This window comes from Melopsittacus undulatus, chromosome 2, assembly GCF_012275295.1.
Source record: "Melopsittacus undulatus isolate bMelUnd1 chromosome 2, bMelUnd1.mat.Z, whole genome shotgun sequence".
In the NCBI taxonomy this organism is placed as follows: domain Eukaryota; kingdom Metazoa; phylum Chordata; class Aves; order Psittaciformes; family Psittaculidae; genus Melopsittacus; species Melopsittacus undulatus.
The window spans coordinates 91,548,945-91,684,078 of NC_047528.1; the positions used below are offsets into that span (position 1 = coordinate 91,548,945).

Genomic DNA, 135,134 nt, shown 5'->3' on the forward strand with positions numbered 1-135,134 from the left:
CTTCAAATATTTGGAGTGTAACATTGACTTTTTTCCCCTATCTATGGCTCTCCTAGTGCATGACATCTTCTTCAGTGTACCAGACTGGCAGCTATTTAGAGTACCTCACTGTTTGCCAAACAGATCATTTCACTGACTCTAAAAAGCCATAGGTCTGGGAGAGGGCAGGGTAGATAAATTTTTAATTCATTAGTAATTACAAATTACTGATATACTGTGAAAATGTTTACAAATAAGGCAAACCATTCCTGGTTATTTTTTTGGCAGTTCAACCTAAAATTTAGGCTGTGGCAAACTCATGGCAAACCAGAATTTCCTATATACTCTTAATATAGCGAGCATGTTTCATGTGGAGGTATTATACTTTATGTGCAATATCTAGGGAAACTAATCCCTTCTCCCCACCTAACTATGGGATTTTGGCAGAATAGTTTGCTACACAGACAACACAAGCCATTGAAAACCAAGCGTTGCACCTTAGCAAGTAGATTTTAGCTACCCAGCTGCAAACGAAACAACTGAGTTTCATCTGAAGCCAAAATCAATGAAATTCACTTGTTGGCAGCACCGGTGCTTGGCTAGTCCTGCAGAGTCACAAATGGTGTGACATCCCTTGGTACAAGCCTCAACAGGGTTTCTCAGATAAACACAAGGTTCCTGCCACCCATGCTCAGGAGAGTAGTTCCCTAATGACTTTCTTCACCTTAAGTTAGCTCCTTGGCTGTTGTAAATCAGTGTAAATCCTGTACATTTGACAACTTTAAAATTAATGGAGCAGTGATAATTTGCATAGCTTACACAGCAACATTCACACGAGTGGGGAGCTGAGGTGTACAGTCACAGTTCCACGGACATGCTCCCTAAGGGGCTGCTCCCACAGTGCGGCATTTCCCAGTGCTAAGGACTGCTCAGTCAGGCCCAGCATGCATAAAATACTACCTGCTGAAAAAGCGCTGCTTTCTGTGGGCTTTTGCTTAGGCCCATCACATAGAGCATTTCTGTCAGCAAAGGAGAAGAAGCTGCAGCAGCCTTAATTTTGTTTTTCTTTTTATATCTGTCTAAAACCAGAAAGAAAGAACACACTGAAGAGAATCCGAAGCATTTTTGTACAAAAACATGCTGAAACATACAGAAATATGCTAAAATAGAAGAGCAAAAAAACAACATAACCTCAGGAGAAACTTGGTGGGCAGGTGGAAAATTTGCACTGTGATACAGCTTTCACATTAAATTCACACCTATTTTCCTTTTTCTTTCTTTTTTTCTGGAAACAACTGCCCGATTCTAATTTTCACAGAGTGTGGCTAATCGGTGGGAGTTTCTTTCAGATCCTCTAGCTGTGCTTCGTGCTGAGGCAGGCAGAGTAACATGTGGGGAAAGGCTTGCACACTAGGGACTGCCAGATCAGGCTGGATGGTTTCAGCTCAGTATTTTCCCTAAAAGGCTTTCACAAAGCAGCATGATGTAAGGAATGGTGCAGAATATAGATTTTTGTTCCCTCCACCCAGGTTGCCTGATCCCATTAACTTGGTAAAGGTTACTTACACTTAGTATCTGTGAGATAGTGTTCATCTGGCTACAGACTTCTCAAAGCTCATTCTTCTGCCCCAGCATCAGCAGCTGCCAAGTGTTCCAGTTCATCCATCACAGCCCACCCCTAAGGCTACCCATGAGGGGTACTGAGTGTTTTTAAGGAAGGGTGTCTCCACAGCTCCACTGGAAGACAGAAGCCTTACAGCAGAGGAGCCAGGGGTAGCACGGCATCGGTAGCCACCAGCAGCCTGCGCATGTCAGTCCTAGCAAAAGGTGCATGAGCTGAGAGCAAAGCATTCCTCTGAGGATAAACCTGCTTTTCGCTCTTGTAATTTACTGGGCCACTCTATAATTCATTGCTGCAGTTTAACAAAAGTTTGTGTTAATTAGAACAGCAGCTCAGGGCCCTAATTAAACCTTTTTTGTGTCCTTTAGCACAAAAAACAGATTTTCCGCCACTGGGGCATGTGCATGTGTAAGCTATAATTTTGTGAATAGGGCACTTAAAGCTTAAGGTGTGTGTGTGTTTGTCTCTTTCTCTCTCTTTCCCCTCCCTGTATTTTATTGTCTTTGGTATTAATGTAGTAAGGACTGTAAAGTTTATGAAATCTCATTTTTGTAACATAAGCTTTAAAACAAAATAGAAGCCTCCAAAGCTTTCAATGGGGAAGCTTCACGTAAACTTTGTACTAGAATGTCCCTATCAAACACCTCTATTTTTCTACAATGATTGATTAAGCAGTTTAACAATGTATTTTGTGTCAATGATTTCAACTGAACTGGTAAAAAGAAAATTAAGAATTGAATGCTGTTAATTAACAATGGATTTTCAAGCCGTATATACCGAGTGGTGTTTTCATTAACAGTAAATTAACCTGGGAACTTCATCTTATCCTAAAGTAATGAAATACTATGAAATATCAGTGCCAATCAATATTACTATGAAATATCAGTGCCCTGTGGGAATATTTTTGGCAAATCACATTTAAGGAAGATGAATAATGCAACATTAATATAATTGGCTACATAATTAGTCCAAGACCCATTACATCTTTATATACTTCACTGATACATTTTGATGTCTTTTTCACAGAATGTCTTGTGATTTCCAGGAGCAAAAGAACTTCCAGAGGTAAATGTGAGCTCTCAGTAATCTACTGCAGCTCTCAATTTCTCCTTGAGAAAACAGAACAGAATGAACAGAAATGCTGCAGAGGTGCTTCCTACAGACTTCATGCACTGCTGCACAGCCCTCGCTGGCTCCTTCTCACTTTTAAGTTTCTTTTATTTTTTTTTAATAACACTCTAATTGTCTCTCTCTCCTGCCCAAGTTTCCAAACCAGGTATTTCAGGTGTTGTTAACAGACATAGATGTGCTGCTTTTAACAGTGCAACACAAATTTGTACCAGGTGACAATTTGACCTTCAGCAAATACTTTAAGCTCAGGCTTATTAATAAATATCATGTTACCAGGATTAAAATGAATTTCAGAAATTGTCTCAAAATAAAAAAAAAATCACAAACGTTCTCCTAGATGTGTGTAGCTGTTATGATCTACATCTACACCCTACAAAACCACAGCCATTGTCATTGATGTGAGCCACCCCAACAAATTTAACTTGCTGCAAGAGTGCAGGCACCTGCAGTATATGGAGAGAGGATTGCACAGTCAGAGCTCTGTGCATCCCTGTTGCCAGGCAGAATAAGGAGGTGGTGTGCTAGAGAAGGGTCCCCAGGAGGCAGCTGCCAAACCAGGTGAGACAAAGTGCTGGCAAATACAAAAGGAAAATGCTGGGTGGTTTGAAGTTTAGTTCAAGGTAGGCTCTGGCTTTAAGGTGTGCAGAGTTGCCCAGATCTGGAGTTGTCCATGCTCTTCTGCTGGAGTTGAAGAGGAAACTCGGGCCTTTCAAAACCAGGAATGTACTCACTCTTTTCAGCCACAGGACTGAAGTTCCCATTTCACTCAGCTGCACACATCAGGCTACATAGGAAGGGGAAGACATGTTCTCCTCAGACCAGGGAGATTCAAAGCTGCATCCCACTTCTCCCAAGAAATTAACCCTGCCATAACAGCAACTGCAGAGCCCCAGCCCCTCTGCCAAGGGCACAAGGAAACTTTAACACCTTGTGTTTGTAACAGAAGAACAGAAAATTCCTCATTCCCTGGGTCCATAACAGCCTCCATCCTACCCATCAGGGTCCTCCCTAGCTATATGGCAGACCTCAGGCTGGGGAAGGCATGGTGCGCAGGATTCTAACCTCCTGAGCCAGTACAGACAGCAGTCAGCTGCTATCTGCAGAGGTGCAGCATGATGGTCTTTGCCTACATTTCTGAACGCAACCAGCTACTACATCTCCTAGCGGGGCAAATCCCACAATGCCTGGGTTTGATGTGCTCTGAACATCACCCACCAGACCAGCCTCACTGCAAGGTGCAGGTGGAGGGAAGCCAAATCCTTTTATCTCACTCCAGCTTCTCTGTCAGATGGGCACAGCAGCACACAGCCCTGAGAGGATGCACGATGTTATACCCAGAAACCCTGGCTGGCAGAAAGAAGGAGTAACTGTGACTCCTGTCTTTTGCAGACTTGAATTTAAGCAAGTGGTGAATTTATACCACTTCCTCCAGTTATTTAATGTAGATATGAATTAGAGGATCCATGACAACCATGTGGTTTGCCTATATGGCAATGGGATGTTTGGGAGCCTCAGGTAGGACATTTCTTAGCAGCTATCACCAGAGCTTCTGATAGTGAAGCACAAACTTTTTACTATTATGGTACTTGCTGTCTATCCAGAAACTTTTCTTTTTGGAATATCAGTCTACTTATCAGCCACGTTACATTACTTGGGCACTTTTTAGGCTATAAATCAGACCTAATAAAGCAAGAACAAAAGTTGGCTTCTCTTCCACTCTTGTTCCTTCAGGTCATAAAGATGCTGTCTGGAAACACGAGCTTGGAAAACAGGCATAAATCTGGGCTTTGTGCTGTGAATAATTCTTAAAGACAACACTTTAAAGCTTAAATGATGCTTTTTAATTCTAACTGCATAAATTTTAAACTTCTAGGATGTGACTTTCGGGAGGGGAGGGGTAATGTGAGACATTCCAGGACATGCTTCATTTTGTGCATTTAGTTCAAGCTTACTTCTACCAACTTCCATTTTTTCAGGTCCTTTGGATTTCCAGAAATTATAATCCAGTGGCAACTTCAGTGTAATCATGTACTTATTTTACCACTTACCATTCTCCCATTTACTGTCTATATAGTGATGCACTAACACAGTTTCACACAGATAGCACACAGATGTCATATCCAAAGATAGCATTCTGAAAAGACTCATATATCTTGCTGTTTCATCTGAAGTGTGAAATCTGTTTTCTATTCTAAGGAAATTCACAAGTGTAAACCACAGCTCTTTCCTCATCTTCCCTAACTCGTGTGTGATCCACACAGAATAGACACTTAAGGGATTCAAGTAATACCAGCTGCTTTGAATTTTTCTTTTCATCAGAGGCAGGACTGGGGAGAACCCTCCCCACCTTTTTTTTTTTGTTATTTTTCTTTAAATCAAAGGCAGCAGGTCCAAACTCAAAACTGCTGCTCATGGGCAGTCCCCTGGAAGCTACGAGTACCTGCTACCAGCTTGCTTTGAAGTCTGTATCAGCCACCCTTCAAAGCCATAGAGCGGTTTTCCTGCAAATGATTATAGGCAGTCACTTGCACTAACTTTACTGGAAGGTTTAAACTGGGAGAACTGGTGGAGGACTGTTACCCCACCACAGTTTCTTCCATATATTTTTCACAGCCTGTTAGACTGGAGTTCTCTGGATTTCTTCCAGCTCAAGAAAGTAGGGTGTCTGGTTCATCAGCATGAATCCTCGCAGCCACCCTCCCTGGCCACTTCCCATCATTCTGGCCAGGAGGACCCAGATTCCTCACTGAATCATAGAATCATAGAATAGTTAGGGTTGGAAAGGACCTTAAGATCATCTAGTTCCAACCCCACTGCCATGGGCAGGGATACCTCACAATAAACCATATCACCCAAGGCTCCATCCAATCTGGCCTTGAGCACTGCCAGGGATGGAGCATTCACAGCCTCCCTGGGCAACCCATTCCAGTACCTCACCACCCTAACAGTAAAGAATTTCTTCCTTATATCAAATCTAAACTTTTGCTGTTTAAGTTTCAACCCATTACCCCTTGTCCTATCACTACAGACCCTAATGAAGAGTCCCTCCCCAGCATCCCTGTAGGCCCCCTTCAGATACTGGAAGGCTGCTATGAGGTCTCCACGCAGCCTTCTCTTCTCCAGGCTGAACAGCCCCAACTTTCTCAGCCTGTCTTCATACAGGAGGTGCTCCAGTCCTCTGATCATCCTCGTGGCCTCCTCTGGACTTGTTCCAACAGTTCCATGTCCTTTCTGTGTTGAGGACACCAGAACTGCACACAATACTCCAAGTGAGGTCTCACAAGAGCAGAGTAGAGGGGCAGGATCTGAAATATCCATGCTAAAAGATGTGTGATGTGGTGCTTGAGATGGCACTGTTCTGTGTCAGAAAGGATAGCAATGCAACGTACAGTGTTCAATCCACCTCAGGTGCGCAGCACATTGTACACAGCCTTTTGCTGAACTGAGGAAACAGAGCTGGAGCATTGCACTGCTAGCAGAGCTCTTTAATGTCTGAGAAATCTTCCAAAGAATATAACTCTAATCAAATTAAAACCCAAATAAAAAGGGACCTTTTCTAAAAAAGATTATAACTTAATGAGAAATCTCTAATCTGAAAATATCAGATTGGGGGTGGGGAACCCAAACTTACACTTTGAAGTCACTATAATGAATCTTGTTCAGATGGTGATAGGAGTTATTTTCATTTTCACAGCAAAATTTTGTGTTTAGATGGGTGGGATTCTAGAGCTAACTTCCTAAGTCTCTGCTTGAGGTTTTCAGAAATGCTGAGCATTTACCAGCTTTTACCAAGATCAGTAGGAATTAGGAGGCATTTCTGTGAAGAGAGACCATCTGCTCAGATGACTATGTCAGAACCTTGTGCTGTGCTGCCTTTTGCTCCTGCTTTTAGGCTCCCTGGGAGATGATGGAGTCAGGAGAGGTCTCCACCTTGCTGAAATGCCATCTGCGTGAAATATATGCCAAAGTCCTAAAGAACCCACACATGCTACAGGAGGTTTTAGGCACACATATTTAGGCACCACAGGCATCACTAGAGGCACTGTCAAATGTGTTAAAGATGCTACCGTCTTTATGACTTGACTCTCTTAAAGGCGTGTTATTGATAATCGTGTTATGGTACAGGAGTGAGGCAAGAGGAGGAGGCTGCACAGCTTCCACTTGTGCTGTAGGTTCTGTAGGAAAACATGGAAGCCATCACTTAGCAGAGAAAACAGCATTCTTCATTTGTAATAAGATCAATACTCAAAACATGGCAAAGAAAGATAACACACTTTCTAATCTAAAGGTAAAATGGTTCTTAGCAAATACAAAAGTTCCCTGGAAAGGGAAAGGAATGGAAAGAAGTGCGAAGTCCACAGATGAAACACAATGAAAGTCTTGGCCAAAGGGCAGGGCCACTGGAATCAAGAGTTCAAAGGTAAGCCATGCTACTGGCCATTTTAAACTTTTTGTACACAAATATTTCCTTGACATGCATAAAATCATTATTGATAAATATAAGGTATTATGACCAAAACTATTGCTTATAAAAGTTGACTAACTAAATCATCGAAATCTGTATAATGAGAAGACAAAGGAGAGAATTCATCACATAAACCCCATTCAGCACATTTTCCCCCCTTATGATATGCGTTGAAGTAATACCAACAAGGCACAGCATTGTTTTGAAACTTAATGAATTCAAAAGAAACAGGGAAAATGTTCGATGCCCAAAACCCATTGTGCCTGTTCAAGACTCCTTCTTTGCCACCATCCATATAACAAGGAAGAAATTACCTGTATGCTAGTTAGTATCTACAGTACTGATTGTAAAAAACTTTTTACCCCTTGAGAGGCCCAAATTCAAAGTGAACTTGAAGACACAGCAAGATCATATAATATGATAACTAATACTTGTAAAAGGAGTTAAGCTTCTGCTTAGCCTCATTTCCCAGAGAAGAAATGGCAGAATAGAAATGGAAAAAGAAAACTACACAGAAATTTTCCTGAAAAATGGCAAATAAAAATTTGGTTTTATTTTATAGATTTGAATAAAAAAATCTTTTTTCTCTTTTTTTTAGTGGCAGTGTTTGTTCTCTCTTCACGTCAACACTCTAATGGATTTGCTCAATATCTGCATGGTCATAAAAATACTACCTTTCAAAATTAATTCTAGTTTTGTACAAAAATAATTTGGTTTGAGTCTTTAATATTGGTTATGGAGTATTCTGTTCATTAGTACAAATAATTAGAACAAGATCAATATAATGAACTGCTTCAGAGAAAAAATCCACAAAAATTAGAATGCACCACTTTACAAATGAAGGGGGAATTATCCGTTCACAGTTTTTTCCCTTTATGTTTCTAAAATAATGTAATGAGGCACTGCAGTATTAGTACAAAATGTTTTGTTCAGCTGAAGGCTTTCTTGGAATAGGTTGAAAAAACAGTTTTTGCTCATCTTTGCAAATAATGAACAAATTCACCCCACTGAATTAACGTCAGTTACCTACTGTAAAAATTAATAGGTTTCTCTTCTTTTTCCTTTTTTCAGTGAAGTGAAGAAATCTGCCACCAAGCTCACCCTTACATTATGAGTCAGTCATTGCCATGACTCTGATCACAGCTAAAATTAAATTACTCCAATATGACATTCTGTACATTTTCACAAGAACGGACTCATGAAGTGTTAGGACCAAAATGTCCAGGACCCACCTGGGCCTTGGGAAGTGTAGGCTCAACCTCCTGCTATAACTGACTCAGAACAAAGATTTTAACCTTAGATCATCTTAAATACAGAGCTGTGGAAGCTCAAGCCAGATCTCCTTCCTCCCATGATAGTTTCTACACATCAGATCACAAATTACCAGTCAATATGTTGCAATCTGTTGCCAGGTTGGATGGGGCTTTGAGCAACCTGGTCTAGTGGAAGGTGTCCCTGCCCATGGCAGGGGTTTGGAACTGGATGGGCTTTAAGGTCCCTCCAACCCAAACCATTCTATGATTCTATGATGGTGAACACTGTAACCTTTGAGTACCTTCAGCAATAATAAATTGTAACTTGTTATCAAGGCTTTTTCTTGACAATTCAAGTAGCAAGACAATGCTAAGTAGCAGCAAATAACACTTCTTTTGGAAGCCCTGGGTAGAGCCTTCAAAATGGGGAATGTTCTCCTCTCAGCTTGCTGGCCCTTCAGTAATCTGTGCTGCAGGCAAGTCCTCAACACTGCCTTCCTCTCAGCCTTTCCTGTGTGCCACAGAATGAGCCTCACATGGGTGCAGTAAGGACAAAAACATCTTCGAAATGGTGTGCCCAAAAATCTTCATGGTATGCATCAACACTGCTCACTTGACATTAAAAAAAACCCAAAACACACCTAAAATCACTTTTCTGTTGTTCAGGGTGGTTATTTTACAAAAATTAACTGTGAAAGTTAGCTTTTAATATCAAAGTGGGAAGTAGTTTAACTGCTAAACAAACCACCAAATGACAGTATTTTAAAGGTCCGGGTCAATATTACAAAGTTTCCTGTAAGTAACATTGCATTTTAATATCATCAATGACCTGAAAGGCAATTACCAGCTTTTCTTCCATTTAATCCAGCAAATGGACAACCAGAAATTAAAACAACTACTTCAAATAAACATGAATGAAAATTTTGACTCTAGTAAGAGTTTCATTATTGCTACTAGGATACTTGAAATTTAATAATGCTTCATTAGGTTATATGACAATAGGACAAAGCTATTTTCTATAGCACATATGTCTGAAGTTCTGCTTTGATTTATATGGAAAAAAACAGCTAATAAGCTGTAAATACAAAATTGTAAATGACGAGTTTTGCTGGGTAGTGATCGCAGTCACTGAGACATTTTGGAACTGCTTTTCAATTTTCAGGTAGCATTTTCTCACATTATATCAAAGTATATTTTCCTTTATACTTTCTCTGAATGTTACAACAACAGATTATCATGTAACATACTGTAACCAGATTTCACATGAACAGGTATTTCTTTAAAAGTGCTTTATAAAAACACATTTTAATTTACCAGAACTTAGTTCTATCAGTGGGAACTCAGCTTTCTATTCTGTACCTTGTCCTTTGCCTCACCTGTCATTTTGCTGTACCAAATCCTGGCCACCCACTGCACCACATCCCAAAGCAAATCTCTGCTTCTTGTTGCTCAAGTTATTTAGAATTTGCTTCTTTTGACAAGCCCATAAGAATTGAGTCTAGCTCAGTCTTGTTTGATCATTATTTGGAAAGTGAAATAAACAGAATAAAGTTAAAACCATTTAAACTCCCTTCATGCCAAATTTTACATGACATTAGATAACTTCTGCATATGGACAAAGGACAGCAAAAAAATGAGCTAACTCTTCAGGGGAAATTACCATCTTGCACAAAACTAACAGAACAGTTGTTGTTAAATGAACAAACCAGTAGGCAACACCCTCCAAACAACACGCATATTTTACTAGTGTAGCATGAAGCAGTAATACTGTTTTTCTGCTAAAATGTGCTGGTAGAAGAGCGAGACAGTAACATTTTCATCCACATTCTAATTTTAATTCTGATGGATTTTTTTTTTTATTTTATTTCAATATGAGAATTGAAGGTAATGTGACACCGATTTAGGAAATTCTGTCTTTAAGCCCAGGAACGGAGCTGTGTGCCCAAGCTCATGGGTGTGCACAAATACCTCTCCCAAATTAGAGTCTATGAACATTATAAGAGCTACTCAGCACATTGCAGGATCATCTTAAAACCATTTGGTTTTGTAAATGACACATCACTGAATTCCATTTAACATGGTGGGCTGCAAAGCTGTTATATTTACTCCTCAGCGAACAATAATAACCAGGGCATGCAAGTTACCAGTCTAATTCCAGACATGCTCAACCTCCTGCCTGCATGTAGCTGTTTGCTGTCCAAGATATCAGGGAGGCAAGAAGCCACATCTCCCTCCAAGTGAGGGATGCTCTTACGCAGTGACCAGTAACCACCAGCAGAGCTGGCTGAAAACTTCTTAGGTAAATTTTCTTCATTTGGATTTGAAAAAAAGAAAACCCATCTTGCTGGTTTGGTAAGGCTCTCCTCGATCTCAGTTAACAGAAGCAAATACAAGGAGTATTTATATGAAATAATCCATTTCTTAGGGGGATTTTTTATTTTGCCTTTGTCTTGTCATGATCCATAAAAAAATGATGCTTTCCTCTAAGTTTCTTACAACTCAAGTTACTTGGAGACTGAAGGTCCAAGGCAGGAAGGCCTCTACCATTTGGTCTTCTATGCCAAATGGTCATGTTGTTATTGCTGGTTAACAACTTACCATAATGACATCCTGTGTTTTATATAACACTGAGAGGGAGTGGGGAAATTTTTTGTTTTGCTAAATGTTTCTCCTATAAACATCAAATCAGGTCAGCAATGAACAAATGCACACAGACTTCTTTAACTGACACTGTGAAGAAAAGACAGAGCCATTGGCCAGACAGCTCTTCCTTCAGCTGTACTTCATGGAAAAATCCAACCCCGTTGTCACTCAACTCAGCCAGCATGTTACTTTTTCACTGAGCCTGCAGTGTTTAACTCCATATTCTTGCCCAGATCCAATGACTGGAAAAAAATAGTTCCCACCCATTGAAAATTATAATTTCATGAGAAAAGTAGATGGATTTCATAAATGTTTTCTTTCTTTCTATCTTTCTTTTGGGCTAGCTTAAGTTCTTTACTTTCTTTGAGTTTTATCCACTCTTTCTTCCTGTCACGTTCCACCCTTGACTGATGTGTGCAAGTGTTTCTGCTTTACATGCCATATCAAATGTAGTCTCACTGCAGTCATCTGATACAGCAGTCTAGCTATTTCTGTAAAGTTTTTTTCTCTGGCATGGATTTGGTTAGCTCCAGAAATCTAACTTGCTTATGGACCTCCGATGCACCAGCTCTAGAAACCTGCATTTTATATTCCATTACTCCACCGATATGACTGAGAAACATCCCCTGCAAACATATCTTACTATTTTTACAGATCCTTCTAATAGCATTACATTCTCAGATTTCTTCCATCAACGGCTGTGGGATTTTTTCAATGTCTCATTATTATTAATAGCTGTTCATCCTTCATACCTCTTACCTCAAATTCACTTTCAGTTATTCCAGTGTTGACAGTTGCAGCCTCTGCACTTTATCTAATCTACTGCATATGTCTTCCCTCCCTTGAATTATGCTCTCCTGAAGCATCCTAGACTGAGTTAGCACTTTCGTCTTTGTGCCCCAGAAATACAGCACAAATTACACCTTCACTACTTTGTAGCAAATGGCCTTTTTAATTCCTCATCAAATGTCAAAATATTCTTTCACTTTTCCCAGGTTGAGGAGTTCAGCCTTGGGAGGTTTTTTTTGCTCATGGTATACCTGGGCAAAGTCCAGAACTGCGGGACTAAACCATAGTTCCACAGGTTTTCTCATCTCTTCAACAAAGTGCTGTAAGGTTTTGCTTTGCCTCTTCACTTGGGACTAGTCACAAACTACACAGTGCTTTTGCTTTGTTTCCAGAGTGAATGAACAGAGATATCTATTCAGGAGAAGTATAATATTTTGCCTTCTTTACTATGTCAATCTGTGCTCAAAAGAGAAATTGTTCAAACTTCATGAAGAAATCATGATCAAAAAAACCCCACAAGACTGAAGCAACCTTTTATAAAATACTCCTCACTGATTTTTGCTGGGCACATAACTCGGAGACAGAGAAGTGAAGTAGCTTGTCTAAAGCTACACTGAAAATCGGCACAGAGCTGGGTATAGACCTTAGAAGAATCAACTTAGTGCTTTAACCCTATCCCCCACACACAAGGAATAACCAGGGGTCAAAATTATGTCAGTGCAGATGGGAAGTAGGCTGCACACATATGAATTTACTTTCTCCTCTCATGCCTGGAGGCAGGGACTGCTCCAGCCACTGTTACTGGGAGAATGAAGAAGGTACACATATGAAGACATTACATTCCCTCCTCTTCAAACCCACATGTAAGAAATATTCTCTCCTTCTTCTAAATTAATACTTGAGGGTAAATCACACAAAACGCATAAGAAGTGTACCAGATTAAAACAAATAGGTCTTTTTAATAAATACATCTTCAGTGTCGCATTCCAAAACAGATTGCATTAAAAATTTCCCTTAAGAGAATATCTTAAAAGTAAAAAAAAAAAAGTCAAGTACTGAGGCACTTGTTTTAATTGGCCTTAACTCCAGCAGTCTAAATGCAAAGTATGAGGCCTATTATAATTTGGATGGCTGGTGCTTCTAAACATAGTGTCAGAATTCGGTGAATGAAGAGAGGGGTGGCAGGCCAGCACACATGCTGCCAAGCGACACAGCTTCTCTGGCCATGCTGCAAAAATCAAACACACGCACAGAGCAGTAGCTATAATTAGACATGGACAAATCATGTTAAATGTGTTAAGAAGCCACTTTAATTCAAATATTTTATTTCTTAAGTTTTTCTCAAGTATGCCCTTCTACTGAGTTGGACTGAAATGTGTTTCAGATACTGATGAAGAGTTACCCTATCAGGGTTTTCCTCCCCAAAAAAGTCAATAGAAATGTGCATGCTTAGATCTACTTTTTCCTGGTTCTCCTATTACCCCTCCTAAATCCTTCTCCCTCATGTTCGGATTTTGCAACACGCCTTCTTGAACTCACAGCTGTGTCAGTTTGGCCACCATTTGAAAAAAAGGGACAAGGAGCTTTTTATGTAATACAGCTGAAGCTGAATGTGGATTCGGTGATGAAGGAGAAGGTTGCAGGGCAGGCAGGCTTTGATCCAGCCCTTACATGGGCATAGAAAAGGTCTTCAGTATCATCTCCCCAACCACAGCAGTCACTCAAGTTGCAAAGAGAGTAGCTACAATAGAAAGGAGCATGGGCAGCATTTTGTACCTTTATGGACAGCAAGGAAGTTTTCTTGCAACTTTCAACAATTAGATTATGACTGAAAACAATACCCTAAGATTGAGAGCACTTGTTCTCTTCCGTATCTGTCAATCATTTTGATTAAAAATTAGCCATATGCTCTCTAATACTTTCTTTTCTGTCCCTGGTTCCAATGAGAGTAAAGGGAATAAGTTACAGAGTTTGCTCTGCTAAGCTGATGTACAGAAACAGGAAAGTTTTGACTTTGACATTTCAATTTTTCAAGCAAACTGATTTCACAGTATTGCACCTCACAAATAAACAAGGCGAGTAGGTTTCACCACACTATACCTGCCTATATCTTTAAGTTCCTCTATATGCTTTTTGTAACTTCTCATTAGATAAACAGCTTGACTCTTTTCAGTTTCCCTCCATGACAGCTTTTCCATTCCCTTCACTCTCTGAGTCCTCCCCCCTGGACTTTTTCACTGAGCTGCAGACACCCAGCTGCAGGCAGCGTGCTGTTCAGTGAATTCCCCAGCTTGGTGAGGTGCCTCTCAAGTTTCTCACAGCTTTCATGAACTTTGCCCAAGTTTGCTACCCAGTGTCATTTACGGGATTTGCCATTGTGTTCCTCACCCTCTTTCGAAGTGTCTTGTAAGGATACAGGTCCCAGTCCAGGACCTTTTGCTTGTCATTTCAAATACCGTTACTGCTTTCATTTGCATTGTGGTAACTTCTACCCTTTCAATCAGAGTGCTGCTGCCCCTCCTTGCCCCTAGGCTCCCCAAAAGCAACTCCTCAAGAGCAGAAATCATTTACGCAGGTGGCTTCAATCCTACTGTACGCAGCCAAAGCTATGCAAATAGAGCAGGAATCACCCTGTTCCCTTTGCTTTCCATACCACAGAGCAGAGTAAAAGACCTATACTTTTTTGTTAAGAATGAAGTTTGCTTGCTTTTCATTCAATTAAAAAACATGGTGATCACAGCTCAGGTTTCTATGAGGTGAGGAAGCTCAGAGCACTTTGTTATTTGCTCTATTGCCGGACACTACAATTTAGTTTGCCTCTAACACTTGGGGTGTTGGGTTTTTGAACTCTTACCACACTGATATCTTTCCCCAACCAACTGCACCTTTACTAAGGCAGGACATGTCAAGGTCTTGAATCAAGCTGAGTCAAACTAATAAGGGCTCGTGGTTTCTGGTCTGAATTTCCATGGTGATTAAGCAAACGTCTGGTAAAATGATTTACAGCAATAATATTCCACGGTACACACTGATTGGGCTGCATATAAGTTTAGAATCATAGAATGGTTTGGGTTGGAAAAGACCTTAAGGTCATTTAGTTCCAACCCCCCTGCCATGAGCAGGGATACCTCACAGTAGACAATGCTGCCAAAGGCTTTGTCCAACCTAGCCTAAATTTAAACAGCCTTAGCTTAATCTTCCAACAACCATTTGCATCATGTCACAGAGAAGGTACCACTTTTTGCCTGAAGTCAAGAACAGAGAATGTTTTGAGCAAGAGGATCAAAAACCTACTTACGCTGCAAATGAAAACTGGTCAATCCACAATGGAAATATGTTGGGTTTGAGTCAGTAATTACAGGACCAGTGCTGAGGTCATACCATATTTTTTTTTCTCCGGCATAAATATGTTTCAGCTGAGAAGAGTCATAATGAAATGAGAAAAATCTGGAGTTCAGCACTTCTCAGGTTAAGCGATTACAGACAGCTCTGCTTTGGACAACAACGGATTGTGTCTCCCCAAGTTTTTTCCTGGGCAGCCTTTGCCTTTTGCTTAGCAAAATTCCATATCAATTCTCTGGAAACAAAGTTCTCTCAGCCTTTTCCACACCTGTAACACAAAATGCTATAAAGGCACATCTGAATGGAAAACAGAAATATTTGAAAGAGAGCTAAAAAGCATTAATGAAACACAGTACTCAGAAATGGACCTGAAATGTGCCTGCATTGGCAAAATTGACAATTATGTAGAGAACCAGAATCTCACCACTCCCAAACACCCAGCAACAGAATCCAGTTCTTCTCTAGCTAAGACATCTTTTCCAGATCTGCTTTCACATATCACCATGTCAGGTAAGAAATCACAACTACCTTCACTTCACAGGGAAAACAAAGGTGTGGAAAATTTGTTGTAATATAAGCCCAATGCCTTAGACCTTAGGATGCTGCCTGCCCTCAGGGAAAGAAACTGGGTTCTTTTGGTCTTCCAACACGCACTGTATTAGTTGTCCTTGTTCAAATTACAGCCTGCTACAGAGGTCATGAGCTGCTCGTTCATGCTCTTGAAAATTTTTATATCCAGAGCAGAAAATAGACAGACATGGCCAAGAAGAGAGGCGAGCTCAGGGCAGCATAAGTACTCACTTATCCACAAAAGAGATTCCCTTCTTCCTTAGAAGAAACAAGAATTTAGGAAAAGGGTTTTAGGTAGATGTCAAAAACATCTTTTCTCATCATAATTTCCTTAATACAAGATTTTTAGTATAGCAAAATTTCAAAATAGGTCACTAAAAATTTGGCAGAAAAAGAACTGCAACCTATACTATAAAGTTCTTCTGGAAATTCTGCTCCCCTGTAGACCTATCAGCTTTGACGGATAATCTCTGGAGAACTGCATACCAGCAGCTAAGCACCTTTGTTGCAGCTGCCTGTCACAACAATGTTAAAGCAGGCGTGGCAGAAGGGAATATGTGCCTATGCCCCTGTCATGGTTTACTGCCTGACACCTCTATTTGAACATGACTGCATTAGCAGTGTGAGCACATACCCTAGGGTTGACCTGGAAGAAATCTCCCTTTTGCCCAGTTCCGGTCCAGGAGGAATCAATATTTGGCATATCCTGTGGAGGTACCGTCTTTAAGTCTCTAGAGATGATGTAACAACTGCTACAAGACTCACTCCTTACTTTCATCAGAGCTCTAGGGTTTTCACATACCGCTCATCCACATCCTGTAACATTTATTTTCACAGGCTGAAGAAACCTGTTTACTGATCTGACAAAGGAGTGCTCAGTGCTGTAAGAAATCCAACAGGTAGCCTCAAAGAGCCTTACCTCGAGAAGGCCCTTACACACCAGACTGAAAGTTGCCAAGTGCTCTATTTCCAGGCAAAACCAAATGCAGACCACCCAGAAAGAAGCCATGCAAAAGTTTTCTGGAAACCTTGCACAAGATGAGCAGGACAAGGAGCAGCTATTGGCAAGAAACTGGGTAGTCTTACAGCCCAGGGGACTGCAGAGACTCCCAGAGGTGTTTGCTGGTTTGAAGGGCTTCCTATATTACCTTAAGGACTAATAATATCTACCTGACCTACTTTTCCCCCCTTCTGTAATGCTTGTCTGCCCATGAGTCAGTCAGTCTCCTCACAAACTCTACCACAGTGAGTTCATAATCTTGAACACAGATGGTGTGACACAAACACTGTATCACTATTAGGCAGGTAGAGGAACAAACTTTAATGTAATTAATTAATAACTGCTTGGTTTCTTCCTGCTTTCTTCATTAGCTCCTCAGAATGTGGGTTCTGTGATGGCTCCTCCTTTGTAAAGAAAAGTGCAGCACTCTGGTAAGGAGATTCATTGTGTTCCCCCATTTCTTGTCTTCTGCCAGAACTAGAAAATCTGAAGAAGATGAATCCTTTGTGGATCTTTGCCCACAGAGTAGTGGGCAGACAGCGCAGGAAGATTTCTAAGGTTATAGTAAGGAGGAAGAAGATGTGAATGCAGAAATATGGTTCAAGAAGAGACAGTTTTTCTGAGAGTGATCATGATACAGTTGATAATATTTTCTTCTCTGTGTTTCTTCTCTTGGTTACCATTATTTTAATCCATGAGAAGCATCAGTGGTTATAAGCAGCTACATTAGTTTTGCATCATAGTTATATTTAACACAATTATAGCAAAAAATACATGTATTTTCTCATTTCTCAAGCATGTTTTTCATTGTTCTGCCCAAATAAGGTAAGAATTAAACTACTTCTGCCCGTGGAAATTGTTGCCTTACTTATTCGAGGTATTCCAGGCCGTTCTACCAAAGCAGCCTCTAGAGGGCACATATGAGAAGATTAGAATAGCTATCAGAAAAGAAAGCTTGCTTAAAACAAAAATCTTTCCGATGTTGGGAGGTATACTGTGAATACAGTTGAAAGTTGCATTTGTGTTATCAATATGTGATAAAAATCCCATCATTCTCAGTCATGTTCTCCTAAGTCATGTTCTCCTAACCTCAGTTTACAGAAATATTTTTGTACCTTTCTGAACTTAATTTTAATATTTGATCAGAGAAAAAGTGACTAAACGAAACAGAAAACAAGATGCCATAAAGATTTTTCATTTTATGGCAAGATGAACAGTTATAGGTAAGACTACATAAATTACCTCTATCCTGAGTTTCTGTTTTCAGTCATTTATTCAAATTATCGATAACTACTGCATTCAGCAACTAAGCCACTCAAATAATTTCCACTTAGAATGACTAAAATCCCAATGTTTTCTGCTATGAGAAAAGCATTTTCTTTAAGTATATGCTTTCCATCAGTTTTAGAACACCCAAGCAGCCAAAACTTCTAAGGCCAAAAAACCTTTCAAATATTTGAACAGGAAATATTTTGACAGTTGAACCAGGAAAAGCCCTTACTAAAATGAAATTCTCCATGCTGTACTTTGTGAAAGAGGCGATGAAGAGTGAGGCATAAAAATCTCGACATCAGTTCTCTCATCAAAGGAAAATCATCTCAAACAGGCAGAGATCTGAGAAAACTGAAGGCTTCTTTACCTTCTATGGGTCAAAATCACAAGCAAAATCTGCGTGGAAAGAAGGGACAGTGTAAACTTGTTACAGCCATGGCCCATGCAAATGGTACTTGGATGAGAGAAGTCTGCTTTCCAGAGGTTTTTCTCTAAAACCAGATGATTTCACTGCTGGGCGCTTTGGTTTTACAGCCTATTTCCACATGGCATGAAGTGGCTAGAGGAAAAGCCTTGGCACAAAGAGCCTTTCACCATTACAAGGAAAAAAGTACTAAAACTTTGTATTATTGAAATTGTCAACAGGAAGAAATAGTGAACAGGCAGATTCCTTTTTGAAAAACAAGGACTAGAGATGTTCACCTGGGGGCACAGAAAGATGAAAGAAGGATAAAACAAAATGGATTTAACTTAGGTGCCAAACACCCTTAATGAGAGATAAAAACTATCAGAATAATTAGAACTATGTAAATGCCAGAAAATCTTTTCAGCAGTGACTTGTTAGATCAGAGCAGAATTTTTTTTTCAGATGTGTTTATGTCTTTTCTTCTTGAATGGCCAAGCAATCAAACTTCATTCCAAATGTGCTCCTCAAAAGCAAGATTCATGGCCATATGCTCAACTATTTGCACAATGTATGTGAATATTCATCTTACCATGGATAATATCTTCTCCTCCTCAGGGATAAGATGTTGTTGCAGAGGCAGGGCTGAAGTCTTCAAGCACTTCAAGCAAGGACAAAGACTGAAATTCTGTTCCATATCACAGGGGTAGAGAAGAAAGGCTTGGGCAGTGGGAGGACTGACTCTGCTTTAGATCATATTAATTCATAGGCTGCCTCAAGTCTTCAAGGTTATGTAAGTTGTGGTGACTTCTCTATAGTATTTATGGGCCATAAAATTCTACAAGATCCATGTATCTCCCTTACATGCGCTATATGTTTTACTAGATGCTGCACTTATCATTGAAAGAACAGTACCCAGGGAGAATGCTGGCAGGCAGAGTACTAACCAGATGCATACCATAAATCACAGTTCAAACAAATACTGTATTGCATTGTCAAATCATAACACATACGTGGAAACTACTTTTAAAATAATCTTACAAATCTGCATAAATAATGGCTTTTCTCAGTGTCTTTTTGCTTTATGTAGCTATCTTATAAGGAAAAAAAAAAGAAGGCAGGAGAGTGTTGTAATATAGAAATGTTACCAGAAATCTGACAGGAACCTCCAGTATCATTTACTGATAATTCATAAACTTAAAATGATAAAAATTTATAGTAAATATATAGTAAATTATAAATCTGAACTTCAAGGACAGATAGCAAATGTAATACTACAAGCACTACTTAGCAGTGCTCACTTCCAGTTAAACCCAATATATTGAAACTTAACCAACTGATTATCTTAAGAATTAAAATCAAAATTCTCAAATTCATGTCATGTTTCCATCTCACATTCCAAAAATCATGGTGACTGGGTCTTGAATTTAGATTTTTTTATTACTATCTCCTATCATGCTTTGCTCCAGTTTCTGGTACTTTCTGCAGCCTAGAAAAAGCAAATTTCAACTGACAACAGACTTGTTTTCCATGGTTAACTTTACCAACTTCCAAGTAGTTCAATTTCCAGGCATCCATAGGTTGAAAATCTTCTATAAACACATCGGCCTTAATGACAAGCTTCTCGCACTCCTTTTGTCTTTCTTTATGTGATAAAGAAGACAAGGAGAAAAATGGTAGAAGGCTGAATAAAGCAAAAACTCTTCTGCCATTTTCTCTTTATTCTTTGCCCCCTTTTTTAAAAGTTAAGTTAATAAACAAGTTAAAAAACCCCACAAAAACACCAGAAAATCAGTGAGCCTCAGGAATAAAGGTGGTAATACGCTCTCTGAGAGTCATTCTCCTTTGTACTTTACTATTAACATTCATTAATGTATAATTACTCTGTTTGAAAGTCTTTGTTTTCTTTTCTGCTGCATCCTATCTCACATTTTCATTCTGTTGTGGTGCTGTGTGTGTTTACTAAGAAGTAAATTATGCTATAAAGTTTATTCGGTTCATGTTGCTTCTTTACTTCTTTTTCCTACCCTCAGTATTCTTTATTCCGTATCTCTCATTCTTCTTCCTTTAACTATATGGTTTATAGTTAAGTGTTTGTTTTCAAACTGTAACTACTATAAACTGAAACCTGTATCATGTTTATAGTTAATTCTTTGATTCCTAATAAACATAAATTTAAAAGAAATGTAGAGGCAAATGTATCTTCTGTTTTATTCCTACTATAATTTACAATTTGTTATAAAACACACCAAGAAGCCTTGGGTTAATGTCTTTCTCCTTCCTTTCCCCCACAGACATTAATATCTGAGAACAGGACATCAGGTGTATTGACTGATGCTCAAATACTGTCGTAACATGGTCCCTACAAAAAGGTAGAAACCAGGGAGTTCATGGTGATATTGTGATGATAGCCAAATAGCATAAGGTTAATTTTTCAGCATGTCTGAAATTTGGGTGGTTTTTAATCATCATTGTATTATTTTGTTCTTTAACTAATAACTTGCATGCCTACTGCATTTATGAAAAAGGTTTCTGGTAAGTCTTAATGAAGTGAACCCCTACCAATGTAAAACTGGTTCACGTCCATAGCACACATAGAGATGAATCTGTGGGATGCACATCAGTTCTGCAGAGTTGCCTCCAGCCATCTGCAGCATTTTGCCTGTGACCAGGATATCTGGAAGCATGAAATCCTAGTATGGAGAATACCTGGACATTTTCCCTGCCTTCACAATTACTAGACTCCTGGACTAATTCCCCATTTGAGATTTTACCTTTACCCTTCCCCATCCTTGTGCTACCCTTCTATTTTCAATGTAATAGAACATACTTGACACCCATTTCTCATCACTCTTGTACAAATGGTTTTAAACTTAATCTATCTTCTTCTCTAGGAACTTCTTCAAAGCCACGAGGCTACATATTTCTCCTTTTGGATTCTCTGCCTGTTTAAATCAATCTTGAATATTTAGTTCTCAAATAAGGTAATTTTAACAGATGGGGTGCACAGTGCCTGTTCTTTCCTCTCACCTTCTTGTCTATCCTGAAAATCTACAAAAGAGGTGATACCCCTATGGTGGTATGGGAATATCTCTTTGAACCTCTAAGGACAAGCAAGATTAGAATCCCATACCCCCTCAGATTTCAGCCAAATGCTTTATTCAAGGATGAAATGTTCAGTCATTAAATTGGACCTTTTCTCCCTGTATGCCTGTCTGCAAGTCTGTAAGTATAAACATTATTATTATATCTATAAACTACTGTATGAATTGACTCCTGAAAGGTTCAGCTCCTTACTACAGTCAATTGATTAGAATGGATTTAACTGAACAGAAGAAAGAAGAGGGAAATAGGTAAGAGAGACTAAGATGAAGGGGAAGGAGAACAGAGGAAGAGGTAAAGCAGAAAAACAGGGAAAGAAGGGAGGTGCGGAGGAGATAAAAGACCTGAAAAGGAGTGATAAGAAGCCAAAGCAGGAAGAAAGAGGGCAAGGGAAGCGAAAAACAAGGTAGGAAAAGGAAGGAAGGAGGCGAGATCTGTAAAGCAGCAAAGCAGCAAAAAGCATTCAAAACACTGTGAGACATTTAAGAAAAAAAGCAGTCAAAGCAGGGAGAAATAAAGGGGAGGGAGGCTGTGGTAAAAACCACTAGACATGAAAAGCAAGGACAAGCAGTCAAAGCAGTGACAATCAGGGGAAACCAGAGAAGAGAAAAGCAGCCTGAAGAAGTTAAAGAAGTGAAAAACAGAAAAGGAAAAAGTAGAGAAGGGAGAAGGAAAACAAAACACACCTGAAAAGTAGCAAAAAAAGAGTGCGTAAAGTGAAAGCAGGAAAAAGCAAAGGCAGTCCAAAGCATGGAGAAGCAGTGAAAAACAGGGGAGGGAAGCAAGGAAAGAGGGGGGAAATTAAAAGATTGAAAAAGCAGCAAAAATGGTTAAAGAAATGAAGCAAATGGAGAAGGGGGACACAAACACATGGCACCTGAAAAGCAGTGGAAAGTTGTCAAAGCAGTAACATGTAGGACCAGACAAGCAGGGAAAAGTCAAAGCACAGAAGAGGCTGAAAAACAGGGCAGAGAAGAGGCAACACCGAGGAAAGGGGGGAAAACAAACAAAATAAAAAGCTATGGAAAACAGGGAAAAGAGCAAGGGAGTGGGGGGAAGATCAGAAAAGCAGTGAAGTAAAAGTAGCGATACAGGGAAAGGGGGGGAGAGGGGGACACTTGAAAAGCAGTGAAAATAAAGCAGCAACTACCAGGGAAAGAAGTCAAAGCAGTAAACAGCAGGGAATAGGAAGGCAAAAGCATGGGGTAACACAGTGGGAAGCAGGAAAAGACCTGAAAAGCAGCCACAAGAAGTCAAAGCACTGAAAAGCAGTGAAAAAGTGTCAAAGCAAGGACAAGTAACAAAACCAAGTCAAAGAACTGAACAGCAGGAAAAGAAGGATGAAGGAAAATAACCTGAAAAGCAGGTAAATCAAAGCAGCATAAAGCTGGGAGCAGGGGAAAAAGTAAAACAGGGAAAAGAAGTCCAAACAGGAAAAAGCAGAGAAAATAAGTCAAACCTGTGAAACGCAAAGAAGGGAAAAGCTGGGAAAAGCCAAAGCAATGAAGAATAAGAGTAAATACACCTGAAAAGCCTTTGAAACAAAGTGAAGAAAGTGAGAAGAAACCTGAAAAACACTGAAGCTAGGAAAGGAAGCAACCAAAACACCTAAGAAGCATTCTAAAGAATGGCTACAAAGGGGGAAGACACAGAATGCATTGGAAAGAAGGGGGAAAATACCTGAAAAGCATTAGAAAGAAAAGCAGTGAAAGTCAGTGAAGAAAAAGCAAGGGGAATGCAATGCAAAGCAATGGTGGAAAAGGAAGTAAAAAAGGCAGAAAAAACAAGCAGGGAAGATAGGAAGTGAAAAGAAGCCAACATAGTGAAGAGCAATGATGGGAGGAAGGCACAACCTGAAGATAAAAAAAGAATGGAAAAGAACTGAAGTCAAAGCAAGGGGAAAGTCAAATCAGGGAAAAGAACAGAAAGGACAAAAAAAAAAAGAAGGGGGAACCTGAAAGGCTTGGGAGGAAGCTAGAATGACAAGCAGGCAGAGGAAGGGAAAAATAGGAGAGGGGCGTGAAAGACCTGAAAAGTACTGAAAAGAGGGGGAAAGGGGTTGCGGCAAGGCAAACAGGGAAAGCATGACACACAGGTAGGAAAACAAAGCAAGGAAGACAAACACAGAACAAGACAGGAAAAGCTGTGAAAAGACAGGAAGTGAACAAGCAGGAAATAGAAAGAAATACAGTGAAAAGAAAAAACAGAAAGACTGGAAAAGCAAGAGGAAGGCAGGCAAGAGCAGCAGGGAAAAGACAGATGGAAACAACAGGAAAACAAAAGGCGGGGGGGGGGGGGATTGAAAGGCTGAAAGATGGGAAAAGGAGAAAAAAGCAAGAGGTGAAAAGTACAGGGAAGTGGGGATAAGGCTCACAGTGGAAAGTAGAGGAGTGAGAGCAGTGAAAAACAATGGGAACTTGGGGTGGGGAGGAAAGACCATGCAATATTATTGTTTCTGAAGAGGGAAATGAACTACTGTTTCCACTGAAAAGGAGAAGAGTATTTTAACATGATTTTAGCCTAAGTTGCTATGTTTGACTTTTTCTTCAGACAAAAATCTCCCATGGTCTCCATGAAGGAACTGAATATGACACTCCTGATTTTCTCTGCCTCCCGAGATTCCTACATTTGTCTTCCCAGGTCACAGAGGTTATGTCTGGACATGAACCTTTACACTGTCACTGTATCAAAGTGACTTGTATGGACACACCTGATTTCAAGGCACTGCCACTGTAATGTTTCTACATGTAGCATGTTTTGTTTACAGAACAAATGCCTTTACATAGAACAGTGTTAGCTCTGTGTACTTAAGTTACCAGACTGATGTGAGATAGCATACACAGAGTACAACAATAAAGCAGGTTATTCCAGTAGAAACTTACAGCGTTTTTTCCTGGAAGAAACACTAACTTAGCTAGCTTGCAAAAAAATAGATAAAATTCCTCAGACACAAGGCAAACATTTTGTAGGGGCAGGAAAACAATTCAGATGAAAATAAAAATGCACAAGTGCTGTGGCACACTGCAGCAAAGAGGAGGAATCCCACTGGTACCAGACTGTGCTAGCCCTGCATTAGGAAAGAAGACAAGTGAGACTAAAGCTTTGAAAACTACACTCCCTTAGCTTATTCTTGACTGCAAGGCCTCCAAATGGAGTTTCCTTTAAGTGCAAATTACAGAAAGGGTTTGTTCACTGAAAATACAGTATAGCTCAGAATGGGCTCCCTTCAGGACCCACTGTTCTTCCTGCTTTAAGTAGAGAACTCTTCATCACAACCTCCCTTCTCATTAATAAACTCAACATACTGTTAACATTTGATACTGGGAAGGAGTATGAAGCAAGTTCTGAGTGAGCTACAGGTTCACAGGAAAACCTGAAGGAAAACAGATGCATTGGAACACCACAACAAGCTGTATAGAAAAGATCTATTCTACTGATGAGGGGTAAGGGAGGTCGTGAAGAAGGCAGTCTTCAGTTGGGGAGATTTCTGCTTGAGATCTTCAACTAGTTCCTTCAGAAGAAACAAACTCAGTTTTTATTTTTTCATATATCATTTTCCAATCACTACCAATTGTCATGACAGTCAACATCTGTCAAATTAATCTCCTCTCCTCCCACTTCTCATGAGGAGACCTACAGGAGATGGATTTAGTTATTAATTTCTATTGTCTTATTTATGCTACTCTTCATTACTCAAGACCATATGGAATACCCCTAAGACCAGAAGTTTCAAGAAACTCCAAAAATCCATGGGATTTTGCAAGAGATTCATAAGCTAGTGCTCAGCAGGACCCACCTCTACGACAATCACACAAAACTGGCTTTGAGAAGCAATGTTTTTAACCCTTTCCTCATCTTGCACTTATTCTTTTAGGGACCAAGCTGTGCATTGCCTTGAAAACTAAGTCAAATTCGTTTATATACGCACTGCAGAAAGTCAGCACAGCACAGAAAAGCCAGAGTTCTTTTCAAAAAACTCAAAGGAAAGCTACCAAGCCAGATCTTCAAAATAATAAACTAATGCCCTACCATTACATTAAGCAGAGAGAACTAGCTGACATTATGCAGAAAAATTAATGGGAAAATGCAGTGCACGCATGTTAAGACAAGCCTGTCCCATTGTCAAACATACCAACTTTCAACATCCTTTAACAAATAGATGTTTTGAATTCAAATGTTGGTATGTGTATAATTTGTAAAAAGTGATGATATAGGATTTTAAAAAATTAATAAAATTAAGCAATCCTTTAGATTGAAATTGTTTTTTCTAGGAGTGAAATTTCCCATCTGTGGCTCCACTAGCAAAGCATCATCTTCCCAGGAAGTTTTCATAACAGACACTACCAGGAGGCTGCAACAGTGAATAATCCAAATGGCTAATGCATTCAAGAGAACATTGCATGTACAGAAGCTTTTATACTGGAGACCAACATGTTTCAAGGAGATGCTGCAAGATTGCCTTATAGTACACAGCAACTGCATGAGATTTGTCTGTCTGCGTGCAAACTGATGCGGGAAGCAAAACACCAAAACATTTTTTTTTTGTTAACTGAGCATCTTCAAACTAAATTCAACATGTAAGATGCAGTGTTCTAGAAATATAATACCCTTATAATCAAAACATATGCCAAGACATCATTACAATGGTATTCCAGGACACTGGAATTTGCAGCAGTGGGAAATGGAAATTGCTGTTGAAGCTGTTCCTATGGAGTACTTGGAAACTAAGATCTGGACTGCACAACTTACCAGAGATGAGAAATGCCTCTTGAAGATGTACAGGAAAGAGAAATAGAAAATTCTAGTGTACTACACAATGAAATTTAATGGCATTGCCTCAGCTACCTAAAGCCACATTACATTCTCTTGTCCAAAAAGCATGATCTATGTGCAGGTTTCTCAGTACAGGCTCCACTGAAATTTAGACTTGCCCCGGCCCAGGATGCATCTGCTCTTAAGGATTATTATTGTTTGGCTTAGAAATCTGTTCCACACACTCTTCCTGAAGAGATTTATGACATTTTTACAATAATGATAGTACTGTGTTACCAGTGAGAATATTACTTGCCTTAATTTTCAAAAAAAATAGATTATGTGCTTTTAAGACTGAAAATACTCTGGCTGCTTCCCTTAGATGCTAGTTTTCTGCTTTAGGCTCAGCAGCTTTTCACTGTAACACTGTGTATCATTCTTTAGATGGGATACTTTTCACTGTTGCACACTGAAGAAAAATTGGTGGTTAAACAGAGGAGGTCTTGCCTTAGGAATGAGGACCTAAGGTAGATCCACAATAAAATATCTTTTAGGTATAATAAATCCTGTGCCCCCTCTACTCCATGGCAACAATTACAAGGATGCCTTTGGTCAGTCTCACTTCCATTCTCATCCTACTAAACACAGGACAGGTAGAAGTTTTAATAGGTAATCACTCAGTAAAATACTCTGCTTGCGTTTAGGGTTGTATTCCTACAGTTCTAAAACTTCATTTATAACATCTACTGTGGTTTGCATCTTTTAAGGTCTCATTAGACTCTTTCAGCCCATTTTAACCTATACATCTCAGCCCCAGTTCGTAAATAAATTAAAATCCTTTTCAAGTTGCTGAATTGCTGACAATCCGCTATTACTGCTGCTTCTGCCAGACTGATCCCTCCATATGCTCATTTGGTCTGCCATCAGAAATCAAATCCTCCTTCTTCAAATTTAGCCTTCATAAATAGCAATAAAATAATCCCATCTTTCATTTCTGCTCTCTTGCTAACTTCCAGATATGTGACCCAGGCCTTGCCACCTGATAAAGAGTTTGGATTCAAATCTACCTTGAAACAGAACATGCAGCTACATTCTAGACATCTCTCACGTTAATTACTGGAAACCAAACTTCTGTGAAAAACTTATTTTCCAGTCAAAGCAGACCTGTTAAGATTCATTCAACATGGCCATTAGAAGTTTTTCATTTGGCTTCCCTCACATGATTTCCTAGGACTACATGAAAGAAATTTCTTGGCCTCTCTTTCAATTAAGTACTGCACAATTCCATTCAAGCCAAGGGTACTTCTCTCACTTCCCTATGCTATTACTCACATTGGTTAGAGTCCCTCCCACATAGAACATCTCTTCCAGTTCCAACCTTTATTCTCTTCTGAATCATTTATCCTCACTTTCCCACTAGAATCTCTGAACATTGGTTAAAGTGAATTATGTATTCTCTCTCCTGTTCAGCAGAGGAGCCTGAAGTTTAAAATTTTAACTACAACCTTTGTCTGGTTTATGAAGTGTATTGCATTTTCGTACCATTCAAGTCCTCAGAGACAGTCATTGTGACCATCTTGTGATTGAACTCTGTGATGCTCTGGAACATCTAGTGTAAAATATAATGAACAACAGAAACTACAAATCCTCTTGGGTCTAGGCAGACCACATATATTTGATATGGCTAGTATGAAAAACTCTTGCAATAAAAACAACGCATCATGATCATTAAGTAAAAAATAGTTCAACTATTGTTATGAGGTGGAGAAATAAACACCAACGGCAAATTTTTCACCATCAGGTTACTTCTGTAGAACCCCACAAAATCAGGGATATTTAACAGAAAACTAAAATTTGGCATGGTATCTTTCTTTCCTTGACAGATGTAAAATACTGTGCAATTCTAATATCCAGTCCTTTAATCACTTGCCAAAGTCGTGTTATATAAAAACTATCCTCGTGAGATCAACACTCAGCAATAACTCTACTTGTTGCTACTTACTTGTATAATCTTGACTAGAGAGATACTTAAATACTATTCAGAAGTTCTACATAATGATCTTACTGATATGTATTTTGTTCTATAAATCAACACAACATATTCATCACGCTGTGTCAGAGGGTTAGAGCTTTAGATTATTTCCTCATTGAAAAAGGATGTCCCTGATGGGTATTTAAGTTTTCAGTTATCAAGACTAAAATATAAGCACATTGATGGTTTAATGAAAGTAACGATGGTAGAGTGATAAACAATGAAGACAAGCCACATCTACAGGTGAATCCAACCCTTCTGTAAACCAGTCCCATTCAGACATCATTATACTTACAGGATGGAAGACCACATCCTGGAAAAGCAGCAGTTCTGAAAAGGACTTAGGAATCATGATGGATAATCATCTAAATTTACAATCTTTTAATGCAAATAACTGAGACTGAAAGATTTAAAAATGCAATCCTTGGAGGTATAAACAAACAAGCGAAGATATAAACTGAAAGGTTCAAGAATGTACCTGCACATACTACACGCACACAGCGATACCCAAATCACTACCAGACGCTGTATGCAGATCTTCCGTCCATGCTTTTAGAATGGATTTTAAAACACCTGAAGTTTCAGAAGAGCCGAAAAAGCTTTACAGTTAGAGATTTAAGGAACTCCACCTATATATGTTATTTAACAGATTTTTTTTATGTGAATAAAGTGAAATAGTTTAAAACTAGAGTAGTTATTTGTTATTCTAATAGGCAGCTAGCTATCTGATGGCCAGCAGCTGGAACTAAACAGTCCTAAAACTGAAGGAGGACTAAGAGTATGGAAATCTAGCTGAATCACTCAAGAGACATGGAAAAACCCTCACACTTCAAGAATCTATATGAAAACCAGCTATCTTTTTCAAAAGTATGTTCTACTGCACCCAAAAGACATGGACTTCATGATGCAGAAACAACTAGAATTCTAGGAGTAATGGCGTGCCAGTCAGATTGTTTCATGACCATGGTCACTTCTGGCCTTAACATCAGCTAGTCTGTAATACGTAGAAAGCTGCAGTGCATATAAGAACATTCAAACTAACAGATGATAATATAAAGAACTCAAACTACAAGTACAGTCCATCAGAATCAAGCAGAGCTGTGTTCATACATCAATAATTTGTATACCTTGCTGTTTCAATTAAAAACTCAAAATTATCTGTTATGCCTCCAACTTTTACTTCCATATTTTTAAGTCTGTTTCAATGTATCTGATATTTACATATTATAGTATAATTATACCTACCATACCATGGCTTGGAGTAGGTTAATTGCATAGGAAGATTTACTATGTTTACATTTTTTCTTAAATTACTCTTTTTTTAAAAAGCACAGTAAAGAGTCTGAGGACAAATTATTCAACTGTTTATCATACATAAGACTGCATGACTATAATACAAAGGGCTTGTCTTTTCATTTAACGTTACAATATACACAGCAAGTCCGGACTAGATCTTACAATCTGAACACAGGTATTTAACCTTTTCCATGCTGTTTATGTTTACAATGCACAGAAGTCCTGTAACCAAACTGTGTAGTAAAGCACACAAAACTGGACTGTAACATAACACAGTATGCAGAAGCACTGGATTTTATGATTTCTTCTTTATGCAGATTTTCTTTTTAACTGCTTTATTTTTTGGCGCTTGCTAAGGTGTGGCAACCCGCGCACACAGAAATTACCCAGATTTCATATTACCCTTATATTCCTAGACAGCAGTAAGTACTGGATTCCTTTTTATATTGCTAAACTCAGCATCCTGTTTCTAAGGTGACAGCCTTCCAAATCCTGTAAACTTCTCTGAATTACCGAGTTAAAAAATAAAACCAAAAATAAAACAAAAAAAAGGAAAAAAATTCATCCACAGGGTTGACATGTCAATACAATAAAAAAAAGAAAAAAAAAGATTGCTTGATTTAAAAAAAAATCATGATTTACAAGGAAAAAAATGGTTAATCCCAAATATTCATTCCCATTCACATGGTAGTCAGCTGCTGCATTGCCACTGTAAGTACAAAAAATTCCACCTTTTAGTCTGAAAGAATGACTTCGCCGCATGGAACCGACCAGTCTGAACTCTGAATTTTCTGCTAAATTCGCTTTTAGAAGGGCTTACTGGCAGAGGTAGATCACTGCTTCTGTAATATATAATGGGCAAAGAATGTTAATCTGGGATGGGCAATCTGTGAATTACCCTCCTTTCAAATGTTTTCCACGGAGCTTTTACTTTTCATCCAAACAAATCTCTGAATGGGCCCACATATTTTGCAACTGCCAAGCTGACTGTGTTATATTAAGGCAGCATTACCCAAAAATTAGGCACCTGTTAAATACAGCCTGCTAACCTCAGGTCTCATGTGAGTGTTTTGCTTTACTCAGACTACTATTTTGGACCTGTTCATGCAATCAAGGTCTTGCCTTCAAGTTTACAATTATGTTAATAAGGAATACAAGAATCAACTGCTGGTTTCATAGCTTCTGGATCTAGTGTCCCTTTTACCTTCAGAAGCCTGAACACATTTATAATGTAACAGATGTTATAGTCTTGAAGTAGATGTCAATCTATTATGTTCAGTACACAGATTGCTGTAAATGTATTGGCTATGAATTCAACAACAGTTCCAGTTTTGTTTAAGCAATAGTACAGCCATAATTTTCAACTGACATTTAAAAATGGTCTAGTTACACCTTGTGTCAAAGTGCAGAACTGCTACATTATTGGTTACAGACATCTATGTGCTATAAAAACAGCTTTGGTACAATAAATTATCAAAAAAGAAAATAAATTTTTGTAAAATTCACAGCATAATTGTGAGGCAAAAAAGCAGTCACATAAAATTCTGCATTTTTAAAAATGTTCAGGATGAACAGAAGACGTCTTTGTGCAGAAGTAATGGTGGAGAAACCACGTGCCGAGAAAAAGCAAAAGAAAAAAGTAAAAAGCAGGAAGGGACACAGTTGTAGCTATTTCCATCAAACGCAAACCACTACTCCTGTGACCTTCAACCAATAAGGAAGTCAACTTTATGACACACGCAAAGTGACCTTGCAATACCTTACAATAAGTGGGTCACAAAAGTCTATTTTAAAAGAAAGGCCTCTTGAATTACCCATTCTCTGTGTTTTCAGCATTAAGGACTGTCTGCAAAAGCATGTCCAAAAGTGATTGCATCTGAAATGGTAGGCTCTTCTAACTTAAGAGTCCAAATCCATAAGGCCAAAGGTTATCCCAAAGACCACCACTTAGACCTCCCCAGGACTGGCCAGGACCGACCCGTTGATTGCTTCTCAGTGCACCTCAGTTATGAAACCAGTCATATTTCAATACTAACTGACTGTGGTCTCCCAAAATATGAGACCCACAGAATCCCATTACAATTGCTGCTTTGATCCTCAGTAGATTCAGAAAAGGAGAGTTCTGATCACCGCCACTTAGCATGCTCAATGTGCCTTACAAACTCCATTACAACCGTCCCTTTTTACAGCTGAAGAATATATATTTGTGTAATCTGAAGGTCCCTCTTTCTTACAGTACTGCATTTCTGTGCCCATGTTTGTCTGGGGAACTAAAAAAAATATATATATATTACTCACTCCCCTCCCACCCAAAAACTTCAAAGGGCCTTTTTATAAATCATGTGCAATGCTTTTAAAAAGAAACTAGTTTGGAACTACAACTACCATTTGAGCAATTAACCCCTGTTGAATGAGACAAAAAAAAAAAAAAACCCTCCCCAAAAAACCAAACTATGACTATGTTGTGGCAGGTTAAAATGGGGGAAGCAAAAAGTGAACACCACTAAGCTACCCATTAATGTGGGTCCAGACATGGCTCTTAAAAAAGAAAAACAACCAAAAAAAAAAGAACAAAAAAACAAAACAAAAAACCAAACCAAAACTAACAAAAAAAAACCCAACAAAAAAAAAACTTCATTGTCCCTTTGCAATCTTTTCAAGTTTAAAAAAATAGTCAGCTTTGCCCTCCTGTAGCGGTTCAGTGAGTTTATCTCCTTCTGATTCAAGCAGCTTTGCACTTTGTTTTTGGAAAAACACCACTTCTATAAAAACACACAAGAAACAAACTTAGTTTCAGTTTAGTCACGAGCTAGCCACAGGACTTTGCTGAACACAAACTCCTGTCATGGGAGACTCTTCTCTATCAATTCCTTGCCTCATTGCAAGGTGTCCTTCAGTCATGTAATGAGCAGGACCTGTATTAGCAGAAAACTGGTATGTTGGATGTCCAGCTATGCCAGTTTCTTGGCGCGGATTAGAGTAGACTGTTAAATTCATGTCCATAGCTCCATTTTGTCCAAAGTCCAAGGTATTAGCAGCCACTGGGCGGTTCTGATAGGCCTGATTGCCTTGGTTACCAGTAGAGGAGGAAGATGTAGAGGAAGAAGTAGTTGAGGAAGACAGGGATGTCATGGAGTGGTGACTGTGGCCCACCTCCATAGAATCCTGGGTGGAGGAGCTGTTTGTTGGAGAATTGTAGACTCTCGGCCTGGTCCGGCTACCCAAGGCTTGCTGTCCATGATGGTGGTGGTGGTGGTGGTGATGGTGGTGGTGGTGAGCGCTATTTCCGTGATGATGATGTAATGCATTCTGTTGTTGAGGGGTTACATGGAAGGTGGTTTCTTGAACTGGATGGTTTTCAACAGTGACCTGTGTAGGAGCTTCAGTGGCTGTCCAACCAATTGGAGGGGGAAACTGTTGTCGAACCTATGTTAATAAGCAAAATAAAAATTAAAATGCTTACTTGAATCTGTCCATTCACAATATATGAGAGATATTAAGTTACTGATGCTTATGCCAACTTCTTAAAAAGTTAAAAAACCTTGTAGCTGCAGAATTATTCTAGAAGTGGAAGCATGCAGTTACAAAGAGTCTCTAATACACTTTTCTAAACATACCTTAAGAAAAATGAGTTCACTTTCTGGGTGTTTTTTTTCAAACAGTTTAAGTAAGTGCAATATGTGACCTTATTGTGAAAGTCACAGAAGCAGCTCTACATAATACTAGTAATAAACAACATAATATTTGTACAACCTTTAGAACAATAAGGCCCTGATGTCTGACTCGGGTCTCTGGATACAATAAGCATACTAAGCTAAATTAGTATGTTGTAGTTTGTATCTTGAATGGTGTCAACAGCATTCAAGGAGTACTACCCACACCTCTGGAAGAACACAGGTGATTAAAGATTCCTAGCTACACACAAATTAGTTGCATAAACTAAACTGTCGACTTAGGGACAATTTATATTTGTATCCATTCTGTACTAAAATAAAAATATTACTGAATTATTTGTAGTTAATGAGCTGTTGCTTCTTTCCAACAAGTACTGAATAAACCCTAGTCCATCAATGATAATGTTGGTGAAGTACCCAAACACTATAAAACAGAATCAAGAACTCCAGCAGGAGTCCACTGAAGTACAAGCTTACTCTCCACTGGGTTGGAAGATGCATAGTTGTGCGTACCCTTACACCCTGTGTAAGGTGAAGAAGCACTGACAGCTTCATCTGACTCACTGCTATTAATACAAAACCTTCACCACTAAAAATCTCTGAAAATTTTTAGTTACCTGCAGTAAGGTGACTGACCTAACATGTAAGCAACTACACAAGAGCTAGTTCTGCACCTAAATGAGTTCAATCTTGAAATGAAAGCATTACTTAATTTATATGGATTTAATACTTTAATATTGTCAGAAAAGTCATATAAAGCAAACAGACAAAAGCTTTACTTAACCATACCTGTGGGCTGTGTGTTTCACAGTCCATAGCTTGAACAGCAGCAGTGAAGTGTCCACCACTATGTCGATGCTGGTGTGTGGGGTCTGACCGTGCCCTTCCACTGTTGCTTGTTCCAGAAGATCCACCTACAAAATCGTAACATGCACAATAACTAAACAGACACAAAACTTAAAAGTTAGCTATAGAACAGTGACAGCATAAAGATACGTAAACTGTTTCAAGGTAAAAATACAAGACCTATAATAACCATTCACATTTTGGGTCATCTGTTTTCTACTTTTTGTTGGAGCAGTTACCTGTTCCAACCGATTAAAGTAATTGATGAGCATGACTGACATATTTGGTTTTTAACCAAAAAAAAAGAGAGAATATTTATCTGAAAAAGACTCCTTAGATGTGACTAACAAAAATAATTTTCTTACCCATTAATGTGAAAAATTTACCTGAGCTTGAAGATGTACTAGAGGTGGTTCCTGAAGACTGTGACTGCTCCATGGCAGGACTAGTAGACACACTGTTACTTGTGTTTGTACCTTCGTCTGCTGTTTTCTTAAAGAAACTATGCTGTAGGGCATAATAAGGTTGAATTCGTGTCTTAGGGTCATAATCAAGCATCCTTAAGATGAGGTCTTTGAACTTCAAGTAGTCAGCTACAGTATGACCCGATTCCCCAGCACGGCGTCCACCCGGTCCTCCTGTTTCAACCCCTAGTATATTGTGAAGTTTACGAGTTCCTGGTGGTTTGTATTCCTGTTGGGAAGTAAGAAATTGCCTGAAGTCAATTTATATATTAAGCCTTGGATGCGCACAGTTTAAACATGCCATAAAAGGAAGTTCAATAAAAGTAAGAAACTATTCAACACTACAGAATGTGATATTTCATTAATCTGTCTTACAGTGTGGAAAATAATAAACAACAGTAAAGCTGCATTTTCAGTAAGGAAAGATGTAAAACAAAGTAACATCTCACTTTTTTTTCTTATTATTAATTTTATTTACAGGAACTGACAATATTATCGTCCTAGTTATGTACCCTACCCTTTTTCCATCTTTGGTCTTCTTCAAGTTCCAAGTGCTATCTGGCAACTTCTCAAAGAACTTTCTTGCTTTTGGTGCTTGGTCAAGGATGTGAGTAGGTGGTATCCCCAGAACTTCCACTATCTTATTCATTTGATCCACCTGTTGCAAACAGAGAAATCTTGTGAGGAACACGTGACAGAGCTGAGCAGTGTGACAGAGTGAGATTCTCATCACACAGGAAGCATATAGAAAAAAAGCCCAGACAAGTTCTAAATTAATTGTGAGTTTAAAAAAAATAAAATCCACTGTGTACAAAGCAAATCAGTGTATAAGGAGTAAGAAGGAGGACCCAGAAACAGAAAATTATTAACAGGCAATTTAAAGTTCTGACAAAAGACACTGCTGTCACTGATGCTTATTCATTTTAGAATTACTAGACTTCCCTAATTTATGCATTAAACAGATGAAACTCATGATGAGAATGAAAAAAAAACATGTTTTTTCATGATGAAAAAACAACAAACTCTTATTACTTGTACCATAATATAACTGCATACCTCATTTGCCCCGCTAAAAAGAGGCTCTCCAGTGTGCATCTCAACTAAAATACAGCCAAGGGACCACATATCAATTGCAAGATCGTAAGGCATTCCCAGTAGCACCTCTGGTGATCGATAAAAACGACTCTGGATATATTGGTATATCTGAAATAAAAGCATATAAAGGTAATAAACAGCATCCAAAGAGCACTATTCTGATTATGTCTTAGAAAATAGAACTACCATGAAATACATTTTCGGTGTAGGGAAAGCCAAGGTATTAGTGATACTAAAAAGCATCTAGACATTACATTAATAAGAATATGAAAAATACTACTTAGTTAATTCTTATGAATAATAACAGTTCACAGTGTGCTCACCCTCCCATGAAAAAGAAAAAAGTGCAGATTCACTCGTGATGTCAGTATTTTACATTTTAGGGTTGATGAGTATAACCTCATGCAATTATAGATAATCATACAAAATTTTTCTCTGCTACCACCTAAAAAAACTATTCCACAAGCAACATCAGAATCATGTAACACTTCAGACAAAACTGACAGTAAAAGACCAAAAGCCAGGATTCTCATGTGATGAAATGAGATGAAATTATCAGGTGATTCTAGGAACTAGAAAACAACACCGTGGAAAAAGCAAACCCCTTCCACAGCTGCTTAGTTATCCTACTCATTCTACAAGACACATAACTCTATCTTGATTTTCAACCTGGAGACTGGCTTAAACGTAGGTATACCAAAAAAAAACCACACCAAAAAACATCAACAACCCCAAACCAAAAAACAACCCCCAAACCAACCAACCAACCAACCACAAAAACAAGGGGGAAGGGGGGTGGAAGAAACAACCCCACCCAACTCCAAAACCCTTAACAAAAAAGAACCAAACAAGAAACACCCAACAGAACGGTACTTCATATTCTAAGTTACATGCAATTTTATCCAGCACTTTCCACAAAGGTATTGGTATTTTCCTACTGCTCTGTAAATTAACTTTAATGAATAATTACCATAGGAGTGTGTATTTCTGCTTTTTAACGTCTCAAAATTACCTCACTGATCTACACAATCTAGATCTCATTTCACCTCCTGGTGTCTCCCTTCACCCGAGGATAAGAAGTTTCTAGTTTATAGCAAAAATTCCCCCTATTAATCTAAATATCTGTTTCACCACTGCATTCAATACACTCATCATAGAATCATAGAATCATAGAATAGTTAGGATTGGAAAGGACCTTAAGATCATCTAGTTCCAACCCCCCTGCCATGGGCAGGGACACCTCACACTAAACCGTATCACCCAAGGCTTCATCCAACTTGGACTTGAACACTGCCAGGGATGGAGCATTCACTACCTCCCTGGGCAACCCATTCCAGCACCTCACCACCCTAACAGTAAAGAATTTCTTCCTTATATCAAGTCTAAACCTCTGCTGTTTAAGTTTCAACCCGTTACTCCTTGTCCTATCACTACAGTCCCTAATAAATAGTCCCTCCCCAGCATCCAATATTCCAAGCTGCTTTTCCCAAACTTATTATGGGGAAAAAGTGATGGGGTGCCACTGGCCTCCTCAAGAGAGATCTGAGGGCCTTCTATTAAAGCTGGTCCATGAAACTTCTCAATTCTTCTCATATTCCATCTACAGTATTACTAGTCCTACTTCCAAAACTGTGTATCTTTTGAAAATGCTGCATATTTTGGGGAGTTTTTTTTGTCTGGTTTGTTTGGTTTCTTTAACATCCAGCTTTTTCAAAGGAAAAAGATACCATCCACAACTTTATAGGTAAAACTGCCAAAGGTACACAACAGGATCTGGGAAGGCTCAAAATCCCTTTTTTTTTCCAAAGACACTGAGGTCTAACTTTTCTAGACAGAAGTCTTCCTTACCTCTCCAGCTAACAGCTTGTTATTAAGCAGCTAAAGCAAAGGTAGCCTGAATAGAAGTGGTCACTTGCTCAGCTGAATAGAATTCCTTCAATCAGGAAAAGATTTACTATAGGGTGAAAGCTGAACAGGACATCCCGGTAAACTCTGCAGTGAGCAAGCTGTTAGCACAAATCAAACATTTGAGTTATATGACGCAAAGCTCTTCCTAAAGAAAAGAGACTTTGGCATCCAAACCAATTTATGATCTTGAATTATTTATGATCTTAATACCTTGATAGTACTGCATATATTTTAAAATTTCCTCAAGCAAATATGTAATTGGCTATGATGGAGAGATTCTAATAGCTCAAATAAAAGCATGTACTCATCTTCAAAGTACACGAACAACATGACACAATTACAAAGTTTTGGTCAACTATTTAGGAATACAGATCTATCCTAATATGAAGAACTGCTGACAGAAAATGATTTAGCCCTTTGTCCTGGAAATACTTTTCCCATATGCATCTTTACTCATACCACCACTAAACTCAATTCAGTCTTTCCACAGTTGCTGAAGTGTTTGTAAAAATGGGTTAGTAATCAGTTATCTTTAAAAGCCAGCTACTGCACTGTCTCAACCCTCAAATATCTTATCTCTAAGGCACACTAAATGCTAGTGAGAGAAGTAATATCTATGAAGAAAATAAATATTTATTTAATAGCACTGCAGGCTTCTACAAGCAAGTGCTGGTACATTCTGCACTAACATAGCATAAAAATATAACCAAGAAGAAAAGAAAGATGGGAAGTTTATCACTATGATGAAGGTTGAACTACTATGGAACTATAACTCATATTTAAGGCTCCTGTAGATTGTTGATGTCTAAAACCCTATGTAAATATTACCTGTATTTCACTTAAATAATTATTAATAAAGTTTAAATTACCCATCTATATATTATGATTTTTTTCATATGTATCCAACATTAGCATAAATAGATTTGTTACTAATACTCACCCTCTGTCCAAGTTGACACGAACTGCCAAAATCAACAATCTTGATAGCACTTCGTTTGGGGTTACAGAGCAGTATATTCTCAGGTTTTAGGTCACAGTGAATGATACTAAGTTCAGGAGTCGCCAGAAAAAGCAGTGCAGTGCACATCTGCTGTGCAAATTTTCGTGTCAGGTTCAGTGAGACACCTCTGAAGTTGGTGTTCCGCAACAGATCATACAGATTGTAGGACAGCATTTCAAAGACTAAGCAGAGATGGTTTCGGAACACGAAGTGGCGCTTCAAATGTACTTTAAAAAGGGGGAAGAAAATAATTAACACATATCCTGTGTGTACTAATTACAACACAATGCTTAAATATTTTAATCAATATGCAAGAAGCTGACCTGTAAGATAATATAGTGTTACTTTTTTTTCCCTGGATCTATGGTTATTTATAAAATATTGCTCCCATGCCTGAAGTCCAGGGGGACATTTTACACATCTGAAGTGTCCTCAAGTGTACCTCAGGAAAGCTACATTAACCAAAGAATTATTTAAAAGACAAAAGTACTGTTTTTTTCAAAATAAGCTATCACTCCCCTATTAGAAAAGGCCAACATATCTTTGGGTAAATACAAATATCAGCAAAAAAGGCAAGAAGCGCAAACTGTGTAACACAACCTTTGTCACAACACTTTTGATCTTTTTCAAGGGAGAATTCATTTTTCCATCCTCCTGAAGTTAAAACTGTATTCAAGTCCAAGCTGACTAGAATGAAGTGCACATACAGAGGTATTCTCAACAGTAAAGCAGGTATCGTACTTCAGACTGAATTGCTTATTAGGAATTTCCCTTTTGTTTATAGAGAAAATATTTGTCAGATTCATTTAAAATATACTGACATTACTGCAATTTGTATGCTGTGACTTCAATTGATCAATTAATAAAACTGATCAATATCCATGGGCATTATATTCATTTCAATCAAGCAGAATCTCAGTTTATGAAAGCAACCAATCCTGTCCAAATCCACTCAATTTTTTCCATGAAATGGGTGAAAAATTCACCCCATGAATCTGTTTAAAGGCAAGCAAGATTTACTAGTCTGTCATTCAGGTTGGTTGCCGCAAAAAAAATACAACTGAAATAGGAAAAATACTTTGGCTCTCAGATAAAAAGCAACACATTCTCCTTTTTGTTATAATAAAATCTTGAACCAGTATTAGCACAATGAGGATTCAGACTTCCAGTTAAGGTTATTCCTTGGTGTTCTATGCCAGTTCTTTATGAGTCCCTTACAACTTCTAACAGTACAATTTGCTTCCAGACCGATGGCCAGTTCCTGCAATACCTCATTGTCTAGACCTTTCAAATTTTCTCATCTTTGTCATAATTCCACTTTCCTCCCACCATGAAAGCACCAGCACCTTTTCTTGTGGTCTTCCTACACTTGATTCCAGTACTTCTCTACACCACCTAAGCTTGCTGGAATCACTACTTACTCCAACTGGTTTGTAACCACCAGCATGCTTCTGGCCAGTGAGTACTACTTGCAGCTGCCACAGAGCTCAAACAGCCTGGATAAGAGCTGAACTTGCCGTATCTTCCTTTCAATGCAGACATGAAATTTGAGCATTTCTCCTCCACTCTGCCATAAATTTTCACAAAATTTTAAGACCTTAATGCATTCTTACACTTGTGTTAGGTTTAGTCTGAAGGAGACCAGTCCAGCTTGAGGGTACTCAAGATCTGACAAAAATGTAAGCAGTTGAATTCATTGTTCCTAAAAATCAAGCTACAATGTGTTTAACCATGTTCTCTCCAAAATCTATGCTTTACATTACACAGTGTATTGAAATACTTGCAATGCTTTCAGCCTTATTCAGCTTTCCCTAGCATCATGTATCTCAAAGACTAGGAGAGGGTGAACTGTCCATATGTCCTACTGATAACCTACTTCTTACATCAATATGCTGCATGCTTCAATTAAGTCTTGTTGCAAAAGTATGTTCATAAACAACTGTTCCTATGCTTAGATACATCTTCCAGTGAAGTGTCTGGAGATCTGAGTTTTTCATGATCAGTATTTGCACAGCATGCAGTACAAGGTATTGATTAAAAACATTATCCATTTGGGATTTTTGATCTTTACAGATGTTGTCATGTTCATTAATACAGTATTAACTGAAACCATTCAAATATATCCTAACAGACTTGGAAATCAGCTTGAAAGAAATCTAAAATCACCTACCTATGCAAAGACAATATTTATTATTCCTCCACTGTTAAAAATTATACTTTCCCCTCTCCTCCCCCTTTTCTTTTTCAGCACTGCTCTCTATGTAAAGCCATTCTGTCTTAACTGACAGAGGGAGATTATATGATGTTTTGGTCCATTTCATTTTACCTGACATTACAAACAGAATCTCTAACAATTTAAAATTCCAAGAGCTTATTTGACGAAGCTATAGTGTCTTTATTTGCTGTGTATTAATATGAAACTGATCATGCCTTTAATATTCCTAAAACACCTTTCCAACATAATATGCTGTCAACTTCAGATTTTAAGCAAACATGTTATTAATAAATGTAAGTTAAAAATACCTTAAAAACTTCTACACTGAATACATAAATGCATTGTGAACATATTTTATAAAACCAGTTAAAATTCAACTGAATACTCATCAGATAACTTAGTATCAATGTATATTAACATTATTTCAAAGGTTTCTTTCTACATTACAGAAAGAAAAAATATTAATCCAATACCTGTATTCAAATCAGAAAGCAGAGCTGCTCATATTTCAGCTTCTACAAACTAAAGAATGCTTAAAAACAGTTTCATTTTCCTTAATAACTTTTTCGTATTTCTCCATCTGTCATTACAATATGCTGTTGCAGTCCTTCCATCATCTCTTTTCCAAATTCTCACTCCAGAGCATGGAAAGGATTTAGTAAACTTTTACATGAACTGACTTAATTTCATCATTATGGTAAAGTTCACATAGCAATATAATAGTAAGTCAAGGGAACACCATTTACAGGAACTATCAAAATTGTAAGCTTGAAAGTATTTTCTGAGCTCTGAATTCCAAATCTTAACATTTACACAAGTCTTATCTTAGATCTGTTATACAAAATTTTGAGATTTTTAATACATACACTCAAAAAATAATTAAGCTAGCCATAAGACTACTGTATGATACTGATTTATGTTAAATATGCATGCTTTTATCCATGACAGTTCTGAGATAATAATAAAATATATTCAAAGTAGTGAAAGTGATTGCAACTACCACAGATCACAGCTTCTGTGGAAAAGCCAGTCCACAGCAACTTCTTCAGTTGTCCATATGAATAACTGGAAAAAGAAAATACTACAGAAGACCTCAATGCTACAAAGTAACAAGTCTGTTACCGCAAATAATTTTTATGTATTTCTCTTATGGATCTTACATATTTGCACTAAATATGTAGTAATGATTTTAAAAGTTATATTATTCATTTTGTTTCTTTAGCACCAGAAACCTCTTACGCTATACAGCAAGACTAAAATATGCATAACAGAATAAAATTAAAAATTCAGAACTATTCAAATACCTATATAGTACTTCATCTCTGTGTCATGTTTGTTCATAAGCTCAAGCAGTCGCACTTCAATCTGGGCTTGGTTTAAGAAAGCCTTCTTGTTTTTTATTATTTTGATAGCCACCCACTCCTGTTCCACTCGATCATAAGCCTTTACAACCTGAAAGAGAAAAGTCAAACACATCAGTAAAATCTCTCCAGTTTTCAAAATACAGCAAAACTCACTCTCTAAACTTTCTTCACTTTCTGAATTCAGAGAAAATATTTTGAGAACTTTTGTTCTTGCCAACTAGATTACTTTTATTATATTTCTTCTCCTACTTGATACTACTGTAAAGCCACAATAAATGATGTGATGATTATTGCAGTGATGTCACAGAACCGAGGCTCCACTGAGCTTCACTGAGGCAAGCATTATATCCAAATGGAATTCCCAAATCATCAAACAAATACTGTAAAACTGGCAAAATCCGAGAAAAACTAACAAAAGCAACAAAAGAAGAGTCGCATCCTGCTTCCAGCATTTTTCTCAAGCACTGGCTACAGCAAACAGTAAAAACAAATGCTAATAAATAACATTTTTAGTAGGTAATCCCTAGCACTAGGCTATTGTTTTAATTTAAACCCCCAAACCAAACAGCTAAAAATGTGAACTGATGGCAAAAGGCTGAGGAGTTGCTCACTGCAAAATGCATCACCAGATGTACATAACGAAGCATATTCAAACATTATCTGCAGTAACAGGAACCCGAACAAAACGTGTCTTGAGCAGGCACTTGGTGTAATAGGATTAAGAGTTTGATTTCAAAATGAACAGGAATACTACTTCAAATAAAATGCATATTATGATTCACATGAATTATAGGTCGCTCAGCTGATACACAATACCTGTCCAAAGGACCCTTTGCCTATTAGAGAGTCAATTTCATAACGATCCATCCACTTCTCCCCATTTTTTACAATATAGTCATAGTTGTCATCATCATAGCCATCATTGTAAACTTTTCTCTCCTTTTTGTGACTGGAATCTTCTCCTTGGCCCTGTTGATGCCGCCGTTTTTTTTTTGCATAGTAAACCTAAATGTAGACAATATATTACTTAAGAGCACTTTTTAGAACATTGGTACAATAAAGAATAGGATCAGCTTTTATAATTATCATACTTAATCTTGTGATTTTAATATGCAACTTTTACTACTGGAAAAACAAACAATCTTCTCCTGCTACCTGTATATTTGAACTCAAGTCATAATACCAAAGCAAAGTCCTGATGAATAATTTTAAAACTCAGAAAGGAGATCTAAATAAATGTACTAGAAACACTGATCCCTAAAGTTCACAGGTCCAAAAAGGAATGATACATATACACACAGTAAAATTAAAAACTACTAGTAGCCTAGAAACAAGAATTATCAGTTGCTTTTCCACAAGACTGACAATTCCAAGGACATCAGTAATCACTGAAGAAATCCCTTCATGTTCCCTACAGTTTCCAAGGAGTTAGAAACCATATTAACCATGCGATTTTTATACTTTACATTTGCCAGCAATATTTAATTAAATAACTTGGGATATTTAACTTTCATATTTTTCTTGCAAGTCCTTAGACACATCCATAAAGGTTTATAGCATGAGCTATGAGTATTTCCTTATCATGCAACAGAAAAGCTCAGCATTTGTTTATAAAACAAGGGAAAACAAATTCAAGGATGAAATATTTCCTATGTGCTGGACAGAAAGCAGATCATGATGACATCAGTGATGATCAGTGAGATATTAACAACAGAAAGCTTGATTCCCCTTATCTCTTTGTGAGATAATTAACAGAAAATATACTTAGTAATGTATTGTAAGCAAAACTTTCAAATCAATACACATTACAAAGACAGATGGAGTCATTACCTCATTAATATGCTTGTATGTTTTGATCAAATCTACGGAGAGCTTCCTCAAGGGAGCAGTGGCTGGATCTCGGAAAGTCTGGGGCATCCGCCTCTGTAATATGACCATTATCATAATTACAAAACAAGTTAGGAATGTAAGGATATAATTACTACACTAAATTGCGGTATTCCTCACAGAAATGATCTATTTCATGGCAACATTTTTTCTTCAAGCAAACATTAAAAAAAAGAAAAACTAATACTGGAATCAAAAGAAATTAAGTTATTTTTTAATATATTTAATTAATAAAGTAAAGAAGAAAGAAATCGCAAGACTTCTTTCCTCCCATTATGCCTAACAGGCTTAATCCCAATAGTTCTTCTCTTGGTTAAAATACAACTCTTTTGTTGAGAATCTTGCTGACATTACTCCTCCATCTCATGACTGATACATGAATTGTAACCATATTTCACGTATAGCTGCATTAAAACCATGAACAGATGTTAACAGTAATTAACTGCTGCAGAACTGTAGCATTTTGCCACACCTAAACTGTATAAAATTCAAAAACAAATCACCTCAGATCTACCATGCTCTACAACATCCAGGTGTAAATCTAAATCTAAAACCCAAAGAAAATGTGAAGAAATCTAAAGAATGAACATGAGCACCGTACCTGCTTTCAAAGTTTTAAAACAACATCCCTGAAAAAGTAGTTATGTTCCTCATCTGTGTTTCCTACAATTGACTATGTTGGCAGAAAATAACCTTCAATACCATGTTATTTTTTTAATTGTTTTCCTGAAGAAACAAGATTCAAGTGTGATAAAATCACTAGCGTGCTTCTTTTTTTTTGTACACATATGCCATGTAAATTCTGCATCTACCAAGCAACTTCTATTCCTGCTAAGATTTGTTTGAAATCCCAGAAGATAAAGCTCCTTGAAAGATAGTTCCAAGTGGCAAGCTGGAGGCGAGCAACAGACCCAGTAAAGAGAAGGCAGAAAAAACTAACTCATGAACCATTTCATTTGGCTAAAGCTAACTATCTGCTCAGTGGATGCTTTACTTAGCAGCCCAGCTGTAGCACCAGACAAGCTCTATCAACTCCTCTATCTCGCCAGTGTCAGGGATGGGGTGGCGGGGATGGGGAGCTTAGAGGGGAGGCTAGTGTTACTGCTCCCCTAGCCTACATCTCTATTCTTTCTCTTCCCAATAACAGAAAACCACTGGACAAGTTTAAGCAATTCCACTGGAGAAAAGCTTATTTCATTCACTATGAGGGTGGTGAGACACTGGAACAGACTGCCCAGAGAAGCTGTTGCTGCACTATCTTTGGCAGTGTTCAAGGCCAGGTTGGACAGGGCTTGGAACAACCTGGTGTCCCTGCCCACGGCACGGGTTTGGAACTAGATGATCTTTAAGGTTCCTTCCAACCCAAACCATGCTATGATTGTTATGTATGGTAAAACAACTTCTATTTCTTTACTCACTACTAAGAGGGTTAGGTGACTGAGCACCACCACATTCTGCCTTACAACTCTCATGCCATCCAGTATGCTGACACTCATAATTCTTCACTTCTAAATGCTTCATCTTTCTGCTGCCTCCTACTACAGCTAAATACTGACATGCAACCTCCTGCATGTCCTGCAAAGCTGAGGAAAGATCATGAACCATCAACAAAAATAATGAAACTGAGTTTTGTATCAGTATTCCTTAACTAATAAATCAACCAGAAAAGTGTAATTGCTCCTCTGCCTTTTATGGTATTACTTAATATGTACGAAAGTGGCTGCGCAAACACCTCTTTTTTTTTTCTTTTTTCCCCTTAACGACCAATTAACAAAATCACATTGAAGTGACCCAAAGTAGTTCTTACAAACAGAAGCGACAAGAGCTTCTGCTTCTGAAACTGGACCTGGACTCAGGTACCCAAGCAACCATACTAGAAAGCTAAGCTCATGCACTCCTCCAGTGGAAGCGCAGACCAACATGGGGGTAAAAGCCTAAAGCAGCGAGCAAGACAGAGGATGAAAAAGTGACAGAACTAAAGACAGAGGGGGAAGGCAAAACACTTGCAGTCAGTTTACTGTGTCTGTGTGAAGCTGAGATTCCCAACAGGTACATAGCTGAATGCTCCCCGGAAACAGCAATTCAAACCTTTGATGCACCCCTCTCCAAATATACCCACAAAACATTCTTACACCCCTGAAAAACTGCTGACTTGTGTTCTTTTGATTAGGAAATGCTTCACAGAGACAATGCAATACAGTTAGACTTCCCTCCGGGAATTGTAACCCAAGTCATGCCCTAGGTGTCTGCTCCTGTCAATTCACCTTTGGATGTGCCCACTACCATTACTTTCCCTCAAACACGTTTACCAAATTAATTTCTTACTTCTTTTATTATTACAAGCATGGCCATTTTATAAACATCAGGGAAATCTGTTTTAAAGTTTCCTAAACAAACTAATTGACATTTACAAAACAATTTTGTTTCTTCTTTCGTGCCACCAATCAAACAAATGTGAACTAATAAACAATTCATAACTAAATGTGGTCTCTTTTGGTTCTCTCCCAAAGCACGTAACAGCATTTAGTCCTAATCCCAACTGTTACAGGCTTTTCAAATGCACGTATTTCCCTTAAATTTCTTAATCTGACTTAAAGAGATTATTGGGACACTGGCAAATTTTGCTGTTAGAAGAAACCATGCTGTGGTGTACCAATATAGGGAGCGACCAGTCTCCATCCTAGGCTGACGTGACCAGCACAGCATGTCTGTTACACAGGCTACAAGTGTCTCAGTGTGGATGAACTCCATTGCTCAGATCAACTATCCAGACATCAGGTTGCTATGATTTGGAAATGGAATTTGTACGACAAACATTCATATTTATTTTCCAATTTATAGGTGAAATTTGCATGCCTACTTAAAAAAACACCCCAACATTCTTACTTAAACTCCAAAATAAGCAGCCTGGTAAAAAAAAAAAAAAAAAAAAAAAAAAAGGAAAAAAGCTAATTTGTTTTTGTTCCCTAATCATAAATACTCAGTTCTGCAGGCTGCCCCTATGTTGCTTGCAGCCAGTACCTTATTTGAAAACTGTGCTTTTAACTGTGCATTTAGACAGACACACATTTCTAAGGACACACTTTATAACCTGTACAAACTTTTTTAACAGGCACTATTTTGCTCTCCTGGGTTCATAAAGTTTTGAGAGGGAGAAAAGAGAAAACTGACCTCTCATTCCTCCCCCTGTTATATCACAAAATTTGTAACATTTTCTTGTTTTTCCAAGATCCTTTGGAAGCCTCTTGTTCCCTTCTTCCAGATGGAAGACTATGAACAAAGTGGTCATTAACCACTTTATACATTAACACTCTCAAATTATTTATCACTGGGGTAATACTGATTTCCCTCTTGGCTTCAAAGAAAGCTCAGCCACAACAGAGGAATTAAAAAGGGGGGGAGCGTGGGGAAATTGAAAGAAAAAGAAAAATCCTATTGCACAAGCTTCAGTCTCTATCTGGTGGCCAGAGAGCAACACTGCAACCTCAGATCTTCCTAAAGATATGCTTGTATTTCAAGAGTGAGACAAGAAACTACTTTCCTTACAGTTATTTATGTCAGTAAATACCCATCACATTCTGACCAGTCCACACTTAGGCGTCAGTGGAAACAGCTCAGTTAACTGGGATGGCATCATGATGAAGATTATGAGTGAAAAACGGAAATTTGATTTTCTTACCTATTCACCAAACACACAGGAGATAGTGCTGAGAAGCAACCTTTAACTAGCCTAAACAAATAAAAATCTAATAAACAGAAAAAAGGGCAATCAAAAGCCCACTCAATACATTTGAGACAAAATGTGTTTTAAGGGAACTATGACCTTAATTCAGGTATATTATTTTAAGTAGCACTGTCTTTGAGGTTTAATGACTGAAGAAACAGACAATGTTATTTCTCTCTCTTTGGATATACACTTTGTTATCTAAAAACTAGATGACACTGTTCCTTACTAAAGGCATTTTACTTTGATTACAGGAAATTCTGAGCACATATATATTCTGTTAATGGAATGCTTTAATTCAGGTTTTAGTTTTAAAAAGAAAGATATATCACCATCTACATTCATTTTAAAAAAGAATGAGAAATTCTGCTTGCATATAGTACATGTTCCATTTTACAAACAGAATAAATCATGAAGATTTTAGCAAGAATCCAGTTGTAATAGTCTACTTAATAGACTCCCATATTGAAGAACTAAATGGACCAAACACATCTCCTATGCCTCTTGCTATTCAAAAACCTTGCATCACAGTAATATAGGACAGGAAGTCAACACTAATCCCATATGGTGGTGAGCAGCCACACAATAGATGATGTCTCCAGAGGGTCAACAAAACAGATGTTTAGTTTCTATAACCACAAGCCACAGTAACACTTCTCATAATACACAGTAAACTTCAGATTTTTAGAAAAGTGGCCAAAGAGAAAACAGTTTATGTGCCAGAGAACAAAACAAGATGAATCCAGGACTATTCTTCAAACTAACTGTTCTCAGAGCCAGAACTGCATGGAGGTAGGGACAGAATTTCAGTTCAATTACTTTAATCACTGCCTGTGTTATATGAGTATTTCCCTCCTATCCCAGCATCCTTCCCCAAATAAATAAGGTCACTGAATAAAAGTAAGAAACAGGGAAGTTTAAAATTACATAAATAAATAAAGATAGCAAGAAAAGAAGGGTCATCTGCCAAGATTTCATCCTATCTGATTCAGCCTAATAATTTTAACAAGGAGTAGTGGAGAGTAAGACAAAGGGAATGAAAAACCCCACTCTGAAATTCTTACTGCCAGAGAATAAATGTATTTTTCTAAAATACATCCGAAACAGATGGAAAGTGAAAGAAATACTTTTACTGAAACAAACTGCATGCTCACATTCACTGCAGATGCTGGTGAAGTCTGACCATCACTAATAATAATGTTGCTGATTAGATAGCTGAAGTAACTGAAGTGAAGGATTTGCTACTGCCTGCTAGAACACACTGACTTTGCAATCAATAAAATCTCTGGCCAGCATCTGGTCAGTAAAACCTAGAATTCTGCAGGTGATAAATGATCTTAGATACATATAGAGAGACAGATGTTCAGCAGTCAGCCTGACTTTTAAATTCCAGGTACTTTGTAAAAGCTAGATTGTTGGAATTTGTTACCAAGATCTAGCCAGGAATCTCACCTCAACTTCTTTATCAAGTAAATCAATTCTCTAGTCTTTTGTACTTAAAAAAGTTTCAGGCAGTCTGAGTTTCCACGATGAAGATAAACATTAGCACAGCCCAAAAGAAATACTTGTTTGAAGTTCTGAAAACTTTTAAGTTCTTATCTCATATTCACATCAGGCCACGCTGAACTCTCAAGCTGCAACCAGTTTAAACTGGACAAAGAAATATTACTGTTTGTTACTGCTAAAGAAGAAAGGTCCCACAGATCTCATCTTTTCTACTCACTCCAGGCTGGATGCTCTTACTGCTTTCCTGAAACTGTCTGACACTCATCAGAGAGGTAAGACCACATAACCAAGAGTAAGACCCCATCCTAGCAGCAGGCCTGGCACTTTGTGAATCACAGATTTAAAGTAAACACAATCCAACGGTTTTCAGGAAACAGAAGCCTTAAGCCTAACTACTGAAGAAAAAATAAAAATAATAAAAAAGGACAGAGCTGGAAGTTTTTAACTGTAATTCAAGACCTCATAAATAAGCGAAAAACAAAGCAATCTGGCCAGCTTTGAAGTATCTTCCCAGTATTTGTTCCTTGCAATGATGAGGTTTTGGTGACCGTAGCCATAAAGCAATAGGTGCAAGAAAAGATTATGTAAATAATATTTTAAGGGTAATGTGTAATATAAATACACATAATTTATGAAAATTTAATATAAATTGACATTTCTGTTTCCTGACCTTTAATCAGCAACTGTGAATGATTCATAAAATACCAGAATATGGTCTGCAAGCTATTACAAATAAAAAAGCCAAGTAGGGCAGAATAGGAATAAAACCAATAAATTAACATTCAAGCCTTACTTCCCCATTATTCGGTTATGAATGAAAACCATTAGAGAAACTCGAACAAAACAATACTTCTCCAAAAAGGGAGTCAGTCCTCAGTAAAAAGAAAGCCACAAAAATAACCTGAACAAACATACTATGTCAGATCATCTCTGCTATTTATCAAAATGACATTGTTTACAGAAAATGCTGCTGTTCTACATGCTAAAACTTAACGCTACTCTTAGCAACTGACAAGCAGTATCCTTGTGCATCTTGCTGCAGCCTAAAGAAATGTACTTTCAGAGAGGAGCTACTTGCTACCCTTTCTATAAAACTTCAGCATTCTGGCTTTTATCTTCAAGCAATTAAATTCTGGTTGTATTTGGACAAAATACTTTGTTTCAAAGTTCAGCAAATGTAACGAACTAGAAAGTAACCTTTGTAGCATTTGTATTCTCAGCTCCTTCGATGAAAGATCCAGTCTAAAATATGTCAAGTTATTAAATAGGGGGGAGTTTATTGAATGATGGAATACTGAGGAGAGGGCTGGCTTTCCCAGCCAAAGGCAGTTTGCCGAGGCAGAGCACCGCCTTGCAGTCAGGCAATGCAGTGCAGCGCTCTGGCCGGCAGATGGTGGCTGGAGCTCGGGAAAGAATTCTGCCTGGCGCTCCCAGCATAATCATCGCCGAGCCTGGGAGACTCCCCGCCCGTTTCACTGACCCACCATCCGGCCACTAAATCGACAAGGAGCACTCTCAGGAGCAAAGGGGCTGGCGACTAGCTTATTAATCAACTGTTGGACGCTTGCACCTAAACTGGCTACTTCTACACACCGGTGGCACCAAAGATGACCCTATAGTCTAAGCTGCTGATGACCACCACTGCATTTGGAAATCTGGAAAACTGAAGCTCAGAGACCTAACGACTTGTCTGTTCAGATGCATGGCACTGCATTAAAAAGATCCTTTAAGAATTACACTTCTTGTATCCACCAAAAGTCACCTTTTTCTTCCTCCCGTTTTTCATGGCTATATCAGATCAATCTATCAAGCTTTCTGCAACTAACATTCAGCCTATTCTTTTTTGCTGCCCCTGTTAAAAATATTATCTTAAACCGTATGTATTTGAAAACACAGGACTATGTCACTTTATGCAACTGAAAAGAGGCTGCCATTACTAAAAGTTTAGTCTGACACTGTAAGCTTCAGGAAACAGACAAGCACATAGCAGAAAGAGCTACTGGTGAGGAGGTTCCAAGAGAGGCACAAACCAGCTGCATAAGGACAGTTCAGAAAATGATCTCTGAGAGAATTTCTCGGAATTGACATATACAGAACAGAACTGCTTTTATCAAGGACAAGCTGCAGCACATTCAAGGCAATACCCTGAATAAAAAGGATTCCTGTAGAAATGTCATAAAGAAAGAATCTGTAAGATGTATCATCTAAACACGAAAACCTAGATGATATGCAGATTACAGCTGGAGCAAAAGGTAAGATGGTAGTCCACAGCAATAGAGAAATAGAACACAGAACAAAGCCTTCAACAATAGAGGGTCATGACTTCCATAAGAAGAAAAATTTTAAGAGTTATGTTTTAATCAAAATGAACTAGAGCTGACAAAAGGGCTACTGAAAGAGAAAGAATAAGTTTTTGCAGAGACAAGGACTAGAGCAGATGATCTGACTTTCTACCATACAGATGTTAGCTGCATTTGGTTTTGCAGATCAGACGAACCAGTGCAAAGGCAAAAAGCCATTGAGACTCCTCAGCAGAAGCTCATACAGAACACCTCCATACCAACCTGGAGAACTTTTTATGGGCCTTGCTGATGAGAAAAGCACAGTAACTCAAAGGAGGAAAGAGTCCCAAAAAACAAGTAATCAGAAGACTTCAAAAAGTTGACCACTGTCAAAATCAAGGGTCCTTGAAAGCAGCTCATAAAGGAGTAACACTTCTGAGCTGCCTAAGCAGAGAACTATTAAGACTGCAACGCAATTACAGTAAAATAAGACAACAGAATAATGCAGAAAATCCAAAACAGAACTGGAAAAGACCTAGGTGCAAAGACAGCTTGAATGGCATTATCAAGGTGGCCAGCTGATCATTTCTTCATATGGGTAACTTCCCAGATACAACCACAGCTTTTTCCTGCGTTTACATCCTCATTTCAGTGGGCTGCCTTCTCTGGTCAAGAACTCTTGGCTATTCTCCAAGAAGTGTTCTTCAGCTTTCTATTATTCAGCTACCATTTTAAAGCCACTGTGACAACAAACAGCAACTGATGGCCTTATGTCCTGAAGTGCCTTGATTTTGCTGTTTGGTTTAAAAACATGAACAACTAAGCACTGATGTACACTAAAGCTCACAAATACAATGCCAGATCACAGTGCTCAGATAAGCTCCTTGAAGGGTTTAAGGAACAGAGTAACTTTTCTTAACTGGCTGACTGATACCCTAACCACATTGTGCAGGTTATGGGGAACCTTTAACCTAAAAAAAAAAAGTTACAACAAAATACATCTATAGATTTCTCAAGGTAAATACCATTATATATGAGCAGATTTACTCTTCCTACTGAGTGGCTCTCATGAAAGTAAAAAATACTCCTTGCCAGCCTTCATAGAGCCCTCCCTAGTCATTACAGATCTCCAAATCCTAGTATCAAATATCCTGGCACTTAGCTTGACCATTCCCATCCTCTCTAATCCTTCCTTCTTTCTGCATAAGTGCCCACCTACAAAGCAATACCAACAGACTATCTCTTGGTGGTACTGTGCATATATCTGCTGAAGCCATCTTAAATACAAGGAATAGACCTGAATCTGCTAGCAGCAAAAGGCATTGCACTCCATCCTCTTTTAAGTGGAACATGCCTTATCATCCTGCACCAAATTTTGAAGCTGTGACTTAAGAGAATTCTGAATTTTAAGCTCTGAAAATCTGAATTCATGTCTCCACAACTGGGCTGTGCCATTTTTAAGGAAGCAGTAGAATAATCTCTTACACAGGACAATACTACTTCAGCAGTTCTAGCAATAAAAAAGCAGTATGGAAGAAACACTAATCTTGACAGCTCAAAAGCATCCATGATCAACATAATCCCTGTGTTCATTTTACCTCTTTGCAATACTAAGTAGTAAATTAGCAGTAGCAAAACCCCAATGATCACATAGCTTTAGATTTTGCTTTTTCTTTCAAATAAAGCGTATCTTCCTTAATAAAGCATCTTTCATGCAAACCTCTCCATTCCAAGTACACTAAATAGTGACTCTGCTTTAAAACACTGTCCGTTAGAATAAGTAATAAACAATCACATTCTAGCATCAAACAATCCTAAAAGAAAAAGCAACCTAACAAAAAATAATTAAAACTCTCTTTCCAACTTTCCATTTGGACTATCACAATAAGTATGTACCAGAAACTTATTCATCCACCCATACTTGAAAAGTCAAGACTTAGTTAAAAAACAAAAATGAAACAAAAACAAAAAAAAATCAAAAACCAAACACAAAAAACCACACCAAACCAAACCACAAAAATATATACTCTGTAACTTATGAATATACAATATATTTAGAGAAAGAAATATTACATCTAGAATTACTTTTTTGTTATCACTTACCTGGTTTGTTAACGTTAGAGGTTGCTGAATCTGGTCAGCATATGATAAGGCAGAAACCTGTTGGTCATTTATGTTCTGCTGACGCCGATCACTGTACTGCTGATGCGAATGGGACATCTGTCCAGCCATCTGAAGGCCAGCAGCATGGAATGAAAACGATGGTGCAAGCCGAACAGATGAAGGTTTGCATGCTGAAGTCTCTCCTCCTGCAAAGATGAGGTGAGTTTTTAATGCAGTTAATGACTTGAAAATACCTACCTCAGTTAGCCTCCCTCTCCTATCTTACAGAGCTTATAAACACTAATAGTTTCACTGTTTCAACATACACAAGTTTTCATACACAACAAATCCAGAAATCATCCTCATGTAATTATTACCTAGTTGAAATGCTTCTTCCCATTTCATTGTGATTAATTATTTATTAGTCATTAATTCCTATTTGTCTCTTTCCTAACATCTGTGTCATAACTCAAAATTTGTCAGGTGTTGTTTTCAAAGATATGAATTTTGTGTATGGATTCCATGAAAGCCAGAAAAACCATGCCTTTTAAGGTTGCTCAGAGCAACTTTCTGGACTGCCTGTACCAAAAGACAAAAAAAAAACCTAGTGCCCAGCCTCAGCAGCTCATCTTCCCTGGCCTCAGATGTTTATGTCTTCCAACAAACTGCTTAGCTCACTAGCCTACATTACCTACATTTTTAACTTCCACCCTTCTTCCAATGCACACTGTACTCAGCTTCTTGACTCCTACTGCTGAGTTTATCAAGCTATAGGTAGCAAACACTGTAACTTGAATTAATTCCTTTTTGGGAAAGTGAAATTAGATGGCAAGAAGTAACTGCAAAGCAAGAGACAAATAAAACACTTGATCTCAAGTTGCAGAAGAATGGCAAACCGTATAGCTAAAGTACTAGATTCCGTAACATCCTGAAAAATGCCAAATTCCACAGGCAAAGAATCAGACACTAACTGGGACAGACCCTGCACCTCTCAGCTCTTGTTTCAGACATCCGTCAGGTGACATTTCATTGGTTCATGGTCTACTTGTATCTTGATTTTTCCTCTAACAATGGAGGACAGAGTAAAGTACAATTTTTTCTTTGTTCACTAATGAAAGTTCAGCACATTCTACATTTAACACACATCCGTTCAGTTTCTGATGACTCCTCCAGAGGGAGGACATTCTCTACAAGGTTTCATGTTGGTACAACATAGAAGACAAGCCATGAGGCACACTGCACCCAACATCGCCACTGAAGGAATACATGTGGAATCAGAAGTTGAAATCTGGAAGCACAATTACTGCTGAAGACTGAATTTAGAAGCAAGATGTAAAAAAATCAAGCACCTAACCAGCAAGGGAAATCCCTATTTCCCTTACAATCTAAATCTTGCAAGAGAATATAATCGGCAGAAAAAAGTATATAAACACCACCCATCAATTCAACTTTTAATTTTGACTTCTCATTATTATGTTAAGAGGGCTGAGGTAAAAATGTATGATAAATACCCACTGACAGACCACTGGTATTTTACTCCACTGTTATAATTCAATACTTCTGAAAGACCAGCAAGCAGAACAAGCTACTCCGGAAAATTAACTGGTTGCCGACAAGCTCCCACTTATTTTCACAATTAGATCTTCAAACATTTTACTTAAGAAGGAAAAAAATAAAGGGGGGAGGGGTATGGATAGAAAACCCAAACCCAAATCTTCATGAAATAACTATGATAGATGAAAACTTTTTTTGTGTGCATTTTGGTGCCTCTGGTGACATGATGAAGTATCAAGATGACCATAGGGGTGGAAAAAAAAATTCCTGACCTAAAACCCTTATAAACTAAGTCAACACTGCACAGAAAATTACTCTAACTCTTCTGTAAAATATCCACCAAAAACTGCTTTGTGATTTTGAACACAAATATAGATCCTACTAAGCTCTGAAACTGTCCTCTAATATTTAAAGATACAGTGAAAATATCAGTTAAATGTCTGAGTGTAAACTTTTAAAAATACTTGCATCTTTTTTGTTTTGATGTTTCTACCTAACATCTTATGTTCACCTGTGAATTGGGCAACAGATTATTGCCTTCTTTTTGAAATTTAAAAATATATAATATGAAATTCATGAGTTTACAGTTAAATACAGGGGAAAATATGTGCAAAGATTCTAATGCATCAGCTATCTCTCTCAAAGATAGCGTAGTTCCTTTATATAATAATGCATGTCAGACCATGTAAAAACTAGATACGCTTTTTTCTCACTACTGTATTTTCTTAAAATCTAAACTCTATTTTTACTAGAGAATTAATCATCCATCTTTACTACTTGGTAAATATAGTGTACATTTACTTTTCAAGACATACTGAACAGTCCTGCAAGAATGGGTGAATACATGTAAGACATTTGATGGCATGTCTACTTTTTGACTTTTAATTTCTGCTGATTTTCTGCTTAACCTGAAACACAATCTCACTTATCAACATCTTGGTGACTGAAAAGTCAAAACAATATTTAAATTGGATAGTCAAAAATACCATTGATTCTAAATTGTTGAACCAATTACTTTAAAAGTTTGATTTCTTGCATTTTTTTTACCTCAGGCCACAGGTTCCCAGCACATATATCAAGCAACTTAGGTTAAAAAAATAAGAAAGTTCTGCACTTGCACATGTCCCTAAAAAAGCAGAAAGCTCCCATATATGCACACAGAAATCCCAGTAGCGGGGAGTTCTCACTTAGAATTTGACTTCACAGGGCTAAAAGTGTAACGATTCCACAAAAGAACAGTTGTAATACCAATGTTTCAGTTCAACTTGCAATTTTCCGTTCTTGCATACTCTTTTCTCCAAAGTCCACTAACAGGACTATAAAGCTGCAGCTTTCCTGGTCTTCCGAACTGACGATGGTCAGCTGGACCAAGTCAGTTAATTCAGCACTCATGCCTCAGAAAAGAGAGCTTTGTAATTTGTAACAAAGCATCTGGACTCCAGAATCACAATGAAAGCTTCTATAAGAAACCCAGTTTGAAAAAATAACTTATTTTATTCATTCAGATCAATTTTTGGTTTTTTGGGTTTTTTTTGAGATTCAAATGTTTGTGATTAACAAGCAGTTATCTATCCACTTGGAGGGAAGTCACAGACAACCTATGATGCCAATATACATAAATCACAACTGCACTCAACAAGAAACTTGTTCTAAACCATTGCTTTTGTTTCACAGAGCAGTACTGAATTCAGAAAGAAGGACATTATTAAACATGAGAGCCTGACTAGAGTCGCATGATGTGAAGTCTGTTACAAGTAGGTGGATGGAAATTGGCTACCTCACATAGCATGTTCATATACCAAACAGAATGGCATTTTAATAGTTTCTCTGAAGATGGGGTATCAACCCTCAGCCATGTTAGCAGTAAGCAAGAACTAGCTGGGTCAAAAGTTTAAAACTGTAACTACAAGGCTCTGAAAGAACAGTAGCCAAGTAATTCTCACATTTATGACTTCTGACTGTCACTGAAACAGAGACACAGGAGTTCACAGTCTTCTGTTGCCAAAAGCCATCTTAGCTATCAACAAAAACAGAGTTCAGGATATGATCCCTGATGAAATACTTGCCCTTGCCACATTTCAGACTTTATTCCATGATACCTGCAATCCTACTCCAGGACAGCTAATCCCAAGAGAACACTCATAACTTACTATTATGAGACAAGAAACACCTAATGACACATAAGGAAGAAATAAGGGGAGAAAGAACTGGCTAGAATAGCAGTCTTGACCTCCTTTCGTTTTAGGTTGAGAAGTCAGTCAGCTATAGAAACAGGAACATTTGTGTACATCCATTAATTGATAATCACAAAACTGCTGGCTGAAGTTAACTGGGAGGGCCAATAGATCAAAAAAGTGACCTACTGACCACCATGGGAGTTCCACAATTCACAGGAGCTCGATGCCATGTCACATCTATAACTTCTACAGGAAAAACTATCTAAGGAACAAGGTCTGTTCAATCATCAATCTTCCTCTGTAACCACAGTAAGTTTAAATTATTACATGTTGTGAAGTACTCTGGGAAGGAAATAAAGTGACAGAAGCCAAAAAGTATGTCAAGATCTCTATGCCTGATGCACATTAAGGGAAGAGATTACAGATTGGAATGGGTAAATTATCTTTCAAATGGGCCTTTCCTAATGTGTTAGTTCAGAAAATGGCATAAAAATATGCAGCTCTATGTATTATTGTAAACTGTAACAACCTGAAGTACAAATAATATTTATATGCCCGTGACAAGACTAAATCAAAACCTGTCATAAAGAAGGCCCAGCTACAGAAGACATCCCTTATTTCAGCCTTGAAATTTCCTTTTCCTCCCACGTTCATGAACGTAACAGCCCTTCTGAAATTAAGCTGTTCAGAATCTTGTATTTCATTAGTGACACTGTATACACAGTAATATAAGCAAAATGTAAATGAGAGCAATAGTAACTTCTTCGCTTTTGTAAATTTACTGTCTCAGGAAAGTTAGCAAGTGAGGAAAAAGTCAGCATCAACACAATGCTACACTACTGTTTGAGCAAACTGCTGTCAACTACAACCAGAAGAAAAAGTTTAAAAGGGAACCAACAGCACAGATGTGATGATAGAGAAAACTTAAATTCTAGCTTCCAGTTGGGTTCATAACTCAGAACTATCTGAAAATACAGACACTGCAAAAATGGACTGTCCTGACATATGGAAAGAGGTAGGGTTTATTTCTTTAAAGTATCATCTTAACACAGCGGAAGAGCACAAGGTCAAGAATATATTTCTTTATTAGGTGAGGATGGAAAATACTTCCCTCATTCAAAATAGCTTTGTTTAAATTACTTTTCCAACTACCAAAGAAATCTGTATTTTGAAGTAGAAAAATACTTGAGATGGTACTTATTGAACAGTCTACAAATGAACTACAGATGGTTTAATACAGCAAAAATTTTGGTATGACTTTGCGTAAATTTTGGAAAACTCAATGCAGTTTCAAAATTCAGTTTCCTGCCTCATCCATTTTAGATTCTGTAATCCCATTTTGACATTAGTCTACATAACTTATTTAGATACCACCTATTCCCAAAATATCATAAGGTAAGCAATTGATGCAGTGCATTTCCGGCCTTCTCCTTTCAACATAAAGCAAGGCACAGATATTCACCAATTGACAGTAAAGAGTTGCTGGTGACAATGTGCCCCCAAGAGGGGATAACTCTTTCTGAAAAAAACTGTGGTCATTCCAATTTGGTATCTAAGGAAACAAAAATTTCAACTGAATTTTCCCTGCAGCTGGGCTGCATTAAATGTTCTCCAGACAAGACGGACTGATGCTTAATAAATTTGGAAGCCATGCTCCAGCCTTTCCCACAGTCACTGACTTAGCAATGGCACAGCTTGCCCAGAGAAGCTGTGAATAACACATTCTGGGAGATACTCGAAGCCCAGCTGGTCACAGTAGTGGGCAACCGGCTCTGGGTGGCCCTGCTTGAGCAGTGGCAGGTGGACCAGGTGACTGCCAGAGGTCTCCAGCTTCAGTGGTTCTGCAATTCTGTACCACAAACATCAGCACAAAGTAACAGTATTTCTCTCTTTGAATCACAGAGTCGTTATATCAGCTCTTCTGTCATGTGAGACTACATCTTAAAATCCCCATAGCAATTACTTGGTTTCTTCACATTTTTGTCACCAAACTCATTAAATACATAATGTGCTTCTTGAGGTATGTATGTAACTCTCTTTGTCTCTCTGTCACAATTCTACCAAAGTATTCTATTTAGGTGTACTCATAATGAAAGATGAAAAAGGAGACAAACATTAAAATCATTAGAACATTAGAAAAATCACAAAATCAATGAGATTGGAATATGACTTTTAAGATCATCATGTCAAACCTTTACCTCAGGACTACCAAGTCAACCACACCATGTCACTAAGGACCTCACATCTACATGTTTTTCGCAGGCATGGTGATTCCAGCACTTCCCCATGAAGCGTGTTCCAATACTGATTTCCCTTTCAGTGAAAATATTTTTCCAAATATCCAGTCTAAAGCTCCCCTGGCACAGCTTGAGGCCATTGCCTCTTGTCCTACCACTTGGTACCTGGGAGAAGAAGTTACATTCCCTTAAAACTTCTTCATACCTAGCTACCTCACAACTAAAACTGGCACAGTAAGTTACAAAAGCTTGCCTTCAAGACTGACAAAAGCATCTTCCAGTGCAGTAGCTGATCTCGAATTCATGACACCAGGATATAGAGAATTCTCTACTCAATAACAAAACCCTTGCAACAGCATTAAATATATTTTTGTGTCTATTGACTCTGCAGGTAAAAGCAGGGAAAGTCACACTGCCCATCTGTTTTATCCTTTTAGAAGTTCAAATGTAGTAATTCCCCATGTTTGAGAACTTACCACTAACCTGCTATCTGGGTAACTGCTTTCTTTTAAAATTTTAACAACTCTATAGCCTCTTCTGTACCTAAGTCCCCTGCATCTGACTTCCAGACAGTGATTACAACTTCCACAGAACACTGGCTGTTTCCTAGTAACGTCACTGTCCCCATTTCCCCACTTCTTTGTTCAACTCAGCTAATAGAACAGGCAAAATTTCTTATTGGGTCCATAAACTAAAGACCTGTAAAGTATGGCACAATAACATTTAATGGCAGAAATAATGCAGAACTAAATTGGAATCAGTGGCAGTATTCCTTAGGGGCTTATCCTGGACTGCAGGGTCATCTCATTTTGAAGTATGAAACTTTCTCCTCTGTACAACTTATCCTTCCTTCATTCTGTGCATTGCTAGAGCTTTTCTTTCTGTTCCTCAATGTTTTCCCTATAATGATCATTGTTTTGATCCCAAATGTTTTGAGTTTTCTTTCACCTCCTCTCCCTCCCACTTCATCCTCCCTTTCTCTGTTCTATCTCTGCTATCTGCTATTTGGGTCATTCAGCAACGTGCAGAGGTACTCCCATCTCAGTGATATGTTCGCAGCTGAACGAGAACCTGCCAGAAAATATGACTAGAGAATAAAAGTGTAAACTGTATTATTCACCACAATGGGCATTCTCATTTCCACACCTGGAGCTCAAGAGCTTGTGGGCCTACACCACAGACCAACTATGTTAGTTCTCAGTACTGCATGTGACTGGTTCAGACTTCAAATATTTTATTTCCAATCCATGCTATGCCACCACAGATGAAGGCATCCACGTTCCTGGCTTTTGTTGGCTTTTTTTTTTTAAATACAAATTACAGAATGTGAAAACAGAAAAATATATTTTAGAAGAAAATCCTGTATTAGTTAGTTAAGGAGCCCTATGGCATTCTTCCTTTACATCAGATCTACCTTTTTTTGCAAAGTTCACTGTTTTGCAGAGTTCTAGTCAACTTAATTTTTCAAAATCCATGCTTTGGAAAAGTTCTCAGTACCAATAAGCATTATGATACATCAGCTATTACACTGAGTATACCCCTAAGAAATGAGTCTGGAAAAGTGAGAAGACCAATCTCTGCATTGCTTTAATATCTGACCACCTCTGTGTTGTATCACCACATCCTAAACCAGTGAGCAACAAACACTTTTATCTTGAGAACTCTCTGTTCAAATAAACCCATATTTAAGACAAGATAGACCTACACAAGTTCTGCCTGAACACAATAAATGTCAAGCACTTGGGATTTTAAGAGTTTACAGCAATCACCTTTCAAGCAATAAGCAAATGACAACCTGAACTCTAAGTGAACTATAGCTCTACTGAAACACTGCTTTGCCCATTGTCTTCATGCACTGCCTTTAAAATGACCACAGGAGAATGTAAGGGCACACGGACCACACTCAGCTTGCTCTGGAATGAGGAAAACTGAGAGAACCCAGGGAACAAAGGGAAGTTACCTGCAGCAGCTACTGTAGAACAAACATATATAAATATCACACACTAGTTCCTCCAGAGGAGGAGGAACTATATTATTGTGAAGGAATTATATTATTAAGAATGGCTACTTCAGAAGCTATTCTACAATAACAATTCAGTCAACTTCCTTGTACAGAAATGCCAAAACCTACTTTCTCTCAGAGCAAAATTAAACCCTAAACTTAGAAACAACCACCCTCTCGAGTAAGCCACGGCATCCAGACCACAGAATTCTCCTGTTTGTGCTCCTTCCTAACAGACCTGCAGAGAAGACAAAGTGCTTAGAAGGTGATTTTAAATTACGTTTTGGTGTTGTCTTCCCCAACAGTTTACGTGATATGCAAGTCACATCAAAAATCTGTGTCTGGGTTGTATGGCAGAGACAGATCAAGAAACCTGGAGAGAAGGCAGGTCAAGAGTAGGTTTCATTAGTCCTTCTGACACTGTTGTACCTGTCTTGGCTATCCTCTTCCCTGGATGAGCTGCAGCAGGAGGTGGACTTTGGACAGGACTTAGTTGCCTGCACATACTTTATTGCTTTTGCGCAGTAAGGCCTGTACTCGGGGGACACTAGTTTCCTCTACTGTAGAAATACAATGGCTAAGACCTGCAGTGGCGAGAAATAGTGGTGTCAATCTCTCCCTAGCCACTTCAAAATCTGGTGTCACAAACACTAAATGCCATGCTCATGCTCACTATAATCTTCCCACAACAAGAACAGGAAATTTCTAAAACTCATAAGTAACTTATGAGAAAATCTACAGGCAACACTATATAAATCTGTATTTTGTTAACTTACAAATATTAGAACTAAGAAAATTCTGGGAAAATACTTTCTTTTATAAATGAAGCCCCAGATGGACAAAATTCTCAGATAAAACCTACAGGAAACACAAGTACTCTAACTTTCAAAGTCAAAAACTGACATTCTAAGAGAACTCTACTTTTACATTTCTATTTTTGAGAAGCAGGCCGTCTAAGAGCACATGTGAAAAAGATCTACAGCCCCACAAGTAAACAATGAGAATTTAATTTTTGCATAGGTCTTCACATAGACCAGAAGGCTCCACTTAGGTATACACTGTCCTGAAAGAGAACTAAAATTGAAGAATACTGTGCAAAGAAGTTTTGAAACATTAGAATATTTCCACAGTTTAAATTTCGTGCCTCTAGATAAGTTATAATGATATTTAGTTACATGAATACCCTACTTATTTTAAGGGATGGAATGGAAGTAGCACTCACCGAAAAGCTGCTATATACTAGATCTTTTTATTTGCATTGTATTTAACATAATATCCCTTGACACTCCTTAGACTGTGCTCCAAATAAAATTATTCCTCTCTGCATATACATTCTATAGAGTAGTCACTGGTTTTGTATCCATGTCATTCACAAACATCAATTTCCTTCTGCAGTATTCTTACAAAACTGGATTTTATCCTGCTCTACAGAAGAAAAACAGCAGCTTCTCACAGAAGCCACCCACCCCTTTGGCTTCCCGCTACCAAAACCTCAGCAGGCAAACACAAAACAGGGAAACACAGGTTAAACACAAAAGGGTCCCATGATTTTAAACTTCTGATTTTGTATATGTAGAATTTGAAAGACTTTACAAAGACAAGGAACATATAACTAGCAGATAAGTATCTGTTCTGCAGAGCTCCACCAAGGAGCAATTTTACAGGTTAGGTCTCAAGAATTTGGGAACAGTAAACCAAATCAGGGAGGGCTAGAACAGCTGTTCATTTCTGTTTGCAAATAAAACCAAAGAAGAAGGAGTACTTGGTTCATGCTGGACTAAGTAGTGAAAAGCACCAATTCTTTCAAGCAACAGGGTACTGACATAAGAATTACTCATATCAAACCAAAGATCCTTGCAAAACAGCATCCTGTCTCTGAAAGTAGCCAACAGCAGTCATCTTGGAAGAGAAAACGGTGAAGATACAGCAGTACATGCCCCACATATTCACCTAGTCTCCAGTCCAGGAATTACATGAAGCAGAGCCTTTGTGATTAATGTGTATATATACATATATAGGCCCTTAGTGACATGGTTTAGCAGTGGACTTAGCAGTCCTGGGGTAACAGTTGGACTTGATGACCTTGGAAGATCTTTTCCAACCTAGCTGATTCTGGAAACACATTATACATCCTTTTTTTCCACAGACTTTCTGAACTACCTTTTGCATTTCAGGTTTTAGCACCCAGAAGATTGTAAGGCAATAGACTTCACAGCTTCATCACAGGTGGCATTAAGCACCACCTCCTTTCCTTTGTTATGAACCTACCTTATTTCACCTGATGGCCTCTGTTGAATAGTAACAAAAATTAAAGCTGCCCTCCTGCAAAGAAGCAATGATACTGACACAAAGAAGTAACTGAGGCTTCACATCAGCAACTTTGTTTATTCTACTGCTGGGTGACAGGTTTACTTTTCTAAGTTTCCTTTTGACACACTGCCTTGATATGATCCTCCAAGAGAGGCTATTCTAATATTTGGAGAAAAAGAAACATTCTCAACTCTGCAACTGTATACACACCAAAATATTTATTATTGGAGGGGTTATCTTTTTCTAACACACATTGCCATATTATAACTCTGTCCAACTCTTCATCATAAACCCGTTGCTTGAGAAACACTGGTCAAATTCAAGGAGTTTGGCTGATGATTCAGCCCAACATGGTATTTATATTATGCCAAATGAGTAAGTGAAACCGAACAGCTGAGCAATCAATACTTAATTATTAAATGTTTAATAAATCACATTTTAAAGACATTTGCTTTAAAACTAAATATATATATTATTAAAATACTCAAAAGAGTAAAACACTAGGGTTTTACAGAGGAAACCAATGCTGATGAAATGTGCCTAGACTAGGGTTCAGATAGTCCTCTTTTTATCTTCCCCCAACAAATTTAAGTTTCTTTTATGATTTTATGCCATTATTCTAAGGTTGTGTGGTTTCTAAGTTTTCTAATGTAATTAAAAGCCTGCCATTTTAAAAAAAAGGACTACAAATACAGGGGTAAATGGAGATTTTTTTTTTATCATGGTGAAAGTCCGTAACAGCTTTTAAAAGAGAAACAAAGAACAAAGCTGGAATATTATTCCAAACAAAGGATTTAAAACTACTACATAATTCTAGCCACATAAGCATATTTAACCTAGGTGAAAGGCCCACACCTGTCCTGCAGTTCCCAGTGCAACCTGTGAACTACACAAGTACAAATAGAAAACATTTTTTTTAAAGAAAGTTCTGTCAAATTCAGTAAGTAGAAAGAGTGTAAAGGAGAAAAATAAAATCATGGTAATCTCGTAATACAGACAACTGGAATTTAGTGACATAAGAGTTCAAACTGACATGACTTTACAAAAGATGTTCCGTTAAACATGCTATAAAAGAATCTCAATATACACATTTCAGAAGGCTTCCAGTAAACACCAAGTACAAACACATTGTATTTTATCATAGCTTTTAGCTTGCAAAAAGCACTATAAATCACAGTTTCTCTATCAAAAGGAAACGTTTGCTTTATTCAGGAGCAATTATTTACTTTTACTCTCACTTTTCTGAAGGGTTTACAAAATGGTCAAAAAAATTAAAATTCCATCAAGTTAAAAATCAGATTCACTCATATGCTGCTTTTTAATAGCCAGCTCTGGTCTTCATGATGAGCTCAACTTGCAAATGGCTGCAGACTATCACTCATCTGAACTAATGTGCTTCAATCTTTAGCTCAAAAAACAGAACTTGTTTAGACCTAACTACAAGCATTAAATCATTAAAATGCTGTCTGTTCTCTTGGTGTTAAAGTACCAATTAATCCAAATTGGTGAAAACTTAAAAACAATTTTGTGCACAAATGCTTTTCAAAAAACATTACACACAAAATAGTTGCCAAATGGAACCACAGTTACTAAAATTCCAGTTCCAACTGAACTCAAAAGGATCCAGAATCTGCTGACACCACAGTTATACCTGGTCAAAATATTCCAGTGGAAGTAATTTCCACCATTACCAGTAAATGCCAGGTTCTATCAAATCTTGGGCATATTCATACCTATGCTAAGGGGAATGCAGAGGGAAAAAAAGAAAAAAGAAAGAAAGATAATACGGAACCAATACAGATGGATTTACGCAGTTAAATAATTCATTAACCTTACAGTCAGTTTTACTGAGTAGGACAGAAAGAATGTGAGTAGTTATGCAAAGACAAAGAAAGCCCATGATTTGGACAGCTAAGGAAGACAGAGGGAGAGCCTGGGGAAGAGGACTGAAGAAGGTGAACTAGCCCATGACTGAAAAAGCAGGTCTGTAAAACAAAATGAGAAAAAAAAAAAGAAAAATAGAAAAAAATGAAAGAAACAGATGCAGATTCAAGCAACAAAAATATTTTAAGATCAGATTTCCTGATATTCTTAGGCACAAATGATATATAGGATAGAAAAATGGAATATCCAGACTGCTACAGCTGAGGTGGGGTTTGCGGTTTTGCTGTGAGGTTCTGATTTTTGTCGTTGGGGGGTTTTCCTGAGGGCGGTGGAGAAGACATGTGAACACACCATTTTTAAAAGGCAAGTGTGTGTTCTAGAAATAGATTCTTCTATATCCACACCAGCTACAGATGCTTATCTCAGACACAGAGGTTAGTGCATTTTATAAAGTACTGATATTAAAGCTGACTTTATTAACGTTTCACAGCCACGCTTTCTGCATATATCTGGTTCCTTCAACGTTTTAATTAAAAAATGGGGGGCTAGGGAGGGTGAGAAATTAGGTGGGAAAGGAGCGAGCGCAGTTCCGTTCCATGCACACAGTGCTGTGTCGTGGTCTCGAGCTATTCCAGTGAAGATTTTCCTGCTAATGAAGGCGGTGTACATCTGCACACGCACATTTCACACACACATACGCCCATCGGCATCCCCCCCCTCCCCCCGGCAGGGAAGCGGAGCGGGCCGGGCCAGCCCTGCGAGCGGCGAGCTTGCGCAGCAGTAACACCGCCTCCCCCCGCGGGCGCCGCTGCAGATCATTAACTGCTCATTTATCAACGCCGCTCACCAGGCAACACAATGCAGCAGCGGCACGGCGCGCGGAAACCACCCCGAACCCCCAGCAACAGCGGGTAATTAGCATAGCCTACCACCAGAACCCCGCCGCCTGATTGGGCGAGCTCGCCCGCCAAGTGGCCAATCGGCGCGGACTATGCAAATCGCAGCCCTCAGTTGCCAGGGCAGAGCTGCTGCCCGTCGTCCAATCGGAAAACGCGCAATAAACAAGAAATGCGATTGAGCTTTGTCACATTTTCAAGTTGCTGTTAACACTTTCAAGTTTAAAGCAAAATTAGCTCCATCTACCGAGGATTAGACTCTTGTTCTACATTTCACCCCCACCGCAAGGGCAGGGCGATGCAGTCATGATACACGGGGATTACAGCTAAGCGCTGCATTAGGATTTAAACTTCCCTTCCAGCAAAATAGCTCTGCTCCGGGACGGCCTCGATAACGCCGTCCGCACGGACAAGAGGCGAAAATAGCCGGAGAACAATCTATGTGGACGCTTCCATTTGTAATAGCGCTCTGGTAAAACGCTTCAGAGGCTCTGCACAACAGACAGGCTGAAAAGCAGGGAAGTTCCCGGTCACTGCCTTAGTTGGATCACCTTGTGAAATTATCTGGGCTTCTGTATCAGACAGTACGTGCTATTTATCATACTGCCTCTTCACAAGCACCAAATTTCTCTTTGTTTGCTTTTAAGGAAGAGGAAAAACACTAGAGAACAAATGCCCTTTATTATATACCCCACCGACAGATTTTAAGTAAATTAATTTCAGTTCATTTGTCCAAACTGAACATAAGAAACTGAAGTAATCATACCAGAAATAAGCCATTTCCCCCCCACCAATTTACAAAATTAAGCTCATCTAGAAGAATATTTGTTACTAAGTGTCTATGCCTGTGACAGTGCGAATATACAAGGGAGTGCATCAGCTACTGACCATCACCACTTCCAACACTCCTCAGGAGGTTCCCTTCCCACACGCACAGATGTGTGTTTTGAAAACCGGCATCGCTCAACCCCCGTCAAATGAAGTCTCTAAATGCAAAGACAGACAGACTTACTCTGGAAGCAATTGCCTCTCTCTTCAAAAGCAGAACGCAGCCGCACAGCTTCCCTCTACACCGTGGCAGACGCAAGTGATCCTGTGCATGTTTTACTTCACGTTCCAAAGCCCGACGGGGATGTGAAAGTGCTACTGCACCTCACTCACCTGGGAGGCTGGTGGTGGCGTGTTTCTGGTTCTCAAGGGCTTGTGGAAGGGGCCTGACACTGGCAACTGACATCTCCTGTCCAGGTACACACCAGGTACAGGATACGAGCAGCAGCAGCCGCCTCTGTGCCTCAGACACTCAAAGGACTGTGACACTATTCTGCCCACTGCTCGGCTAAAGGAGGGCTACGACTTTCTGTCAGCCACTAACCTGGGTCACTGCTAAAGAGGAGACAGGATCTGTATTTCTTTGTCAATCCCTGTGACACTCAAAACTTTTCCGATCTGAATCACAGGATCTGCATTATAACAGTGCCCAAAATGTCAGTTCCACAGCCTGATGCTAACAGAAATCAAAGTTTTACTGGCTCCCTTGTTCAGAAAATTTAACAACTTCAGATGGGAAATTTTAACAATAGTAAAACTACTAAAAGATTTCCTTATATGGCCTAAATTACATGCTATTTTCTTCATATGTGCACTAACCCCTCTGACACATACAGAAAATCAGTTCTGTCTATTCCTTATCTCATGTTAGTTTTTTAAACTAAATTAATGCTTTTTGATTTATGCTCATCCAGCAAATCCCACAACAGTGCGGCAGCAGCAGCAATAAGCAGCAGCAGCAGTGTTATCTGACCACAGGCTTTCAAGATTTTCCAAGCAATCCAGCCTGGACCAGTACTTTGCAGCACTAATCCTTCTCCTAGTCTGCTCAACTATCCTCTCAAAGTAATACTTTTAATCAGCAGTTAAGTAAGAGTTTCTTGTGCTGGTGCATTGCCTTCTCTTCCCCCACCTCCAAAGAGAATATAATAAACATTACTTATAATTTTCAGTTTATAATGCAAAACTAATTAAAGACTGACTACAAATTACCTGCTACATGGCAAAACATCAAATCATACAATTGGTATAAGAGGTAAAAAACACCCAGTATTTTGTACCTAACCAGTACCTGTGGCTAACAGCTAGCCTAATGCCTAAACTTGACTTTTCAGATCCCACGTGCATTTCTAGCTGAAGAGAACTAAGGTTAGCATGAATATCTGAATCATTTTTAATGCTCTCCTTTAATCCATTGTACAAATACATATCTACGTATATATATATATATAAAAGGAATCTTTTCCTACGCACAAAAACCATCAAGGGAAATAGAATAATTCAAGTCATTTCCCAGTTGCAGTTACTGAGGCACAAGATATATTTAAACAGTTGGTAGAGAAAAAATGGAAAGCATCTACCATATCAATGTACAGCTAGCATGCCAAACCATTAATGTAAGAGCTAAACAAGGGATGAATACATCATGTGCAATAGTCTCACATGATATAAATTATTCAATACCTGACCAAAGAAAACAGCTTTCAGGAGAGAGGGGGAGGATCTGAAAGTACTTTTATAGTTTGAATAAGTACAGTATTGTGAATCGATGCAAAATCTTTCTAACTCTACTCCACACGTATTTTCAAACTTTTTCACTGTGCTGTGTCAGTCCAACTTGCATTCTGATGCTTACCATAAAGGTGGGTTTAACCTCATAAAGTGCTGAAAATTCTAAAATAAAAGCATTTCTAAAGAAGAAATTACTTGTACATAGCCAAGTGTGTGTTTTCAGAACTTATGCTATGTCCCCTCCTTCCACCTGCAAGATCTGGATAATGTGTAGCCCTGTTGATATTGCAAGTCTTTTTCCTTTACTAATTTCAAACTTAATAAAACACTTCATTCGGGACTGCTGTGCTGAAATAAAAATTAATATTATTGCAAACCTAAATCATGTAAAACAAGCCTTTTACAGCTTAGATACACATATAGAACGCTTTTTAAGTAACAAAATGAACAACGACAAAAAAGAAAGCTACCATTATAAATTACATCTCGATTATGGGAATCTGTTAGGGTGGTGATTCCAGGGAAAGCCTTCAATGGCTGATTTAATGTATCATCTTAAAATAGCTAATTCCACTCAAACTGAAATTTACAGTACATGCTTAGCTTTGGCAACTAACAGAGCAGTTATGTTGCATTTGGAAACAGGACAGTTTTTACCCTCCATATTAACAACAGAAGTTCAGTACAGTTTCTAAAAAACCTAACACTTGGAAACTCCTAGCCATAGTGTCCTTATTAATCCATACTATAGTTCATAAACATAACATTCAAAAAGGGTTTTTCCTCACTCCAAAGTAGAATGGAAGCACCAGAACTGTCTTTTTTTTCTATAAAATATTCACAAGTTCTAAACTGTAACTCAATAATTTTCCTGCTGTGTTCTCAATGATTTGATAATTGATATTCTAATACCAGCATTTTATAACAGATGTCTCAAGTCAGTCCTTACTTCTGACAAACTGCGCTCAGACTTCTTTAAGCCATTAAACAACAGATCATTCCCCAGTAAAGAGTTGTAATGTTTCCACATCTACCTAAGTGCTCATCACAGAAAATTCCAACTAAAAGCAGAAATAAAACCAAGCTTTCACAAGTACAGTGAAAACTCACAATTCCAAAGCACTTACTTGAAAGACCAATTTTCTGCCTTTGTAATAATTTCTGTATTTTGTATACACACTTCTAAGCTTAAGCAATTACTTCTTATGATTTGTTTCATTTTGAAGTTTCTCTCAAGTAGCACAAATTTAAAACCAGAAAAATTAAAACAACAAAAAATCACCAACAAAATGAAAATAAATTGTATTGCTATTCCTTTAGGATAATACTATAATTCAGAAAATTATTTTTGAAGTGTAACTCATACATTTCCTTCAAAGGCTTTATTGTTTCTAGTATAAACTAAGCAGTATGTATTATCTTACAGCTATTAACTTTTTTCCCCAACACCAGTAATAATGAGAGTGACACTATTCAAGTACCAGAATTGTGCAAATATAAATTTTTGTCCAACTTTAAATTTTGTCTACATCTTCAGCTACATGCATCTATGAATCTTATCCCAGGTTACAAAATCTCTGCGGGCAGAGACTGGAATTAGCGTTCGTCCTGACTTGGCTACTTCTTTCCAAAAAGCGCCACCTCTCTCCTCTAGGGACAGAAGATGCATAAATCAAAGACAACGTGCTCCAATTGCCATGCTTAAACTGCAACACTTAAGCCTCTCTTTCCATCAGTCCCTGCTTCTACAACATGCCAACTGTCAGAGCAAGCTACTGAGAGAGATGCATGTGACAGACATCAATATGGGGAGCAATGCAGAGACAGCAAGGTACACTCCAGACACCAGAAAAGACAGGTTACTTCAAATGGGGTGCAAAAATGGGGCAGGGAGGGAAGAATTCATTATGCTGAAGGATGTATGAACTACACCAAGGAAAATCTGACCAGATGGGTTAGACATGGGTTTGGTTTAGGTTCTTGCCTCCACAGAGTGAGAACTTCATTCCACCTAAGAAGAGAGACTTGAATATTTTTATGGAAAGGGGGATTATGTAAAAGTATTAATGGGATCCAAACACTAGACAGACAAGGTTCAAGGTTTATACTTGAAGGTTCAGCTAACAACTGTGCTCTGAAAAGATCATCACAAGTTGAGTTCATAGCATAGATGCTAACAAAGTTGTAACCCCTGCAGGCTTTTAATTCTTCTGGAGTTTCAAACACAACTGTGTCAGTGGTCTGGTCAGAGTATACTTCCAGTTCACAAGCACATACTGAACATTACATTTACAGGCACCAGACACGACTGTACTGTAATTCAAAAGAACCACAATCTCCCAACATGTCATGTCACCAGGGGCCTAGGCAATGCAAGTCAAGAAGAGTTAAACAATTAACACACAAACAGTTTATATCAAAAGGTTAGGTACCAGTGCATTTCAAAGCTTCAGCCTGATGGTAAATTTTAAAAGTGTGTTCTCAGTGAAGTAAGAGAATGAAACATATTTTATATGATTTAGAAACAACAATTTTTTTTTTTTTAAGGAAAAAAAGCCACAGAATAGGAAACTTTCTAATACAAGCACTTTTTTCGTGATAAAGCACCTTATCTCTTCAGCTTTATAGAATTAATGGGACAGATTGGATGGGGCTTTGAGCAAGCTGGTCTAGTGGAAGGTGTCCCTGCCCATGGCAAGGGTGTTGGAAACAGATGAACTTTAAGGTCCCAACCCAAACCATTCTGTGATTCTATGATATAGCCAATGCTTATGAAACACCCTGCTTCATGCATTCGAGCTACTACAGTAAGGACTCTCGCAAACGTACACTTTAAGATCCACATTTTAACAGCATGACTCTTCTCTACCAAGTAGATGGATGCCGAGATAAGAGGGAAGAAGTCTGAAGTGCCCTCCCCCCCTTAAGCAGACATATTAGACTGAGGACCATGTTAATTACTGTAGGAAAAGAATGCTACCATTACATTAAGGTTACAACGAACCTTACCAAAAGAAAGGAATGTTACCAACAGCGGGCATAAACCAGAGCTTTCATAAAGCAGTCTTTAATAGGACTTTACTGTTACAACAGAGATGAATTTTTGGGGGGAAAGTGTAAAACAACCATATTATCCATCACCTACATGACATCTGTAAAAGAAAATGAGAGTTGGGTAACTCAGCACTCTCATCCAGCAGCCTGCCATTAAGCCCAACTTTTTACCAAGTTCATCTAAGGGTTCAAAATCCTTACCAGGAAAAAAAAAATAAAAAAAAAAAGGAGCAATACTGTTTATCACTGATCACTGAAAAAAAAACCAACCCACAAAATTGGTGCAGAATGAGCAGAAGAAAACCCAAACCACCTGCTACTGCTTTGTAGCATCAGTCATTTTGCCAAGCAGTGGCAACACATGAAGCTGCTATTTGCCAAAGCATCTGGGTTGAAAGCAACATGGTGTTGTTAACTGGCACTGCTGAACAAGCTAGCACAAAACTCTTTCAAAATGTCAGTCAATCTCAAACACATTCTTCAAGACTTCCATAGGAATTTGAAGAAATATCACAATTCTTAGCAACTTCAGAGAGAGCTATCACATACAAACAGAAAGCGCCGGAGATTTCCCCTTTTTTTCCTCTTTCTCTGCTCCACAAAAAGTTAAGGGGAGACTTCCTAACATCTCTGGAAACAAAAGGGACTGAAGAAATGGAAGAATGGCCATTATGCGAGAGATGGAAGCAGTAGATTCATGAGAATGACACTGTACTGGCCATCTTTAGCCAACTATCCAGCATTTTAAAATGACTGCAGTGATTAAACTTTATGCAACAAAATGGGAATCACAAGGAAAGGCAGAGCTGCACAGAGACTAATGATGAACAAACAGTATTAAAGGCACTCAAGTCACAGATAACTTTCTTCATGCATTGATAATTAATTCATAGTGAGTTCCCACAACTGTAAAGATGGATAATAACATCCCCTGATCTGTCCTCCCATATAGGCATGCTCTGAAGGCCATGGAGGGATTTCTGTGAAATACTCATTGTATCAGAGAAAGCAAGCCAAACTATCTTCTTGGGCATGAGAAACAAGTTTGTGGAGTCCCCAATCAGCTCCACTTCAGCCTCCATATGTTTTCAAGAGATGCTCTCAGCAGTGAGCCTCTAAGCACATTCATATTTGTCCACAGCACTGTTTTCTGTAGACATGAAAACTGTCATAAGGTTGCCCCAGCGTTTAACTGCAGAGCCTGCGGTTTTGGCTGCATATGCTATTTTTCTCACAACTTTCTAAATGGTCTATCTCTACTGTACTCATGGCTGTGACATTATGGTGAACATCTCTCTCATTCTCAGTAGGCCTGAAAAACTTGGGAGACACTTCACAGGTGTCACCACATGCGAGATAAGAGACAGGAGAATGAGAGATTAATCTTGTCACCACAAAGCAAATCATAGGTCTGCACCTGGGCACACTGGAGACTAATGATATGAGCCAACTATCTCCCTTCTTATAAGGCACAGGATTCAAGACACTTATCTGTCTGCTTGATTCTGAGCCTGAGAAAAGTTATCTGTGGAGAGAATCTTGAAACTTGCTAGTGTTCCTGTCTTGCTTAGGGTTAAAAGCTTCAACAAATAGAAGGCAGAGATAGATTGTGCTCATCATCCAAAAACAGGGCAGCGTATCTTCCTGCCTTGGGGAGAACCATTCCACAGAAGAATATGACTTGATAGGCTCCTACAGCCTTGTTTAATTTACGTTGAAGCATTTGTCTTCAAATTTCTCTTCCAAGTTTTCAATATTCTATTTGAAGAGGGAATAGGAATGAACCCTTTTGTGGGAAGCTGCAATTCTTCTATTTACAGAAATTCAGAATCAAAACATTAAAGTATAGTGGCTTGGTGATGACAAAGGAAAAACACTCAACTATCTAACCTTGACATGTTAACATGGAGCTTTACTATTCGGTTATCACAGACATACAGCTGTGCAAACAAAGCTTTTGAAAAGCTCTCAAATAAAAATACAAATTTATGCATATATGTCCCAATCTGTTTCTACTTGCCTTTGGTGTAACTGAATATGGTGCCAAGAGTTAATCTATTCCTACTACAAAATATTTTTAATAGATATGTATATAATGTATATCTATGTATCTAAAATTTATCTACGTATATAATCTATGAAGTCTAAAAGCTAAACTCAGTTCCAAAACTGGGGAAAGACAGACATCTTCCCACCTTCTCCCATTTCGTATCTTAGCTTGTCTTTCCCCAGCAAAATTCACCTACTTTTTGAAAATTCTTTATAAAAAAGATGCTAATATTTCTTAATGGTGCTGCTTCATATGCCACTGTGCTCTATTCTGTTCAAACAAGTAAGGAAAAGCTTTATGAGAAGCACTGGAAGACTTACTATCCTTCTTCAGTTTGTGTGTGTTTGAAATGGTGGGGAGCTGCATATAGCTCATCCATTGAGAATCGTTCATCCAAAGTGTAATCAAGTACATTAGACACTAGTTACTCTGTCTACTCAGATGAGGAACTAAACAGACAGGATTTAATTATTGAAGGCCAGAAGCATGTTAGGCATACAGAATCATACCTAGAAGTTAACATATTTGTCTTTTCCCCTGTGACTGTACTGAGGACCCCAGAAAGAGCTAAAGGAAAGAGACTCCCTGACTCTTCAGAAATGAGCATACTGATGCTTCTCAAGAAGCATCTTGTACAGACACTTCTAGTAACTTTATAAGGCATTTATTATTTCCAAAAATTCCAAGATCAACTCCTGCAGATACTCTGTATCTTTGAATAAGGAAAGACAGACCTCTGTCAGAAGTCCATTAATCCAAAAGGTGCAATACCTGTCTAATTACCTGTTTTTTGATGAAATTCAGCTAATTCATTAGATAAATAACCATGAAGCTAATCTTGAAAGGAGAACAAATCACTTTCTTTAAGTAGCCTGCTACATAGACTTGCTCATAAGATACCAATTCACTTTTCTCTAAATTGATCAAAAGGCTTATTGGAGAGAGAGAGATTAACCATCTTTCTAATGGTTTACTGAAGCTTCTTGGAACGACAAAGCTACTGCTAATCTGTTATTGAGGATAATGTGGATTTTTGATGGCAAAAAGATACTGCTAATAAACTCAGATCTTTGGGGAAAAAAGTGTGATACAAAGTGTAACATTAAAATATTGTATTCAAATTCTCTTAAACTATAATGACCACATTTGCAAACCAATGCACCTTGAGGAGGTCCAGTTGTGCAAAGCAAGAATTCCATTCTCTTCTCTGCCAATCCCCTCCCCTGCTTCCAAGAAAAAAAGGTGAAGCAGAATTTTCATTTCTATTACACAGACTGTAGATCACAGAGTTACAGGACACAAATTATTCCTTAGCTGTCTTAACACACCTTTGAGTGTTTACATGCATCTGAGTTGAATACCTGTAGCCAGACTGAAAGACTTCAAGTATAAAGACGTCACTGTAGATCTGGCAGTGTTTTTAACCCAAATCATTGCTCTAGACGAAGTTAGCTCCCAAATTCTATTTAAGGAAACTGCCTTCTATTGAAAAAGTGGAGTATTCAGCTAGCTACATTTTGGTGGCACTTTTTCTCAACAGAGAGTGTCAGAATTTTTGCATTTGGATGGCAGCCTATAGAGTCTGGATTTCTCCCAAGAAAAAATGAAGTTTTGCTTCTTGCCTTCCCCTGGAGCTCCACTTGCCTCCAGACATTGAAGAAAACACCAAACAAACAAAAAACACAACAACTACTTTTTGCCTTTCTCAAGATTCAAACAGTTGTTGCCTGGGGCTTTTTGCTACCAGTAACTTTGTGGGAATACAAAGCTGAACACAGCATTCTAAACTGAAGTTGCAGAATTCTCACTTGAAAACTGACCAATTGATTTGGGTATGAAACAGCCTCTTTTTCTTAGGAAAATCTATTTTCTTCAGAAGAGACACCATGAAGGCCCATAAAGTCAGCCTAAGCCAGAGGACAAGAACAACTTTACAGAGACAGTGTCAGAAGATGGAAGAAAACTTTCAAATAAATCCTTCAGAAAAGCAACACAAAATTCTCTCTGGCTTTGTATGTGAGAAAGAAGCACATGAATATTTCTGCAACTCCAGGTCAGGAAAAATGAGTTATATACATACATATGCACACTTACAGATATTATGCATACATAACAAAAAAAGTGAAAAAAAAAGTTCTCTTTGTTTTGACCCAGAAGAAAAAAAAAAGCTATCTTCTCCTGAGACAACAGTAAGTCTAACAGGAAAAGAAAAATGATTCTACCAAGTCTTCTTTAAAGACTAGTAGGTAAGAGTGGACTTACTAGTTCACTAAACATAGAATTAGCATCTGTACTAACAGATTCAGCTGGGCTGAGGGAGGTTCCGAAACAGAGAACTATGACCCACTGTGTTTGTAAAATGTTAGAGCATTCATAGCATCCATTCCAACTAGCACTCTTCCGCAGTAACTCCTGGGAATGTGTGGCAGTCAGCATGTTCCATGAATCCTTCCCAACAGGCAGCTTTCAGGCAGCCACCCAGTTTTACAGGGTAGGAGAGTTAACTAGCACAGATGTGTGCTGTTCCATGCGATCGGCTTCAGTGGCTGGGAACATTCAATTTACAAACAGAGAAGTAGGCCTTTTTGGCTGTGAGATTTTATTTTTTAGATCTCTCCTGGACTCTCTTTTGGCATACTATACAAGCAATGTCTTCTACCTATCTTGAGAAAATCTCCAATACTGAAAATGGCAAAACAGAAAATACTCAGTTGTGAATCCATGTTTTGTAAAACACCAGGGTGGTGCAAAGCAAGAGATACGTCAAAAGCTATAATCTAAAAACTGAACTGCTTGCTTGAAGATTTTGGCCTGTGCATCTGTTTCTTTGCAAGGTACTTGGTTTAAAAGAAGCCAGTGCTCTAATCAGACAACTGCACAATAAGATCAAAGGACAGGAACAACTAGTTGATATTGAGGACCACCAAGTACAAAACATATACTTGCAGAGATCTTCACAAACTAGTCTAAAGTACGCAAGAATATGTTATATTTTTTTTCAGTTATTATCAGAATCATCCTAAGGCTAAAATTAAAGTTTTCCTTCAACATCTCAATATGCCAATTTTGAAAAACTGAATTTAAGAGAAAGCTCCAGAGATGTGAACATTTAGCTTAAAAAGCCCACTAGCTTTTGGGGTTTTTTGGTTTTTTTTTTTAGCAATCTTTAAGGAGTTAACACAGAGCCTACTTAAAGCATCATCTTATATAAAAATATGGAACATTACCTAAAACAAAGATGTAAATGAAAGTATGATAAACATCCATTGCTTTTCACAGATATTTTGATAAAACTTGAAGTATTTCACTTTCTAAAGGTCAAACTCACCCTTTCATTCCAAACTAGCACAAAGTCTCTGTATTACTGAAAGGTATAAAATTTGATAAACATATTTGTTTCTTTTTATTATCATATTTTATTAAGATCATTCAGTACATGTAAGCAAATACTCCATACCTCCATTCCATACCATGAAGATATCTCTTACCAGTTTTATATTCAAATCACAGAGAAGGATCTGGGAGACATTACTAGCAAGTTGGAACTCATATCACCATGACAGGTAAAATCATATATATTTTTACTAATTTATAAAAACTTGGTTGTCTCAGTTCAAGCCATCTAGGCACATTTAGAGACCCTGGAGGAACAGGAAGAAGTCCAACTATATATAAACCAGCATTTTAAAAAGAATCCATCAAAATTTGGCCATATTCATTCCACTTCTTGGGCTTCTATAATCACTGCTGTCTGTAAAGGGATCTTCACGTATTGCCAGAAACAGTTATTTATTCCTCTGGAATGGTGAGACAGCCCTGAGGAACCATGGACTGTAATGACAGCATTACAATGTTGCTTCTTTATTCAAATGCCTTACTGCCTACATAACCAGGTGAAAACATTGCTTTTGTCCACAAACCAGGTAAGAATGAAATCAACTTCATCCACCTTTGCAAACACGATCCTTCTGCTTCATTTCCTGGGAAAGCACATCTATTGATCCTTCTACATTGTATTTCATAGGCAGTGCAAACAAGTGGCAAGTTCACCCCAAGATAATGACCTCAATAGGCAAGATGCACAAGTATGAAACTCTCTGCGATGCTAGTAAAGATACTGTGAGACCAGGTAACAGCACTGGATGGTGCTATACCGAACTTTAGGTTAGAATCTCTGTTCACGCATAAAGTGGATTCAGTAAGACAATGAAATACAAGTCAAGAGTAAACAAAAAAGAAACTAGTTAGAAGAACCAGAACTAACCCTAACTAGTACTACTACCAGTACTACTAAAAGTACTGGTTCTACTTTTTAACCAGTAAAGCAGAACTTAATACTATGCTTGTATCCTCATTTTTTTGAGGGACCTTTAACAACGAATTTGTTAGGAAAATGCAGGCACCAATACACTTCCACAAGGGAGGAGAGAAGCTGCCACCTGTTTCACCTTTACAGCAAATATGTTCAACAGCTGTCTCTCTGCAATGTATTAAAATCTACAAAGATATTTAGGTACTTAACTCAGCAAAATGTCAACAGGCGTTAGACGTAAGTATCACTGAAATGCTGGGCTCCAGAAACTGGGCTTCAGAATATCACTTTGGTTGATCAATATATGTTGTGCTGCATATTATCCACTGTTGCCAGGATAACTGAAAGGTCAAAACTGCAAATTTGATGTCTCACCACCACTCATAAAACCAGATGATTGTTTCTTACCCTCTAATCTAATCATTGTCCATAACAGCTTATCAACAAATACGTGTTTGTGGGAATAGGGTGTCTAGATGAAAATCTGAAAACTGAAACATTCTCAGTTTTACGACATTTTCCAATATTAATCATGTTCCTCAGTACAGACCGTTTTAACCAGACCCACTTAGATTATGTCTGAACAGCATCTACTGACATAAAACAGCTGACAAGCATGTGCTTACGTTGTTTCATGGAAATATCCGAGCTAGTAAGCGTGGATAGTTGACTGCATATTAAGACATGGAAACTTATCATAAAAGCTGGTGAGAAGAATACTTACTCCCCTTTGTGTAACTAGGCAAAAAGCTGCTTCATCAAGCCTTAACATAAGTTGTTCTGACAAGCTGGTACTATCCCAGCTTGGCATACCATCTAGGCATCAAGCTAAAGGAACATGTGTGGTCACCACTGTCCAGAATACCACTTCATATAAACATCACAAAAAACATGTAGTAAGGGATGAATTTAACTGAACAGGAAACAGAGAAATAACAGGTTTTAAGAAGTCATAATGTCAATTTTCAGCAAGATTTATGAACAGTATTTCCATAGTTCTTGTACCCACCTACCTGATAAACTTATCAACAGAATACCTACCAAGAACTATCAAGTAGTCAGAACTGACTGTTAAACCCTCTTTCATTGTATCTTAAAACCTAATGCCCAAAGAATAGAAATGGAAATAGAGGCCATTTACATCTGACTGCATGATTTATAAAATAGGATACCTCCTAAAAACACTTATTCCCCTGCATGGCCTCTACATAGCATATGCTAAGGAACTAAAGTGGTGCATGTTTAAGCCATTGCTACACTTGCTTAGAGCCAGGACTGATTAAAACTGGCGAATTTAGACTATTCTGTCTCCACAGACAGCAAATCCAAATAAAGCTATTGCTGTGTTCAATCAAAGATTTGCACCATAGGATGTATTTTAGGAATCCAAAACTTCAGATGTGATTCTTAAAAGCAGTAAAGGGCAAGTTCTTTAACTAGTGTTGCCCATTGCAGAGTTCAAGGGAAGTGCTTCCTCTAGATATAAACCAATAGCCTTACCTCAAGAAGCACTGGGCTAAGATTCACTTCAGAGCCCATCCCCCCTCCTAATTTCACTTGACAAATTCCTTACCCCAGCAAACAGTATCACTCCATGAACTCAGTTTGCTACCAAAGCACACAAAGCAGGACAAAAAAAGCTGTCTGCTATACAATATAATGCATGAAACAGGAACACTCACACTAGCAAACACCTTAGCCAGTAAGTCAACATGATACAGCATAATAGCAGGACTATATTAGCAGCTCTAAATGCAGTCTAGCCATCCTATTACTGTGTTACCCAAGAGAACCTTTACTTTCATTCACAGACTGAACACTCTGACACCACAGGGGCTTTTCTATTACAGCTGCTCATGAGATGACTTTAAGGGCTATAAGAAAGACTGTACTTGTTATGTTCACTGTAGACCTCAGGCATTCTCAGTAGACTGACCAGTAATTCTGAAATGTATCATATTTTTTGTAATAGTTAAGATTGCAATTTTTAATCTGAACTTGATTTTTTTGTTCAAAAGCAAATTTCTGTCAGGTCTAAGTGAGTCTTTGCTCTTAGAAATAAATAACAGAAATAAATCTCAGCCTCACAATGTATCTGCTGCAGCAGTACTGTTCATTGAAGAGAAATGTCCTCATCACCCAACACTTCATTGAAAGTTACCTCAAGGGAAAAAAAACGTTTCTAAAAAAGGACTACATAAATGATGATAGAAAATTAATAAAAATTACTTTTCTGACATATTAAAACTATAGATGTGTATCTTTAAGATACTTTTATTTCAAGCATTATGCAGCAATGTAATGGCTTTGAAAGTCCAACACTCCTTTCAATCTCCTGTCCCAATGGTCCCGTGTTGACATCTCAACATCTCAACTGACATCTGTGCTGACGACATCTCAACTGCGCCAACACAAGACAGGGAGACTTGCTGCAGTGGTGGTTGGAGCTCTGTGTCCTCCACTTCGTCCTGCCCTCCTGAAGAAACAAGCTTCTGTTGACTACTGTTACCCAACACATCCCTGTGAGCCCCACTGAGCACTCTTATGAACAGTGTAAGAAAGAATATTTCAATTACTTTAGCTTCAAAACATAAAAGAAACTTCCAGATGTGAAGAAAAAACCCAAAACAACTACTAACACAGCTTTCTACGGGAATTCACACCTATCCCTTTTAAGAGGAAGAGAGTTGTACTCTCTTAAGAGGAAGCAAATTAAATAAATACAGAGGCCTCTAAAGGTTTTCTGGTTTAGATGCTTCAGTCTGGAATAAGAAAAGCAGCATTCTCCACCAGGCTATAATTCCATGCCAAATCCTTGAAACAGGATTTTTGTCATTTTTTTCCTCTTCAATGAGGACTGAGACTGAAAACCTAAAATCTTCAGTATCACAGGTACTAAGTAATTTTGGAGGAGGGGAAAAAAATCCTTTTCTGTTAAATAGGCAACTTCTTTTTAAATATGGATGCATGAATCTAACTTTAGCTGTCCAGGTTTTCACATCTCTGATCTCAAATACAGAAAAGTAGAGCATTAATCTAGTCTCTTGACTTCAAGGTTATCATTCATTGAGGTCAATGACTCCATCTCTGAAAAGCAGAACTTCCACTTTCAACATGATAACTGTTGCCCTTCAGTACACAACTCTGTTCAACTCCTCCCCAACTGTTTTCTCACAACTGCTGACAAAAAACTAACAGGCAGAAAGACAGCACAAACAACTCCTGCAAAGGGAGTTATCTAAGTAAAAGTAGCGGTTAACCCTAAAAGTATTCTTCTCCATGCAGAGAGCTCATTAACTATCTATATTTGAAACTTCTACGAGTAATGAGCAACCCCATCTCTTATGTTATTTTCTTGATATCTTTTGTTTATGTTAAACTTCTGTTTATCTTGCCCAGCAAAGTCTTGAATAACCAACAAACACTGCCGGTAATGACAGAGTCAAATATGTGAACAAGTTACTGATGGACAGAATCTGTCCAATTGGAATGACACTCACCAATCAGAAACAAAACCACAATCAGCCTGTAGTGTGCTTCTGTCTGGAAAAAGCACATGGGCAAAATGTGTGTTCCATTATAACCCAGTTCTGGTTTTATGCCAACAACATACATCTCACAAAAGACACTCCAGGTATGCAGTTACTTAAGTGGAATCATAGATAGTACAGTCACCATTTCCACAAGAAGATGCAGGTAAGTGATAAAAAGCTGATGCTCCAGTAAGTTTCTGAAGTTCCCTGTTAATTAAAGTGGCTCTCAACAGACTAGCTCAAAGGCATTATCAGAAGTACTGGTATAAGGTAATACAGATGAACTTCAAAATAGAGAGCAGCAATATTGGACACAGTTTTTTCTGACTATAGAGTAACAGTGCGTTTTTTTTGCTTTGTTTTTTTTTTTTTTACTACTGACATACAGAAACATTCTTCAAAAGACCTACAGGCTCAATGAAATCAGTAACTAAACTATTAGGAGTATGAGACATGAGAGACATGGCCCAATTCTAAATTTTTCTTCTACTCTTACATAAAAGTTAACACCTGAACACTTGCAAGACTATAAACTCAACCCAATCCAAGAACTTCACAGAAGTCTTTACACTTGTTATATTTTAATAAGCAATGCAACTCGGGGGGGGGGGGGAGTGGGGTGGGGGGGGGGTGTGTGTGCGTGTGTGGACAGGCAAATATCTATACAATTATGTACAATTTCATTGTTCTTGTACTATTTTTGCGGAGTAGTACTGGAATGGCACTTTTTTGCCCCCTTTTTTTCTTTTTGAAAACATGAACAATGTTGGGGTTTTTTTCAAGGAGCAATATGATCAATTCCAATGTTTTACCAACCTTGAACATATCATTTTCACATTTTATATCATTTGCTTGGTTCCCAACACCTCTGGCACATTCAATATATTTTCATGACAAAGAGAAGAATTTGATACAACTAGCATTTTTGGTCTATTCTCTACATTCAAACCTACCTATGAAAATGCAAATATGTTAAAAAGTTAGTACACGATAAATCCTACTGCCCAATTAAACGTAGAACAAACAGCCTACACTTCTTGCTAATGAGTTTACATGTTCAAACTCCTGAATTAGTTTATGCAGGCATAAGAACTGGACAAAAATACTGTAATTATTTATAAACTATGTCTATTTAAGACATAACTGGTAACAGTTACCCTGTTTCCATGTTGCCTTTATTATGCAGAAATGTCCCACACTATGCCGGTCAACGGTCTTGTGGAAGATCTAAAGATCTAAACCCAGAATAGGTATCTGTTGTGTTTCATATAAAGTGCATCATCATCAAGAAGCAGTTCAGAACATGTAGACTCTTTTTCCTTCCCTTCTGCTTTCAAGAACAATACTCCAACAATAACTGTTACCAGTTAATCTCCTCTGAGAGGGTAAGCATGTGGTGTTAAGGAATGGATCTCTCTGGAACTTGTACTTTTGGTTTAGTAGATCTATACTGGCCCCTTATACTCTCAACTCAGATATGAGTCCTTTTCTTATAAAAGTTAAAGAAGACAATAACCTGTAAGCTCTTTGAAAGCTTAAAGATCAGACAACTAATTATGTTTAGTTAATTATACCTAGGCTGCAGCTAACTAGAAACACCAAAGCCAAAACCATAAAGTTATTTGTTATAAAGCAAATCCATTTTTATAAGGTAGCCTCCTCAAAGAGGAGGGTAAAAAGTAACAACCAACCACAGTCATACTCTGCTTAACAGGCGCAGGACAAGATGTAACAATCACTTTGAAAACAAACTTTTAAACATAAGATGAATTCCTGCTCATAAGTGAACAACACAATCCAAAATTTCATGCTAAAAGTAAACACTTGTTAGTATGATTTTTCAGCATAGTAACTACAACCATAATGGTAGTAATAGCATTGACACTTAGGGTCCCTTCCTTTCACAAAATGTCCTGTGGAGACTGACTTTAAAGTACAAAGAGAAAAATTCACATTCTGAAGATATTTTTTAATTACAAACCACATTCTAAGGCACTAACTTTATTATCATGACGTGCATTTGTAGTGCACAAGCATGTCTGAAATATAAATGTAGCTTTTCTTCCAACAAGCTGAACCCCTAGTTTTCTTTTTGCATTTTTTCACAGAAAAGCTGTATAGACCCTATAAAATCCTACAATAAAAGCTATCAAGATTGACAAGAAGCAATTACTGAAAATACTTCAGTTCTCCAAATACTATCTTAAAGTGTCCTTCTCTGTACGTGTTCTATATATTACAGATCCTAAGAACACAGCAAAAAAAGAAGTCAGACAAGCTGTAAATTTCCTGGTAAGTCAACTTGGGAAACAGGATTCCATATCACTATTTACTCATTTTTTCAATTTTTTTTTTTAGAACAATAGACTTTAATACATTTCTGTGTTTTCAGCTTGAGTGGTGATCTAAAATTCAAGTATTTCAAAACAGAAAAAGTGAAATAATCTCTTCCTCAAGAGGATTATTTCCTTTAGTTATATTGTGGTTAATTTTCAGGTCTTACAGTGGGTCAGTTTCCAGCGAAATGAAGTGATGCCCAGTATAAGAAGTAATTTATTTACCCTATAGAAACCTTCATCCTTTAGCCAAAGGTAGCTTAGACACTACCAGGCATCTCTGATCACTCACCCAGATCAGTAACCTTCAGAAGCCAAACCTTGTTGAAAATGCAAAATAATCATCCTCAGTAACCACAGAACCTTTCAATTCCTGGCCTGAGCTCTCACCAGCTACTTTGAACTTGAGAAAGGTATCAGCAGAGTCACCATATGACTCTTGTTGTTTCTGCATTACACAATAATTACAGCACATTTCTTCATTTTAAGGCATGCAAATCATGTTTATTCTCAGAACCTCAGCATACTAATATTGGCTCTCCTAATAAACAGAAAGCTGAAAATAAATCTTATTTGTCTAACTTCCAACTTGTATGACACATCAGAAGCCTCAAAGTCTTTGCCAAGGTATGACTGTTTTTCACTCTGTATTTATCATGGAACTTCCAAGTACAGAAATATGGCTTTAGAAGACAGAATTACTACTTGGAATTCAGAATCTTGTAGGCATTTCTACTCTTTAAGCTTGTAATTTTACAAGCTCACCATCATCAACAATCCTGACCAAAACTGAAAGTGCTCAAGTTTTAAATCAGATTAATGTATTACAATATGAAACTTACTTCTCTCAAACAGCATAAGATACATAAGGTACTATTTCGTATTATTATCTCTTCTTTCAGTTGTGGGATGGATACTTTTAAAGCTTTCAAACCATTTTCTCAATATTTAAGTGGGGCTGTATTTAAATCTATACCCCAAGAAGCACATGACATACAGTGTTATCAATGACTGCCTACTAGACAAGAGTTCCACAAGTTTGATGGGACATCAAATGATTTGAATTTGAGACTTTTAAATGCTATTCCTCTAGATTTAGACATTTAAAGCAAATGAAATACCACTTCAGAGTTTTTTTTCTTTCTCCTCTTCTTCGCCCCACCTAATTTTAGAATTCTTTAGACCCTCTTTTACTTGAGCTATCAACATACAACTTACAAACATTCAACTGAAATAAAGGAATGTTTAGTTTTCACAGAATGAAATATCCACTTAAAGCATCTTGGTCATAATCCAACATGCTCCACGTAAATATACCCTCTCAAGCTGTTTATGCATGAACAGCTGATGCAACTGAAAACTGTCAATCAGGAGATGATCTGCATGCATACGTAAATCTATCTAGCTTTTTTTCCAGCCCCAAGGATTGATGGGTTTTAGAGCTGAACAAGCACTCAGAAAGATCTGTCTTATGTGTACTTCACTGTTACAGGACTCAAAATGAACTACACCAATCCTCCTGTACAACCTAAATTTTATTCTATTTCTGCTGAGCCTGATTTTTCCTGTCAAAATATTAACTATATTTTCAGCAAAACAGCATCAGTAAAAGTAAGCTATTTAATTTGCAAATACACTTGGCACTTTCAGTATTCTGACTTGTGAAAAATGCAAGAACTTCATAAAAGATCAATTTTAAGAATGACTAGTGACTCTCCAATATGTTCAAAGTTCCTATTCTCAGTTCTTGAGAAACCTTACAGTAACTAGGCGTAAGTCTTCAAGACGGCATAATGAACTGTTAGATATTAATTTGTTATACTTTTTTCAGATAGCTCCGTAACTTTTAAAATAAAATTAATGAATGATGAAATAGCATGTCACTGAACATACAGGGTGATATACATCTGCTTGCAAGTGGGGGCATTAAAAGGGAATAATAACAAACAAGACAAGACTAAAGGCAGTACATTTAGTTAGCCTCTCTAGAAACAAACCCTTTTTCTTTTTTTTTTTCCTTTCTTTTTTTTCCATAAAACTTTGGAAACAGTATTTCCATTCAGGAAAAACACTTTCCTCATGGACAGTTGCAGAAAAGTTTCAAAAGGCAAAGAAAGATTTCAAAACTCTGCAGGTTCTTCAACATTCTACCGAAGCTGGACTGACATAATTGTACAGATACAGATAATGGAATAGAAACAAAAAACAGATTAAGATCATTTAAGATTTTTCCCTTCTAAAAGCCCTTGAAAATAAGATCACCTGTATGCATCGTCTTCTTTCAAGTCTCATATCATCCTGCAAGGGTGTGGGGGACAGGGGGAGTCCAGCAGCAAACAACACTGCAAAATGAAGAAAAAAAGTAAATGTAAACACAAACTATTAACATAACTAAAAAAACCCAACCATAAACCTTTATTCTACTAAATGTACATAGTGCTTATTTCAACCCTTGCTCTCAGATAAAACCACAGAGCTAAACCAAGGTAGTTACAAAAAAACCCCAAAAAATTAAGTTTTCCAACAGTAGAGATAGAGACAAACATTACAAAGACTATCTTCCACTAACATCTAATGTTAGGGGGGAAAAAACATAAAACAACAAAACACCTATGTAAATGCTGAAATTTCAGGGATTAACTTAAATTTCAGCTGCTCATTGAGCACTTCTGAAAATTAAGATCATGCAAAAAAAGCTCTTCTCAAACCTACCCAAGTAAAATTATTCACAGTTACCCATCTTTACAAAGCCCTTCAATATGGGGAATTTTACAGAAACTCAGAACAGTATTTATAAAACACAACTGAACTTCTGTGGGATTTTACCAAATCAACAAACTACAGAACTGTAAGTGCACATAAATCCATAAATGTGCAAGTCCATTTTTACCTCATATCTCACCTAAAACTGAATTAAGCTCACCTTACACCAAATTAAAATATGTTCAGAAAAATAAAACTATCATAGAATCATAGAATAGTTAAGGTTGGAAAGGACCTCTAGATCATCTAGTTCCAACCCCCCTGCCACGGGCAGGGACACCTCACACTAAACCGTATCACCCAAGCCTTCATCCAACCTGGCCTTGAACTATAACTTTCTACAAGACAAAGCTACATAAAGAAATGAGTTTCTAGGAGGAAATCTCCAGCTGGAGTTAAAAGAGAACAGTAAGATTATGCTGATTAAAAAACAAAGCCAAACCAAACTCCACAACACCCATCAACCAACCCCTGGTCAAAGTATTTTTCAAGTATTTGCTTTCCACTTGTTCTCCAACAAAATTATCACTGGTACTCTTCAACCTATGAAAATATCAAAAGCATTTACAAATTACTGAGAATTTTAGAGAACCTCTCAAAATTACCCAACAGCTCAAATTGTAGAACCTATTTAAATACCTCCTGATGTATGTAACTCCAAGAAAGTGTGTCTAGATGAAAAATGCACTTAGATATTGCAATTTCAGTGGAAAACACTGCAGTTCATTTCTTCATCGACAGTGACCATTCAAGCACATACATTCTAAGCCCAGCCAGCTCTTCTGCCACCACACTGGCTTCTTCCTTGTGCCATGAAAGTGTGACACACACACACACAGAGACACACACACACAGCAGAGGTGTGATGGGAACACAAGGAAGAATTACTTTTTTGATACATGCAGGACCATTGTAGCAGTTGTATTGGTTTTTTAGAGCAGGTGAATTATTGCTGTCATGCCTCCAAAAGACAGAGGGGGCAAACAAAAACTGGCCATGAATCAACAGCTTTGTTTTTTTACTGCTGAAGTTCCACCGAGACATAGAATGTCAGTGCCACATCCACAGCATCCATGAACTTGGCAAGGCTGATGAGTACTGCCTAAGCCTACATAAGATCCTACAAACTAGGCATTCTCATGCCTAAATTGCTTCAATTTGGATAAAAGATTCATTCTGGTACGTATGCAAAGTGCACACATCATAAGACAGTGTCTTGTACTGAGCTTAACTCCACTAAACCTAGCAGAGGCAGTCACTTACATCCAAGAACAGGAGAAAAGGAAGAGCAAACTCTTGCCCTTCTTTACACTAAACAGTTCCTGGGTTTAAACCCAGATTATGTCTGGCATACATGGGTATCTTAGGGCTACTGAAAGCTCTCTATGGCCAAGATACTTATGGCATTACCTATTACATTATCTATGGACTATCTATAGAAAGCTTTTTCCAGTAGTATCTGCAATGACTGAAGGCATTGCTCTTTTGTCTTTACCACCCTGTAGCTCAAATACAGTAAGGATCACCTCTCTCACCTGCGTCAGCACAAGGCCAGCTTCAATCGTAAACCACCTTAGTTAGAACTATCAACAAACATACTTTGAGCAAAGCTATCTGACTTTCAGCCAAAATAGATTGTAGATCATTCATATATTGTCTTCTGCCAGTTCTACAATGGGAATGGTAAGCTCCAAAAAGCAGCACATTAGCACATCTTCGGCGCTTTACAACAGAATGTTGTAGGAAACTGACTGCAATGCTAGCAACATACAGCACTGTTGTGGGCAACAGACTGCCAACTCTATTCCTCTTCCCATAAGAAGAGGAAATCAGTTGGTAAGAACATGATACCAAATAAACACAGACACTACCAAGCTATAGCTACAGAACCTGAAATCATACAGATGATTTTGTCAAAGCAGGAAAGCAACTTCATACATAGGGGAAGTTACACTTTTTCCTGCTTGGAAATTAATCTAGAATACTTGTAAGACTAGCTCTGAACAAGTAAGTCTCCTTCAGAATAATTCACAAAGTTGTAAGAACAGAGAAACCAAACTGGAAAGGTAACACATGCAGACTTGAACTATTTTAGAATCCGAAGATGACATTAGAGCTACTGACAATAAGGAAGAGTTGCTGATGTAACTGTAAAGTCATGGGGAATCAATACATCTGCCCACTTCAGAGATAACGACAAAACATATCCATCACAAACCAGTGCATTTCTTCAGTCTCCTTACAACTCTCTATCATCACACTTTGAAGAACTGGACAACTAGTGGAATTAAGACCGGAGTGGAAATGCAGGTGTCCACTGTATTCCAAGAAAATATCCACAACTTAAAAAGTAACTTTAAAACATCACCAGAGAACAAAGACAATGAGTTACAGTGATGGTAACAGTATCACAGACACACAATATAAAAGAGTAACATTTTAAACTTTGGGGTTTTGTCAGTTTGGGGTCTTTTTTTTTTTTTTAAATAGCTGCAACCAAATCATATATAACAGCTGCAAAGGCAACACATCAGACTCAGTAACTAAGCATCTTCTGTTGTGCCTCTGCACTGCCAAGTTCTTAAAACCAAAAGGTCTTTTACACAGCCTGTACAAGGGCTTCCTGGTTTAGATACTAAATTGGTGATAAGAAGAGGCAAGAACAAATCCCACTCATCACACAGTCTGTAAGATCATTACCACAAGAATCCCTTAGTAACAACATTCAGTGGGCTTCAAGAACCCAGTTTGATCTACTTACTGGTATAAAACAGAAGTGAATTGGAAATAAAGGAGCAGAGGGAAGATGGGAGGAGAAAAAAGGCATTGAAAAACAAACTATTGAAAGTGGTACAGCAAACAAAAGAATAAAAGCTGAAGTCTTTCATTTAAACAAAGAGAGCAGTTCTTAGAAATCACCTCTGTAAGAAGCTACCATGCTAAAACTTTACTTCATGCTTTTATTTCCCATTTTAATTACTGTTGCTTTCTACTCTTCATCTTTCCTACCCACACAATGCTCCTGATCTCCTCAAAATATAGATAATGGGATTACCTATCCAAAGCAACTCCATATTCATGAATAATTTCAAGTTTAAAGTTCAGCTTTACTACAAAATGTTTAGTTAGGTAAGCCAAAGATGCTAAGCATATTTTATTCCAGGTTATACTCCACCATATTATAAATATCGTGAAAAAACAATACTTTTATGTATGCCTGACTCTTCCTTACACCATAAGCCTAGGTTACATGTTAGCCTCTGAGGACTAAATTTTATTCCATTGTATTTCTTTAGAGCATCCACTCCTTCCTTCAGAACACTCAATACACAACTTATGTCAACAGGTTCACTATAAATCAAAGCTGGTTTCAGAGCAATCATACTTGTAAAAACCTAAAACTGCAAAAACCTAGAAGTGTAAAAACCATTACTAGTATCTCTCTGAAGAAGTTTCACTTCCCTCTACCATTTCTCTTTTCCTGGGGGTCTGCCTGGATATCAATCAAATAATGAGTTTTCGCAAATGTGGACAATTTTATTACATTTGAGCAGAGTAGGAAGACAGTTCCAAATGCAGCAAGATACTAGAAGTTTTTTTAAAAACTGTATTATTTCATAACCTTAAGAATGTACCTAAGCTATATAGTATGTTGCATATTTTGTCTGTATAATAGATAATAATTTAAAGCACCTGGAGTGAAAAGATACAATCAAATTCTATCCAATTAAAGTCTGTAAAGTGTTAAAGGTAACCAGCATAAACACCTTTATAGAAAGGTCACATTTTCACTACAATTTTGTGTTCATTTTAAGCATATATGAAGAATTCTTTCCATGACAAATTTAAATGTCTCAGGATATCAGTAATGGCGCACCCCAGAGCTTGAACTAAAAGAAAAGTCTGCTGGGGAGGGCTTTGCTTTTTACATTTTACTAATTAAAATGCTTTGCATACACATTTACTTCCCTTATTCAGTATCTTTGTATTGCAAGGTTCAATACAGAACCTTTTGCAAACTAACCACAGCAAAGTTCTTGAAGCTTTTCCTCTGTGAAAGGGTTATTTTGTAATTTCTGAAGTCACACTCATGAAGTACCACAGAAATCTCTTCATATCTCATGACTACACACACTGTTGTCAGAGATTAACACAATTCAGGTCACTGACCTTGGGTAAATGCAGGCAGGCCTGTTGGTAGTAACATAAAATATAAATACTTACTTAGAAGCTAAAATATTTTTTTATTTACTGCAAAAGTGATTCTACAGTATACAAAATTAAATTGAGATTATTAACATACATACTGGAATATAATGGATCTAGACGTATATACATCTATACAATATCAATTTCTAAGCTCTTGTCATTCAGCATTTCAACAGCCTATTCTTGAAACTAAGCACTATCAATGATGTTGCTTGACGTAAGACATACATGGTAAAAGATTCACCAAATACACCAGATCTGGTGTGTTATTTAACATACTGCATAATAAAATATGAAGCATAACTAGTGTTACTGGAATTTAAAATAAACACATAAATCTCACAGGGTTCTAGCGACTGCCAACTTCCGAGACTACTTCCCAGAGAGACCCTACTGAGGAATTTCAAAATCACTGCTTTTGCTGCACCTAAAACATACAACATCTTTAGTTGCTAGGTAAAATCCTGTGTGTTCGGATGCACAGATTAATATACATCTGAAAACTAAACACACATGTGCATATTTACTGCTTCTGTTCTATTCTGGACCAAGACATTGGCTATTCAAAGTGGTCTGATTATTTTTTTCCCCCTCTTCGTTCTCTTGAATTGTTTCTTATGTATGACATCACGACTACTTTGTATATCCACCATACAAAGCATAACTCTGTACACGCTGTCTGGTTCACCCACAAAAACACATAGATACGTAAAATCAAAAGCAGGCATGGTTTCAGCATGAAAAACCAAAACATCCCTCCCCTTTCATAGTCACCTGCTTGTTACTCCACCTGACAGCCACCATACTGATTACTAAAACAAAAGTCAAGTGATTCATAGAATAGAATCATAGAATAGTTAGAGTTGGAAAGGACCTTAAGATCATCTAGTTCCAACCCCCCTGCCATGGGCAGGGACACCTCACACTAAACCATGTCACCCAAGGCTTCATCCATCCTGGTCTTGAACATTGCCAGGGATGGAGCATTCACTACCTCCCTGGGCAACCCATTCCAGCACCTCACCACTCTAACAGTAAAGAATTTCTTCCTTATATCCAGTCTAAACCTCTGCTGTTTAAGTTTCAACCCGTTACCCCTTGTCCGATCAACATCACATTTAGCATGTTCCCAAAGTAGTCACAGATCCCCATCTTTAGGTTTTAAAATTCATAATTCAGGAAAAAAAATAATTACACCCCTCTTCAGTTAGTGTGTGCACTCAACAGAACCATGAGCACAGTCACCTTCATATGTCAGTTTACCCAATGTGTAAGAAAGCGAATGCTAATGAAGGGCATTTTTCTACATAACTGGTTTCCTACTTCAGGTGAAAAGACAGCAACAATCAAAACTGAGTTTATACTAGACTTCCCCAATACACCACTCATCCTAAGAGTTTGTATTGTACTTTGTACTCCCACTTTCAAATGCATGCTGCTAAACTGGAAAATTATGATACTTACTAGATCAAAATTTGTGAGATACTTATGAAACAACTGCATCTAAAACAAAACACACTCTACCATAATATTTCTTGTGTACCGTAAAATTATTTTCAGTGTCCCAAAAAGCACTAGTTCCTCTAAAAATATACTGCAAATTACTAGTTTCACTCTTATTTATAACACGTGATGAAAGAACCCATCAACTGTGAAAGCATGTACAAGCAGCTTTACTAAAATCACAAAGTTTCTCACCCAATTCAAACCTGGCAAAGGCAGAACTACAGGTGCAGTAGAGCAAGAATTTCTTTTCAACAGCAGTACGGCTTAAGCAGCCTGTATCCTTTCCATCACTACCTGCTTGGCTGAGACAGTGCTACTATTACACGGTCACTCAGCAAACAGCACTGGGGAAATGACCTAGTGGAAAAAATGGGGGGGGACACCACTATTTTTCATTCTGTATCACTCGTCCAATCCGGTTCACTATAAACGCATAGTAGCCTGGTAGAAGAAACAAACAGCTGGGACAAAAGGGGGCTTCTTAGGCCAGTATTGGTGTCGAAATGCTAAACACTGAAGTGCACCTAATTCTATCACAGAAGGACCTAACAGTAGTGTCACACCAGTATTAATTCAATCAGACTTCAGAGTGCCATCTGAACCTCTGAAGTCTGTGATTTATAACATAGATTTTTTTAAACCTAACCTTTTTATGAAAAGCAAATGTGTAACTTCTAAAAAATGTACTACTTTCCTTGTATATAAAGAAACCAAACAGTGTAAAACTCACACCTGACTCATACAGCTAGACAACATGGGATTTGTTTTTTAAATATTTATTTGTTCATGTAAACTCCAGAATAAATGCTATGGATTTTAGGAACAACCAAGCCAACACAACTGAGGGAAGATAGGGGAGAGAAGAAAGAGAGTGAAAAAAGCCCCACACTTACCTAATATAAAAGTTCAAATACTTGAGGTATTTCACATAATTTGCGTATGCTTCTTTTCTTACTCATTGACTAAAAATATTAATTTTAGAAGCACAAACTTAAAATACTTTTCAGTATACCAACCATATAAGGAATCACAAATTAAAGGGGGGAGTGGTTATTTTTATCACTCACTTAATAGTGTCAAGCAAACCAGACGCGGTCACATTTTAACCATTTTGGAAATGCAAACTCATGCCACTGTGTTTATATTCCCCTCCCTCAACCAAAAGATGCAAAGAGATGCTATAAGCAGGAGTTGTCCACCCCCTGCAATATCAGCTAAAATACTCACAACTGTTGGATGGCACTGAATTCTTAGAACCAAGTACTTGCTTCTGTACTGTTTAATGGCTTCATTGAGTAAAAATGCAATTACGGAAAGGTCCTATTTACATAAATCCCATTTGCATACTCTAGAAAATACTTTTATCCCAAATTCCCATAAACATGAAAACAACAGAATTCCAGGAAAAGGAAGAGTTTTTGGTTTTTGGTTTTAATTCTTTCTATGTCAGCTTACAAAAACAGATGTGTGTAACAAACTAATTCTTCTTCAAGTTAACACATATCCTACCTATGATTTCTTTCCAAGGTGACATCTGATATTCAGGGGAGTTAGTTTTGGTGGTTTGGGTTTGGGGTTTTTTTAGTTTTTCTTTGACACAGCCATTTTAGTTTATATATTAATCATTAACAAAACAGTAGCATATGAGTAAAGTCGTATTTCAAAGCATAATATCCACGAGGGCTATAAACTAATTTATCCAGGGCAATCTCCTCTCACAGTTGTGAAATGCTTTTCAGAGCTGAGATTTTTCTATAGAGGTCCTCAAAAAGATCGATAATTTCATTTACAAAAACTGTTTCTGTTAGTTGTGGTTGGGAAAAGAACTTCAGATATGTAAAGCAAAACATATGCCACTATATGTTTGCATTCACCTGTTTACAACTTTAGACCTGAAAAAGTCTCAAGACTGTACAACCTTCCTACTTCTCCCTATTTTTCATGCATGAAGCAAGCAACCAAACACAGAATTAAAGGAAAGCCTAGAATCTCCACAAAACCTGGCCAAACATCACTCAGTTTAGAGATATTTACTACAATCTTGATACTACAACTTACTATTCCTTCCAATTAACTACCACTTCCAGAATTTGTTGTACCCTTTATTTACAAAACAGACTACTTGTCAGAGACCTAGCAAGAGAAGGTACTCACTACTTCCACTTTTTAATCCTAGACTAGAGTCCTAGACTAGAGTTCAGACAGCACTTGTAGTGCTCTGCAGACATGCAATGCCTACTGAAATGCTTTTACCTCTCAAAAACTGCAAGAGCTCAAACATATAGATATGTATACATACACACACATGCACACTACATATGTATGGGAGGTAAAGGCAGTTCTTTGCAAATGCAGACTATTTTAACTGTAATGACTTTACACTGAGGAAGACAACAGTTTCTGTCCAAAAGGTTGCTAAAAGGTATACACATATATTGAAAAAAAAAGTAGTATTTTCCCAGCTACCACGATTTCAAACAAAATAAAATTCAAGAGACTTCAGCCTTCCAAGCGACCCATCCTTAACAAATCCAGATGTTACTACATTTTGACATCATGACTGCTTCCTTATTTTAACTGCTTGCTTCTTCTTTTCCCTTTTTAATTCTGCCCTGACGCATGCAAAATTCCATATCATGCTGCAATGTACAGGTAACAGTAACCAGGAATTTATAAATTAACAGGCTATCATCATGTTTCAGTAAACACTACTGTAACAGAACTGACCAAAACCAGAGAGAATGTAAAATCTTACGCAGCACACAACAAACTCCATTACAAAAATACTTTATATGCTTATTATAGATCCCTCGGAAATCATCTCTAGAGCTGGTATCAGGTGTCTAAATGAAATAAGACTATGTCTCCCTTTCAACTGCCCTGGTACAGTAGTATCTTTAATCTTGAAGGCTTCCAAAATACTTTAATACATGGAGATATGCACACCCATAGTTTTCCAAATAAACAAAACAACCAACCACACACAACTGTAAACTGCTGGACAGCTCTGTAAATAGATTATGCTTATTTACAAGACTTCACATAAGTGGCTTGTTTCAGCTATGCACTGGTTTGCATACCTTTTTAAACACTTTTTAACATTTTCAAGCACAACATGGACTAACTGCTGTTCAACTAATTCTCATATGACAGCTCCCACTGACAAATGCAATCACAGAATGGTCTGGGTTGGAAGGGACCTTAAAGCTCATGTAGTTCCAATCCCCCTACCATGGGCAGGGACACCTTCTGCTATACCAGGTTGCTCAATGCCCCGTTCCAGCCTGGCCTTGAACACTGCTAGTGATGAAGCATTCACAAACTTCCTGAGGCAACCTGTGCCAGTGTCTCACCACCCTCACAGTAAAGAATGTCTTCCTTGTATCTGATCTAAACCTTTGTCTTTCATTATTCAGGGTATTTAGTCTGGATAGGCATACACACAGCCAGGTACTCTCTGGTCATATGCTAACCATATGCCTAGCTCTTAAACCACCCTTCACCCCATAAATCCCCATACCTTCTGCCAAAGCAGGTGTAACTCTGGCACGAAAAGTGATAATGCAGAAGCGCTGCCGATACCCTTTCCACTTTAACATAATAAATTTAACTGCCCAAACTTCAGTTTAGGCTGAAAAACTGGAACTTGTCTACTTCACCTTGTGTCCAAAGAAACTAAATGAACGTATTTAGTTCTCAAACATCAGGATTCTCCTTAATGCGTCTATCAGACTTCACCCACTTAGATTTTTCTGAGGACACTTGTTCAGAGATGGTTTTCAGCAACTGCACTTAAAAGGTAGCGCAAAAGAAATACATTTCTTCACTTGCAAATACATACTTTCATCATCCTAGAAATCCTGCAGAACTCAATGTAAACCTTCTCTAAAAAATAAAAAATAATAATCTCTAGCCCTTAAAAATTATTCAAGCAGCTGGCCAAATCGTAAGTCAGCCACAACATCATTCTGATGGTAAACTCACCAGCCACTTAGGAAAAAGTACTAAAATTACTATACCTTGAACACAGTCATTTAAGAAACATGCCATGAAGGACAGCCTCAGCTCAAAGCTTTCTCCTTTTTTTTTTTTTCTTCTCTCAGGGAAATAGGCAAAACACAGTTTCCTTATCACATGCTGATTTTTTTTTATGCAGGACAAGTTCACAGGCTTCACATTTATATTAAAATAGTCAAACTCAGTACTTCAGAAACAGGGTACACACTGCCTCTCGAGAAAGGCAAGGGGAAGAGACTAATTTAGCATGTTGACAGCAGCACCTAAGACAGTTTTGGCTCAAACAACTATTCCTAAAAGTAACTCTAAACACACTCTTCGAAGTGGAAGGAGATACTCTTTCCCTGTTTGCACAACTGAAAAGTCCCAGCATGTCGTTTCTTTTTCTGCATATCCCAAGCATAGTACTAAAATGAAATATACATGGAATAGCCACGCAAGTGTAGTAAATGGGGGCAAAACCACAACATAAGCTTGTTTACAGAACTCAGATTTGCCTTTTAATTGTACTTATCAATGTTAAAACACTAGAAGGGAATTTAAGGATTACTGCTAGGATTTCGGGATATTGACAAAATAACTGGAACTCTAAGCTGGGCAAGAGCTAGAAGTTGTTTAAAGAAAAAGAGGAGGAATCCCTTATTTCCAAAACTACACATACCACAGCTGCTCTTCCAGCTCTTTTTAACGTGGAAACCAAAAATGAAGGTCCAGCTTTTGTTAGACATGTCAGTACAGAAACAGCATGCTTAAAAATCTTGTTCCACATGCTTTCAAACAGCAGTTCATATGAAGTTCAATAGCTCTGAAAATTGACAGTGGTCAAGTTCAGGCTCCATGACAACCAGATTCATTCAAAATAGACGGTGAATAAACTGAGTTATTTCATTAAAATAAGAATACTCAGGCTGCAGCTCCCCAAAATCCAAAGCTGACTTAGATTTGGCTGCTCTTTTCTCACCTACAACCCTCCTTACCTTCAACCACTGAATGCAGACCAGTCTCTTGCACCATGTCTGGCATCTGCCTCAGTCCTGCTGAGTCAGTTCTGCAATTTTGCATGATGCAAAATATTCACCTTTTTTGATCAATTTTCTGCTGACTCTGCACACCTCCAGAGCCCAAGTCCAACTTTCAGCTTCAAAACCTACACAGTAAATAAAAACCTAATTGTTCTTTTTAGCACATGCATACAGCTGATACATTTATATTCTGCATAATACTACTTGATCACAGAAAACTGTATTTGCATTTTTGTGTAGTCTTTGATATTCTGGACCTTTGAAACTCACAGTTCCTAGGTTAGGGCCAGAAGTCCAAATACTTACTGATACTGGAAGTAAGGTAGTCATGCTCTAGGACTGTGCTGGGGCAATAAACAGGGCATTCTGCTCATAGACGGAGAAACTCATTGTATCAGGCACTATGGGACACGACAAAATAGTGATCCTGGCCTAAAAAGCTCACTATTCTAAACAGACCGTGTTTGTCCATAGAAAGACAAAACCAGACAGCTCACAAACTTCAGCTATCTATAATAAGGTTTGCTGTACAGGCTAAGAATACAGTATAAGAGAAGTAAAGACCAAGATAGCTAAAGTATTTCTGACAGTTCTTGCTGAACTGACACGGAGCACCCTGAAGACCACAGCTAACATCTGGTTTAGTATCGACAGTAATGGACCCCACCTCTACTTCAAGAACACAAGTGAAATGTTTACAGGCTTTTCTATATATAGTTTCTGTCTGTCATAATAGTCTACATAAATAAATTTGAAGAAATAAATTTAATGAGGCACACCAACTACAAACTTCTCTGATGTTAGGAAGCAAAATTAACAAAAAAAGACTTCACCACAGTAAAATCCAGCACCCTTACCCTTCAGTTCTCAGTGTTCCAGCCCAGTTATACAATAGAGAGACTTTCACAATATGCTTTAAGTCCTAACTGAGGCTCAGGTTGACTACTACATACACTCAAATACATTTCAGTTAAGTGTCGCAAAGTATTTGTACTTCAATATATGAATTAACAAACGTGAAAACACAACTTATCAGATTAAGTCCTTCAGAAAATCAATTTCATTTCATTATTAAAAAATTGGTTAAACCCCCTTAAATAACTGTAGAATGACTAGAATATAGTCCCACTGATACAATCTATCCTGTGTTCCATCTCTACTCCTTCACACTTTTTCCACATACCATTCCAACCTTGGTGGTTGTGCTGTATTGCCATAATTCATACAATATCCTTCCACTGAGAAAATAAACCATTATCCAGGTGCCTGTAAAATATGTAAGCATTGATTAAATCCCAGCAAGTTTCTTCTTCCTCTTCTCTGAAAATAAGCACACTCATCACTGCACTGGAGAGCCATGCTCCCTTTTCTCCCCCTCCATCCCATGGTTCTTTGGTTCTTTTTTGTACAATAGTACACATTACATGGGACTCAAGGACAATTGCCAAAACACCCGAAAAGGCAGGGATCTAGGTATTCTCACTGAAACTGAACACATGGTTTCAGATTCTTGCCATCTAAGGAACATACTAAACTGTCAAGAACGGCAGCACTCCCCCTCCATCCTTCCCAACTCTCAGGTCTACAGATGTGCCCCCTTGCTTGGAAAGCTTTAGTGTTCCCACTGAATACACAGTGAACTCCATGACCTAATTAAAAACTGTTCACATCTTCATCAGGTTTATCCCCTGCCAGTTTAGTAAACTGAACTGGCTCGGCAAATGGAAGAAAAACTTACGCTGGCTCGTAATGCCACTCAATGTAACTTCCCACCAAGTATATGCCTTCACAAGCTGATCACACTCAGGGTTACTACTAACAAGAAAAGAGCAAGTCATAGACAAAGCTCATCTTCCTGGCACTTTTCCACCTCATGATGAAACAGTTCATGTAGCTAAATTAGCAGTGAAGTTTTTTCCTTTACTTACATAGTTTTTTTTTCATAGCTTCTTAAGCTGGCCCAACATGGAAAAGCAAAACAAAAATGCCAACAAAGAGAATTTGCAAGTATGCTTAACCAAGGGAGAATGCGGACAGACACAGCCTCTTGTGATCCAATGCAGGCTGCTGTCACAACAGCCATGTCATAGTCCCCTGCAACATCCAGGCACCAGAGTAGGTAGGGGTTGCAATGATGAAGGCTACAAGTCCATCTGCATCCCATCTTAATCCCCCTTGGTCTTTCAAACCTCTGAAGCAGGAAACTACTATAATTTTTGTATCATGCTCATGAGGTAATCTCTCATGCATGTAACATCAGAAGGCACTCAAACTATGGCAAAGTCTTCAAAGAAGATCAACAACAAAAAAATGCACAAATGGGTTTTCCTTTTCTTCAATACAGTAAATACATGAACAGAGATTCCACATTTTCATCAAATCATTCACTCCACAACTACAGCCCTAACAGTTCTCAGAATGTAGATTACTGTCAGCTCCAAAAAAAAAATTAACAAAATATAAATCATCCTAACATAGTATTTTTTAATTAAACTAATTCAACACGGGCTTAAGTTCCACCTGTAGGTCGTTTACTGTGGCCTTATCCCCAGTTAAGGAAATATTGACCTAGAAAACTCTCACTGAAGAATGAGATAAATTAACAAACTTCAGTAAATATTCGTATAATCTAGTGATGAAGTCAAAATACCTTCTTTTACAGATTTAAAACTCTGAGGTCTTGTTTTCCTATTTTGTTAGCCTCCATCCCTACTGTTAAGCATAACATTAAAGCAAATCATAGAATCATAGGATCATAGAATAGTTAGGGTTGGAAAGGACCTTAAGATCATCTACTTCCAATCCCCCTGCCGTGGGCAGGGACACCTCACACTAAACCATGTCACCCAACGCTCTGTCTAACCTGGCCTTGAACACTGCCAGGGATGGAGCATTCACAACTTCCTTGGGCAACCAATTCCAGGGCCTCACCACCCTCACCTAAAGGACTTCCTCCTTATATCCAATCTAAACTTCCCCTGTTTAAGTTTTAACCCATTACCCCTTGTCCTATCACTACAGTCCCTAATGAACAGTCCCTCCCCAGCATCCCTGTAGGCTCCCTTCAGATACTGGAAGGCTGCTATGAGGTCTCCACGCAGCCTTCTCTTCTCCAGGCTGAACAGCCCCAACTTTCTCAGCCTGTCTTCATAAAGGAGGTGCTCCAGACCCCTGATCATCCTCATGGCCCTCCTCTGGACTTGTTCCAACAGTTCCATGTCCGTTTTATGTTGAGGACACCAGAACTGCACACAATACTCCAAGTGAGGTCTCACGAGAGCAGAGTAAAGGGGCAGGATCACCTTCTTCAACCTGCTGGTCACGTTTCTTTTGATGCAGTCCAGGATACGGTTGGCTTTCTGGGCTGCAAGCACACACTGCAGCTGGCTCGTGTTCATTTTCTCATTGACCGACACCCCCAAGTCCTTCTCCACAGGGCTGCTCTAAATTTCCTTTTTGCCCAACCTGTAGCTGTGCCTGGGATTGCTCTGACGCAGGTGTAGGACCTTGCACTTGTCATGGTTAAACTTCATGAGGTTGGCATCAGCCCACCTCACAAGCCTGTCAAGGTCCCTCTGGATGGCATTCCTTCCCTCCAGCGTATCAACAGAATCACACAGCTTGGTGTCATCGGCAAACTTGCTGAGGGCGCACTCAATCCCACTGTGCATGTCACCAACAAAGATGTTAAATAAGACTGGTCCCAACACCGATCCCTGAGGGACACCACTCGTTACTAAGCTGCAAAATTTTGCTGATTTTTAAATGGTATTATAATCCATTAAGAATTCAAGCACCCTGCTTAAGTCAGGTACACATGTGGATGCATGCACACACAGGGAGACAAGCCAGTACAGACAGTGGGTATGCATCAACCAATGAAAGCTCTTACACTCATTACCACACTGAATAGAGTTTTCACCATTCATGGCAGCTCTGTACCCTTACAAACTATTGCTACAGGTAGTTCGTTTGAGACTCTCTAACACTTTTTCTAATAGGAAAAAAAAAACCACAAGAATGCACTTGTTATATTCTAATATGACCTTCTACAAAACTTTTTTTAGAATTTTATCCAGTAATTCCTCATCAAGCCTTCATCAATGTATGGAATATTCCACAAAAAGATCTAATTTAAAAGTATTCACAGATGAAGAAACCATGACACACTTTCATCAGGTGGAACAGATTGTTCATTACCATCAACCCTGTATTATCTCCTGGCTTATCAATATAGAAGACAACAACTTTCTGGTGTGGAAAAAAAGTTATGAATCTAACAAGAGGCTACAGATACCCTGCCACACCGTAACTCAATCCCAGTTTGAGAGCTAAGAGTTCAATTCACACTCATGTTTGGAACAAGTTACCTTCTGTCAGCTCATCCTCACGAACTGGCCACATACATACATACCTACACGTATACACCTCTTTAGCCCACTACAAATGTGACTTTGCTTTTCCTCAGACAAAAGAAATAGAAGGTTAAGGCTAAGGATGAAGTAGCACATAATTGTTAAGCCAATCTAATAATTTGCTGCGACCAAAGGAGTGGAAAAAAAAGGAGAGGTATTGGGGAAGGCTCTGTTCTGCCCACATTCATCCTCTTCCCAGTCCTCACTGCTCTAGCTAACTGACCCCAAAGAAAACCAACTTTTTTTAGGATTGCTTACTGGTTTTCTCATACAGAGAGATGATGGCAAATTATTTGAATAAATAGGCCTTTTTTTTTTTTACATTCTAAAGGTTTAAAGGTTGCAAAGAAGTTGGTTCATTTATTTTTTTAAGTAAAAAAATCTGTATTATAGTATGGTATTGAATGTGTAGTTCAGGCTTAGTCTGTCAACTTGGGATAATGTTGATTTGAATCCCTTTTTGACTACAGTCACTATGGAGATGTATGGAATTCATTTCTGAATATTCTCTGATGGCAGTCATAAGACAAAAGTCTAAAAGAAATCTCTCATCAAGATAAAAGCCCTGGAAAATTTTCTCTCACAGTGAGCCCTTCAGATTAATTTTGACTACCTAGACTTTTAGGATGGCAAACAGAAAAAAATGACACTTTGGGACAGTGCATATAGACTTCACCAATTCCAGCAATGAAATACTGGGTATAAACTGATCCATCTAATGCTCTCCAAGCTGTCTTTGGTTCAGGAAGCAGACACTGCTTTAAAACTTTGACAAAATTATCTATTTCAGTAACTCTAGGACATGATAAGATTATGCAACTTTCTGATTATTTAACAGTACCTCTGCCAGCATCAGAAGTTGTTAGGGTTTTGACCAAGGGAGTTTGGTTTCCTGTAGCATTTTTTTTCCTAATAAATATTCCTAAAAGTATTTTAATAAGAGGCTGCAGAAAGGAAATGAGGACAAATTAAAAAAGAAATAAAACAAAAAGGCTTTTAAATCCTGACCTTACAGAGCTCCAAACAGTACTCAAGATCACCACATCTGAAGTATCCAAGAAATAATAAGGCAAAAAAATCTTTTGTGTCCCACTGAAGTCCTTGCAAACTACCGAGAATAGCTCACTAGATGGAAAGACTCCAAAACAAAGCCACTTTTCCAGCAGATCTTCTTTTTTAATTTGCTACTAATGCTACTGAACTGGTGCATTTCATGTAATGATGTGCTGTCCTTTTTAACAAAGCCTGCTAGAAAAAAAAGGTAGCTTTCTATATAGACCTGCTGTTTCCTAATTTGTGGAAGAGCTCAACAAGAAGGTCATCAGTATGATCTGACAGACTCCAAGGATGATGTCAGCAGAGGTATCCTTAGGAAGAATGTAGTTTTTTCAGACGCATCTGGAATAGTATAGCAACATATGAAACCACAGGGGCATAGCAAGAGGGATAAGGAAGATTCAAAGCTCATGCCAGGTGCACCAAATGGATCAACTGCAGCCTAACAGACTCATCTCTATAGTCCTTCATGTTACCAGTGTCCAGTACACAGCAAATAGAAAACTCTGACCATGACAATGTAGTCGTCTAGACAGTCACAACAGAAAACTCCCTCAAATCATTAACACCATATGCTACACTGACATTTTCTTCTCCAACTTAAGTTAAAGCCACATTTAATGCCTTCAAAACTGGAAATGTCCTCTTCCCCCATCCCACCCCTGTGTTTTGGGGGTTTTTTTTTTTGATAAACAATAAAACACCACCTTTGGAAATAAGCCAGAACTCCACACTGCTAATTTGAGACTTCACTTGAACTGAACATAAAGAAGACTTAACAGCTTCAGAGCTTAAGAGAAAGAGATCTCTATGGAGTTCAGTGGCCCTACACTGAATCTGAGGAAACATGGATCCTCACATAGATTTGCAGCCAAGGTCCGATCTTTTTTGCTTAGAGATTTTTATTCAAAATATTTCAAGGTAGCTTCATACTGGATTTACAGGAATTACTAGAAAGCATAAAGGCATTCTTCATGGTTGATTTTGTGTTTAGCAAAGAGCAAGAGACATGTTAACCTATACAGACTGTATCTGCTACAGACAGCACTTGAAAACACTGAGCAGTCTTCCTCCCTTTCATGAAAGGGTCAAGGAGATGGATGACATCCTGAAGGGCAACAAAGACAGACAAAGTCAGAAGTTCTGAAATGCCAAATAATTAACTCAAAGCAAGTTAGGGAAAAAGAGAAACAAGACTTTATGAAAAATATAATGGATTGCTGAAGAAGGGCATGGGAGAGGGGGAAAAACCAGCACTAAACATCAAAGTAGCTGAACCATTATTTGATTAAGGATCCTCAACTACTCCTAGAAATTGAGTAATGCCATGTTGTTCGTCTCAAGACAAAGGTCTTTAGCCGTGAAAAAAACCAAGCAGTATGAAGAAAGTTAACTGCAGAGCAGACTGGAAGGAGACTCAAAGCAGAAGAGAAGATGGGTGGGATTTGAACACAAAACCAATTAAAACAAAACAAAGAAGTAATAAGCAGCTGAAGAGATACAGCATTTATGACTAATACTCTTATTTACTAACCAAGAAGGAACCAACTGAACATATTCAAAGACAAGTATTGGAATTCAGAATCGTGTTTGCCCTATTGCATGTACATCCTGATAGCAGGCTACTTGATAACCTCACCTAGAGCAGGGGGCCTAATGAAACAAAAATCTTCAAACTCAGAGAGTGACACATTTAAGAGCACTCTCATATAAGAATGCAAAAGTAAGAATGCATGGAGAAATGATGCCCTGTGAGGCACGTACGGTGCTCCTGCCTTCAGTTCTCCCAAGAGAAGCAAAGGAGGTAGACAGAAAAATTCCCTTACTTTCCCCACACACACACTTTATAGAGTAAATGTATTGTCCAATCTTCCACATTTATATTTGAAGTAATTTCACATAAAGACAGATATTAAAATATGGATGGATTCAAATATTAAGGAATCAACATTCCTGTCTACTTTTCCACCCAACAGGTAAATAGTTACCAACAAAATTTAAATAACTTTAATAAAAACATTAGATACATGAATCCATGAAAGTGAAACAACAGCATAATCCCAGCAGCTCCGGTCACTTATTTAAGAGGACAAGCAAGCATGGAATTTCCAGAAGAGCTGCTTGTTTCTTTGGTTTTTAACATAACTGGTCCAGCTGGTGGTTATGCTAAGACCAGGCTATCAAGAGAAATGTTTTTTCATATGTCTCCTTTGTGTAGCAGGAACAAGAAAACTAAGGATCTCCACTCTGCAATTTAGCTTCTGGTATCAATAAGGTATGTTCACATCTTATAGACAGCTGAAAAATACCTTTTATTAGAGCATTAACTTTAGAAACTTCAATTCAACTTTCACTTTGTCCAAAAAGGGACAATACATATTTTTTGTGCACATATATATCTTCAGACAATAGAAAAGTCAAGTAAAAAATCAGAAGTGTATGAGATTGAGGAGATATCTATATTTTGTATTGTTTTGTGGTAATGTTTGGGACAAGGAACAAACACAGAAAATTAAAATCTTAGTGTTTCTTAAGAGGTTTTAATCTTCAAAATTTTGGGGGTTTTCTCCCTCAAAACCACTGTTCTTACAGGGGAGAGAGAGAAAGTAAGAACAAGTGAGAAAGAACAAGCAGGAGAAAACACTAAGCAAACAAGAGACTGAGCAAGTAACAAAAAGAGAGGTGCTTGAGAGACCAAGCACAAGAAAGGACAAGAGAGAAAAGGGCATGAACAAAAGTTCAAAAATTATAAAAAAGAGACAAGTGAAAGCGAGAAAGAACTAGAAGAACAGCACAAGTGAAAAGAACGCAAGAAAACACATGCATCAGGAGTAAGCAGAAGAATTATAAAGCAGTATAGTTAGAAACCAAGCAGGAGAGTTGAAGAGAGAACTCCCCAAGTAAGACTGTGGTAGCATATGTTAAGAGCGCATGTAAGCAGGACAGCATCAGAGTGAGAATATCAGAGAAGGAATGTGCATGGAAGTTTGAAATAGCAAGCAAAAATCAGAGAGGCAGAGCTGGGGGGGGCAGGGACAGACAGATTGGTGAGTGATTTACTACAGGAGGGGTGGCAAAAATTCCTCAGAATGATGTTCTCCATTAAGTAACAATGCTATCAGAGCCAGTTAACCAACCCCTGACTCTTCTAGGAGGAACCCTGTTCCTGTCCACCCACACAACTCATTCCATTATCTTGTCAAATGTCTGAGCAACAGCACAGTGTACCAGGTCTGGGAACCGATCTGACTGAAAAGTAACCTCATTCTCCACCCACACATACATCCAAATGTTATATATATAAAATTATACATTTCAGCCAACTCAGTTTCCAAGTCTGATTCACTGGTTGGTCTTACAAACAGCTGTGCCAACACAAAGCAGGTGGGAACAAGTAGCCAGAATCGGAGAGGAGAGCTGCTTAAAAGTGGTGACTGCCTTCAAGGAACTCATTGTTGCACACTTTGCCTCAAAACGACTCTTTCAAAAATTTCCCTCAAAGTGCTTCAATGGCTCTGCATCTTGCAGCATTAACTTTATGTCAGTTTGCTAATATTTAAACTGTAAACCAAACACGTACAACATCATCAGATTAAATCTTGTGTATATCACACACCCCTCCCAGATGAGGTAAAAAAGAGTTGTTGCTTTTCATCTTTTTGCTTCTTTTTTTAATCAATTATTTCAAATTTGGAATAGGTACGGTTTTGGGGAGAGCAAGGTAATTTTCACTACACTCAGAGAAACATACAGACTTCATTGGGTGGAAGCAGAAAATGGTTTAGAGCAGAATGAAAAGGGGGTAGAAAATCGATGTTGCTTATGCTTTTCTCTGTGTATACTGTTCTCTGCTCTTCCGCCCTTCAGCGTTCTCAGCACTGAAATTCTGTATAAGCCTGTGGTCTTGTCTCCATATTAGAAGATGGAATTATCTTCTAGTGAAAAAGAGATAATGAAGTCTTCTCAAAGATGATAATGAAGACTTATCATAGAGATAATGAAGTCCACTCAAATTTTCCCCAAGTTTAAGAAGGTATGGTAGTAGCAGAAGACCAGTAGTTTCAATCTTTACTCATCAGCTTCTATTAGTTTGCATCCCTTCACTGCCACTACTACCAATCAATGTCTCAAGACTCAGTAACAAATTTGGTCAGCTAAAACTAGAACAGAAATTAATTATTGTGAAAGACAGTATTTCAGACATTTAGCAAATTTTCCTTCATGAAAGCCAACCAAACCCAAGCATGCAAAACTGTGGTTTACACATTTGGTATACACTTACACAGTTAACCCACTGCTCCTGAAACTATTCACTCTCAAGTGGTTGAGCCATAAGCCTGAGAACTCAGTCCTAAAATATCAGGTAGGAGAGGTGGGTGGAACCTTCTATACTAGTAAGATGGAGATGTTTCAATCACACAAGCCAGGCAAATACCATATATGTCTCTTTCTCCTTCTCTGTGAAAAAGTTTTGTTGATGTCACAGAATCAGAGACTGTGTTAAGAAATGTTACGGCAGGCTTGATAAATTTTTATATGTTTTGCAACATAATCTTTATTTGCACAGTCAAATGTTACTTTATTCGTTGAACAGATGCTTATCATGTATATCAGGACAGGACATGGAAAACAAAGCTATACGGTTAATACCAGCTATACCACAGATACTCCATTAGTTCTTTCCAAAATTGAGGCATGTATATCAAAAGGGAAAAAGAGACTGCAAGTAAAAAAAAATTTAAAAAATAGTTCTTTATGGGTTTTTTAGACAGGCAAATCCCCTTTTGGAAAAATGAGTTTGAACTCTAAATGCCCCAAATTTCGAAAAAATCTTAAGTTCCTTGAACAGAGCTCTATCTGGATATGCTGAGTCACTCTCCAACCTGAAGAGACTGCTTTTCTGTGTTACAAAGCACTCAGAATATAAACTCAAGTCAAATTACACTAGAAATACACAGCATCCTGCTATTAAGATGTAAGACACCTAAACTCTAAACCTCAGCTCTGTCCATTGCGTCACTGTGTAACTTTGGGCAAGTCACTTTACATTTTTTGCTTTCATTCCCCTTTAAAAAGCAGTTCAGTAATATCTATTTGTCTCCTATTAGCAAAGCAAAAACTGCTGCATGTATGGAAGGCAACATGACATTAGGCGCTATACAAAATGCCTAAAATCACCAGAACTCCTCTCCTCATCCCAAAACCCAGCAATTCAGCGCCTTAGCTTAGGCTACCAATAGATTTTTCTGTACATTAGATCTTGATAATTGAAAAATATTTTTACACGAGGCTAAAAGAATCAAAGAATCTCTTAGCAGTTGCTAGATTCAGATACTAAAATGTTAGACCTCTGCACACAAGCCTGTGAGAAAGTTACAAACCTGAGACTAAGTGCAAGGTCTGGACAGTGTGCAATTATTAACAACTTGTAAATACAATAAATTTTTTTAGGTACACCAGACCACCAAAAGCAAGAGAATTTTCCTGGTTCTGTCAGTGAGTGCTTAACTAAGTTTGGGATTTTTTTTGGAAATAACTAATAATGTCAAATGCAACCCTACTGAGGTTCTCAAGATTAAAATATATGAGGAATGACCATGCTTAAATACATAGAATATAATGCATACCTGTTTCCTCAAATATGTAAATAAGCTGGCACTGTCAAATTTCAAGCTCACTGGTTTCAGAATATACATAATAACTAACACATAACCTAGAAATTGTATTTTGGGACCACTGTATGCTTGCTAAAAACACACCCTGAGCTGCAGCCTCACCTCAAACCACAGATCTCAAATTATTTTGTTTGATGCAAACAAAACTTTGCTTTACATACAAAGATTCAAATTAAGAATTTTTTTCTGTAAACAAAGTAGCAGTAGTCAAGAGAATGAAAGCATATAAAGAAGCCTGTATCAGAAAATACCAAGTGAAATTTTTCAAATATGGAAGTCTAAAAATTAAATTCTTCATCTCATATTGAAAATTTGGGATAGAAATAATTACATATCCTCATGTTTCAATAAACTTAGGTAGTAACTTAAAGACTTAAATCTTAAAAAAAAAACTGAGGCCAACAGTATGGCAAAATACTTGTTTATCTATGTAAGCACTATGTAAACCTAAGATGATACTTTGAAGTAAAAAAAATAAATAAATGAAATTGTGAAAAAGATATAGAGAATGATGAATGACATTGGGAAGGTCAATGAAGTCCCTTCTCTCTCATTACAGACCTTGGAAATATGCACTAAAGGACACCAAACATCAACTAAGACCAAGGAAATCTTTTTCACACACAAAAGAATTATTTACTGATCTCACTCAGGACATGTCCCTGATGCAAACAAAAAATAAAACATCCCACAACAATTTTTAAGATATATAAATTATTACATTGGACAGAATGGGATTAAAAAAAAAACAAACAAAAAAAAACCTTCTGTTTCAGAATGTAAACCTACCATGAACTCATTAACTTTTCAGTACTAAGAAAATATTTAATGACATGAACTACTCCAATTTGGTGTTTCCTTCATCCTGAGGTTTTCTTTTAATAAGCATTTAGAAAGCTTACTGAGATTTTTTTTCGAGGGGGGTTATTAAATAAAAGCCCCACACCCTACAAATACTTGTAGTCTATACACACACAAATCATGGATACAGACTGATCCTAGGTCACTGATGATCTCTAACATTTCCAAATGCAAAGCGCCACATGCATATACTGGCAGAGCTTCAGAGGATCTCTTCAAAATGTCAAGTTTGTCACATAGGTACATTCCTTCCCTTCACATACAAAATACTCAGCTGAATGTCCCTGTGTATCAATACATGCATTTTACTTTTAGATTTCACTTCCATTACAATAGTAGCTAAAATGAAACAAACGTATTTTAAAATGTTTTGTTCACCTTGAGGAACATTTTTATAAATTGTGCAGAAGAGAGAATGATTTCAAAACATGACACTTGAACTTTGTGTACTATAAGTAGAACCTGTTTTCTCCTTTCCTGAAATAACTGGATGCAGGTTAAGAACATATATAGCAGAAAATCAGAATGATATACCTACTTTATGCATGTATACAACTATTTCTTTCCATTATAAGAAAAATAAATGGGGAGTTAATCTATAATTTAAAACAGAGAACCCTAAGATAAAACACATAACTCGGCCAACATGTTTTTCTTGCTTTATTAACTTTTGTAACAAGTTAAACAGAAATATTTTAGCAAAAACTTGTGCTTCGGTTTACTCCAACTGCCTAGCAGTATGCAAACTACGTAAAGGGGTACTAGGTGTTACCTTCAAATACGCATTTAAAAATTGTCTCAAATTCTAATGGCTTCTTACATGAGAAAACTATTACACAGGTTTCTAGTCCACATCACCTGAAGCAAAGCCAATCTTGATTTAAAAATGACAACAAAAGCTGTCAATGTTATCATTAACCACTAAGGTAAAGCAGCCAAGTACTTGCACTCCCTGGATTTCTCAACATTTCAAAACTAAGCTCATAAAGTTTTAAAAGGTCCATGCTGTGAACATGACTCTAATTTAACTCCATAGAGATACGTAAATGAATATTTTTATGGGTAAAAAGCATGAAAGTAGACTCATATGAACACTGTGATCTGCAAATCATAATGGCACACTTTGTAAAATAGACAGGTGAAAACATCCCCACACAAATCCTACAAAGACAGAAGATAACCCTTTTCTAAGGATCACATCAGATGTCATTAATGACTTGAATTCATGCCTACTTATTATTTCTTAGACCTTCTATCTTTAAGATTTTGTACAACAGACTTACACAGACTCACAACCCTTTTTATTTACCAAAAGGAAAAACAAACCACAAACACATACACATTTACACAATGATGGAACAAAAATGCTACATAAGAGAACATTGGGAATGAATGGGTAGGCACTTCAAAGTCATGAAATAGTGATTAAATGGAGAAAGAAATAATACTTATTCATGTTGTACAGTACAAATCAAAATTTATATATCAGATCCTGGGCAAGGATGTACTCCTCTAAGTAGTACAACAATGCAATATCACGCGATTTTTAGCTATGCCCTTATAACAAAAACTTTAACTATAGTTTAGAACTCAATATCATATATACTCTTTCCACTCAGCTTTCAACATAAATTAATCATTTATGATGCTGTCTCTAGTAGACATAGTTAACAGAAAACATTAATTCACTTAGGAACTAAACTTGTAAAATGTCATGTGTATTAAAACACAATAAAACTGTCACAAAAAGTTTGAGAAGATACAAGGGTCATTCAAAATGAAGCTGTAGTTAACTGACCTCTCCCCAGAACTGTTCCTACAAGCACTTCTGATCTGGGGGGAAAGCATTATACCAGTTTGTAGCCTTAACATATACAGAACTTCACTTCAGCAAACATCTGGTCTCAGTGGGAAGACACAGACAGGTATGTACAATCACATACATGATCGGCATTTGCAGTAATGCTCATTTTCCTGTAGAAGGGCCTGCCATAAAAATCTCGACTCCTGCAGGCACACTATGACACTGACAGGAAAGCCACCCTTAATAAAACACAGAACTCTAAGCTTGTGAACATCTGATCATGGTGAAAATGTACATTAACCTGCATTATTCCACAACTACGACTCAGTATTTATGAGTTAACTTCTACTGGGAAGCAAAGGGAATCTGCCAGGATCTTCATGCAACAACCATTTCTTATTAACAGACATCAAGGTATTTCAAACACTAACTTGCAGTTCTTGTCAACCCATTAAATCAGTACCTACTTACCCCAAAGTTAGAAAGAGTAACAACAAAGCAGCCACAATTAGACACGATCCAGGAAAGTTACTGAGCTTCCAGTATCAATAAGCTTTTGCAAGACTGTATTAGAAACTGATTTGTCTGTTACCACACACATACCCCATATGTATTTCATGGTTTAAGTCCTGTTAACACTGTATTTAAAACCCAAGAACATATGCTGTGTAAGTAAGAAAAAAGCTGTAGTTACTTACAACTGGACAGATCAAACAGAGATGAGTGTAAGGAAATTAGTTTTTCAGGAAAATGTAGAAGTAAGTACACATCAGCTTCCCTACCAGACAATATTTTTATTCCTCTTTTTACCCCTTCCTTCAGTAGAACAGTAAACTGATAGCATGGACACAGAACTATTTCCCCTCCAGAGGAAGTGGATAAGCTATGCTCCAATTCGCTCCTCAGTGACAGGTCCACTGGCAAAGTAAATGAGAAGTTATTAGTAATTTACATAGTTCACAAGAACAAAATTCAGACTTGAACACACAGGCAAACAGGATTTTCAGTGAACAAAAATGTCAAATATCAGTGTTTGAACCCAGGAAGCCAAAATCCAGAGAACACAAGGTTTTGGGGACACAAGGATTTAAAATTTCACTAACAAGTTTGATTTAATCATTAAAACGTCTTTGACTATGATTGTGACACTAGCCATTTTACTGGTTTGATTTTTTCAAGAACTCAAGATTCAGTCAAAATGTTTTATTACATTTTGAGAAAAGTAACTCTGCCATTAGAAATCAATGGAAATTTGTACATTTCCACTTCATCATCCACATAGACATTAAAAAGAGGAAACCTTTCAACACATCTATATTATTAACTATTCCTTTAACTGACTCAAATCAGAGTCTATTTTTATTTGCCTCCGGTGAAAAAGAAAAAAAAAAAGTTTTGGAGTGTTATATAATACAGAAATTGAAAGCTTGGTTTCTCACAGCTGGAACAAATCTGACACTTAATGGACTTAATTTCACTTTCATTTACTCAGTTTCACTTTCTGGTTTTTAGTGCTACCAAGACCCTGGAAACTTTGCAAGGAGTATGTTTACAAATAAGTGCTAGATTATGTTATTTTAATTACAGAAACATTTTCACTGCTTTTAAGAAATGATATATTTGGAGCTGAAATTAAATTGATTATCATGTCTTCATACAGGGTAACTGAAATAGCTACTATCTATACTACAGAAGCTCTACAGTATTTGCACTGTATGGACATAAGTAGAGCTGACTGGGAACTACCTTCTATGTTTCCCTAGACCTTCAATAGGTATTCTCCTTGTAAATCATATGGATAGGGCATTTCGGAATGAATCAGCATATGATTACATCAGTACCTTTCCTAGTGAGCCACTTCATCTCCAACCTTTTCAACTGCAGAAAAACTCACCTATGCTTTAGAGACTGCGGAGGGAAAGGGGGGAAGAGCAAGGGAGGTGAAAGGAAGCCTTATGAAGACAATGGGACTTAGCCTGTCTCATCATTCTCTGCTTTCTAGTTAGAGAAGAGCTCCGTTTCAGATCTGTGCTCCTAGACAAGTAAGCCATAATCAAGCACCCACAGGTACAAGATTCACATAAAATGAGGGGAAGCAGAGCTAAACTCCAAATAAAGCTGTGATAAGTATGAACTAGAGACCTATTCTAAAATAATAAAATACACTTGTATTAGTAAAAGCAGTTATTTTTTTCAGTTATGTTGGGATAAAAGAGAATCAAATGCAGGATTTTACTTTCCTTCCCCATAAGGAAAAAAAGATAAGCAATGAATATTTATTACAAACTGTTACATTAATTGTCACAGGCCTAATGTTTAGGCCACTGTAATTCTATTGGTATATTGTGTCATATTGAAGACAAAGTATTAGGTAACTGTACATACAGAATTTGTCTTCCTGGAAACAACAATTGTTTCTAACTATTGAAAGTTTCTCCAGTGCTTCTAAACCATCAATAGACTACAGTTCCTGTAACTCTCCTCTTGAAGGACTCATGAAGGTATGGAAGAAAAAAGAAAATAAGAAGGAAACGGAGAGTATTCCTCTTCTCAGAATGTCTTGTTTATTTTTTGTTTCCACTCATAAGCTTACAAGGAAGTCATGTTTGCCCAGAAAGGGTTTTTTGTATTATTTCAAATAGTCTTAGAGAAAAAAGAAGTCTCACTGCATAAACATATGAAGGCTTTTAGGCTTCTTAAAGTCTGATGAATAAGAAAGTTCTTACATAAATTAAAAAAAAAAAAAATTCTTACCAAACTCTAACCAAAAAAAAGAGATGAAACTGTAAACTTAACAAATAATCTATTGTATTTAGTCATAAAGACAAAAGCAGCAGTTCTCTGTAAATAATCCTATTCTAAAACAACAGATCTATTTACAAAAAGATTTCAGAAGTTACACAAGGCTCCCATGTTCCCATAAACAAAGGTACCAGAAAGTTTTTTACTTAACTTTCGAGAACAGTTCTCAAAAAAAAAATTAAAAATTACCCTGGAAAAACTAAACATATACCAGGTCTTTAGTTCTTACTCAAAATATAAGATGTAACAGCAACTTTCAACCTACAGCCCCATAGTCAGAAAACACCTAAAATGCAGGTTTTTGGAAGAATGCTGAAAAGATATTCTAATTATAGCGACAAAACTGCTTCTTTGGTAAGAGTCTGTACTAGTCTTTACCACCCATTTCAGTTCAGATTAACCTGTAAAATGCTATCGTAGTAAATAAAAGTACATTTTTTCATGTGTTGAACTACACTTCTTTCAAACTACCATACGACCATGTGGCAGGGTTTCAAAAACGTTAGCATAAACTAAAAGGGACTTTTTCACTCTATGTTAAGATGTTTACCAACTGATTTGAACTGAAATGACAAAAGTATCACAGTAAGCCCATTAATAGGCAAAGACTAATAACACAGTTAAACCAGACACGTTTCTTTGCAAGGTCCTGTCAATTAAGATTTTTAAATAAGGTATATGTGTTCGCACATGTCCTAATTAAATGTAGCTTTAAAAGCTTAGACAAGGCATACAGTTTTTACTAGGTACCAGTCACATTTTGCTGCTCTGTTTAAACTATTGACCAGCTTGTTAAAAGTCATTTATAACCATCACATGTTAATTCCCAGTTTACGTAAAACCCAAATACTTTAAAAATTGATAAATTCCCAATGACTAGCTCATTATTTTACACAAGTAAGAAAATACTAACATAAACTGACACTGAAATAGAGAACTCTTGGCTGCTATTAGGTAAAATTATCCTTGTTGCAGCTTCTCTGTCACTGTCCAACGTGGGGGAGGGGATTCCAATGACAAGTTCTAAATCCACCCAAGTATTGATTCAGGAACTGTAACACACTGCTCATGTAACAAATTGTCTTTCTTACCTATCTGCCTGGTAACAATATTAAACTATTGCCATATGTAAACGAATACACAAAAATTTTATAGAAGGAACTGTTCTCTCTTAAGAAGATCATACTCTCTATTCAACTCTGAACAAGATGTACTTGCTTTACTCAAAGAACATTAAAAAACCATGAATTAAACTCAATAAGCTTCACAAACTTTGACAGAATTTTTAATTCATGGCAGAAAATGAAAATTTAACACTTCACACATATTCTACTTCAGACTGCAATTAAGAACACTCTAGTTCTAAATAATTAATATAAGCCAAAACCATGAAGTGTAGCTTATGAAAGTAGCCTATACATACGCACACACACACCCCAAGTTCACCAAATACATACAGATAATAGCTAGCAAATACTAGCTCATACTCAAGAGTTATTTGCAGTGTTAGTATTCCAATTCTACAAAGTGTAATTAATTTTCCAAAATTATCCAACCTACTGAAGATGGGGGGAGGGTGATGTGGACAAAAAGACAAACAAGTTTACCAAAACTTTTTAGGGCTACAGATTATTCCAAAGAGGTAAATTAAATTCTGCTTGGTTACAGGCAGGTAATTGAAAACTATGATGAACAAAATGTTTGCTTATTTATCACCAGGTATCATCGACGTATTCTTCAGCTTCACACACCTTTTCTTAAGGAAAGAATGAAATACCAACATGATAATAAAACAAGTTGTTAAGTTATACTTATCTAGATCCCACTATAATACTATACCCATGCAAGTGTGACTATATATACCTACTGGCAAAAGTTTACAGCACACTCTCATTCAGATTAAAACAGTAGGTTGTCAAAAACATGCTTGTTGATTTATTTTGTAGTCAGATATTCTGTCTTTGTTAATCTTAAAGAACAATGAATGTTTATTTCCCCAGATGACTGTGGAGTAATAGGAGAACTAAGTAACAGCAGCAATCTAGATACATGATCAAAGAACCCCTACATGGCTTTGGACAGACTAAACTGAAAAACTTCAAAGCTGACTGAGATTCAGAATTGCACAGATTTCGAAATTCCAAATTACAGTACTTTTAAATGCGTTTTCTGATGGGGGGGGGGGGGGAGGAGGGGGAGTGGGGGGAAATGCCACTCCAGAGAAGGAGCACCCTCTGTATTGGATGAGGTCTCCAATTTCTTCAGCAACACAACGCTGAATTCCTAAAAGACTGCAGCGTGCTATTAAAATACAGAAGTGCCTCTGTGTCCCTGCACCTATTTCCCAACTGCTTCTCCCTCCTCTTCCCCACCCCCCCTCCAGAATGACAGTCATCTCACACAGGTACTCCTTCTACATCGGCCTCCAACTTCCCCACCTATCACTCAGTCCCTCACACGGGTGCAGAAAGGGGCACCCAAAACCTCCACCACAACAGGTGCCTGCTCAGCTGATGGTTCAACTCCTGACGCCCTCCTCGCCTCCCGCTCCCAGACCGGGGCGAGACCTCGCACCCGCCCACCGTAGGGCGTTGCGCATAAGAGCGAGAGGATCCAGGAGAGCTCTCTTCCTCCATTGCCGGTTCCGCGGCCCACCTCGCCGCTCTGCTTCCCAACCCGGCAGCGACAGCCTCTCCCGGACGCCGAGGGAAAAAGGGCCGCAGAGGCCCCGGCGGCCGCCGCCGCTCTCCCCCGCCGCCGCTGCCTCCCGGCCATGCCCGGCCTGCCCCAGAAGGGGGCGGCGGGAGGGAGAGCGGGGAGGAGGCTAGTCCCGACGCCCGGTGCGGGTCCCGGCCCTGCCAGAGCCAGCCCGGCGTTCGGCGGGCCCTAGCGTTCTCCCCATCTCCTCTCTCTAAGATGGCAGCGCAGCTGCCCCCTGCGCTGCGCCCCCTTCGACCGCGCCGGGCCGGGAGGTGGCACCAGCTCGTCCCGCTGCGCAGCTCCCCGCCACCGGCTGAGGCTTCTCACTTACCCGTGCGGGGGGCTGCGGGCCCAACGCTCCGGCCCGGCTTCTTCCAGTCGAGGCCTCTTCCCTCGGGCGGCGGGCGCGGGTAGGGCGAGGAGAGAACGCTTCTCCCAGCCTCGGCCAGGGGCCCCGGCGCGGCAGCGCCTCCCTCTTGTGCGCTCCGCAGTCCGGCCGCCCCGCCGCGCTCGGGCCCGCACGGCTGGCGGCGGTGCCGGTGCCGCTCGGGGCGCGGAGGGCACCGGCCGTGGGGTCTGTCCACTGCGCGCGTTCCTCTCTGGGCGGCGAAGAGGAGGGGGGGCCCGGCCCGGCGGGCGGATCCGCGGCGCTTCCTGGCCGGGCTGGATTTTCTATCGCTCACAAAATGGCGCGCGTTCCAAACCTGCGCAGCGCCCGGCGGCGGCAACGGCAGGGCCCGGCCTCACCTCGGCTCGGTGGCGGTGGTGGCGGCGGCGGCCTGAGCCCGGCCAGGCAGCGCGGGGACAGCGGCGGGCGGGCGAGCGAGCGAGCGGGGGGAGGAGGAGGAGGAGGAGGGGGTGGGGGGGAAGCGCAGCGCCGTACCGAGCCCCCGGGAACTCCTCGCTCCCTCCCTCTCTCCTTCCCTCCCTCCCCCGCCTGCCAGCCTCTACCTCCTCCCTCCCCGCCCGCTCCTCCTCCCTCTCCCCCTCCCTCCTTCCTTCACGAACCGGCTTTGCCAGGCCGTCGCGCCGCTGCCGTTAAGGAACCGCCGCCGCTGCTTGTAGCCGGTCCGCGCCCGCCCGCGCGGGACGAACTTCTCACGCGTCCCCGCCGGACCCTCAGGGGACGGTTGTTTCTTGGAGTGTTTTGTTTGTTTTCTAGTGCGATAACGTCTGTGGCGGCGGTGGTGGGGAGGAGAAGGGATTAAAAAAAAAACAAAAAAGAAATAAAATAAACTCGGGGTTCGGGCGGGAAGAGGAGATTTTTTAAAATAATTTTTAAAAAAAAAGGTAACTGACAAAATGGCGGCGGGGCGAGCCTGTTTCCATGGCAACTGTCAATCACGAAGCCCGGCTGCCCCACCCCGGCCGGGCGGGAGTCGGTGCTGACGTGGGGAAGGCGGGGAAGAGAGCGACGGGTGAAGGGTGGGCCCTGGTCACCTAGGCAACCGCTGTTCACCCCCCTCCGCCCTCCGGCGTGTGACGGTATCCGTGCGGCCGCACCGCTGCAGGCCGGGATGGCCCCGGCGCGCCGGGCCGTGGGGGAGGGGGAGCGGCAGGGCGGGGCGGAAGCCCGTAGCGGCGCTGGGGGAAAGAGGTGGAGGGGAGCAGCTGCCCTTGTCCCTGCCGCACCGCGGGCGCCTTCACCGCCCTTCCCCTGCCCGCAGGGGGCGCCGGCAGCGCGGCGGCCCGAGGGAAGCGGGGACTGCGGCCGGCGGAGGCGGGGCCCTGCCAGCCAAGGCTAGGCCGAGCGGAGCAGGGCAGGGTTATCTCGCCGCCCGTCGCATGGGGAGGCTGCAGGAGGGCTGCGGGGTTCTTGGAGACCGCCCTGGGACCCGGGAGGAGCGAGGGAGCTGGGTCTCTGGGATTCTTGGGCACGCAAAGGTCTTTCTCGGCCCTCCTCTGCAGTCCCTATAAAAAAGAGGAAAGCAATCCACTTAGGAGTTGCATCGCCTGGCAGATGCGGTGTAAGTGTGCTCGGCCAAGGGAGCCTCAAGTTGCTGAGTGAAGGCTCCTTTCCACTCGTAATTGCAAAGCATCAGTGCAGCTAGCTGAAATCTGTGACAGGGATTTCTAAATTCTGTTTTCTGGAATGCCCACAAAGATCAAAAAGTAGAGTATGGCCTTTAACTAATACTTTAATTCTAACATGTGATGCTTTAATTTAGGCATTTCAGTTCACAGCCAGCTTCCTTGAAGAAATTAGGGTATATTGCTAACACTTGTTCCATTTGCTTTTCTTACTATCTCAGTATTTTTTTACCTCAGTTTAAAACGTGGACATAAGCAGACATGTATAGGGAGACAGGTGCAGCAACAGCCCTGTTTACCATATTATCATAGGTCCCCCAGATAATCGAAGCATTGCTTTACAAGTGCAGTATCACACACAGTTGCTGCTGAAAAGCGCAGCCGAGAGTCCCTCCACCATCAGCCACGCAGTCCCTTGCTCCCTTTTTTTCGACATCAGCAGGAATGCCAGCACAGTCAAACTAACCAAAACACCCATCTGAAATAAAAAGTTCTCCGCATGCCTGGGAGAAATACTGGTGCACAGGAGACGGCAGGAACATGGGGCAGGGGAATTGCGGGACCCCCCCCCACTGAGCAATGCACAGTGTTAGCTTGGATTAAATCATCCACAAAATTGCGCCTGAAAGCTGTGGTAGGTGTCTGGGAGCACCATGATTTTAGCAGACGTTGCTCATCTGCCTCAGCCCCAGAAAAACTGAGAGGTCACTTTGAGCTGCTTTTGACACTTATCTCTTTGCCTGCAAGTCAGATCGGAATGTGGTTCTTGCCCTTGGATGAAGAAAGCCAACGTGTATGTTCTGCAGCACAGCCGAGGCTCATAGGATCCCCTGTTCTACCCAGGGGCTCCCAAGCTAGTATCATCATATTCTGGCTTGGAGTACCTGCACACACAGTGTACTGTACAGGAAATCCAAAGCATATGGAAGGGCATTGGCTGCCTATGCTCAGCCCAGTTCATCAGTAAGGGAGGAAAGGCAGCTCTGCTCTTGGGGATCCCCAGGAGGACTTTGTAAACCTTGCTAACATCTCTTTGCCATTCTGAGTGCACAGTGATATGCAGTGGTGGAATAATTTCTCTGTTGTTCAATGTTAGGTAACTAACACTGAAAGTTGTCACACTTTTACTCTATTCAAGCATGTAACTTGTCGGGGTTTGGAGTTGTTTTTTTTTTTGAGAATAGCTGGTTTTGCCTCTTTTGGTTTTGGGTGGTTTTTTTACTAACATTTTTAAATATACAGAGTCTCCATGAGTTTGTGCACTTGCTGTGTAGTCCTCTGCTTTTATTTTGCTGGCTATACCCAAGCTCACGGTATGAGGCAACTTGGGCTGAGATAAAATGTCCTTTAAAAGGTGATGGCCTTTTTTTAAATTTTATTTTCCAGCATGACCAACTATATATCTTTGCCTGGTTAATATTGTCTTGATAATGAATAACCTGTGTAGTTCTTCTCTTGTACAACAGTGCCCTCTGAAATGTCCATTTCATTAAAAGCATATATACACACTACAGACGGTCTACAGCATTGTCTGTTTAGGTTCTCCACAGTTGAAGGGTCGAAGCTGGTAATCATTAAAATTAAGGAACAAGGCCATTGTCAACTGCAGTTCTGCCAGAGTCCTGCTCCAGCCACAGAACCTGGAACTGGAGCTGGTGTCAGCATGGACTTGCAGAAGTACCAGTATGCACTGGGAGGTGGACTTGTGTCCTCTGGTGCCAGTATGTTTAGGGCTGGAGTTGGGGATCTGAATGTCTTCCAGGCTGGAACTCTACCAGAATCCTGCCTCACCTGGAAACCTGGCACACAGGGTGGGAACAGGATAGAGCTTGATCCTGGCCCTGGGAGCTAGGAGTCTTTCTGTGCAGCAGATACAGGTAAATTTAGGCCTAGCATTTGGGAAGCGAAGGTCTTCCAACCTGGGACTCAGCCAGAATCTTATTCCATCTAGGGAAGTTTTGTTTTGATTTTAAAACCAGGTCAGATCTGTTGTGTAATGCATCCCATAAATGGCTGTACTGGAGTAACCGAGAAGTTAGTATTGCATAGATGTGGGTGGGAGTAAGGGGCAGAACATGAAGGTACATTTTAACCGGTTTTGCTAGTGAACTGCATACAACAGGCCAAAAATAAATATGGCAGCAAGAGACATTACCTTCTAAGAGGTCAGCTTTGAAGAGAACTAGCTGAGATAACAGACTAAAGATGGAGCAAAGAGAAACAACTTGTGATCTGGAAGAAGGGGTTTCAAATATTTGCTAATTTTTCCTACTTTGTTCAACATAATAATGTTACTGTAGCTCTTTTTTTTTTTTTTTTTTTCCTTAAGGAAGGAACTGTCAAACCAGGAAAGCCTGAGAGTCCTTTTTTCTTTTTTTAAACTCTATCAAGAAACCACCTAGAGTAGGTTGACAGTATTTCAGAACCACACTTGAAAATAGGAGTTTGCATGCATTCTTTATGACTTAGCAGGCAGGATCCTAAGAAATACTTGTTTTTCTTCTCCTGAGAGATTAACCCCTCAGAAAGCCAAATATGTTGGGCCGAATGGAAAAATAAGCTGAAAACTTGAGAGAGAGGGGAAAAACTTCCCAAACCCCCCCCCCAAAAAAGGCCAGAAAAATGAGGAGGAAAGGATACAGTATGGAGAAATAAAATCTAAGAGGTACTAGATACTAAGTGGTACTAGGCCACACAACAGTCTAGAGAAATAGAACAAATGTAAAAGAAACAAAAATCGGTATAAAAATTTTCCTAGTTCAGCAGGTACAGGGTGACCTGATACACAACATTCAAAACATTAAATTACAGTATCTTAATTGAACAGAAATTTCCCTTATGGACAACCTCAGTTGACTCTTCTGCCTCTCCTTTCAGTGTGATGGTGCTGAGAAACATATTCCTACTGTTTTCCTCTTTTTTTTTTTTTTTTCATCTATGCTGTTAACAAAGTAGACTTAGGACCAGTACAGAAATTGTTGGAATTGAAACTTAAATAACTCAAGAGTTCCTCAAGGTGCAGGACTGCACAGAAAGTATGCTGTAGAAACTACAGGTTTCCCAGACTGAAGGCTATTCTTATTATTGGTATTAGGGGGGAAAAAGCACACACTTTGTCATCTAAGAGAAGAATGATACAGATAAATGTAAAGCCAGAAAGAAATACTTGTGTGTTCCTATTTCTCTTTTATCAAAGAAATAGATTGAGACCAATAAATTAGAGGGGAAAGCTGAAAAGTACATAGTATTAGTTTCATCCTTTGAGGCTTCTACCCAGTAAAGATTAGAAAGGAATTACTTGTTAAGTCTGCCTGGGTTTTAGCTGTTTTTTCAACTTTTCTTCTGGTAGTAAAAGGATGGACTACTGGTGTGCTAAACATGGCACTTCTTGCATCCACAGTGGCCAGGTCTGCTCATTTATTCGTTGTTTTGTTTGCTGATGATTATGGGCATAGTCTACAAGTCTGCATATGATGCCAGATTTACTTACCTGGGTTCCAAAATGTTAGAAGCAATAGGTACTTTCAGAACCTTCATCACTTCCTGTGGAAGATTACTGGGACTTCATAACTTCTGAGTTAGGAATGTCTACTCACATAACTAGTATTTAAAATTATCTTTTTAGTTATTCAAGCCAGTGTTCTGCCAGTCACAGAATTAAAGCAGTATAGTTATGTCAATAGTAATTTTTGCAGCCTTCTGAGTACACACTGTATCAGTAAGACAGCCTCTACCATTTTGGGGATGAAGATATTTTCCTAATTAAAGGGCTAAGTACTTTCCAAGTCTATGGAAGCTGCTCAGTATCTTACCAGCTTGGATCCATCTATCCCTGCTTCAAATTATATATACTGATTTTGTTGTTTCACCCACACAGTTAACTGATAGTGGAGTGCAGTTATGGATAACATACCCAGTTTTTTCCTTTCCAATATTCATACACTGAGTAGAGCAGTCTATTTACCTGTTTACTGTATGTTCTGGAAGTCTTCATTCTGTGTTCCAACCCCTAAAAAGCCCATGTAGCCATGCAGTTTTCTCTTGGAGTATGTGCATTTCTGTCACAACTCCAGGCTTCCTTCACACCAGTCATGGGCACTCTGACCTTTCCAGGACTTAATATTTGTGCTTTGAATAGATGTTTCAGGCTAGATGATGTGTTGTGCCAGTAGCAATTCAAATAATTTTTGGTATCCTGCACATCCTCTTTGAAAGTGGCCTTCTTAGGCCAGCAGACCCAGCTTGGAAGATCTTCAGAATATAGAAAAAAGGTGATGTCAACTGTTCTGTTAACTTGTGTTTCTCAGGCAAAGCCACCACAGCTTAGCTCAGTCCCTGTGGTACTAGGCCACACTCACTCACTTAGCTCAGTCCCTGTGGTACTAGGCCACACTCACTCACTTAGCTCAGTCCCTGTGGTACTAGGCCACACTCACTCACTTAGCTCAGTCCCTGTGGTACTAGGCCACAAACTGAAGTTAAGTCCCAAAAGTTCTTCTCTCTGGGTTACATCATTAACACTTCAGAAAACACCATAGCAGCACTCAGACAGACTTAATTCTAAATCAAACCATCATCTGGAGTGAGCAGCTTGTGTTTCGCCTGTCAAAAAGGTTCTGCTAAGTAACTAATGTGGTCCATCTCTTTTTAGGCCAGAGAGGTTGCCATGGTAACCTATTCAAATGTAGATAGATATGCTTTTGAGTCATCATCAGAGCCTGGCTTTGATAGTACAAGGTTTGGATTGACAGCCAGTACTGCATATTGTGTAGGTTGGCACGCCTCTGGACCAGAAGGTCCTGGAATTGCTGCTGTTGCTGCCGGATGAGGCTTGCTATGAAAAAAACATGTACAGCTCCCTGCGTTTTCTCCGATATTCTCCTCAATGGCAGTCATGTATTCCTTGGTGTTCTCGCTCTATAAAGAGGTAGGTTGAAGATCACACTCCTATATATGACAAGTTCCTCACTCAGTCTAAAAGTCCTTTCCCAAAACAATGGAGTTTTTTGGGGGAAGAAAGCCTCTGGGAAAGAGGCTGTGTTACTTATTTTACGGGAAACTGTGTTACTTATTTTAGGGGAAATGTATACTTTGAAACTGTATCACAGAAGCCTTCTGAAACCGCTTTCCATGATAAATACATTTGTAGGAAAGCAGTTTTCTGTTAAAATCAGGCATCCTGAAAAATTTAAATTCTTTAAAACTTTTGCAAAACAAGTGCTACAATGTCAAATATTTCCCATCTGTGAGCTTCTTTACATCCTCAGTTTCCAACTCCTAGAGGGATCTAGTTTCCCTGTGTTTGAAAAAGATGAAAAAGACATTATGTTAATCATAAAATTTCACTCACATCCAGAAGGACTAGTACAACACAAGTCATGTCTCTAAAAACTTGTATTTGGTTCTGCTGATTGTAACACAGCTAAGTTGAATTTACATACACCTGCTCAGTGTAAAGCTTTTGCTTCTCTGTAGGAATTCCTGAAAGTCAAAACCTGTCCTCAACCCTGTTATAATCAGGTCCTTCTTCGGCAGCTTCTTTTGAAGCTCACCCAGTGATACAAAATTAAATTTCCTTACTCCAGTTGTGCAGCAGAACCTACCTCTTTGCTGGCTAAAATGGAAACTTTGTTCCTGACGTCAGCAGAAACCTTTTTGTGCTCCCTCTAGAGGGATATTTTCCGTGAAGCTCCAACACGTGATATCTGCAGTATCCAGACTTCACAAATCTGTTCAAAAAAGTTCTTAGAAGTATGTTCTACTAGGTACCTACATAAGCAAGAAACCTCCTGCTAGCTAAGATTAAGAAACTGACAGGTTCTAAATTACATTTCTCTAGGCTTGCCTCTTAGGGCACTTCATCATACCTAGAAATCATTCTTTGAGCAGCAGAAGCAAGAATGCTTGGTTGTCTATCCCTTTTTCCTCCCAGATCCTCTATCCCCTCCCAGTCCAATACATTATTTCAGGTTTTCAGATTCCCTTAGTACCTCAGACACTGAACTACCTCAAAGCTCCAGTATGTGATCCTGTACTACCTGTTGAGCAAACAGAACTGTAAACTGTGATTTATTTGGGGTTACATGTGTAGAGCTTGGCCACTCAGCCGACCAGACAGAAGCATTAGCACTTCAACTTGAAGAGTTCAGCTTTTTCCAAAGTGAGAAATGGTTAACTAATTAACCAGGATCAATTCTCAACCCTGCATCAGTTTTCACAGAAATTCTTTGAACCTCTTTTATTCGAGATCTCCGCCCAAGAAGGATCTGTCAAATCACAAGGTGGCTGATCATTATTATTAAAAAAAAAAAGTATTAGGAGAGATGGGTCTAATGACAAGGCAGTCCACTCAGTCTAATGAAACCAGAATAAAGAGTTTCTTTCCAGTATGCCTTTACTGTGAGAGTGGTGAGACACTGGAACAGGCTGCCCAGAGAAGCTGTGGCTGCCCCATCCCTGGTAGTGTTCAGGGCCAGGCTGGACGGGGCTTTGAGCATCCTCGTCTTGTGGAAGGTGTCCTTGCCCATGGCACGGGGTTGGAACTAGATGATCTTAAGTTCCCTTCCAACCCAAACCATTCTATGATTCTATGATATAAACCAAATCAGCTGTGTGTACATTATCTTCCTATAATATCTATTTCAGACTGGGATCCCTGGCTATCCACAGTGTTGTGGCCCTTGAGTGTATTCTGTAGCACTGCTAATGTAGGCTAATTGCTATGTGGGCTAGCGCTCCTTTTTTGTAGGGCACACTTTTTAGGGGCCTGCAGCTTCACCTCTGTGAGCTATTCCAAGGAACTGGCAAAGCAGGCAAGGTTGGTGCTGACCTTATGCTGAGAATACCCCTGCCTTATCATGATCACTCCTGCATGCCAGCAGCACAGCCAACCACCAGGCCTGTGGTATCAAATCCCACAGGGGTAGTCCAGCCAGAATGGATCTACTAAAATAGCACGTCAGCTGCCAGGCAGGGTTTTTCTGCTAGTGCAAGGATATCCCTCAAGTATTCCTGCTGTAGGCTCCCCAGGCTGGCTGTAACAGTCTGGGGAGGGCAGAATGCCACAAGCACCTGTGGGGGAAGCACGTGTGGACACAAATCTGAAACCAGGGTGGGAAGAATAATGTCATATAAACAATTTGGTGATAGCATGTCAGCCAGCTCACTCTTCCTGTGGTTAAGTCAGGTCCCTGTCCCCTCTAGAGGTATAGCAGGGGGGATGAGTCCAGAAGGTCGCTAGATGGTTTGCAGTGAGTTAGGCTGACTTGACTCTGACCTTCCAGTTTCCCATTCCCATTCTTTTTAAAGAGGCTACAAGGCTATCTGTGTCCTAGCATCAATGTTAGTGACTTCTACCCCAAAGGGACTCTATTATTAAACTACTTGCCTGCTGATTTCCCCTGCTAAGTTAAATAAATAAATAAATAAATTTAAAAAAAAAAAAAAAAGAAGAAGAAGAAGTTTGGAGAAGTGTCACTTCTCAGGAAATCAGAAAAATTTGCAAGAGGTCCAGACCCTCCCCAAAAGAGTGTTCATTTATTCAGCAGAGATATGTTTATGAAAAGACCTGACCAAAAATGGCTTGAACCATCCCCAAACCAGTTCAGGAAATCCTGAGCTGGGTGAGATGCTTGTGTTTTGACAACACTTGCTGGCCAAGAACTGGCCTGTAAGTGTTACAGAACAGATTGCTGAATAATTGCTCTTTATTAGTGGTTTTCCCTTTATGGGAGTGTGTATTGGCACATGTTGTTGCACTAAGGTCAATTCCAGGCTTTATACATTGAGTAAATCTATGGCAACACAAGACACACAGCTAGTACATAAGTGTGCTACAGCTGTCTGAAACTCCTGCAGTCACACTGATTTGTTTAGCATACATTTCCACAATGACAAAGTCATAATTACAGATCGAATAAACTTGTGGTCAAGTGTTGTCAGTGTCAATGTATTTGGAGAGCATTTTAAAATAAAGTCTTAGATCTAGTTTAAATATATAATGTCAGTGGTTTAAGATGCTAAGCATGTTGAACTATGTTTGACTTTATCCATCACTACTGTCAGTCACATCAGCTTCTGTTATGTGTATGCAAATACTATAGACCTCCTTCAGCTCACCTTATTTCTTCACCAGTATTCATTGTGGAAGCTGGATACAATTATATGATGTATGGAAAAAAGTGTTTTATACTGGGGATGATGGACTATCAATAAACATTGGTTGCATAAGTGAAGATGAGGTGTGGTGTTTGCTTAAGTGCTGTGAAACCTGATTATGAATGGAAGAGAAAAAGGACTTCTGCTTTTCTTTTGTTGCTGGGTTTTGTGCATCTGCATTGGTATTTTTTCATAAGCAGTATTTTAAACTTTCACAAGAAATCTGTCATTCACAAGAAATCTGACACTTTTTACATTGTAGAATGGACTGGGTAAAGGTGGCAAGTCTGTGGAAATGTGAAAGATTTCATTCAGCAGCAGCTGCTCATGAAACTCACTATGCCAGTGGCTGCACAAATCCAATTCTTTGTTCTCTGTTTAGTGCATTGCCCATAAATTCTTTCCCTTCTGGAGAATAAAATTAACATAACTCGAGATAGCTAATATTTTTATGTGTAGGGCCCATCAAGTTTATGAATGCACAGACTATCATGCTTATGAGTGCACACATCATCGAGTTTATAAGCATTGCACATAACAGTTATGCTCACAGCACATAAAGTTTATCTCTTGGTATATAAAACTCAGTTATGAAAAACAAAACCTGAAAAATTACTTGAATCGCATTTTTTTCCTTCACCCTTCCAACCTGTATGTCATAGCAGGTCTTTTCACAATGAGGCTGAATTTTGTGTGTATTGGCAGAGGATTTTTTTCCCTCAGGTATGTGAAATGGGGACTACTGCAGACAAGTTTCAGGCAGAACATAATTTTGAAGACATCCAATTAAAAATGATAACAAAGCTAAAGAAAAAGCATATAGAAAATTCAAAGTGCCTAAAAACTAACTTGTGAATACTCACAGCAGAATTCTACTAACTTCAGAGAAAATCCCAAACATGTTAATTTTTAATCTTTTTAACACAACCTTATCTTTGCTATAGCCAAGATGTGTCTGTAGTAGCATTAAGTATATAAAAAATTGAGGTAACATATCTACTCTGACTTGTAAAATTTATGTGTATCAGTATTGAATGTAAATCCCACGTAAATGATGAATAGTCCCTCCCCAGCATCCCTATAGCCCCCTTCAGATACTGGAAGGCTGCTAAGAGATCTCCACGCAGCCTTCTCTTCTCCAGGCTGAACAGCCCTGAAAATGAAAATGTAATGAAAAACAGTGCTCAAATTGTCACAGGTACTTTATACCTAGAATGGTCATTTCCTACATGAAAGAGTACAGAACACTGTGTTACTTAGCTCATCTGCTTTATAACTGCTAACTCTCCCTTCCTGGTACTTAGCTACTCTAAATAATACTTTCATTCAGTGGTCATTGAACAGAGCAGTTCCCCAATAGATTGAAAAGCCAGCTCTCCTGATCAATGGTCAACTAGATGAAAGAAGATGTTGTATTTGAGTTGTGCCATGGGAAGTTATTTACTTTTTATTAAACTAGACAAAGTCCTAATATTACAGAACATCATAGGATGTAACTAAGATGTAAAGCAAGTGCTGACAGTACTAACCCAAAAAAAGCACAGCAAAAGCAGTATTTATCAAAAGAAGCCTGATGCCTGAGGCTAGTCTTACAGACACTTTTACTGAGGCTGAATTCCTGTCTGTACCATCTGACTCTATCACCTCCTAAATCTCAGAGATCTCTCCACACCCCTCCCCATTTGTACCTATCTCCTTGCCTGCAGTAACCCTGCTCCTTGTCCTCTCACATTCAGTGAGTTGTCTGTCTCCTCAGAACCTAAGCAACAGCAATGCTGAAGAGACAGAAGAGACATTCTCCCCACTGGAGATGCGGGTGCCCAGAACTCAGATGCCACCACATACTGGAGCAAGCAACTTGAATAAGTCCACTGCTGCATTAGTTGGAGAAGCAGGAACTTTGGGGAAATCAGAAAAGTTTCTACTGTGCATGGGCAGCTCTCATTCTTTAGATATCTGTAATTTTGCTCAGGGAGGATAATATGAAGGATTATCCTCTTCTGCCTTGTGGAGAGAACCAAGTCTGTTTCAAATAGGTCTCAAAGCCAGTGTTCAATAAGCCAGGCACAGAATATAATCAACTAATACACATGGTATGTAGTCACTGAGACCAGATTCTCTTGTATGTAGGATGCAGAACCATATTCTACATATGTGAAATGCATCGGGTGTCTTGAACATGCTGTACTTGTGTGTACAGTGGTCAGAGCCTTGGGCACTCATAATATGAAATTTGGGGTAAACCTGAAAGGAACAGAAGTACACTGACACCAGGAAAGCACCTGTATTGATTAAAATCTGGTTCCAGAGGACTGAGTTTTCTGTTAAAAGTCTAAAGGTTGTACACAAATCTAAAAGAACACATCTCTTCCTAATTTCATCCTGAGAAACAGCTGAAACCTTCCTGGCCTTGTTTTTGGTTTTTGGTTTTTTTTTTGGGGGGGGGGGGGGAGCGGCAGTATTGGGGTGGTTTGAGGTTTTTTGTGTCCAGAATATTCAGGCTGAGTTCAGGCTCAGGCAAACATCCAACGAATTTTTATTTGTTTGTTTTCCATTGCTTATAGACTTGCCAAGCTTTAACCATCCTGGGTGTGGCTTCAGGCTGACACCTCCTCCCCCCTTCATTTTTTTAAAGGGGAAGGAATAGGAAGAATTTGGGCATTTTAGAAAAGATATTTTGGCGTTGGAAATTTATAAGCAACTGAAAAACAAGAGCAAGTTTAAAAGGCTGGAAACATAAGCAGCAAAAATATTTTTAGTTTAGATTTTCACAAGAAAAAATTGTCTTTTTCATGTTGCTTTCCAGGGCAGTAAAATCAGTGTGTAATAAATTACGGTACAGATACCAAACTCTGCGTCATTAATTTTTACCCAAACCCCAGACAGCACTAAGCATCATCTACCTCTTAGCCAAAGAAACAACAATATACAATTTTTTTTACAGGCAACAGACACGTGTCACTGTATGTGTTCCACAGAAGAAAAAAAAAATCTTGATTAAAAGTTAGTTCTGTATTAGGGAAGTTTTCCAAACATTTGTTGTTCCTTTTCCCAACAGTATCATAAACTACGAAACATGGCTTTCTGCAACAACTTCCAGTTGTATCTCAAAATTATGACATTGACTTTGCCAGTGTTAAGTTCTGAGAGAAAAGGTGTTAAGTCACTGCTATTTCCAAGCCAACAGAAGCAACTGAGAAATTTAATATGACTCCCACAGTACATCTTCTTTTATGTGTTTCATTTTATGGTTAGAAGAAGAGTATTATCTAATTATTTATATTATTTAGCACATTTATTAATAATATATATAATTAATATATTTATATATTTTATACTATGTATCCTATAAATTAATTATATCCTACAAATAGTATATGATATGTTATTATATATTGTAAATATAATATTTAAATAAAATTCACCTATTCAAGAATTAACCATATTCCTAGTCAAGTGACAAGGTTTGTGTGTGACACTGATTTTATGCACCTGTGATAGAGACTGCAATTAAGTTCTGGAGTTTACATACCACTGATGGAGTCACTATCCCTTCCTAGCTGTCTGATCTTCTAAATGTGATCATCTTTCCAGTGCCCTGCTAGTGTAGGGGAGACATGGGGGCCTGGGCCTGCCACCTCCAAAATGGCACGGCATCTGCAACAGAAATGTCAGTGGCAGAATGAATAGTTAGAACCTAAGGGTGTAAAGGTAACTTTGTGAGGAGCATAATCAGCACTACAGCAGCTTGGTGTTCATATAGGACTGTAAACAATTTTAGCTATATATAACCTAGAATGAGTAGTGTTTCTTGCTGCATCAATATAGATATTTCAGTTTTAAATATCTCCAGCATCAAAATAAAGATTTTTTTCTTCAGACTTAAATTGTTTTCCTTTCCTTAATGGTGCCACAAGCCAAATTTCATCTTTTGCATCATGATTGTGTGACATTTCAAATGGTGACTAACAGAAAATGTATTTTCCTTCATGCTATATAAGTAAAAAATAACTGAATTTGCTTAAGTTTCCCAATAACTCTTGAGTTGAAACAAAGCACGCAAAGCTCCAGTGGAAAAGAATTTTTAATGAAGAAGAAGAGAAACTAGAAAGGATAATCAACCACAACCTTAGCTAATACAGTTCAATGCAGCAAACATTATAATCTGGTGAATGTGCAACAGCTGATGAGAAAAGATGAGCATGTTTGATACAGTCAGTTTTCAGGTTACCTTTATGAAAATGAATAAAAAGGTTTTAATTCAAGCTGCATTGAGGTAATATGCCATGCCCTACCATACACACATAAGGAGAGAAGTTCTGAGCATACAACCACAAAGCGGCAAATGACACTGTCTTCTCATGTGACAGTCACACTCTCTCTTGCGTTCTTACCTCCCACATTTGCACTCTTGTCTTTTCTGTTTCTCAAAATGGCAGTGGCCACCTTAAAAAACAAACAAACAAACAAAGTATTTTGGACAATTCATGAAGATTTTCCTTTTATTTTTGGATAAGGATCTTGAGGTGGCCTTTTCTCACACAAGGAGGTATCCATGTGCTCTTTCTTTCTTTTCTTGATTTCTAAGTTACTTTTCTCCCTCTGCTCAGTGATACACCTTTGTAGCTAGCAGTTGTCCCAGTCATCACCAGCAGAACACTCAGACACCAGTATGCCTTCCCTGCAGAGGGCTGCTGCTAGGTGTTTACACATGGGTGACCTATTTCATTGCATAACTGGTTTTGACACTACTTTCCAGCTGTATGGATTAAGATTTTTAGTTCCTGAAGACACCAGTGTTTCTCCCAACCTTTAATGACTCTGATCATAGTAAAATAAAATCCACCAAGGAGTGTCCAAAGGAGGTTGATCAAGATGTTGAAAGGTCTTGAGGGCAACACTTACAATAAGCAGCTGTGGTCACTTGGCTTGTTCATCTTTGAGAAGACTCAGAGGTGCACTCAACAGTATACAACTTCCTCTAGGGATGCAGTGGAAGGGGAGGAGTTGCTGATCTCTCTACAGTGACGAGCGATAGAGCACAAGGAAATGGAATGAAGCTGTGTCAGGGGAAGTTCAGATTGGACACGAGGAAAAGGTTCTTCACTGAGAGGATGGTCAGTCACTGGAACAGGCTCACCGCAAAAGTGACTATAGCACCAAACATGTCAGAGTTCAAGGAGCACCTGGATGATACTTTGAGTCACATGGTTTAGTTTTCAGTAGTCCTGCAAGGAGCAGATAGTTGGACTCAGTGATCCATATGGGTCCCTTACAACTTGAGATATTCTACAGTTCTGTGATAATGTTAAACTTCATGGCCTCTTAATCTTCTCTTTTCTATAGTATTTGCCTGAAAAACTGCAATATTTGGAACTTAAAACTCATCTAATTTGGTATCTGGTTTCCAGCAGCAGCCAATAAAGGATGCCCAAGGAAAAGCTTACAGAGTAAGCATGTTATCTTCAAGTGCTATCAGTGTCAAGTAATCTGTGGTTTGGAGGTTTCTGCAATGTGGACAGTGGGGGATGTTTTCTTATTTAACAGTCCTTATATTGAATGGACTTTTCTTCTGTTAATTTGCCAGTTGGGTTTATCTCCTAAACCCTTTGCATCTTGCAGCAACCTACAGTATCTTTCAGCAAAGATTGACTCTGCTTAAAATCGTGTAGAGAACACAACTTTTTTGTTTCGAACATGCCTCCTACCAGCTCCATTAATATTCTTAGTACTCATGTTGGAAAACACTGTCTCCATCTTCATCTGTTCTCTGCCACTGGTGATTTTGTAGACCTCTGTTGTATCTCTCCATAGTCATCTGTTACTTTTTCAGAGTTAACAGCCCGTAGGTATACCTCATACAGAACCATTCTGTTTTCTTTGATTATCCTTGTCAAATCTTTTCTGAATCACTCCCAGTTCTATTATGCTTTTTTGAGATGTGAAGGAAAGAACTGTACATACTATTTAATATGCAGAGAACTATGGATTGATACTGGGGTGGATGTGCTACAATGTTCTGGTTTGTTCTGTTCCACTTTTAATAATTTCCAGTATTTGATCTGCTTTTCTCAGTAAGGGAACATTGTGCTGATATTTTCATAGAAATATTCATTAAAACCCAAAGATCTCATTTCTGAGTGGAAAATCAGCTTACAGCCCATCCTCGTATATATATTTTTTTCCCTTGTGCACTAATTTACACAACTGAATCAAATTTTATCTGCTGTTTTATTATCCAGTTATTCAGTCTTGTAAGGTGTCTTTAGTTCTTCACAATCACCCCTTCAACTGTATCACAATTTGTCCTCTACCTTTCCTTTACCTGAATAGCTTAATATCATTAGCAATCTGTGATATTTCACTGCTCACCCTCTTTTTACAGATCATTTATGAATACATTAACCAGCACAAGTCACAGCACAGATCCCTGTAGACTCCTCTTGTGATCTCCCTCTATGAAAACTGACCTTTTATTTCTGTTTCCTGTCATTTAGCCATTTTTTAATGTATTCCTCTTGCTACTTCTTGTTGCATAAAGATGCATTTTTTATTATTTTTTTTAATGATGCTTTGTCTGGGAACCTCATTGTCGCTACAAATCCTGGTAACTCTTAAACACAAGATCTCCCTTGTCCACATAGATCTGTAATCCTTGATATAATGCAAAAAAAGCTGTATTGTCATATTTATATATGCGTACAGTGATTCTGCTCTGTAGGACAGATATTACTTACTTACTCAGCATAGACTACACAACAGGCTCACTTGTGTGTTGTTGCCTGGGTCTTTGTGTTGCATTTGCCACCTGGTTAGCAGGGAAGGGTTACACACTGCAGTTAGTAAGTCAGCTTTTTGACGCTTGAGTTTTCTTAGCACTCCTGGATGCAGGCCACCTGGTCTCTATGATGTCTTGCTTATTTTATCTGTTTGTTCTCTAACTTCTTCTGCCCTGCACTTATGTTTGAGACAGATACGCTAAATGCCAAGTTCCGGCTGTTGCACTGTGAACACACATGCAAGAACCTGAATGTAGTCTTCTCTTATGGTCTTGCTTTCTCTGAGGGTTCCTTTTACACCCTGACGGTCTACAGGGCCTACTCACTCTTTGGCAAGCCTTCTGTTCCTGATACTACTTGGGTTTTGGTTTGATTTTGGTTGGGCTTTTATTTGTGCCTTGGCAAGTCATTCCTCAAGCTCAGTTGTGATCTGCGTATCATGCTAATGTAACAGAATTTATGAACTCACAGGTTTTCTGCATTTCCAAAACAGTTTTCAGAAGATACCTTCTACTAACCTTCTTTACCTTGTTTAAGCATACTGGCTTCCTCTTCTGTGTCTTTCTTTATAATGTTCTGAGAAACTGGAGTAGCCCATTATTAGAAAGAGGATGAAAACTAGGTTTCTCTTGAATACCAGAGAATAGGCCTAAAGGCCAGAATTCACCTTGCAGAAGAGTTACTCTCTATCTTCTTGTCAACAGAAATTTTCTTC

At 38.6% G+C, this 135,134-nt stretch overlaps 1 protein-coding gene across 1 annotated transcript; it reads right to left on the reverse strand.

Moving 5' to 3' along the window:
* Nucleotides 1-28,721: 28,721 nt before the first annotated feature.
* DYRK1A (dual specificity tyrosine phosphorylation regulated kinase 1A) lies at nt 28,722-118,209 on the reverse strand. The gene is made up of 12 exons (XM_034074466.1): nt 117,784-118,209; nt 86,885-86,964; nt 53,719-53,924; nt 44,047-44,139; nt 43,033-43,221; nt 42,157-42,304; nt 38,578-38,864; nt 35,691-35,837; nt 35,152-35,292; nt 34,557-34,863; nt 34,114-34,238; nt 28,722-33,076 (listed from the first exon to the last, which is right to left on the reverse strand). Exons 2-12 carry the CDS (start codon nt 86,892-86,894, stop codon nt 32,453-32,455), a joined length of 2,277 nt encoding a protein of 758 aa, XP_033930357.1. The 5' UTR covers nt 86,895-86,964; nt 117,784-118,209; the 3' UTR covers nt 28,722-32,452.
* Between the last annotated feature and the right edge of the window lie 16,925 nt (nt 118,210-135,134).

Bases quoted from the DNA above. Each gene is read 5' to 3' on its own strand.
- DYRK1A (XM_034074466.1), bottom strand. The intron at 38,865-42,156 runs GTATTTGAATAG...CCCTTTTTAAAG, and splicing joins AGAGATGAAGTACTATATAG to TACATTTGAAGCGCCACTTC. The intron at 34,239-34,556 runs GTAAATTTTTCA...ACGATTTTGTAG, and splicing joins TAGTACATCTTCAAGCTCAG to GTGGATCTTCTGGAACAAGC.